Source organism: Osmerus mordax, chromosome 9, assembly GCF_038355195.1.
Source record: "Osmerus mordax isolate fOsmMor3 chromosome 9, fOsmMor3.pri, whole genome shotgun sequence".
NCBI classification, from domain to species: Eukaryota; Metazoa; Chordata; class Actinopteri; order Osmeriformes; family Osmeridae; genus Osmerus; species Osmerus mordax.
The window spans coordinates 8746730-8890908 of NC_090058.1; the positions used below are offsets into that span (position 1 = coordinate 8746730).

Here is a 144179-nt window from a genome sequence, read left to right on the forward strand (position 1 = left end):
GACCTTTTGCGTAGTAAGAGAGGAAATGTTCCATATTTATGATGTCTACTTTTTGAACGGATTTAGAGGGATAAGCGAGAGGCTGCTCTCTGGGTCGTAAAAGCTGGGATGTGCTTACCTCAGTGAATCAGAGGAGTCTATGGAATCACAATAACAGAGAGGTCACTTGTTTTAGGATTGAGTGGGGTGACCGTACAAGTGTGAGCCATCGAGCATAGGTAAAAGTCTGCAAGTGGATATTGTTTGCTTGAGTCATGTTGGCACTTTTCAAATTGTTCTTTCACTCCTGGAATGCTGCAGTCTTTACAAAAGCTAGTAACTTCTGTCTATGCATGGGTGGACTTTAGTATTTCAGATGTATTCACAATTAAAAATTATAATGTGCATGCTGGCTATTGAATCAGGTTGGCAAGTGTAGCTACAGTACAGTCTGGTGGCCTACTGAGAATGCCTCAAAACAGTATGATCTGACATACTTCCATGATATGATCTCATAGAACAGTTGGTTGGCATCCGGAAATTAACAATATTGAAATTGTCTATAAAGCCCCAGATCTTTTTCATTTTAACAAGCTGTACCTTCTTCAAACATGACTTTGAAATCCAATGGCCCACCATCAAAATAAGCCGTCTTCATGTGGTGCTTTCATCAGTTTAGCGGAAACACCTTTGAATGGCTTCATTTGCACAGACACTTGTTCCCAGTTGGTTTTACCAAAACTACTACTAACTATTACTAAAATGACTAAAAATGACTAAATGTAAATGTAATATTATGTTTGTATTCTGGTCGACAATGATAACAATGAAACCAGGGATTTTTTTTTCTCCAGCTGAGGCTTTTAAAAAACATCTCTCCATTTCTAGTATCCCTCAGGAGCCATCACATCCTCAGCCCTCAGGCAATGTTGCACCTCTGCTGACCTGTTCCATGAGTGTTCGCTCCTGTTGTACGGCTAGGCTGTCCGCTGCCCGTCAATACCCAAACAACCACTGTATTTCTCTGTCACAGATCTGACGGAACCGATTTGATGTATGCTCACTCTCCACCTCCTCATTTATGCATTTATTTCTAGATCAGATTTCCTACAGTATGCACCAACAAGAAGGCCTGGAACCCACAGTATTTATTGACTGCTCGGAGACCTCCAGGGGCTGGCAGGAATGCAAAAACAACTTTCTGATAACATTTCAAGTTCTTGGCTGTGGATGTAGAAATGTGTGTCTGGATTGGTCTGTAGGTTTGTCAAAAAATATATAATTAGTATTGGACATCATAACTGAACAGACCTTTAAGTTTACTGTTTGTTTTTACATATTTTACATATTAACTTTAAGTTTTTGTTTTAAGTTTGGGAGGCTTTGTGAGATTTGGAATACTTCCTTAGCTGTTTGTGGGATGAGGGTTGCGGGGGGTGGGGGGGGGGGGGGGGGGGGGGGGGGATAGAATATTCCCACTAAACATCACCAGCCATGTCCTATCATACTCCCTCCCTGAGTAACTTAGCAGCACACCCGGCAACACCCTTGCAAGCATGAGGAGATGCTGGGAGAGGGGAAGGTGGTAAATATTTAATAAGCGTTATGATCTCGCCCCAGAGTTTGTTTTCATATTCAACTGCCTGAGGGAGAATAACTTAAGGCTGGGGGGAAGGTGAGGGCACTGTGGCCTCAGATCATCTTTACACCTCTGCGTGCTCTACAGTGTACTGTACAGCTTTGCCCTCTGCCATTACACAGCACCTCATGGGGGGGGGGGGGGGGGGGGGTGATATCAGACCAGACAATTATGCATAGCACAGCGAGGTAACCCAATTTTTTCTTTTATGTTGATATCCTGATATTTCTCTAGAACTGTTGCCAGTGGTTATAGCCTTATTCGTTCTTGTTGCTGACTTGCTGACTAAAAATAATAAAAACAACTTACTATGTCTTACATGCTAACTAAAAGCAGGAACAGTATTGACACAAATGTTGTTTACAAGTATCTTCCATGCCATTCTGTACCTGCTTCAACAACAATGTGAATATCTGAATTTTTCCAAATTCAGTGGTTCACTGACACATTGTTATTTTACTTTAGATATTGTAATGTTGTTTATACAAAAAACAATGATCATTTGGGAATATCAGTAATAAACATTGCCATCCAATTGAACACCAATATTTGAAGTTTTTCTTCACTTTTGCAATAGTATCATAGTATTAATAGTATTCCTATCTACAGGAATTACATTTAGAGCTTGGTTCCTGGAAACACATTGAGGGAATGTTCTTGTATAAATATACATATCAGCGGTCACCACCTCACCATCATGCTTTTCATACTCTTGCAGAAACGAGAGCTGCCAACTACATTAAAAGGACCCAAACGGTGGGGAGAATGGCGCTTCCATCCACACATACATGAATCAGAGACTGACCCTGTCTGCACTGCACTGTGATCAACTCATATTGATTGAGTGATGAATGAAGTTGGATCAATGGAAGGAGATCTAAACAAGGTCCCTCGTGTTAATAAATGTGTTACAGTGGGAGATTGAAGTTCAGCTCTCTCGCATCGAACTCAATTCTTGATTCTCTGCATATGAGCTGTGTAGGAGGTATGGCGTAAAAGCAGGAGCATTATCTCTGGGATGCTAACAATGTCACAGTGTGGGCGCTCTTCACCACATCCAGCATGAAGGACAGAGAGAAATATTCCTTTGATTCTTCAGCCACCCTCCACCTCATGGGGCAATATTTTTTGTCAGCACTGCTCTTTGAGAAAATAAAACTTCTGATCAATAGTGTTGGATTCTAAACAAGCAGTTTATAATGAATGCTTTTGCACCATAAAAGTAGCATACCGCAGACTCCAAGTTGATATAATAACTAAAATAAGAATAAGAAATAAGAAGATTGATTGGGCCTAAATCAAATACACAAGGTTAAAATATATAATTTTATTACATATCAGAATCAGAATGGTGTTTAATCGCCAAGTAAGTGTTCACAAACGAGGAATTTACTTTGGTGGGCAGGTGCATAGAGTAAATAAAATAAGGTGTAAGATGATTTTGAGCTGTCAGAACAGCTCATGATTGCCTCACACCTGGATCGTACGTTCTGAGTACTTGGATCTTAAGCACAAGCTTGGTAGTCTGCTTTTGCCTTCCGAGACTGATTTTCTCTGTGTTGGCTCCTCTCTCCGTGTAATTAGTAATTAACATTTTCTTCTGGCCAGACGCTTTATTTATGAACAAATGCGTGCCAAATCCCAGGCTCACAAGCCTGCCAGCACTCCTGGGAAATGGAAAAAAAAATCTGGCACAACACAGGTGAAAAGATTAAATAATAATGAAATATATATACTAACTCTCTGACAGTGTTCAGTTTTCTTATCCAACACATGGATGGTGTCTATTTCTCTTTCTCCCTTTCTTGAAGATGGCCTATGGGTATGACTGTTGAAGGCACAGCCATATCACATACATTTGTAATAAAATGAGAGACAAACATAACATTTCTTATCACATCACAGCTTGCTTGCTTCCAGTTAAGTACCTTGCCACCCATAACATTAAGTTTGTTTTCTGTAGTCTTGCAATGCTCAACCTCCATTTAGCATGGGTTGAAAAGAAAGAGTAGGGGTTTTAAATTCTGCAGAGCGTTCAAATCAGATATGTTCCATGGCAAACATGTCAGAGCTTCCTCCTTTCCAGAAGGGATTTGGAAGTGAAACATGAAGCAGTTGCGTAACTGTCATGGCATTATCCCAAAGAGCTGACACAGTGCTATTGTTCCCGATTGAGTGTCGAGACCAGAGTTTTGCATGTTTTAACATTAATGAGAGTGGTGGAAGGGAGACAGATCATCTCGTCCTGTCACTTCAGGCAAAAAGCCGATTTGTTCCATTTTTTTTACACTGGCAGTGAAACCATTCCTTTACCTCCAAGGGTTCCACCTTTAAGACCTAAATATAGAAGCCTATAACTTCTACATTAAAGGAATTCAACGCGCAATAGGTAGCATTAGTCAAGAGAATCACAATTAAAGCATTTTTGTGCAACAGGACAAAGGAAGCAGCTAAAACCTTCAAGGGAAAAAACCCAACCCTTCGTATTTACGTTGTGTAAATGACATGGTGTACATTAAACTGTTGAAGTATCAGACACATATCCTTATAAGCATTTCAAGCCTGTCTAGCCTCCCTCCATTAATGCACAGTTCAGTTTCTGTGTGAGTGCTTTGGCTTGCCCGCAACACTGGCACAATCACCCATGCCCCATGAATACTTTATAAGGGTCATAAAACATGCATTTGTTGAGGCAGAAGTGCAGGAAACGGCACCCCACCATAATCCCAGTGCCTGAACTTTCATAAATCTGTATAATTTGCGCTTGATTAGAGTTGGAACTTTAAACACTTAATGAGCGGCAATTTGTTTTTTATTATTGGATTTTAGAACAATGTATTTTTTTGGGGTGCAATTTGCAGTATCACATGCCAATACTGTGCATTATTTGGTCAGCACATTTTCAGGTTAAATTCAAACAATTTGTTTTAGAGTCAAGGTATAGCTGTATTGGTTTCGTGAGTATTCTCCTGATTTATCTAATCATGCTGTTTCTAAGTGGGCTGGGCAAGGTAGTCCACCTCTCTTTTAGCACAAACTTGAAATTAAACATTATCTCCTTAATGAGGATTGGACATTGAGGTAATCCCTTAATTTTTCTTCCCCCAGTCATTGCGTTAATGGAATAATGCGTTCAGTCTGAAATGAAATGGATTATTTCCCTACGCCTATTAAATTGCAGGCGTCAAAAGCATTCAATGGGGTAGTTAAGCAGAACATTAAACACAAAAGCTGGCCATTAATGATGTTGGAAAAGAGTGAGGGGAAGCTCATGGCTTTGGAAAAGGCTTCAAGATGATGTCTCCCTTATGAGTTGGTTGTCACAACATGATCAATTCTAATCTCACACTATTTGCCAAAGAAACATAGGCACGTTCATCCAAATTACTCTTTTTCACCTATATGTAAATGAGATGTAAGAAAGAGGAATGATTTCTGCAGTGAACTGAAAAACAACCAGTAAAGGCTTATTATAACACATACAGTAGTTGCCATGACTCTTAAAGTATGACATCATGATGACAATTGGAAGGAAGTGCTATGTTTACCATAGAGTGATCAGTAACCTCAAGCAACATCTGGCCAACGCAAACTTGACTTTCAATCACCAAGACTTGAGTCCCTCCAAAACTGCAGAGATATTCACTGTGACTACAGTGAATATAAACAATGCAATGTCTGCTGCTACTTCTTTAAAGCTGACCTCAGGTAAGGCGGAACCTCATCTAGACTGTGAGATTACATTTACATTACATTTACATTTAGTCATTTAGCAGACGCTCTTATCCAGAGCGACTTACAGTAAGTACAGGGACATTCCCCAGAGGCAAGTAGGGTAAAGTGCCTTGCCCAAGGACACAACATCAGTTGGCATGACCGGGAATCGAACTGACAACCTTCGGATTACTAGATCGACTCTCTCACCGCTCAGCCACCTGACTCCCTAAAGAAGATTAGCAGAGGTGCCATTACCTTATTCAGTAAAAAGTACCGAGCCGAGTTTACAATTGCATGGTAATTCCATTGGATACTGGATAGACTAATGATACACATCATATGCCAAGATATCTGCAAACCTTGGCAAGAGGTCCAGTAACAATAAGAGTAAATAAATGTGCATTGCTATTTTTAAATTAATAAGCAAAAGGTTCCTATTTTCCCAACAAATGTATTTCTAGTTTTAGTATTAATGTCTTTGTTACCGACACATCATTTGCACATGTAATATGTTATGTTCATTGGAACAGTTGGGGAGTGTGGTAGAGAGATTAATAAGATACTTTATTTTAAATGAAAATGCTTATTACCGCTGAGGCTTCCTGGGATGCCTGGCATACTCATCTTTCATCAGTGGATCCCCTGCTAGACTTTTGCACTCCCCACACAGTCAACCACAGCGCTGAAAACCTGGCAAAAAATAAGTCACGACAGGTTTCTTGCTAAAATTAGCAATTACCCACATCATGAAAAATGATAGTAAGAAATAATAACTGCTGTGAATGAACAAAATACTTTCCTTTACTGGGGTGATCTGTGGGGGCAAATTTATAGTATAAAACTTGTGACACTAAATTTGAATGCAAAATTCCCACGTGAACCATGTGGATTGAAAAAACACTGCTCTGCTATCTGCTCCGGAGGAAATACTTCAATTTCATTGGTCTTATTGACAAAACTGCCTAAGATGAATAGGAATAAACATTGTGCTGGTATACATTAATATGGAACAACAAGGAATTGTATCTGAATGTGACTGCATTTTTATTTTCAAAATTACTTTTAGAGACACTAAGAATGCAGTATGTAGCTACTGTGTCCAATTAAGCCAAATGGAAGTGTTTTAATTTAGCTGCATGTCCTCTTTACTGACTGAGTGGAAACGCTGATGTAGTCTGAAGTGTGGTCATTAAAGTCAAGTTAATTTCCTCTATAGCAACTCCACCATATAACTCATCACATACATGCACACACACTCACACACACACACACACACATACCCAGTACATGTGTTCTAATTGAAAAGGTACTTGAGTATTAAAGTCCTTCATTGCTCAGCTGCCCTGTTGTCACTGAGCTGATTGGACATCATTAGAATATCTTTAAATTGTTTCTCTAGATGTCTTTTTTTCTATTTAAGGAATGCTCTTCTTTTGTTCCAAGGTTTTTAAAGTTAAAACTGCATGCAATGTAATCATAGACCCCGATCCATCAATAAGACTAACTTCTTCAATGGTGATGTTTCAGAACATCATTTAGAAAGTCTTTGTAAGAAATTTTGTTTTTGCGGTTTTGTTTTTAATGATTTGACTACAAAGATTGGGCTACCTATCTATAAGAGGCTTCATTCTCTCAAAACAAATGAGGTCAGTAGTTTAACTGTTAGTGGGATGTAGAAGGAAACATGCCCTTCTGTTCATCATCATGTTATGCCTAATCAGATTCATGCTTTGGGGTATGGGTAACACGGTATTGCTGATAAAAATATGAGTTTATACACAACACAGTTTGGTATGTTTCTCAGGGGGGGGGGGGTGTTCTAGCAAAGGATGACACATGAAGTATGCAGTTTGTGTGCAAGTGTCTGTGCATTCATAGTAACAAAGTTGTGCTGTGCCCCAGTCAGTGTAAATATTTTTCTTAACGGAAGCCAAATATTATCACACATAGGCCTATGCGAGGTAACATTAAAGCCCTGATCACACTCGATAACAATGAAAAACATGCACTCACCCAAGTTTATCCCAGCCTGGGCCTTCCATACAGAAACGTCATTGACAACACTGCTCAAGTCAAACTCCTCTGCTGTTCTCTTTAGAGAGTATACTGACTGAGTAGCCAATTCACTCAGTTTTGTCCCATGCTACACCTTTTAGGTCTTTTTCAATTTGAGCTTGGAGAATGAGCGATCTGCGGTTGCAACAGTGACAGGTAGGCCAACAGTATGGTGAGTAGGCCATAGGCTTACAATGCAAACGTCACTGAATGCTGCTGTCATTGAACTGTCCCCAATGACAATCTTGACAGATCTTTCACAGTTGGCGCTTTTGCCTTTTCATATTTAAACCAGGCTCTGAATGCAAGGTGTTGATCGGGGAAACCCGGGATAAATCCCTGCTCTAGTTGTTCACGGCGCGCTGTTTGTCTTGGAAAAGGCTTTTGAATGATATAATTCTGCCAGGGTGGACGTGTTGGAACAGTTTGGTAGTTTGACGCAGAAGTCATAATTCCAAAAAGGATCTCGCCGTCACTAAGCCTTTCATATTCGCAAAATTAATCCAAGTTGCGTTTAACTCTTCTTTTGCATGAAAACACGCTACGCTCGCCATCTTGAGCGGTGCGCTTGACCTGGTCAGTCATATCGGTATGATAAGGCCTGGATTGTCTTTCGTAGGATATGTAGACCGACTGCTTGAAGTTTACTGGACAGCATCATACATTAATTAATTTAATGATTTATGGATTAAATCATATTTTACTATGGACTCAACGTGTTCATCGTGGCATCACTTCCGGTACATTACACAACGTATTCGAATTCAAAACACTGGCCCCAACACTGGCCCCTGATATCCTCTTGCCCCTACCGTCGCTAGTTACAGCAGATATGCACACATTCACATATGGGTATCGCTCACATCCAATCAATTGCATGTGAATGCCAGAATCAAAGGGTTAAGCATTTTTGTCCAATATATTCCACTTCAGAAATATAACAGACTATGTGATAAATATGTAATATAAAATCCGGTATTCTTTATAGTTTAACATTTTTATTCCATCATTCTGTCAGAAAATATATCAAGCAAAGAGACGCCTGTAAAGGATAAGAAAAAGTCCCACCACATAACCACAGTCAGCAGGGGAAATACCGTACTGATACACTGTAGACTTGCTCTCATTTCGCTCATGAAGGACTTTCTCTTACCAACCTCAGAAGCTATACTTCAAAGCTATAGTTTTGTTGTTCAAGGTGAATCCGTTTGCCAGGTCCCATTGTTAGATGTTAGGCCTGGCTGGCCATCTAATTGACTCGCTGGCAAGCTCTCCCACTCTGATGTGGCGAGGCCTGTGTGGTATCACCGCTGGCTCGTCCTGAGGTGAGAACTAGATGAAGCAAGAAGAGTCAAGAGAAGCCCAGATAGTTGATGTGACTAGCTCTGAGTCATTTGAAAGCCCAAGGTGATCCCAGGAGAACCTTGTAACTGCAACGAGAGTGGAAGCACCCCCAGTTCCTTTGGCTGGTCCACTTCTTATGATCGAAGGGAAATGATTCAAGATGAGTCAGACATTATCTTTTGGCTCTAACTTGTTTGATAAGCATTATAAATTACGCAATATTTTGATCAGGAAACTATATAAAATTATACACATTTCTAAAATGGTATATTTTGTGAAATCCATCTCTATACCTTTAAATTATTCTGAGAGATTACTTTTCGTATCAGCCATCTCTAATTGATCCTGTGCCCACTGTCGTGCAGGTGAAGATGGGAAAAGACCTGTGGTGACCCTGTCGTTGGCTCCATTTCATCCCCTCGGGTCCACTGTCCTACATACTTCGGCGACAGCCAAGAACGAATGGATTTCTGCCATCATGTTTTGTCCAGAGGATCTTTAAGAATTCAGGAGGAGGAGGGGGGGGGGGACTGAATTATGTGGTGATAAATTGCAGCCATCTTCTTTTGTTACTGTTGTTGTTTCAAAAGTGTTACTTTTCTTGTCTGGTTAACTTGGCGGACAAAACATAGGTAAAACTTTAAGGCGTGATCGATCGTGATCTCAGGCTGCCATGAGTATCGATCTGTAAAGCAATTTACGACAAAGAGCCCACCATCCTCGGCTGTGTCGACCGCTTTCATATTATGTTTAATATATTTGTGTTTGTTTGATGGACAAATAAAAAGCCCTTTGTGTTCTAATGAGATGTAGTGACTGTGTGTGTGGGTATGTTTTTTAGGTGTTTATGTAAGTTGTTGCTGACATTTCCATATACCATTCCTTTTTTCTTTGTCCAGCCCTCTTTCTCACCCGCTTCCTTCTTGTCCTTCTCTTTTCATCATATTTTAATGACACATTAAATGACACAAGTCATGACCAGACAATATTTTCAATATTGAATTTGCCTTGGGCTGGAAAAAATTATGTTGCCCAGGACAACATTTTAGTGCATTCCTTTTTTTCCCCTTGTTGTTGTTGTTGTTGTTGTTGTTGGTGGTGGTGTTTGTTTATTTTTTACCCCCAAGCTTCTATTGTGGCACTCTTCCCTACTACTTATCAGTAGACACACAAATTGGTGGGAGATGGAATTACCAACCCTCTTACCAGTTGGTTAAAGAGAATACCATGCGAGAAAGATGCTGAAGATCCAGTTAGCTCTGAGCATGTGACCTTAACCTAATTTCCTATCCTTGTAGACTAGGAGGAGGGAACATTATTCAAAGTTACCAAATAAAAAAAATCTAGAGCACATTCGTAGTTATAAACCTTCCTTGCAGAATTTGCCACTTTTCTTTGTCAAAATGTATCAAACCAGTGATTTTTCCTCTACGAAAGCCAAGACATACAAATACATTACCAGATCCAGGTAATTCAACATTTTAATTTGCATAGTTATATTTCAGCATTCCACTTGTGTGTTTGTGTTCAAATTAGGGTGAGGTTGAATGCATCATATCCTCCTGAAACCCAACAGTTCACTTATGTTGACTGTCAGGGACATTTGTTTGGGACATGAGCCAAACCCAAACATTTGTGTGAAGTAAAATGTAAAAATGTTAAAAGCGTTTTTTTCATGTCTCAAGGGAAAATATTTAGGTTTGCTGCAATAAGATACAATGTGAATGTGTTGCTTTCAGACCCTTTGATAAATTTTTGTAATTTACATCAGACTTTCTTCGCCTTTATGAACCAACTGCAGTACCATAAACTGTAAGTCCTTATTCTGATACATGAGCTCATAATCTTAGCACAGTCATTGTTGATAAAACACAAACCTATCATCAGAGCATGGTTTGGTCGACTGGAAGAATGTGCCCCCTCCACCAGAAATAAAATATTAGACACACAGCAGAGGAAGTCCAGGATGCAATGAAATATTTACAGCAATGTGTTGGCTTGGAGTAAAACGGAGTATTTTCAGAAGTTTACACTGTAAACGTCTGCCTTAAATTTTCTTACAGCATGTCAAGTGTCTCTGTTACAAGACGTAGAGATTACATAGGAGAAGAGAGAATAAGGTTTATGTAAATGAAAAATTTGTTCTACATGGGACACACACAAAGGACAGAGACAGAGATAAGGAGTAGAAACAGATGTAAGGGAAAGAGAAAGTGAGTGAACGAGATTGGGAGTGGGAGACAGAAAGGAAGAGAGAAAGATACTTGTGGTAAATGAGACTTTATTCAGACAGGTTGAGGGAGATGGAAAGAAATCTATAGAAAACCAAGGCATGGACCAAGCTCGCTATTGACTTAAAATCCTTCTCATGCTGTTGTCATTAGACATGGAGACATGGTATTACCAGTCTAAGAGTTTCAGCTCAGACCGAAGGCCCGGAGCGCAGCTGAGAAGCTGGATAGGGAATGACTCTGATAAGCATTGGTCTATAGATTACGGCTTCCAGGAAGAGCAGAGTCACAGAGCCGAGGCTGATGGCGAGTTGAGGGCATTTAGCTGGAAACAATCTCGCTGGAGATCTCCGAAGCATAGGATGCCAATAAATGAGAGCCGATATGGTGCTAATCCTGCCTGCAGCCAGCCCTCGCTGTTTAACTATCCCCTCTTGCATCACCCTCTTATCCAGGTATCAGCATTTAATGAGTTTTGTATTGATGAGCACAACCTACACCTACTGCCATTGACTCACACAGTACTGTAAGCCAAGTGTCCTAATGGCAATGCAGTTTGCAATATGAGCTACTATTGATGTGAATGTTAGCTACTTGACTTGTGAGTAGGTTCAGTTCAGATCTCTTGCTGAAAGATCTACTTTGATGATTTGATGACCCTTGTTTAAACTCAAGCTTGGTTGTTTAGTTTATAATCCCATACTACACCTTGGGGGTCCATCCCTTATTATTGTTGCCTCACACAGCAGTGTGTAGCTGCTTGTGCTATAGCTGTTTCCGTACACAAGGTCCCAAATGTTGACGTCACATAGTTTGTTTACCGCACACCGGTTTCCACCCGTCCTTGAAATTCTACCTTCAAAACAAGTATGTCAGAGAGATACAGTATGGGTCTGAAGAGGATAAAACGGTGCTGTAGGCAATTCCAAGTCCACAAACATAAATTAAGTAAACATAAACATTTCTTGTGGTCATCTTCAAATCGATTCCTCAAATCATGAATTACTTATGGGTTCACCCAGATCAAGGCCAATACTGTGCTAATTACATAGTAATCAATATCCATGTTTCACAATGGTGTACACAGTGTAGACACAATCATCTCACATTTCAGGGTCAATCTGTGGGATTTGCAGTATTCTTTGGATATGGGACTGTCCAAGACATCACATGATTTGCTTTTTCACCCTACCAATAGTGTCAAGAAATGTTTTCCTTTTCCCAACACAAATGTTAAAGCAGAATTGTCTACAGTACCGGTATATGTGGACATTTTATTGAAAAATGTAAACACATCAAAAGACTATGTTAAGAAACAATAATAAATGCCACTAAATTACTTCTTTTAAATAAGCCATCTCAAAACCAACTATGAGGATTTTATTAAATCTAAATAATCTTTTTTGAATTTCCATTGAATTTTTATCAGTTATTCAACTAGACAAAAATCTGAACTAAAACCTAGTCCTAAAGGCGGTCTTGAATGGGAAGTGTAATATGGGATAGGCTTAATAAAAATACATGTGGTCTTTTCTGATCCATAAAAGCATGAAATTTCCAGCACACACACACACACACACACACCCACACACACTGACACAAACACACACACACACACACACACACACACACTGACACAAACAAACACTCAATCACTCACACCACAGGGTGTGAACCTTCCAGTGTTCAAATTGATCTCATCGCATAGCATTTTAATCCTGAATCCATTCTGCAAGTCTGACCTACAGTATTGTCCATTTTCCTTTCCCACCCTTGTTTCATGTCATTCAGAGAGGAAATACAACCAATTTACCTCATTATTTGAACAAGCCACATGATACAGTCTAGCATAATGTTTATTTCTGTGTTTTTTTCAAGTTTGCGCTAGTGTTTAAATCATTTTGGGTCTCACATTTTGGGTCCCAGTGTGCATGCACTGTATGAGAAACAGATTGGCTGCAGGGAGAAGTCAGGTGTCTGTATATAAAGGACTGAGCAGTGAAACCTGACCACACTTTCACACTCTGCCATTAATCTGATTACTCTGTTCCTCCCTGAGTGGATACACTGTGTTATTAAAAGGCCTTGTCGGCTCATATTAAACAGTAAAACAATGACTTATGCCAAACAGTAGAAGCTGGTTGAACTCAAGTCATAACCTCATCCCTGGGCTTTCTGATGATGGAATCCAGTTAATGAAAAATGTAGCTTGATGACATCAAGACATGAATGAGAATAATTTTCTCCTTTCGAACTCTAGCCATCACAAGATAATGTGATAACACATGGTTTGCCAAAGTTGATATCACAATATACAACTTGGGCACATTTGTTTGTTGTCGTAGGAAGATCTAACTGGCCCAAGTGACACCAGACAGTGTGTATTTCTGGCTCAGCCTAGCTGGTTTATGATACTGCATCTCCACCATTGTGCACGTTAACATTTGAAAAGGGCACATACTGTACTGGAGGAAGGGAGGACAAACAAGAGGATGGACCCAGGGGAGTAGTACAGTACAAGTACGTTTGGCAGTGTAGACACTTTGGGGAGAAGGGTAGAGTGGAAAGCGTCCCTTTCCGGACAGCAGGGGTCTACAGTTTGCATGTATGTGGAATATGTAAGAAAACACGCATACAGATGGATATAGAGAGAAGTAGAGCTCTTTGAGGTCATGATCACCGTCTGTCTCTTGGCCAGAAACTCTTCCTTATCCTCCCAAACAACTTCATCTTGCTTCACTTAGCCACATCCTAGGACTTGTTAGCTAACATAGGGCCAGTTAACATGTCCCTTTGGGTCCACAATGGCTTTTCTCACTGGGGAATAGATGGTCTTCTATTGATATCCGCAGACTCTACCATATGGTTCTGAGCCAGGGGGTGTAAAAACGCTGAGTGGTTGTGCTGTCGATTGGTTGTGTGACTTAGGAAATTAATATATACCCTGACTCAATCAATGTAGCATAATCATTAGGGGTTAGGTAGTGTGTGTTTGTTGATTTGTGGGTTTGTGTGAGTGTGTAGTCATCTGCATGTGTGTGTGTGTGTGTGTATGTTTTATGAATATATTTATATTCTATTTGGTCAACACTGCAGAAAACACACATGGTGACATAACCATGCAATATACTTCCACTAATGCATCCTTGCTTTTCCACTTCCCAAATTCTCTTTTCCAAAATGTCACCATATGCAAATTGACTATGAAGTAATTCTCCCTAACTGCTCTTAAACCTTTTCAAACATTTTCAAAGCTACAGATTACTCACACACAAATACACTAATTACTGTACTAATATAATTCAATGTAACTTAGAGAGAAGTTTAGATGCATTTTACAAGGAACATCATTTGGATTCAGGTCTGGTGCTTAGCAGTCCAATAGAGAGGACAGCCTAAATCTAAATCCTTTGTTTGGCAGCTACACTAATAAGTGACAGCCAATGGACCAAAGCACTGCCCAAATTAAATGTATTTTAGGCAGCTGCCAATCTCTTATTTTGCACATTGCTAAGTAAATAGTATCACAAAGACAAAGACAAAGACAGAGCCTTTGAAATTGATTTAATTCAGAATGTGTCCACATTTTACACCCTGAAACAAGTGACAAGCATTTCAAATGTTATTGTTAGATGGAGACCTCTGTGTTTTTTTCTCTCAAACAATGTAATATGTAATTATGTTGTTTTTACTCAATCAAATCAATAAGTATTATAATGCACTCTCTTGCTCTATTTAGCTATTTGTAGCTGTGTGTGTGTGTGTGTGTGTGTGCATCATGATGAACAACCATATTTATTTTTACAAAGCACATGGATGGTGTAAAAAAGGGAGGATGATGGATTCAACTGTTTTATCCCCAAATTATTCATTAAATTGCTTAACCAGCACTGACATCATGTGGCAAGAGGTTGTTACTGCATTGAGATGCATAAAGATATACGAAGTTAGGGGATTGGACATTTAGAGTATCACATGACCCAGAAAGAAGCGCTGTCATACTAAATGTGAACAACACTAGCATTTCAAAGCATACGCGTACTTACTTAAAATGCTACCCATATTAGTTCTCAGTTTATGCAGTAGTTTGATTTTTGATATATGTACTTCTGAAAGCTATGTGTTGGACGATAAAATTGGATTAGGAAGAGTATTTGACGGTATTGGAGGGCTAAGCGGCGGAGGGGTAAGTTTCGAGCTAGTCAGTCAACTTCTTCTGGAACACACACAATTTTATTCATTTTGTGCCAAATGTGTCCTACTTACTTTATCTTTCTTTTTTTATTACTGCCAGGCTACATCTCGACTGCTTGTAAATTATGCAGAGCCATACCGCAGCCAGATACTGGACTACCTCTTCAAGGTACAATGGTTGTTGAATTCTTAAACCAAATTCAGGTAAAGCTTCATGTTATGAATGTGGTGAAGAATGATACGATTTCATTTTAATCTTCTGCAGCCAAACTTCGGAGCTTCTCTGCACATCCTTAAAGTGGAAATTGGAGGTGATGCTCAGACGACAGGTAGGACGCTCTAGCTATTTGTGAGACTTACACAATCCTGTTAAAGGAAGAAACAACATGGTCAAAGTCAAATACATGTATTTGTCATATGCACAGTATAACACATCAGGTCATTCTGTGCAATTAAATGTTCTGTCACGGCACCACTCACGTATTAGGCATACATCTTGTGAAAACTTTGAATCATGTGATAGCTATGACGTTGTGTACCACACCCTTTGTCCATGTTACCTTTATGAATAACTTTCTCAAAGCGGGTAACTAGTTTTGGCTTCTGGCCTACATGACTGCATTATGCTAATTTTTTCAAGATGGAACCGAGCCATCACACAAGCATTATGAAAACGATGAGAACTTCTTTCGCGGTTACGAGTGGTGGCTGATGAAAGAGGCCAAGAGGAGGAATCCTAACATCACTCTCATTGGTGAGGAACAGAAGGTTACACACACTGCCTCAGACACACAATAGCAACCGCATCAACTTCATCAACATTTTGATGATTGGATTTGATTGAGCAAATAAGACTTGTATACAGCACACCCTTGTTTTATATATCTATGGTGTGTCCGCAGGGTTACCATGGGCCTTTCCTGGTTGGGTTGGAAATGGAAAAAACTGGCCCTACGACTTTCCTGACATTACTGCATCCTATGTGGTGTCCTGGATTATCGGAGCAAAACAGTACCATGACCTTGACATTGATTATGTTGGGGTATGTTCTCTTAACTATTTGTAACCATTATATAAGTGTGTCATGAGGACACGGTGGATATATATGATATATTATTTACAAGAATGTGTGTTTGTGAGTCTACACTTTGTGCTCCTAGATTTGGAATGAGCGCAACTTTGACAGCAAGTACATCAAGGTGAGGAAAGACAGTTATTTTGGGTTTTGCACAGCAGACAGACTGCAGACTACATTTACTTTGTTTTATACAATGTCTAAAAAATGAAAAAGAGAAGGAAGTAAAATCAGCCACCAACATTTATTTTTATAACACCGCATAGGACAATTCCACAGATCAGCTGTTAGTGTCTGAGAGAGCATATCGTTTGTCATTAAGGTGCTCCGAGACATGTTGGATAAGGTCGGCCTAACCGATCTTGGCATCATCGCCGCAGATGGGGACTGGGGCATCTCAAAAGCCTTGGGTGTAGACCCGTACCTCAACGATGCTGTTGAGGTGATAGGGTAAGTGGGCATAAGATGGCATAATCTACAGTGGCATTTCAGAATCAAAGTCGGAAAAAGGTTTATGACCAAGTAGGTTCTCACATGCAAGGAATTTGCTGTGGTCTGATGGGGCATAACATATAGTTTTGCCCCCTGATGGGGCGTAATATATAAACATGATTATATGTTTACGGAGTGATTCAAAGAGTTTGTGACCAGGGTGGGAGGGGTCGTCCACAATCTTTCCCGTACGCATCAAGGGCCCTGAGGGCGGGGAGAAAAGATTACGGCCAACCCCTCCCACCCTGGTCACAAACTCTTTGAAGTGCCAAAAACACCCTCTCAGCATAGCGAATGAAATGCTGCAGTCTGCCCTTGTCCTTGGCGGTGGCAGCAGCGCACCGGATGGTGATGGAGGAGGTGAGGATAGACTCAATGAAGGTGAAAGTGCACTGGCTTTGGCAGGTTATACTTTAGCGCGCCACAGGAAGTACATCCTCTGCTATTCTTTCTTGGTGAGGGAGCTGATGTTCAGCTCCCACTAAAAGTCCTGGGTGATGATGGTGCCTGAAGTGGACTCCACAGTGTTGACTGTGATCACTCAGGGTGATGGAGGCGAGTGGTGCTGGGTTCTTTCTGAAGTCCACAACCATCTGAGTTACAAGTTTTTTGGTCCATTCCAGGACACCAGATGGTCAATCTCCCACCTGTATGCGCCCAATGAGAGGGTGGTGTCATCAGCAAGCTTCAGGAGCTTGACTGACTGATGGCTGAAGGTGCCCACTCCAAGAGAATTCAAATGATTCTGCTGCGTTACAAATCACATCTCTTAAGCATTGCATGGTGTTTGACTCACAGTAGAGCAGGGTTCAACCCAGTCAATTCAGTTCAACCAGACTTCATTTCAGTCGTATCACATGGGTCTGAAGACTGAATTCCAGTATATGTAAGAGGATGAAGCAATGCATAATCCCACACTTTCCGGTTTTGCTTCCCAAGTTGGTGCACGCTTTCCTTTATCTCGTCATTCAAGCATTTTGACAAACCTGACAAACAAGGTTGTCGGTTTTGTTTCCAGGCATGGATTATGCCTTAACACCGCTCACTCTTCTTTTGCGATATAACTGAATGTTGGTGGCTGTTTCTTTTTTCTTTTCTTTTTCTTCTTCGAATAGCGAGTTACTGAGTCGTTTAACATGAATGGAACTATTTTACTGATTGTAAACGAGCATGCAGGAAAACTTGATGTATGTTTTGCATGACACTGTGACTCAAATAAATTAAAAACAGCTCAAGTAAAACAGTGAAAAACAAGCAAAAGTCAACTGTCATGGCTAACAGTTCCTATCCTCATTTCCTATCATTTATCTCACTCCCCCTCTTTTTCCTCATCGTCACCACATAGCTTCTTCGGTACACTCTGGATAAGAGTGGTTTGGAGAGGGTAAAAATCATAGCCAGTGATAACCAATGGCAGCCCATAACCTTGTCAGTGCAGCTTGATGAAGAGCTGAGGAAAGCGGTAGACGTCCTAGGGTAGGAGCGTTTACTGCATGTTTACATCATGAACTGAAGTGTCTTTATATCTGTATGCTTTGTCGTGCCATATCCTGGCAGTAGATCTGAGTGACGATGAGCATGTTTTTAGAGTAAATTGTTCCTCATGTTGGGGAATGTCTGACAAAGACCACTAACACTCCTGCATGCAGTTCTTTCACATGCTATCTGTATTCTGTTCGGGTGTGCGTCTGTTGAAGAGTTCAGTTTTGTGGGGGAAATTAATAAATATATATTTCACTTGTGTGTGTGTGAACTTGCAGGGCCCACTACCCTGGCACCAACACCGTTATGGAGGCTCTGAAGACCCAGAAAAAGTTGTGGTCGTCTGAGGACTACTCCACCTTCAACAACGAAGTGGGAGGAGGCTGCTGGGCCCGCATCCTTAACCAGAACTATGTGAATGGGATGATGACAGCGTACGTACACACAGATAGCACACTGGTTTAATGCCTTGTGGTTTCGTCGTATGTTTACCTCCTACAGGTTAGCCCCGTCGAGGAGGAAACTTCACACTGAAACGTCCCACCTTTGAGTAGATCCGTAAACTCTTCATATGCCATTAACAAAAGTGTATTGTTGGCTTCTATGTGGTGGCTGGCATTATACCTTCTGGAGTCTACTCCAAATGATGTGAAAACCATTCAGCTAGTTATGAGAGCATTTCCTTTGTTTTCTTTCTTCAGCACCATATCTTGGAACCTGGTAGCTAGCTACTACTCAGACCTGCCTTTTGGACGAGATGGGCTGATGACAGCAGAGGAGCCCTGGAGTGGGAACTATGTTGTAGAGTCTCCCATTTGGATCTCTGGTACATTTTAAAGGGACAAATAGGCAGCACATCCAGTCTTAAGTCAACACTCCACACAGAGTTTGCAGTCTTTCCACATGGGGACATGAGGGGTTGTTTACATGCCTTAGTTGAAGTGAGAAGCGTCCGTTTCAGTTAACGCTAACCTGTTTGCCTCCTAGCCCACACCACCCAGTTTACCCAGCCAGGCTGGAGCTACCTGCAGACTGTGGGTCACCTGGCCCATGGAGGAAGTTATGTCGCCCTGATCGACGGCAAAGGAAACCTTACTGTCATCATAGAAACCATGGTTAGTGAGTCATTTATTGGATGTTTGATTAGAGAACAATATTAATTCATGCCAGTCTACCCTTTATCAAGTCCACAACATCGGGTACAAGGTAATGTAAAAAACAGTTTTATCACGTGATTTCTAGGTCTTGTTTGTGTAAGGTGAAATACCTTTTGACTGACGTGATATCTGACTGTTGCCAATTCTCTTTGTCAGACTCATGATCACTCTATGTGCATAAGGCCCCCTCTGCTGCCCTACAATGTCACTTCCCAAAATGCAACGTTCCAGCTGAAAGGATCTTTCGTGAGTGCTATTATGATCACCTTAAGACGTGATAATCACACACTAAGATAATTATTGACACACTGACGATGTAGGCATTTCCTTTGTTCTAGAACCACATCAAGGAACTGCAAGTGTGGCATTCCAGGTTTGACTTCAAGACAAAGAAGCCTTTTTTTTTCAAGAAGCTCAGCCCTCTGACGGTAAACACTCAACTGTTCTTTTACAAAATACTTCTCGGTGAATTTAGTTGTGACAGAAAACTGTCCTTGAAAGCATGTGACATGTTGCCATTTTACAGGGTGACATTGTCTGTGTTTTAGATCTTTCTTTCCAGCAGATTTCACTTCGCGTGATAATACTCTCAGTGACATTTGAGGTGTTTTATGTTTAAAGTGTTTATGGGTCCCAACAGATCACTGACAGTTCATTCACCTTGACCCTGGATATTGATGAAGTCTACACAATAACTACCATAACCACTGGCCAGAAAGGGACGTATCCAGATCCACCTCCCTCTGCACCATTCCCTAAAGTTTACCAGGATGACTTTAATGTCTGTAAGTGTGCTGATCCAATATCTGTACAGGACATTATGTGTGTCTGTGGGTGTGTATACTCCTGTTGTTTTAGTATATCAAACTAGTAAAGCAATCTGCAAGTTAATAAACACTACCCAACTACACACTCACTAGGAGGCATTTCTGAAGAATTTAATTTATTATTTGAATGTTCTCTCACTCATTGTCTTTTCCCTTTCTCAACCCCATCCCATTCCTGTTCATCCTCTGCTCTCAGCAATTCATCCCTTCTCTGAAGCGCCCAACTTTGCCGACCAGACAGGCGTATTTGAGTACTACATGAACCTGACAGACCCTGGCCCCCACCTCTTCACCATGCGCCAAGTGGTCACCCAGAGACCAGTCACCTGGGCGGCGGATGCAGACCAGACCATCAGCGTCATTGGAGACTACCAATGGTGAGGAACCAGGAAGCCCTACGCGACTCCACATTTTGATGATGCATTGTAACTCGTTTTTTTTATGTAAGTTATGTAACTGAGGTGTTGTTTTGCTTTTTGAAGGGAGAACCTGACAGTCACCTGTGACATTTTTATGGAAACAGTGAAGACCGGAGGTGTATATGTCGCAGCCAGGGTGAACAAAGGAGGGGGTGACGTTCGCAGTACCAGGGGGTTGTTCTTTTGGGTGTTTGCAGACGGCACTTACAAAGTCACGAATGACCTTGGTAAATACTGTTATACCTAGTATTTGAGGTGAATTTGGCTAGAAACATGCTCATTAGCAAGCATGTCTTTTCAACTGCTGTTGACTTTAGTCTTGTCTTTTGTTTTCAAGCTGGTCAGACTGTGCTTGCAGAGGGACAGTCTGGAACCAGAGCATTTGGTTGGCACACATTAACTCTCATTGTCAAGGTTTGGTCAATTCTAATTTCTCTATTTGAATGTGAAATGTCGACTTTGTACTTTAAGTTGTCAAGGTGTGGTACAGTACAGTACCCATATAGTTCTAACCTGCTTACACCCCTAAATTAGTAACCTATGAAGAATGGCTGTTTTCTACCATATTAATATCCAGTATTGTGGGAATTCTATTCATTCTATAAATCAACTAATTCTAGTAGGCTAGTGTGTTTATTATCAACTAGCAAATAAACTGATTCCTTGCACTTTTTTAGGGTGACTATGCATCAGGAATGCTGAATGGATACACACTATGGAAGGATGCAGTGGTTTTGACACCCAAGAATGGCTGGGCTGCAATAGGGACACATGCCTTCGAGCTGGCACAGTTTGACAACTTTGCTGTGAAGGCAGAGTAACTTCGCTCGATTGCCACTGATGCACTGTCTATTAGCTTTGCCTGTGAGAATAATTTATTGACACAATGATGCCACTTTTAACCCCATAAATGTGATTGTGTAAATATGGATAATTAGCTTTTTGCATCATTCTTCGAGGTCTAAATGATTGGTTCATGAGTGTCATGGTGAAAGGGAAATACATTGATTTTTTTTATTCTTTTGAATAACTGGAAATATAAAAAAATATTATTTTCTTGATCCTTTTTTGCCTGCAATGACTAGACGGCAATTTTTTGTTGTTGAACACTTTCAATTCATGCAATTGAGATGAAAAGTGACATCTTCCAAATGTAAGGTTTAATACTGTGATTTTCAATAAATAATTTTTATTCTACACTACCTCGAAACGAAAATGCAATTTAGCGAATTTTGATACGTTAAGGAAGTTATAAGTGTGATTGTTTTTTAAAATTATTTTAAGAATGTGCGTATATGAGCAAAGGGGCCACAAAATAACACCCCAAGTGGATAAACACTGTTGCGTAGCAACCGGAGAGACGCCAAACGAGACTTCAACACAGGATGGCTGAGGAAATAGAGAAAACTATCCATCGCACCAAACGTATTTTTATCAATAACCTTGACTCGTATTCTTCTAAATGTATTGCAAAAGTAAGATACTTTGATGGTTAATTTCATAGTCCATTTGTACTGCTTTGCAGAGTTAGCTACAAAGTTGGCTTGATGGCAGATAGCTTGCTAGTACAGCTGCTAAAGCTAGTTACAGTAATACAGTACTGTGTGCACATTGGCAATGACAGCCCAATTACGTTATCAACATCATACTACTAACTAATACCTGGAAAATTAGTAGCTGGGCCATCAACAACTGGCCACATTAGCTATAGCTCTAGGTTATCATACGATTGTCAAGAAGCAAGAAGTCTAGCTCGAGGTATTCTAGCTAACTTTGTACTTAGCTAAAGCATAATAGGCTAGCCTAACTTTGGGCTTTGGTAATGTTTTTTTAAATGTGTACGGCAGTTCTTGTCTGCCTGTGTGGTTGGTGCGTCCCTGGTGGACTCCGGAGAGGTGGAAGAGGAGGAGGAGAAGACGTCCCAAGATGAACACGCCAAAGTCAAGGAGGGCACCTTTCAGATAGTGGGTACTATTACCAACAAGTCTGAAGAGAAGAGACCGTATGTGTTGGAAGAGTATTATGTGAGTTCACATAAAATTATGTTAAAATGAAGACCATGGAAGAGATAACCTAGCTATAACCAGGATGTTCAAATTGGAGCAAATATCCATATAAACTGTATTCATTCGTCATCAGCAACTGGAAAGGGAAGCGCTATTTCAGCACTTGTTGGAGTGTGATGTCATCATTTACGACATCACAGAACAGGCTGACCAAGTAGAAGAGGCCTCGTGGGCTGTATCAGGTACTAATACTGTGTTCATTTAGCAGATGCTTTTATCCAAAGTGACGTACAGAGGGGATTTATATCTGCTACCCATTGATCGCCAGTTAAAGGCTCCCTGAGCTAAATCCGTCGGTAGTAGGAATAATTGTTGATGAGGTTGAAGAGCACTTGTCCACAGTAGCATATATATTTTCAGCTCTCCATTCTGAGATGGTCCAGTTTGGTGATCCAAAGATGTTCATCCTCTTGTCCACTGTGATGACCTGGGCACTCAGCAAGCCGGTGGATCCGGTGAGTGGGCAGGATTCTCTCTCTTTCTCTCTCAATCGCTCGCTCTTTCTCCCTCTCTCTTTCTCCCTCTCCTCCTATCTCTCACTCTCCATATCTCTGTCTCACTCTCTATCTCTGGTCCACATATCTGGGTGTGTGTGCTTCCTTACTTCATTTGAATTCATGCTATGTCTGGATCACCTTTGGGTCCCACCTTAGGATGATCCACAGATTCCTTTCACAGAGGAAGACTACAGGAGAAGGAAGGCCCACCCCAACTTCAAAGAGCACATTTGTTTAGAGAAGCTTGTGGTCAAGATGGGAAAAACGGTGTGTTTGTTTGCAGTGTTTCTAGTTTGCGTGGGTTCATTGGGTTGTTCACCATAGCGAAGCTGTAAATACTTTTGAATGGGACTAGAAAATGACTTTGTTTTTGACAAATTTACTTTGTTCAATTGCCATTTCAGAGGAGAGCATTTTTTTCTACATATGTTGTGGCATCGGGACTCAAGTATGGAATGGGAGAGAAAATATTCCACTTCTTTTTCAAGGTATACCATCACAACGGCTTTAGCCTTTCTAAAGCCAATCCTTATGAGTTTATGGGATTATTATATGTTGCCGTTTTTCTGTTTCCATTTTCATCAGGCATCCTGGTTGGGTGATTTGCCCCAAATCCCTGTCTTTGGAGAAGGCAACAACATCATTCCGACCATTCACATCAATGACCTTGCAGGGTTAGTCCTTCTCATGTCCCTTTAAAACATGACATTCCATGTACTCTAGACTGACTGCTGTTCTCACCTTTTCCTGTTCTCACCTTTCAATTTCACTGAAACACCCTGGGAGTCGACTCCACCAGGACAGAATTCCATCTACTTTGTCATTCATTCATACTGAATTGTTTTATAGCGTGATCCAAAATGTGATTGACCACAAACCAAAACTGAACTTCTTAGTGGCTGTGGATGACTCCAAGAACACCATTGAAGACATTGTCAAGGTGTGTGAATCACTGACTTTTAAAAGTACAGGTATTATGTATTATTCATCGTGTAGCCTATTCCAAGACAATAAATGAAGAACGAGCTAACTTCTTCGGCCAGGCGATAGCAGTTGTGCTAGGTCCAGGCAAAATCCATCAACTTCCCAAAGAAGATGCTTTCCTCATCTGCGACCTGCAAGTACGTGGCAACATCCAATCGAAAATCACTTGCTGTTTCGTCAATCCGGACAGCAAATGTAGACTTTCCATGTCTCCACAGCAAAGGGACATAGACGCTCTCCTGGTCTCCCTGCGGATGGAGGCAGTCTACCTTAAAGACAAATTCAACATCCACTGGGTGTGTGAATCGGGTCTCGTTGAAAACATTGAGCGTGTAGTGGAGGAATACAAGCAAACTAGGGAACTGCTGGTGAGTACACTAAACCTCCCTGACTACTGTACACTAAACCTCCTGACCGTGCCCTTGTACAGTATGATAGTGTACGTTATTGCGGTGTCTTGTCAGTCATTCAAACATGTTCAAAGTGCTCGTTTTTTTACGAGACATCGCCTAGCCATCCCGGACACACACTCACAAACTTATTTTTGTTAAGGATTTGTTGTTGTAGTCTGTTGTTTTGTTTCGCTAGCCCATCCGCCTGTGTATCTTGGGCCCGCCAGCTGTGGGGAAGAGCATTGTGGCAGAGAGGATCTGCAAGCACTATAAGGTGCACCACATCAGCCTGAAGGCTGCCATCAACGAGACCCTCGTAAATCTGGTCAGTAGCCCGCACCTACACACACACACACAAACCTGGTGTCAGTCGAATCGAAGTGAATAGCAAAGTGACTCATATTGGCATCACTCATTATTCATGATCCAGGGAGTCAGGTGGCTGAGCGGTTAAGGAATTGGGGTAGTAATCTGAAGGTTGCCAGTACGATTCCCGGCCGTGTCAAATGACGTTGTGTCCTTGGGCAAGACACTTCACCCTACTTGCCTCGGGGGGAATGTCCCTGTACTTACTGTAAGTCGCTCTGGATAAGAGCGTCTGCTAAATGACTAAATGTAAAATGACTAAATTATCCAAATCATTCTCTTCAATACAGTAATGCTATTTACATGGTGGTGGATGTCTGGATGCCTTGGCACTAACCACAGAAGTGTCTCACAGTTAACCGTAATCTGTCCTCAGCCGGTGAAGTAGGTGCCTAACCCCCTGTCGGTTGCTTCCCAGGAGTCTCTCACCCACGTCGAGGAGGGCCTCGCAGAGGCGGATGACTCGGCTGGTGGAGCGCAAGACTTCCTGGACACTCTGAGGGAGAACATGGATCAGAATGGAGGTAGTGAGCTCCACCAGGAAAGAGTTTCACCCTGGTGTTTCTGTCTCAGATTCAGTTGTACTGGTGGAGGTGTTTAGACTCTACTGTGAGCCTTCATACTCGGCTTTATGGATGGTATGACCTACAGTACAATACCACTGTTTTGGCTCCCCCCCCCCCACACTTCATTCAAGTTAATGTCAAACCCTTGAATGTTCTCTTTATATGTTTGTGCTGAATCTAAATTTCACCAATGTCTTTTTGATTGATTTGGACACTTTGGCCCAAGCAAACGTTTGGGAAATCTCTGACTTTCCCTTATGTGTTCCACCAGGTCGACTGGATGACCAGTATGTCATCCGTATCATGAGAGACAAACTGAAATCTAAACCCTGCACAAACCAGGGCTTTGTCCTGGACAGTTTTCCTAAGACCTACGAACAGGCAAAGGAGCTTTTCTGTGGTGAGATAAAGAAATAATTCACACAGGCACACAGAGAGATATACATAAACACATATACATATGGTTACTTTGTTTCAACTAAATATGATCATAACCCTACAAAATTGACTTCCCTTTTCAGCTGATGACGATGAACCCGAAGACACAAAGTCCAAGATTCCGCCTTATAACAAGAAGATCACTCCAGGTGGAGATTCAAATAATCTAAGTTTCCCTTCCCTTCTCAGTTGTCAAATTACTGTCCAAAGTGCCCCAATTCAGTACTGTCACTGAAAGTATCTGTCCTGTTACTATAGCAGCCAAGACCACACCCTCATTCAATGACTCATCGGTCATCACGGAACGTCGAGCCGCTGTTTAAAAAAACATCCCTCTCGGTTCCAGACTTTGTTTTGTCCCTCGACGCCTCCGATGACTTTCTGAAGAGCCGGGTTCTCGACCTCCCCGAGAGCGTGGTGGAGGGAACCTCCTACTCCCAGGAGCAGTTCCTCCGCCGTCTGGCCAGCTTCCGAGAGAGCAACGTGGAGGACGAGACTGTGCTCAACTACTTTGACGAGCTGGATATCCGCCCCATTCACATAGGTGAATCCACACAGGAGCAGGAGCTGTTTCGTTACTGTTAGGGGGGTTCTACAAAATACAATTTAGCAATTTATTTTCGGTACATTTGTGTTGACGAGGGTTGGTGTGCGTGTGTTTGTGTGTGTGGGCCTCACCTCCAGAGATCACCAGCAGCGATGACCAGGAGTATCTGGTGGTGATGGAGAGGATCATCAACATAGTAGGCAAGCCCAAGAACTATGGCCCCACCAGCCAGGAGATGGAGGAGGAGGAGAGGAGGAGTGCTGAGACCAGACTCAGCCAGCAGGAACAGCAGAGCGCCGAGGAGGAGAGGAAGGAGGCAGAGGAGGCCGAGCATAGGGCCAAGTGCTGGGAGGAGTGGGTGAGCTGGGAGGAGTGGGTGAGCTGGGAGGAGAGGGTGAGCTGGGAGGAGAGGGTGAGCTGGGAGGAGAGGGTGAGCTGGGAGGAGAGGGTGAGCTGGGAGGAGAGGGTGAGCTGGGAGGAGAGGGTGAGCTGGGAGGAGTGGGTGAGCTGGGAGGAGAGGGTGAGCTGGGAGGAGAGGGTGAGCTGGGAGGAGAGGGTGAGCTGGGAGGAGAGGGTGAGCTGGGAGGAGAGGGTGAGCTGGGAGGAGAGGGTGAGCTGGGTGGAGAGGGTGAGCTGGAGGGAGGAGAGGGTTAGCTGGGTGGAGAGGGTGAGCTGGAGGGAGGAGAGGGTTAGCTGGGTGGAGAGGGTGAGCTGGAGGGAGAAGAGGGTTAGCTGGGTGGAGAGGGTGAGCTGGGAGGAGAGGGTGAGCTGGAGGGAGGAGAGGGTGAGCTGGGAGGGAGGAGAGGGTTAGCTGGAGGGAGGAGAGGGTGAGCTGGGAGGGAGGAGAGGGTGAGCTGGAGGGAGGAGAGGGTGAGCTGGGAGGGAGGAGAGGGTTAGCTGGAGGGAGGAGAGGGTGAGCTGGGAGGGAGGAGAGGGTGAGCTGGAGGGAGGAGAGGGTGAGCAGGGAGGGAGGAGAGGGTGAGTTGGGAGGGAGGAGAGGGTGAGTTGGGAGGAAGGAGTAGATGAGTAGATGAGAAGTGGGTGAGCTGTTAACCTGCTGTGTGTGCTTGTGTGTGTGTGTGTGTATTACCTGTTTCCAGTGTAAGCGTCTGGAGGAGGTGAAGAAGCAGGAGCATGATCTCCTGGAAGCTCAGTCGGTCCCTCTGAGGAGCTACCTGATGAAGAACGTCATGCCCACTCTCACCCAGGGCCTCATCCAGTGTTGCAAAACCAGGCCAGAAGACCCCGTCGACTTCCTGGTAACACCCAATTGGCTACCGACTTGTTGTTGATACAAATTAATTTTCAAATAAAACTGATGTTCAATGCATGTTAGGTTGCAAAGTAAAAGAAAGTGTGTTAATGTCCAACTGACTGATTGCGTTCCCTTTTCAGGCCGAGTATCTCTTTAAAAGCAACCCCCAAGTCGAGTGATGATGATGATTCAACAGAACTTCTAATGTCCTCGTGACCCTTTTTAAAATGTTAAACATTCACACATTTGTTTGTGTTTCTTTGTTAAAATGTTGTTAGGTTTCTATTTACAGCGACACGATAAAACCATGCAGACCAAGTCTCAAAAGTTGTAATGTTTGTAGTGGGTGAAACTGTAAAACTAATAGCGACTTTGAGCGTGTATTTCAAGGATAGTTTCAGCACTTTATGAACCCTTCAGTTTCCCTGCTGTGAACTTTGATTAGGTTCATTCAGAAGTGTGTCATTCTCTGCACCATTGTATTAGACACAGCATTGTTTGTGTGCTTATGCAGACCATTACTTAACACCCCCACCACCCCCCCCTTTTCCAAAAATGAAATGAACAGAATAAAAAGCTTGCGTAAAGCCAACAGCTAATTAAAAAGTTAATTTGCGTAATGAACTCCTGTGCTCTCGGTAACTGAAGCAGACATGGCCAGCTCATAATTGCTTTGACTTGGCTTGTGATTTCAAAGGATAAATGTTACAAATGGCGGCTAATTTGCGTCACTCTCTTGTGGCGCCACTCACCACTCTAAGTGTACATAATTGGTTGCTGTGGAACACAAAATTATTTCATTGTACATACTTAATCATTACGTAGGGGAAATTAGAGTTTGTTTGGGAACATTGTGGACACAAACAATCAAAATATGTGGTAATTTATTTGTGTTTCAGCTATGCTCTAAGTATATACATAGCCAAGTAAACTACATACAGTCAAAAGAAAAATTGAGTTTTGTCACATGCACAGGTAAACTTGTGTTTAAACTCATCAACACATAGAGTAGTTCAGTAAGTCAGGTACTGCATCCCAGCTGTCCTATTTGAGTTTGTTTAAGATAGTGATGTTTTTACTGGCAGAAGAAAAAAAAAGAATCAATGATAGTGGGATCAATAAAGGGACTTGTATTGGATTGATTGGAATCTACTGTAATGTCTCATACTCTCCACCAGAGGGACTCATGTCCAGACCTGGGAGTCTTGAACGGTCGGGTAGTTTACGGCTATTCAACTAGAAGCACCAGCCACCCGAAACAATACAACAACTGACTGATAAAAATAATTTCCTTTGATTTTGGTTGCTAAGCATTTAAGTGCAGGGGTGATTGTCAGTTAAGAATTACTATATCATTAATCATCATCAGTGATTGACTAGAGTTTAGTCAATCTAGTCAGTCTTGTCACTAGACCATTAATATAATTTTGGTCTACAGTGAAACATAGACAACCATATTATTTTTTACAGTCATTACATTAACTTCCGCAATGAACTTCAGAATTGAATGGATTTAGTTTTTGCGGAAGTGTCAAAAGTAAAACACTAGATGGCAGTCTTACCTCATTTTTATACCATTCTGAAATACCCCCTATTCAAGTGACATCAGGATAGAGGCCTTAATGAGAAGCATCATATATTAAAGCCTATGAGTATTCCCATTCTTATATTTAATCATTTAATTCATCTTTATCATAAAGCAATGCAGCCCATTGCGCAGTATAAGCGGGGAAGGCTTACTGTCTCACCTGAGGTCTGGTCAATCTGAGCCTCAGGTGTCTGGAATCCAGTGCGGGGGATGCTGGTCACTGCTTTTCAAAGCCACCTTAAGCCATGGTGGGATGTGACACACACACACACAGAGCTGTGGACTTAATTCGGCGGGGAAATTTGCCCCCTGAAAAACCTCAAGCTTCATCGACGCTTAGAAAAAGAAAATGTGTTTTGTTGCTTAGGAACAGATTGCCTTCTGTCTCAGCAGGGGGTCTCTTTGTGAATATCATTATGTCCCCCTAGATTGGGGAGGACGACACATTTTTCTTTTCTGCCAATATTTATCGTCGGCTTCGCTCACTCTCAAGAGGCCTGGAAAACTGCTTTCATTGATTAAACGGGGTGCTAGGCAGACTCTGGTGCCAGACAGACATGTCACCTGATTTAATGCATATTTACCAGAAGAAGAATACCTCTGCTGGCAGGTAGAGGATTTCTAAACAATGCTACTTTGCAGTATCAGTTCGATCACCACGTCTAGAGACAGCTGGAATTTAAGATCCACAGAGGAACCCAAAATAACCAAGTGACCTATTGTACATGCTTATAATCATCAAGCTACTTTTCCTAAAAACAAAATCCCCAAAAATGAATCCTCATAAAGATGTTGGCCCATTATTGTTTTTCTCCATAAAACATCCAACGGTACCAACCTCCCACTCCCACCATCTTGTGAAAACACACTTGACATTTAATCATCTTTCTGTAGCGTACATTTATATTTATCCCCCAGTGTGTGAAAACTCCCACCTCACACACCAACAGCCCAGAGTTATCCAGCTCTAGGCACTAACTGGCTCAACCCTGAACATCCTCCCCTTTGACTAAGCCAAGAAACAGCTCTCTCATTAGTACAAGGAGAGCGAGCTCAGAGTTAGAGCTTCCTCCGTTCCCTTTTTCCCTCTCTCCATCTTTCGCTCCTCTTCTCTCTCTGAAGTTTATGCCTCTTGGAATGGCGACGGCAAAGAAGTCATTAATGTGCCTCCGATAAGTAAGAAAAGGAAATGATTTGGGGGCAGAAGGAGAGAGAGGGCGGAGGTTTGTGTGTGTGTGTGTGGGGGGGGGGGGGGTTAAGGGACGGAACGATCACACTCTTCCAGCTCAGGCCCTCCCAGCATACTTTTCCGGAAGCAGACAACAGGCACGGTGAGCTGTGTGTGTTGGGGAGGGGTGCGGAGGAGGAGGCACAAGAGGGGGCCACGAGAGCGCCCAGAGGACGCCGCGAGGGGCGGAACACTCCCCACCGTGCCCCGGACTCACGACGGATCGACAAAGGGATGGTGTTGACAGGGGGAAGGAGGAACGGAGGAGAGGCAGCCACACGTACAGCAGGGATGCTGGGAGCAGCGGCCGGAAATCCATCAAACTAGGGGAACACCTTCCAAGAGCCCCGCGCTGCAGCAGCAGGCTCTGGAGTTGCTGCTTGCCGTGTGTATGTGTTTGTGTGTGTGCGTACCCCTGTCCCATCCCTTTGGAAAGTCAGGGATATTTCTCCATGATGGATGGGAGTGTTGAATGTGCCTTAGTTAGAGAGCATTGTTCATTAGTAATGTATGCTACTGTCCTGCCTAATTGCGTAGCCACAATGTCAGGGTAGGATGAATTATGCAACCCCCTCTGCCCTATCCTCAACGTCAGAGCTCAACATTCCCCTAACATTGCAACTTTACTACTTTATGCTCTCAGAGTGGATAAGTGGGACATTAACATGTTCTGCATCTGTTGTGGCATAGTTGTTCATGAAGATACATCGCTCTACAGTTTTTGGTTTCTACTCTTTTTTTTGGTTTACTACTGTTACCTGGACATGTAGCACAGTACTCTCCCTCTGTTCAGTGAGAGTATACATGAAGCCTCTCCATAGATTTCCATAGAGTTCTTATGTGTGAAAAGTGTAGAATATGTGTGCTGTTTGTGTAAAATAAAATATAAAGTTGGAAGTAATTTTCTTTAGCAAAGGACTTCACTGGTCAACACAAAAGCAAGGATGACAAAGTCTCCACCGTTTTGAAATCCCTTTATTGTTGTGTTAAGTAGAACAAGGGGACCTTGTTCGCTGTGTCCTTCGAAGGGCTTGACCTTACTGCGCTCTACCTTGCTGCCTCGCACTCAGCCTGAACTGGTGATGAAGTGTGTGGGTCTCTCTCCCAGAATGCCCCAGCAGCCAAGGTGTACCCAGGGCCAGCTCTCCCAGTGCCTGTACATCTGCCTCCCTGCCTGCCACTCCTCACCATCAGGTCTCCTCCACTGCTTCCAGGATATCTGAAGGGTGGTTGGAACGTGGTTGGAGGGTGGCTGGATGTGGGGTTGGGCTTGGCTCAGACAGGGGCTTGGGGTTTGGCTGAAGCTGGGGTCCTGGCTGCCTAACTGGTTGTCTGGAGTAGGGGGGTTGGGAGGTAGCCATACCCGGGCATGTGACTGGGAGTGTGTGTGTGTGTGGGGAGGCGAGGGGGGTGGGGGGGAGAGTGTGTGTGTGTGGGGGGGGGGGGTTCTGGTGAATGGGGACCCTGGTTGAAAAACATCAGGTGGAGTGTGTGTGTTGGAAGGGGGGGTGGGGAGGGTGGGCCGGGTGGCTGGGGCTCATGCTGTTCTGTCAATCTGCCCTTCCACCCCCCAACCCCCAATGACGCCACCCCCCCCCCCCCCCCCCCCATTCCCGCTGTCCTAAGCTGAGATAGGGAGGGAGGTGGGAGGCCACCAGGGGTGTGGGGAAGGTAGGCAGGGGGTGTCGTGGTTGTGTTGGTGGAGCTGAGGAGGAGAGGGGGCTATCTAGTGTGAATCCCAGTTCACACCTTTCCCAGTCCCCCTGCTAAATATGCCTCTCTGCACTCATCTGTCACTCAGTGAATCTTTCATAAATGGAGGTTTTCAGTCGAGAGATAAGGAGGGAGACAGGGCCTTTAGTAGGTCAACACATTTATTAACGTCCATATCCTCACATAAAGGAATTGTGTAAATTTGACTAAATCAAACAAATGCAGTACATCGAACACATCACATTTCACTGTCGCTTTTTATAGGATAATTTCAGGAATGACAAACTGAAACTGTAGCCCAAGTTGTGAGAGTGAGGGGAGAAATGGAGAGACCGAAAACCTAACACACAACGACGGACTTGATATTTATGGATATTTATAAACATGCGGCCACAACAGTAGACCTTTGTGTTGCTGCTATTGTTTCTCTGAACATGTTCTTCAACTGATGTGTTTGGATATAAGTTCAGGGCTGCTGTTTCTGTCACAGCAATGACACTACATCACACTACATCAATGCGTACACACACACACATGCACACACACATACACACACACACAGCGACACAAAGGAACATCCCTGAGCACATCAGTGTGAACATTAGCAATGATGGAACACAACAAAACCAGGATTTACAACAGGCACACCCACACGCGCGCACACACGCGCAGACGCTGTCAAACACGCGTTCGTACAAACAAATAGAGACACACATCCGCATGAACTGAGCTTTAGACGGCGTGGCTCTCTCTGGGGGGGCGGGTGGGAGGCCTGGCAGGGAGAGGGATGAGACGGAAGGGAGGATACCGTTCGCTTCATTTCTAGGTGATTCACGTTTGGAGTGGGCTCGCAAAATTGCTTTATGGAAAGTGGCGAAAGCCTCGGCGGGTACATTAGCGGGGAAACAGCGGGGTGGCTGCTGTTTCATTAGGGAGCCCCACGCCAGCTTTATTACCAGGGATTTAGAGTTTTATGGTTATCATTATTTGCGATCAAATTATTATTCGAATAGATCTATGAGTCAGCTCTTTGGACCAAGACATTGGGACAGGGCCTGCGCACGTGTGGATTATTTGCAGTTGGATAAGTGTGTGTATGGGTGTACTTTTGTGTGTGCTGGTGCTATACAGATTCATGTGTGTGTGTGTGTGTGCTGTATAGATGTGTGTGTGTGTCCATCTCAGGTCATGTGGTTGCCTCCTCTGGTCCAGGCTTCCGAAGAGTCGGCCGCTGATCGGTTGCCGCGGCGATGCCAGCATTGCCTGCGTTGGCGACACAGAGATCACTGATCTCCCCTAGCAGTCTCTCCTGGGTCTCCATCAGAAACTCCTCCTGAGAGAGATAACAAACCCAGAGAAAGAAAGATGTTGAGCATAGTGTAGTTTCAGAGGAGGACGATAATATGCATTTTTCATGGAATACAGTTCTGCCTCTCCCATTCCATCATATTCCTAGTTATTTATGAATCTATCCGGTCCCTCTGTGCTGCTTTGAGTTCTTCATTACATGGAGAGAGGATCTTAAAAGTAAAGAGAGAGAGAACAAGAGCACAAACACAGCTGCTTCTCACTGGCTGCTGTGTTGTCTTTGAGGAGGTGGAGGAGACATGGGGGACAGAGAAAGACGGAGGGAGAGAGAGGGAGAGGGAAAAGGGGAGCGGGAGGTAGAGAAAGCGATGGAGAGAGAGAGAAAATAAGAGGGACAGCAAAGGAGGGAGAGAAGGAGGAGAGGAGTGTGGAGGCAGAAGAAGGAGAGCCGTGACATCATGCCGTGACACCCATGCGGTGCGACCTGGCTGCGCCAGAGTGAGCTGGCTGGCGGTCAGCATTAGCGATGCGCTTTCCCGCCTCATAAATTATCGGCGTGACGACGTGAGGCCCCTCCGGCGCACCGGTGCAATCCTGTCAGCGGTTGGAGAGAGGACGGATCCCCCGCCCGCGGTACCCGCCACTCGCCCAGTGTGTGCCCCCCCGCAACCCCCCCCCCCACACACACACTACACACACACAATGCCACCCCCAAAAAGCAACTGAACCCAGTGTTGGCCCTATAGGTTTCTGTGTGACAGTCAACTGCAGAGGCATCAAAACAGACCTCTATTTATCCTTTCTATCACTTTTCCATCAACTCTCTTTGTCTGTTTTCTCCCACCTTGCAGCTTCTTCACAAAAAAAACGGAGTCATCGTATCATTTCATCCTTCACTCCCTCCCAACACGTCTTCCTCTCTTTTGGTGTCCTTCCCTCTCTCTTGCCTCCTTTTGTCTCTTTCCTACCTTCTTCCTCTCCTTTTGTCTCCTTCCTTCTATCTTCCTTTGCCATTGTCTCCCATTGTATCTTTCTCGCTCCTTCGACGCTCACAGCCATTCTCCCCACTCCACCCCGGAGACCCTCAGGGTGCACGCTTTCAGCAAAAGGCAATACATTCCCTCTCTCTCTCCCTACCTCCCTCCCTCCTTTCCTCCTTTCCTGCTCTCTCTCCTCCCCCTCCCCCGTTTCGCGGCGGTGGCGGGTCTGCAGCAGAGCAGTTAATAAAGAGATTGATGACGGGGCCGTGGGGAAGTGACAGGTGGACAGCGCCGGCTCTGCGTGAGCGACAGAGGGCACGCTCGCCGCACAGCAGCCGGCCCTGGCGCCGGCCCGTGCCCAACACCGAACCGCCACCCCCTCCGCCCTCACACACCCCCCCCCACGTGCCAGCGCTGAGGGTGTGTGTGTGGCGTGGACGGGGGGACGGGATGGGGGACGGGGGGGTCGGCAGGGGGTGAAAGGGTTGTGGTTGGGTTGGAGGTGGGGAGTGGGTTGGGGCGGGGATGGGGTGGGTGGGGGGCTACACAGCTTCCTGCCTTCTGGTGGGAGGGCGGAGGGGGGGTGGGGGGGCTGGGTGAGGACGGAGGGATGAGAGGAGGGAGGGAGAGGGGGGGGGAGGGAGAGGGAGAGCAGCCGCTGGTGACTCTCCTGCCAGAGTAGGAGTCAGAGTTCACAGCCGCTGCCTTCTGGAGAGAGAGAGAGGAGAGATGGAGAGAGAGAGAGAGAGAGAGAGAGAGAGAGAGGAGAGAGAGAGAGAGAGAGAGAGAGAGAGAGAGAGAGAGAGAGAGAGAGAGAGAGAGAGAGAGAGAGAGAGGAGAGGGAAAGATGGAGGGAGGCGTGCCAGTGACGACATACTGTGCTGCCAGAGAGGTCACAAGAAGCACAAGAACACACAGAAACACATGGGCCCGCGCACATGCTAGGGCATATGTGCATTATTCAGATGTAGGCGCACACACACACACACATATACACACACACACTCACTCCAAAGTTACCGAACAATCCCTTACGTTTACCTCAATTTCATGTTATGTGTTGACAGAACATTTCCGAAAATACTGAATTTTAATCCACCATTTCTGGTATAACATGAACAAAAACCTACAGACCTCAATACTACATTTCTATTCAACCCCTGCATCAGTGTACCCACTTCCATGATAGGTGAGATGAGATCCTAGAAGCATTACACACACACACACACCTAATTAATGATTGAAGAGCACACAGGTACACCCAGGCACCCCCACTTTCCACACACACACACACACGGCTCGCTAGGCGCTCCCGGTGTCGTTCCCCCTCCTGAAGGCTGTCGCCGTGCAACACAGCTCCTACCACCTGACTCTCTTTGAAGTTGGGGGCCTGTCTGTCTCCTCACCCAACACTCGCCTGCCCTGCCATCCTGCCTGCCTGTCTTTCCAATGTTGCATACCCCCACCCCACCCCCAAACACCAACCCCCTCTTTCATAATGAAACCCCCGCCACTAATGGCATCAGCGCAGGTGATAAAAGTGAACCCTTCCGTCGTCTCTCCCTTCACTTCCTCCTCCTTGTTTCTTTTTCTTTTCTTTTCTCCTTCTTTGCAATGTTTTTTTTTTGTCCCCCTGTTCAAACAGCGTATTGTTCAAAGACAATGCATGCAAAAGAGACGCGGGATGAAGGGAGGAAAGAAAGAGGGGGGGGGAGGGAAAGAAGGAGGAGAGGAAAAGCTGCTCCCTGTCTTGGAAGGAGAGATCAAAACAAGCCTCAGAGTAAAAATATACAACGGTCTCCCTGATCTGGCCAGCACCATGGATAACAAAGAGAGAGAGAGAGAGAGAGAGAGAGAGAGAGAGAGAGAGAGAGAGAGAGAGAGAGAGAGAGAGAGAGAGAGAGAGAGAGAGAGAGAGAGAGAGAGAGATGAAGTGAAAGAGAGAGAGGACGAAACCTGAAACTGTCGACCTGCCATGCTAGCGAGACTACCTTCTGTTTGAGTTGTCCCACAATGTTTATCTGACATATAAAGACACCTTCACCTTCGTTTGTCCTGAGCAAGTCTACTCTCCATAACATTGCTATGCCATAAACAACTATAAATTTGAGTTTACACTGACTTGACCTGAAATATGAATACATAACGAGTTAGATACATTTGTTATTACTTTCCTGTTCAGAAAAATACCAAAGATTGTTAAATGAAAATAAATAGATTAATATCACAAATAATTTGCAGCCTAAAGTTTTACTGTTTAGCAGAGTTTGGTAAAAACTCAGGATCAAACCAATCTGACAATTAATGTCCCCTAACAGCGGTAATGGCCATATGCTATATAATGAGCCTGAAAACGTTGAACAAAGGTTTGAACACAAAGAAGCAGCATGACCACCACACTGTATAGATCCCTTAGGGGAAGTCTTTGACATGTTAATGTCATTACAAGAGTATACAGTAGGCCCACACACACACACATTCTGAAAGCCAGGCCATCATCATCACGTACAGCAATGCAACTGCACATCAGTGTAGCAATGTAAAGTATTTCCATGAGGTTAGAGATGACTGTGGTATGATTATTATTTTGTCAAGATTGTACAGCTTGCTACAGTATAGAACCTTTCTATTTTGGATCAAATAAAAATCCTCAGACGATTTGCATACCAACAGTATTTCCTGTAAATTCACAATATGTGTTGTGATTCTGGACTAATTGTGCACTATTCTGAATATCATTACCCATAATGCAATGCATGACTTATCACTTACCCTATAGTCTGTGTTTATGTCTATCTCGCTCTGTCTATCTCTCTCTTATCCCAGTAAATACTGTTTTTGCACTCAATCGGGCGGTGGAAAGATCGATAGCCTTCAGGTTGTGTGAGCGGATCACTGGTGCCAGTATAAAGATGTGGCTGTGCTTCCTTTTCTCTCTCTCTCTCTCTCTCTCTCTCTCTCTCTCTCTCTCTCTCTCTCTCTCTCTCTCTCTCTCTCTCCCTCTCTCTCTCTCTCTCTCTCTCTCTCTCTCCACCAAACTGACACAAAGGTTTGTTACCTCCGAAAAGAAGAACGACGAGGAGGAAGAAGAGGAAAAGAAAAGGAGGAGTAGGAGGAGGAGGAGGAGAGAGAGCAAGCGTGAGAAGTAAAAGACCCAGATGGACAAGTGCTTTTATGACTGAAGCTTGGGCTGGCATGGTGCCATGGGCACAGACTCCCTTTGTTTGCCAGGCTACTAAACTAATAGACATGCAGGCAGGGTCCTGCTGGCCTGGAATTATAAAGTTATTAAGGAATACAAATACACACACGCAGACACACACATACTTAAGTAGACACACACATATATGGAATTTGGGGGTCCGAAAAGTTGGACAGAGGCTGTATTCTTAGTCCCGATGAGTTGTGTCTGTGTGCGTGTAATGGGGTGGTCATACACCACACAAACACAGAAACATTCACATCTCCCACACACCATCTTTCCATCATATATGAAAAAAATCGAACATAACCCGCTTCCCAAAAATCCCACACGTCACTCTATTGTCCATGCGTTATTGTGCCTCCACAATGTCAGAAACGTGATGGTAACTCGTCACTCTCAACTCATTGTTCCGCTTCTCACAAGTCTGTCTCACCACAAAAGAATTCTCAATGGCTGTGTTTTTTGGAGTGTCCCTTGTGTAATCTCAATATTATTTAAGATGGCCGGTACACAATGGTTTTGAGAATGCGAGCCGTTTAAGCCTTTCTCCCTAAACAGTGGTCTTGGCAACTCAACCAGCTCATTTGTTAGCTGCTGCATTCTCTTAAACAGCCTTACAAATGGAGGCCCTATCCAGTTATTGCAGGGGATCAAACTACAAGCTATGACTAACCACAATAAAAATCGCAAATTACCACAGCATTGAACTGCTTTTGCAACCACAACCATATAGCAAGAAACAAATAATACAATTCTCCATGTACCTATTTATTGGCTTTGAGGAATTTACATTAGGCCTGTATGTCGACTGCATCTATCTTGATTTATATCAGTGGTATTATGAAAGAACTGTAGTGTGTTTGTAATGATCTGTACTATCTGATAGTTATAGGCCAAAGGTAAATAGAAAGGACTGACTTAAGATAATGGTCTTTATTTGATGCAGGGAAAAGCGTGAAAAAAGCATCTTACTTCTTAGACTAAATAAACAAGCATAACAAAATGTTAGCCGGGATCAAAAGCTTTACAGCATGTTAATAGCGTTTATAAAAACAGAATAATCCCCACTAGCTGTATTCCTATGCCTCTATTCTATCTCTAGAACCTCATTATGCATTCTCACTATAAACATGTGTGTGAATTCACTGTGTGTTCTTTCCTGTCTTTAAACAAAGGCATAGGTGTTTGTTTTCAAACACTGACGCTGCAGAGAAAGATTTCAAAGGCGGAACTTGAGAGAAGAGGCAGCTTATTTTCAATTTTATACATTTAAGTGTGTCGTGGTGATTTTGTGTGTGCAAGACTGTGTTTGTGTATGGGGTGTGTGTATGGCGTGTGCGCGTGGCGTGTGGCATGTGTTTGTGTGTGGGTGCGAACAAGACTACGGAGAGAATCACTGATGAAAAAAAGGCTACTTTGGAAATTCTCTGATAATTGGCTTCTTAAAAGGGGCTCATTTTTAACTATGTCACTGCGACTGCCGGATGACAATTAATCTGTTTGCCACTGCTTCCTTGGCATCTGTGCCAATTACTTTATATGCTAATATATGTAAATGACTAAACATTTCAGATGCCTGTTACAAGTATATGCAAGCAGTGTATCGTATTTTATTTAAAGTAATATTCTTAGGCAGATCAACAAAAGTAAACGCTTAAAATTCTGAGGCGTGAGCATTCTTCTTTTCTGGGTTGATTTTGGTATGGGAACTGCTGTGGCTATAGGAACATGGCAAGACTACTTTCAAATAGTAACACTTACCTGAATTATTTTTTTATGAAAAGCCTAACTTAATAGTTGAAGGAAAACTATCTATGAATCAACATTTCACACATTAAGAATAATTGAGAGAAATGTGCCAGACGTGACGGGCAAAACTTTTTTATCTTTCTTTACCGTCTTTTTTCTTTTCCATCGTTGACAAAACACACAAGTTAAAACAGAATTTTTACCAACGCACTACTTGACTTTCATTGCATTACTTTTGAGTTTTTACTTGTCTTTCCTCTAGCACATCTACTGCACTTCAGTCAACTTTAGTCGTTCGAAGTCGACTGTGTTGCGCAATTGCTCTTTTATTCTTTGAAAGAGGGAATAACGTTTGCCGTTAAGTAAATGTTAATGAATGCACTTTAAGCATCTTACAAGGCCCTTTTCTCTTAACATAAATTGCTATAATTACCGGTGCATTCCGTTTTTTCCCTCCCCTCTGCCTCTAGGGAGAGAACATGACTGAGGTGCTTTAAGCTTGTTTTCTATTGTTTCCCTCTACTCCCTCTCCTGTGAGGGGGCTGTCTCTCCCTGGCCTTTTCCAAGCTCAACTGAAGATGTCACTATTGTATACAGAATGGATGCTCTGACACCACATACAGTGAGAGGCATGGAGAGTTAGATATTGTAGAAAACAGTGCGTTTGCATGTTCTCTGTACTAGATTCAGTATATAGTGTGCTATAATGGAATTTTAATGGTAAAAACAATATTAGGCTGTATTGTTAGGAGTTTTCGATGCAAAGATAGTCAAAGTCCATCGTCAAACTGTAAACTTCTTGTTGTCATCACCACCATCCAAGCTCCAAATAATTTTTTATATAAATAAAACCAACAAAAAATTATTTAGATTAGCTTGTTTTGTATTTGCTAGTTTATAATAAGTATCAGTGCTGGTTTAATCATCAAGTCTAATAATGAAACATGATTAAGTGTCAAAATCATTCAAAGGTGTTCATTGACAATGACAGACAAATTGAAACAAGTATTCTTTCTGTACATTTCCTGTCCAGATCATTCCATATTGATTGAGGTACTGTGCTGGTGAAACACAAGATCCCCGCTGATGATATGAATTGTTTAAAGACCGATGTCTGCACAGAGATAGCTGCATTTAGAGAAATGATGATCCCTTGAAGCTACGTATTATATTTACTTATATTATATTTACTCCACCCTTGTATTGCAAGGGTGGAGTAAAACAGAGGCTTCCTATGAGGCCCGTATTCTAGTGCCAAGACATTCATTATAGTCATTATCAAAATTATGCGTATAGTGTGGAAAAGCTGAGTGGTAGTCACACAATTATGTTTAACTTCAGCATTTGGTGTTTTACTGTATTCTATCCCTGTTTCTTAATTATAGCATCAACATATTTGGGCTGTTATGATACGATAATTATATTGAGGATATTCAAGAAGCAAAAAAAGATGCAATGGTATGTCAAAATAGAGGTGTCGAAATAAAAACACGAGCTTGATTCTCTAATATTATCCTGTGCACAGACACACAAACATAAACATGATTTAAAGCGGAAGAAATTACTGTTTCTGCCGAACTGTATACCGACGGAATCAATCACGCAAATCTACATCTACCCACTCTCCCTGACTGTTACTCCCTTTCCTCTTATTCTCTCTCTCTTTCACACACATTCTCTCTCTCTCTCACACACACACACACACGCACACACAAACACGCCTACTCACAAATACCACTTCAGCAAAAGTACTTCAGAGTGCTATAGGTTAAGCTCCAGCACTGCTACTGTAGGCCAGACCAATGCCAAATAACTATCCTTCTTTTTTTCTCCTTACCTCTTTTCCTTCATTTGGCTGTCTCTCTCTCTCTCTCTCTCTCTCTCTCTCTCTCTCTCTCTCTCTCTCTCTCTCTCTCTCTCTCTCTCTCTCTCTCTCTCACACACGCACATTCATTCCCTCCACACACACTCACAGTCTTACCGTCTCACTCTCTTCTACTCACGGCACTTTATTACCAAATTTACTTTTTTATCCACTCTTTAGCGGCGGTGTGCGATCTCGCTCTCACACCTGTAATTAGGGACGGCCCCTGGGCTGAAGAGGGTCTTGATTCCTAGTGATTATCCAGCCAGCCTACCGCTGTGACCTGGGGCCACGCTCCGGCACTGCCAGGGCCGCAACCAGGGCTAATTTAATTGATCTCTTTCTCTCTGTCTCTGTCTCTCTTATAACATTTAAATACCAGCACCGTTATAAAATGATCTGCGGGTGGAGAATGGAGAGATGGGGGTGGGTGAGCATGTGTGTGCGTGTGAAGGGGGGGGTTAATGTGCTGTAGCAATGCGAGGTGTGGAGAGGCATATTATTTCATATTCATATTTTCAGATTCTTTGCCATCCCGGTTTTCCAAACCCTGGATGATGCAATCGTTCCAGTAACTTCTCTGTCAGGCTCTGACTCTAAACTGACGTTTGTGACTCATGACTTCTACAGTGTTTCAGATTTCCGGGAACACTCACTTTTCCGTGGCCCTTAAAGAGTTTGAGTTACCGGTTTTGATTCTTGTGATTCATATTTCTTTTTGGGGGGCACAGGTGAATTTGCATCATGAGCCTCTTTAAATGCTCCGTGGCATTTCCAAATGGACTCCCTGAGGGAAAACTTTGCCAAATGCCTTTCCATTAGTTTTGTCTGTCTCTGATTTGGAAAAAGAAAGTTGAATTACAGGGCACTTTAAAAGTCATATTCATACACAACAGAATCTTTTCTGTATTACGTACTGTGGCATTTTATTTAGAGTTACAAAGAACGAGAGAAGACTGTTTTTTCTATGGCCCTTTCAGATAGTCTGACGAGGGTCCACCACTACCCATGTGTGGTATTGATATTGAGAAAGATACAACTGTGAAATGACGAGAGGAAGGAAAAAAGATGCAATTCGTATAATTTAAACATTTTAAGGCCTGCATGTTGTGTGTAGGGGCATAATGCCTTACAGTGTTCTCTATATCATAAGGAAAAGTGTGTGTGAGTGTATTTGTGTATGTGTGTCTCTATGACAAAAAAGAGAGGGATAGAAAATAAAGAGGGAAAAAGAAAGGGGGAGATTTTTTTAAGAAAGTGTGATGTCATCCTAACTGTGATGCAGAGACAAAGAGAATGCGTGAAAGAGAACGGGATAAAGGAATAGAGGAAAAGTGAGATAGGGATATTCAGTATATACAGTGTACAGTACAGCGAGATTGAGAGAGAGAGAGAGAGAGAACGAGAGAGAGAGAGAGAGAGAGAGAGAGAGAGAGAGAGAGAGAGAGAAAGGATAGAGAACAGGCTCCTCCGGTTGTGTTTGCCGACCACTCACATCATCCTGGCCTGCCTGTTTCTAATGAGTCACTCCACCGGGCGCTATCGCCGCGCTAAGACGCCATCTGTAACAGGCGCGTGGCAGCCGCCTTAATCCACCCAGCGCAGGTTGTCGTGGAGACGGATGGCAGGGGCTCCATTCGCTGCAGGTGTGAGAGCCGGCACACTGGGAACTGGGAGCCTTGCAATGGGACTTGTGTGTGTGCGTGTGTATGTTGGGGGGCACCAAGTCACTGACACCTAGGACAGGCCAGCTCGTCACTCATAGGGAGAAAACATCACCATCCATCTGTGTGTGTGTGTGTGTGTGTGTGTGTGTGTGTATGTGTCACGATTGCTCACACACTCAACTGGGCCTTTCTAACTAACTAACTAACTAACTAACTAACTAACTAACCTCAAAGTGCTTTAACCCTTGTGTGGTGTTCGGGTCTGTGGGACCCGTTTTCACTTTTTATCAAAAGAAAAATGATACGATAAATTATTTTTTCAAACTCAGACTCATTGGCCTTGGCTCATTTTCTGTGAAGAACATATATCAGAACACATTTTCAATGACCACACACCGTACACCCCCCCTACACATTTATATTACATACAGGATGTTTGGGTCCACTGGACCCAGGGCTAATAAGAGTGTGGAAATTGTAGGTCCTGTGTACCTTCACTCTGTCCTCCTCTTGTCTGGGCCTGCTGTTAGTGTGTGTGTGTGTGTGTGTGTGTGTGTGTGTGTGTGTGTGTGTGTGTGTGTGTGTGTGTGTGTGTGTGTGTGTGAGCCCCTTCCGTTCCCGCACAAGGTTGCAACATTGTTGACAAATTCAAGCACCGCACCTGTCTGCTCTCACATTCGCGCACATTTTACCCTCTGTCTTGCGGGAACCAATATTTATTTGCTCATAATCTATCCCAGCAGCAAATTGGGGGCGGGACAATATAAATATAGCTTTGCCAGTGTGGTTCCTTATCACAACTGATCAAGATGGCGAAAAGATTGTCTGCTCAGAGGGCAATGCAACTGATTTTGGAAGAGAGAGAAGCTTTTGACGATGAAGTAGAGGAAGAGATTTCAGAATGTGAGGATCACATTTCTGAAAATTCAGAGTCTGACAGTGACTTTGAAGAAGAGGATGAGATTGATCATCAGCTACTCCAAAAACGAAGACGAGCCACAGGACCAGCCCATCAGCAGCCAGCACAAGGACCAGCCCATCAGCAGCCAGCACAAGGACCAGCCCATGAGCAGCCAGCTCAAGGACCAGCCCATCAGCAGCCAGCTCAAGGACCAGAACAAGATCGTCATCATATAGAAAGGGGAGAAATATGGATTTCAAAAAAATATGAAATTGAATGGTCTTCTTGCTCAAAAAATGAGCCACCCCGCATGGCTGCCAATGTCATAAGGATGCAACCAGGGCCAACACGGATGGCAGTAACTCATGTGCAGGACACCAAGTCTGCTTTTGAGATTTTCATCACGGATTCAATCCAGAAAAGTATTCTGGATTCCACTAATTTGGAAGGAAGGCGTGTGTTTGGAGAAAGGTGGAAGGAGATGGACCAAACCCACTTACATGCCTACTTTGGGGTTCTCATCCTTGCGGGAGTTTTCAAGTCCAAAGGGGAACCCACAGAATCCCTGTGGGATGCAGAAACGGGCAGAGAAATTTTCCGGGCAACAATGTCCCTGGAAAACTTCCACATCATTTCTAGGGTTATCCGGTTTGATAACCGAGATGACAGACCAGCTCGACGGCAGAGAGACAAGCTAGCTGCCATCAGGACAGTGTGGGACAAGTGGGTGCAACGCCTCCCCCTGTTTTACAACCCTGGGCCGAATGTCACCATCGATGAGCAGCTGATGCCATTTAGGGGGCGCTGCCCCTTTAGGCAGTATATACCATCTAAACCTGCAAAATTGCCCCTCACACACACACCCTGCCCCTCATGTGTTGTATAGGCTGGTATGAAAAGACAATGCGTTCAATGGGGCTAATGTGTTGTCTAGACTGACATGGTTACTGTGTGTTCAGCTTGTGTTGTGTAAACTGACCTGAATTGGTTAAATTTCTAATGAAGTTCAAATAGCCTAAATAAAAATCTATAGTTATGAAAAACCTTCCTTCATTTGTAAATTTGTTGATTGTTTTTCCATTCTAATTTTGATTATAACTGATTTTCTTTTTTGTCACATTTTATTAAAAGAACGAGAAGCACTTTAGTTCCTAAATGTGATCTAACAAAGGTAAAGGGCAACTATTAACACTATATGCTGTTTATATTGCTTTTGATTGAGATGAAGTAAACATCTGTTGAGTATTTTAACTTAAAATTGTTTGATTGTGTTGAATTAAAAACCCCAAAATGCAGCGGGTCCAGCAGACCCACGAACACTGGCTGAGTAACTAAAATATGAACACCACACAAGGGTTAAGCAATACCATTGACCTATGCAGTGACATAGACAGAAATGTTTTTGAGCACTAGTCCTAGCCAAGGGTGTCATTCTGGTCATGTAGAACGTGTACCAGGGTGTCTTAGTTCATCCCTGTTTCTCCTTTTTTTTACATTTGAACTTGGACGCTCTAAGTCGGTAATTGAGGAAAATATGGAAATCCAATTACACTCTATGTAGTTTATACGATTCTCTTTTCGAAACATTTTAAACAAATAACGACAACGTCCAAGAATACATAGCAGCATCAGCTAAGGAATATCAAAGGTGACAGAGTCCTAACTTGTGGTCCGTTATTGTTCCAGAGTGCATGCCGTGTGGCTCTTTCCCACGGGGGTCAACTCTGCAGACGGTGGACACAAACGCTGAGAGCACACCTTCAAAGACTAAGTGACTAATGACAGTCCTTCTTGGAACAGAATGGCCGGCTTTTACTTCACACTAAAGAATGAATCACACTTGAGAAAATAACTCTCTCTTTCCCTCTCTCACACACACATGCACGCACACACATATTTCTCCATTCTGTATGTGTCACAGAACCCATTAGGAGAGAGTTGCTATGCTCTGGTCATGTGGACCTTAGTCCTCACCAGGTAATCAGGTGAGATAATTGCCTAAAGCTATGAGTAATGTGCGAATAAAAAACGTCTCACTTTTTACAGTTTGCTTGCTTTTTACTTGGAGTGTTGGAATGCATGTGATGACCCCATAGACACTGTGTACATGTGTATGTACTCCGTAAACCTGTTCATATTATAATTCCTTGCAATGCTAACCGGTCTCATAAGGCGCAAAACGTTTAGAAGGGAGGGATTATTTGAGGCTTCAGGTACAATAACAGAGTTACAGTATGTTACTTTACATATCATGTCATTTAATATCAAAGTACCAATTATCCTATTAATAAAATATAAAACTTTCCCACAATAGAAAAAGTGTAAAATCAACATATTATATGACCTGTGTCCTTTAAAGGTACCCTCTGAACACCCTGTACAGTGTGTCCCACTTTGTCTGCCCTCTTTTTTTTTTTTTTGGGGGGGGGGGGGGGGGGGGCGACACTTCCCAACATTTCCCAAAATGTCATCCTAAGCAGATAGAAATAGCTTGTGATGAGGTGAGGGTTTCTCCTGCACCATCTCTGGGAGTGTCCAGATCCCGGGGAGCAGCAACCAGCTTGTCTTTAATTGATCCCCAGAGACATGCTGAGAAGGCCAGAGGAGCCCCCCCCCCCCTCCCTCCAGTCTCTTAACAAACACACATGCACACAGGCAGGCACCTGCACACACACACAGGCCCGTAAAACACAGCTATGTGTGGATCAGAAGAGAGGTCAACATGTTGACAGATACGTAAACAGTTACAGTATGTAACATTGACATTATTCTGCACGCTCAGCATGTCAGCTTCCATCACTGACTAAGTGTGTTGAAGTTCCGTTTAGTATTTGAATCATCTGATACATTTGTCCTCCAGCAACTTATTGTCAGTTTGCTGCTGTTGTACCGGTTAAATGTCATATACATGTCTAAACTCCTTGAAATGGTTCCTACAGGATATTTGACATTGAGGCTATTGACACCTAGCTACAGTATATTTACCAGCTCTTACACTAAAACCTACAACAAAATACAATATAAACTTGAAGAACGCAGGCCAGACTACCACAGGAATCCCTGTGTGATGATATGTCACCCTGACAGCCACCATCACAGCCACCGATGAGAGAGACACTCCTCCCACGCTGAGCTAAAATGGCCGCCGCCATTCCTCATGTTCACGGCCCAGCAGCCGGCCTGGGCCCCGGCTCAACCTGACTACCCCTGCGCAGTCTCATTCGCATCACCTCCCTCTCCCAGGAAGAATTTAATAACGGGGGTGTTGACAGCAGGGCACGGCGGTCCCTGCCGGGTTCAGGCGCGGGGCGGCCATGATGGAGCACCCGTGTGTTAATTACTGACTACCTCTGGGGCCGCTCACCTGCACGCTCGTCATTACCGCCCGCCCGGCGCCAAACAGGTGCCACCGCAGAGCGTCCGCCACGCTCGTCTGCCCAGCCACACTGCGCCGCCACGGACCTGCCAGGGACCCCCCCAGCTCCCCCCCCCCACGCCTCCCTCCCTGCCTCCCCTTTACTGCACGCGAGCAGAAACACACCCAGATACACGCCGAACAGACTGTTGCTGTAATACACACCCACACACGGGTATAGGCACACACACACTCTCACTCTCGCCCACAGCAATACGTGTCCACATACTCATACACACACACACAGCCACAGTTATAGCCACACACACACTGCCAGACTGCAAACCAACTCTGGTGGTGCAGAACAACTGAGGTAACCCACACCATCTCTATGACAGAAAGGTCAAACAGCGGACGAGGATGTCAGAGGTGATCAATGACTCCCATGTCTTCTCCAGTGAAGTCACCTCAGACGGTCAGTCAGACGGTGTGTGATGCCTGGACACTGTTCTCGCCAACCTTGCCCCAGAATCCCAGAAGGGTGTTGGGGGGGGGGGGGGATGCGGGCATTCGGTGACCTCTCTCCATCAGCAGTGTCCGTCGTCTGGGGGCCTGGCATCTGTTCTGATGAAACCTGCCCACTTACCACCCTCTGCATCCCCTGTCACACACACACACACACACACCATCTAGTCACACCCTCCTCTCTCAGGACTCACGTTTGAGGGACCGTCTAAGAGTGTGTGTGTGTGTCCACATCCATGCAAGTGTGTGTGTGTGTGTGTGTGTGTAACAGCTGGCCCTGTACAGCCTGCCTGTCCCCTTGGCCGTGGCACGGCCAGCACTTTATTAGTGGTGCCCAGGACACCAGCTGATCCTCTCCCAGGGTCGCTGTCACACTGATGTCTTCATCGCTAAGCGGAGCAGACGTCTGGGCTTGGGCCCTGGCAGCCACCGGAGGTGACAACAAATCCAATTATCTCCCCTCCATGGCGCCCAGGTTTGAGGAGGGGAGGGGGTGGGGCTCTGATCGCGTTGACGGGGACGCGGGGCCGAGGAGAAGGGGGCTGGGGTGCACGGACGAAAGACGAGGCAGAGGAGCGAAGGAGGGATGGAGGGATGGGCAGAAGGTAGAGGGGCGTGTTGATGTTGGCCAATGGGAGAAATAGGGGTAGAAGAAAAGAAAGGAAGAAGTGAGGAAGGAAGGAAGGAAGGATGGAAGGAAGGAAGAAGGAAGTGAGGAAGGGAGGATGGAAGAATGAGAAATAGAGAGAGGGCGAGAAAGACAGAAAGAAAGACCACACTGATGAGAAAGTGTGAGAACAAGATGCTTGATGAAAAAGTTAGAGAGGGAATGGCAGGAACAACAGTATCACACTAACAAAGCCTTTGCCGAGAGGCGCCATCGCTAATTCTCAGTGGTGTCTTTCTCAGATATTATTGACAATGGTGGGCTGTGAGCAGTATTAGCACAGTCTGTCTATGTGAGAAAAATCTGGTGAAACACATGCTAGATACCAGCCCCTCTCTGCCTCGATGGGTGTCAAACAATTGCGTCACTAGGATAGTTTCAAAGTCGTCTCTTACCGTCAGCCATACATAGAGGTCACCTTTATTTATAAAAAGGACTTTTATTATTTGATGATCCATCGAATCTTTCACAGGTGGAAACCCACCAGGTGTAGACTGGGTTGTGCTGTAGCGCCCCTGGACGTGTTTCAATGCTGTCCTGACCAGTTTGCAACTTTATTTCCATACAAAATGGGGATAATGGTGAGATGAAGAGCCCAAAGGCAATCAGTTGATGGCTGGCTTTCAGAGTGTGAAGCACCCTGTTCTTTAACATTAACTCAATTAAATCTCCATAAACAAATTGGCTGAAGTGGATGGGATGGGGGACAGGACATGTTAAGTGCTGATCACAAAGGGGGCTCGTATTGATTGCTGATCGGGAAAGCTATCCCAGCACAGGCCAAGGTGAAGGTGAGGGGAGAGCTTCGCTACCCTATGGTTGGGGGTGTGCGGGTGGATTGGTGGAGGGGGGGTGGTAATATTTTTGCCAGGGGGGAGGGAGGGTCGGAAGACAAAGGAAGGACACCGAGGGAGAACACCTGCCAAACTGACACCCCCCCTTCCATCCCACTCTTCCCTCACCTCCAATACCTCATCCTCCCCCCACCCCTCCTCTTCCCCACCTCTTCTTCCACCCTGCTGGAGGTGTCTCAACTCATTTCCTCTCTCTGCCGACCCACGAGCGCTCGGGCACGCGTGTCTCCTATGCCACTCCAGCGCCCACCCGCGAAGGTCGTCCGTCGCTCCACTCCATGACAGAAGCACAGACAGGGTGTGCGTGCGTGTGTGTGTGTGTCAAAATGGTGGAGCTCTCACTATCTCTTGGGTTGAAGACTTCATAGGATATTCCATATTTATATCCCAAATCCTCGGCCTGGTGGACAGGGCAATTTCAAGCCGTCAGCCTGCCATTTGAAAGTAAAAGGGATGTGGCTTGGTTCTCACAGGATGGAGAGAGCTTGATAGATAGAAGGGAGAAGAGATGGAAGAGAGAGAGAGAGAGAGAGAGAGAGAGAGAGAAAGTGTGATGGAGAATGAAGCAGAGACAGAAAGACAATCCCAGATGGAGACAGAGAGACAGAGAGGGACTGGGTGAAAAGAGCAGCGTGATAGAGAGATAGAGAAAGAGAGAGTGAGAGAGAGAGAGAGAGAGAGAGAGAGAGAGAGAGAGAGAGAGAGAGAGAGAGAGAGAGAGAGAGAGAGAGAGAGAGAGAGAGAGAGAGAGAGAAAGGAGGACAGGCCTTCATGGTATTTAGATGAGGGGGGTTCCGGGCTTTCTCAGCTCTGCTGAAGGGTGACTTGGGGGCATCTGAGCGTGGCACCACAGGACATGCCCACTGAGACAGCGCTACGATCCGATACCCTCACTTATGCATGGCATATATACATATGCCCCCACTTATGCAAACAGGGTCATATCCATTGCAGAACTTGGCCATTATACAACGTTTTTTGAGTAAAGAGCATGCATGTTTGAATGTGCTTACTGGGTCACAACAGCAGTAGCAAACACATTCAAACTGAAAAACCTGTTGGCCTTCACAAACGCTAAGCTGTTAAAATATTTTCTATTCAGTCATGTGTCATAACTGAACAAAACAATTTGTATACGTGAATTATGCACATATGCATCATAATATTTGTGAATAATGACTAAAAGGAATATATTCGAAATGGAAGAAAGTGGCTGAATACACCACGTTTAACGTTTAAAGGACTCTGAGGAAAGCATTGATTAAAGAAAAGCATTCCTGAGTTTGACAGTAAAAGACATAGCACTTCATTTTGTTTATCCCAACTCCTTTCAACTCCCCTCCCCTCCCCCACCATAAACCCCTTTCCCCCATATCCTCAATGAGACGAATGCCAAAAACACACCACAGAAAACACAAATATCAAGTCTCAACTTCCTGTGAAAGTGTGGGTCACACGTCTAACTGCAGAGGAGTTGCAAAGGAGAGGTGCAGACAAGAGCAGCGGCAATTAGAATGACAGGCAAACAGAGTGAGTGTGACTGCAAAAAGGCCCTCGCGTCGAGATCTCAAACTGGGAAATGTACCCTCACTATATACAGTAGTCCTCCCCCTTGCATCCCAGCATCAAACCTGATCTAAGATCTAAACAGTGTAAAACAAACAAAACCCATGATTGACAGAGCGCACCCTGTCCCTCACCCTCCTTCCCCCTTCAAAACTCTGGCCTGCTCTCAATTTTGTTTTCAGAACCCCACCGGTCCCTCCGCCTCTTTCCCAGGACCCCCAACCCCCAAACATGGAAGTATCCCCTGGTGACTACTACACATCCAATGATTACACCCCCCAACTCCCACCATGCACACACACACATAACCTACACGCCCCCCCTCCCCACCATGCACACATACACACACATAACCGCCCCATCCCAACACCACCAACCCCCCATCCCACTTCACAACACACACACAAACACACACGCGCGCACACACACACACACTCGCTCAGAGGGGCTAATTAAGGCTTTAATATGCAAATGAGAGCCGCAGTAAATTACACAGCTGGCAAATATGCCTGTTTTCGCCCTGAAAATACATCAGGAGAGCAGTGAGGAGTGTGCTGTTGTTGTGTTTGCGGAAAGACAAGGGATTGTTTTCTCTTGTTTGTTTTTTTTTTCATCCCTCTTTTCCTCTCTCTCTCTCTCTCTCTCTCTCTCTCTCTCTCTCTCTCTCTCTCTCTCTCTCTCTCTCTCTCTCTTTTCTCTCTCTCTCTCTTTCTCTCTCTCTCTTTCTTTACACACTAATGTCCCCTTCGTTGAGGTATCTTGGGTAATGCCGGTGTATCCCTTTATGTAGTAATGTTCTACAAGTTGTAGTACCTGGAGACAAACAGGCCTAGTTGGGACATCAACACGGTCACAATCCAAAGAGGCACAGTTGTTGAATACTGGAAGCCTTCAATTTGTAAAAGCCGTGAATTAAACCCACTGGTTGCTACACTTGTAACTGGTTAAAGTGCTGCAAAGGTACAGCCAAAGACAGAGGCAGTTGAGCTGGAGAGACAGTAGAGCTACAGAGGCAGTAGAGCTGTCGAGGCAGTACAGCTGGCAAGGCAGTAGAGCTGGCGAGGCAGTAGAGCTGGCGAGGCAGTAGAGCTGGTGAGGCAGTGGAGCTTGAGAGACAGTAGATATACAGAAGCAGTAGAACTAGAGAGGCAATATAGATGCAGAGAAAGTAGAGCTGGAGAGGCAGTTGAACAGGAGAGGCAGTGGAGACGCAGAGGAAGTAGAACAGGAGAGGCAGAAGAGCTGGAGAGGCAGGATGAACCCTGGTTCTTCCAGGCCCTCTGAGGCATCTCCCACAGTTCTCTGAGGCGTCTCTGAGGTTCAGGACGGTTTGACGGGTGCCCGTGGCGATGGGGCCCTCCAGAGCGGAGGCGTGATGACGCGAGCCATCACCCCCTTGAGCGTGAACCCGAGTGCTGACTACATGCATGGCCAACCTGTCACCTGACTGATCGTCAGCTGGTCAGCCACCGAGACTGACCCACATCAACTGAAGAGGCCCCTCCACCCCCCATAACAAAAAAATAGGTGCACCCCCCCACACAAACACACACACACACTACCAAGACGCTTCCTTTATTCCAGCTTCTAATTCAAGCTGTGTGGAAGCTACTATAGCAGCTCATAAGCTTCTCTCAAGACATAACACAGTGTGTGGGCCTTTCGAGGCATCTCCTTCCGCATACCTTGACTTTCCTTACGTTCGCATCCTCAGAAGCCCTACAGAAGGACATATAAAAGACAGCAAACTCTTTCACAGAGTTCTTTTCCACTGTGGTTCGTCTCTTGTGCTCTTTGTCCTCCAACGGTTCAATCCAAGTCTGATCACTTCCCAGCAGTTGTTAAAATACTTTTGTTCTCAACTTCGCTCGACGACAAACATCCTCAGCTCACCCTCCTCCTCTTCCACCTCCACAAGGGGCCCAAAATAAGTAAGCAGACCCCCTTCCTGTTCTCTGCCCCCCTTCCTGCTATCTTAATTATCACTGTGAGGGGAAGTGTACTTTCATGATGACACCTCACTGTGAGGAGTGACATGTTTGAAGGGGAGAATTGTATTTAACTTCTGCATCACGGCGCCCTTCCACTTCCCCTGAGGAGCACGACATTGACCAACTCTGAACCAATGTTTAAACAGCAAACAAGCAAACACTACATGTTCCACTCCATGCTTGTTATTAAGTAGTGGGTGTAGATCATTGGGACTTGTAGATCATTAGTGAGGTTGACAGAGTCCACTGATAAGGGGGGGTAAACAGCTTCCACCTTGCAACAGCTACAGATAACTCACCCCCTCTGAATGTTGCTCCTCTTCTTGGGCTGGGCTCTATGAATATTTTAGATGGGTAAATAATTAATAATTAACGTCCAAACAGGCCAATGATCAAATGGAGCAGTGCAGCAACAGACATAAAACATCTGACGGTTGTAAACAAAGACAGCCAGGCCCCAGATTTCTTCCAAACCAACTTCTTTCCCTTTTAAATATGCGCATTGACAACACCCCCCTCCATGTACAAATAAAACCACACACACATGTAATCGCACACACGATGCACACATTCACACCCACACACACACACACACACACACACACACACACGCATGTCAATTCACACACATGCACAAAAACACACACACATTCACACGCGTGCGCTCACTTGGGGCCCACCAGTGCCACCATCATCACACCCTCATTCTCTGTCACTCACATGCATAGCCACACGCGTTTTTCTTTTCGGAAAAATGGAATTTTCACATTTCTGTGCGACCCGGGGAATACAGCGACACTGAGTGAGAACACTTGATCTGGCCCCCCGCTGTTTTCTGATGGAAAGATTTGCTTTTTAATACAATCGTCTCTCTCCCCACCTGGCTATGCCATGCCAAGACAAATCCCAGCTGTGTGACTCCAAAAGCTGACGGAGCTCCAATATTCCCTGATTACCATCCCTTAAAAACAGGCCGCCACTGAAGCCCAATGGAAATGTTAATCATATGGCTCTGAGTCTCACGCCAGCATGAAATGTTCTTCTCAAACCCAGACGTTTTCGCCATGCCTGTTAAAGAGGAAGCCATACAGGTACGGTACATCGTTTGGAGACACATTTGCGGAATGTTAGCCTATGTTTAATTTCAACCAGTTGTTTTTCCATGTTCTGGTATTTTCAGTATCTTTGACTTTTGCCAGGGGAGAAATTTCATGAAAATCTGAATTAATCGGGTAAACAGCAAAGTAGACAAACAAAATCACTGCATACAAAAATAAAACAAGTTTCGAGTGGAGTCGCACATGGATTGCCTTAAGAGTTAATTTGAAAGTAAGCATTTTGCTCCTTGGAGATTTTAATTAATGCTTTAATATGCAAATAAGTTAGCAGAGATAAAATCATGACAAACAGATGGCAAGCGCGGGTAATTATTTTGTGAATCCAGCAGGGGTATGTATTAAAGTTGTGGCATCATTTTCCTCAGGCCCTCTCAGTCACACAGAGAAGAAAAAAGAGAGCCTCACATATCGGAGAAAAGTAATCTTAATCAATGACTTGCTCGCGTCTTCCTACGACTTCCAACCTCTACTCAACTAATAAGACTAACTATACTCCACAGCATATGTTCATGTAGTTCATCAATATTTTAGTTTTAGAGTTAGACTTGTTTTCCCCAGATATGTCAAACTAGACAATGACAAATTTGATAACAATCTTTCCTTGCCCATGTTTTGCAGGCGTTGCCAGTCAGATATCTCTGTTTCAAGGTTTGTGCTCAGACTGACCTGTTCCTCTTTGGGGTCCAGCTGCAGTGTGGTGACAGAGCTGTTGATCCGCAAGGCCAGTGATAAGGCCATGAGCCCGCCGGCCCTTACCTCATTCTCACGAAGGTCCAGGTGCTGGATCTGACGACTCTCAGCGATGAACTCAGCCAATGCCACGGCTCCTGTGTGACAGACAGAACCTTTCACCTCAGCCAACACCCACTATAACAGAGAAACCTCTCCTTCACTTAACCATTTTGCTTAGTGACAAATTCTTAAAGCCATGTCGCACCATAGTAGGCATAATGGGATGGTGAATGTATTTTATGATACCACATGTACAATGTGAAGGTGATGGTACCTTCACAGGTGATGTGGGTCTGTTCCAGAGCTAGGTGTAGTAACGACTGGTTCATCATCAGCGGTTCCTTCAGTGTGTGGATTCCTCGGTTCTGTAGCTTGTTTTCCCCCAAGTTCAAAATCTCTAGTGTCTTCAGTACAGGCTGGAAAATAACATGACACAGACAAAAGGTAAAAGGTCACAAACAAATAAAATATCTCCACATAAACACAATGTTTGACTTAGTTCCTACTTAAATCCAACATTCATTGCAGTCAGAGAAGAAAACAGTTGAGTGAAGACATTTTGAACCACTTTTGCTCTTTTGAGATTCTCAGAAGAAGACCAGACTGAAGATGTTTTTACCGCCGCCTAATGTTTGGTTTTTACAAGGATTTTCCAAATGTTTCAACACCGAACCACTCTGAAGAACTTCTGTTTTGATCCTCCAGAGTGAAATTAGCGTTGAAGCTTGTTAAGCACATGTACAACCCTGGGGGTGTCTGGGGCACGAGAGGGAAGCTACGTGTTGCCCAATAGTGCGAGGAGCGTCCCACACGCCTCCTCGCCGCCCTCGTTCCACTCCTTCACTTCGGTCACCCGCTGAAGGGAGAGCGGAGGTGGGAACATGAAGCAGCATGCCAACAGAGGCAACCGACCTGAGGAATACGGCTGTTCTGAGCTCATGTGTACCACAGTGACAAAGAACGTACTCCAGAGCCCCATTGCTGAGCCTTGATAGAGGATGGAGGACGTTGATCCTCAAGGGTGCCTTTTTCTCGTAGGTTGGACAACTGAAATCACTCCCGTGTATGAAAGCTTAGGGGAACGCAACAAATAATACTGGCCAATTAAAGACATGACTGGAGGGTTGAGTTTTAATAGTAAAGCATGGATGAAGCCTGTCCAATATAAACCACAGCAGATTTGTTACTGTGGGGAAAGACAGGATATAGGACCTGATTTTAAACCCAACATAAATGAAACAACAGGTTGGAAGTTTTCTGAGGAGAGAGGGATATAAACTAAGGAACACCTGAAGGACACCTAAAAACCATCCGGAAAATGTACAGAAAAAACAACAACTTAAAACACATTAAGGCACAAGAATAGATATGTTTTTCTGGTCTCATATTAACTCCATGAATGAATGTCATGTGCTGTAGATACTGAAAAGACCTCTTAATTTTAGACAAAATTTAGATTTTATATAAAACTGGCGCTAATACGTGTGAATACCTCAGCAGTCACTACAAATGTTTATGCCACCACAAACAAGAACCAAATATATTCAGTCAATCTACATCCAATCGTCTCCACCATGATCGTCAGTAACACGGAATCGGTTGTGTCTGGTCTAGATCTGCATCTCTCTCAGCCTCTGTTTCCTCTTTCCTCACTTCCTCAGCAGGCTAGACAAGCTCACGGAGGGCACAAGCGAGGGAGAAGCGGATACAACCAAACAGAAAGGTTAATAACAGCTCTTCCTGCATCATATTCGACACAAGCAGCCAGCGGCCTAATTATCATCATTAGGGGCGAGGAGCACATCTTCTTATCCTTGTTAATGGCAGGCGGCATGAGTGGTCCTCCCAAACACATATCTATTATTTAATCAAACTGTTCCTGTTTCGGTGTTGAAATGGAGGCCAGTTGAGGGGCGGGGTGTCAGTGGGAGGCTGTGTTTTTGGTCTTGGTGGGCTGTCTTTCAGAATGCCTTTTGGCCTCGTCGCAATGAGGCAGCCCTTTAATTTAGACTCTTTTGATTCCACGCAATCACCACACGACATGAAGGTGGGGTTTAGGCCGCCAATCGGAGCGGCTGAGAGAGCCAGTGGATATTATTAGGGATTATACGGTGTGATATGCAGCAGAGAGGTGGAAATCTAACAACCAAGCAGTGCAGAATGAATAATACGTTGCTAGTGTTTGACAGTGCGTCAGAGCTATGATAGGAGTTACTCACCAGAACTTTGGCAAGATACACCAGACCATTGTAAGTGATCATGTTGCTGTTCAGCATGAGGACCCTCAGACCAGCAGTCTGCATTTTCAGACCTTCACAGATCTCCTCCAGACCTAGACCAGACAACCATGAGACAGCATTACAAAAAAACTGTAGTAAACAAGTTTTAAACACACTATTATAAACACTCAGCATGAAAGCGTGAACTGTTACATACATTTCAGCTTAAAAACATCATCAATTATGTAAATCTATGCTTTAACGGAGTAACACAAGATCTTTAGGCCTAGATTTTCCTAACTTAACCAATACATTATCTAAGGCACACTTTAGTGCACTGGTTCCATTCATGCTTCCTAGCGTGACTACAGTGTACAGGTATGGTACCCGAGGTTGAAGACAGTTGAATACCTGCGTCAGCTATAGTGTTGTGGCCAAGGTCCAGAACTCGGAGGGTGCTGTTGAATCTGAGGAGATCGCCTAACTGCATGGAGTCCTGGTAACTGTTGAGCTTGTTGCTAGCTAGGTAAAGCTCCTGAAGGCCTCTGTTGGTCTTCAACGCCCCAACTACAGGAACAGAGACAGGAACAAAGCAATTTGTCAGTCAAGTTTGTTCAATAGTTGAGCACAGCACACTGTACTTGGTCTGTTTGAAAGTAATTTGTGAGACCCGGAGTTGCAGTATTGTTGGAACAGAGAGAAGTGCGGCGTAGGCTCTCACGTTCGATTACAGTGGTAAAGATCAAGTGCCACTTCTTACCCATTGTACGATGAATGATTTGTAGAGAATCATAGTCATGCTTTTTTCGTCAGAGCGAGGCCAAATCTCCAATTCAATGCCTTCCCCAACACACACACACACAATTTTGACATTATAACATTATCGCTTCACTCTCATTATTGTATAGAACTCTGTTCTAAGATTGGGAGCCTGGCATGTGAAAGCTTGTGTGTGTGTTAGAGAGTACATGTGTTATTGTGTGCATCATTGTGCTTTATAGGGAGACAGATTGTGTGTAAGTGTGCATGTGAATATGTGTATGTCATCGTGTGTGTGTGTGTGTGTGTGAGAGAGAGAGAGAGAGAGAGAGAGAGAGAGAGAGAGAGAGAGAGAGAGAGAGAGAGAGAGAGAGAGAGAGAGAGAGAGAGAGAGAGAGAGAGCGCGTGTGTCCAGTACGTGTGTGTGTTTGAGCCCCAGTTTGTCAGATTGTCTAAGTGTTGGGGCTCACGTGGTCCATCCCGGCCAGATCGATGCAGTAGATTTGATCAGGCCCTTTGGGCTGCATGCCGAATGCCAACATTGTCATCAGTCACAGTGGGAACCAAATAGAGGGATCGGTGGGATTGATCTGGAGGACTCCACCGCGAGCACCAGCGCCCCAGACCCGCAATCAGGGCCCCTCCGATCGAAGGCAATGATCTGCAGCTGGGCCCCCTGCCGAGTAGGAGGGGGCCAGGGGAGGGCATGGAGGGGGGCTCACAAGGGGCTGGGGAGGGATGACTGGAGCAAAACACACAGCCCCTAAATATCAAATAGATCCAAGAGGCTTTAAAGGGACAGGGTCCCCGTCTACGTGGCGAGGAAATAGAAGAGCACACTGTGTCACAGCAGTCTGGCGCGTCGGAAGTCAGCCTGACTTTCTCTAGTTTGTAGTTTAAAGTATTTTCCGTCTTTGGTTTGTCTTCTAACCCTCCGAAACATTTGAGAGAGAAGGACAGTTAGTGTGCATGTGAGCATGCCCATGTGTCTTTTAAGTGCACACAGCCCCCTGTGCGTGTATGTGTGCATTCGCATTTGTGTGTGTATATGTTCATGCGTGTCTGTCTATGTGTGTGTGTGTGTCTCCCTTGTTTATTTATGCAAGTTTTCCACTCTTGTCTGCATACACGCTTAAACGTGTGTGTGTGCATACAGTACAGAGTGTGTAAATGTGTGTGCCTCTCTCTACCTCCATCTCATTTGCAGGTCAAGTCACCTCCCCCTCCTCCACCCCCGTCCCGATCGCTCCTGTCCACAAGCCCGGACCCCCGCTGCTCCAAAAGGAGGCCACCTCGGTCGCCACGGTTACGTCTTGGAGATGAAACACCAGCCAATCAATGAAGGTTACCAAGGACACTGGGACTCGAGCCCACAAGAGGAAGTGTTGGGGCCGGAGCATGGGGGAAATCTCTTATCTTTACACCTTTTTGCCCTCAGTTGACAGTTGGCAAGTCTCTAACAGTCAAATATATAAATACAATCTAAAACCAATGTTGGTGAATATGACTGTAGGACTGTATTTTCCCTCAGCAGGATATTGGAGGCTGTCCTTGAAGACAACATTCTGTTGGAGGAGATGCACTTTATCGTTTCTGCATCTCAACAGTGACCTAAGCTTCCACAATACATTGAAGAGAGGACCTATACCGTGTAGTGCTTTGAAAGGTCTCAGGTCAGTTTGTCACATAAAGATGATCTATAAATGCTTGAGAAACGTAACATTTGTGGTACAGGAGCGGAACTGTGGCGATTGGAGAGAATATTCAGGTAACTGTTAATGTCCTTTAGTGTATCTTTGAAGGTAATTAGTTACAATGCTGGATATAAGGGCAGTGTCTCAAGCCCTGGCTAGTGGAGTACGGTGTGTGCGTTCCTGGCCGCGGTGCCAGAGTCGATCGGTGCAGCGGTGTGTAAAGTGACAGGCTGAAGATTAGGACATCTAATCCCAGGCCAGTCCCACTGTGAGGGTCGCGGGGCCAAAATCTGCCACTCCTCTTCCTGTCCTCCATCATCTGTTCCTGCTGGCCGGGGCCGAGCGCGGACAACGCTCTGACACACTCACACACACATACACACACACACGTCTACACTCGAAAGCTAGACTGATATACAGTAGATGTCTTGCTCTTGATGCATACCTGCCGGGCTGTGTGTGTGTGTATGGGGGGTCATACCAAGTGTGAAGAGGGGCCTGCCGCTGAGGTAGCAACCGTGGAGGCTGAGCACGGCCAGCCGGCTGCTGGGCAGAGCTTTAGCCAAGGCCTGGGCAGGATAGCCCTGCATGGACACCTTACAGGCATCCAGCCTCAATAGACAGCCACTCTGCAGAGATAAACACACAGCACAGTATCATCAGATACACATATACACTCTCATACACATGACGAGAGAGAGAGAAAGAGAGAGAGAGGCTGAATGGCTATAGAAGCAGTACGGACAAGTCTTTGTCCTGTACCTCACCCGCCCTCATCAAAGACTGATGAGTCAGATGACTGACAGTGTGCGAAGGATGGAGAAGGAGAGAAAAAACGAGAATGAAAGGTTAGCTAGGCAGTGCCCTAAGTCTGGACTGGTCTGCATCCTGCATCCTTCCAGCATCAAACACTGGCTTGTCTGTGGAGAACTGCGAGCTGGGCAAAACAACCTTGACTGACAAAGGGAGAGAGGGAGAGAGAGAAAGGAATAAAACGAGAGTGGTCGAGAGATGGAGAGTGGAAGACAGAAGGTCTGGGCTGTGCCCCTGGTGTGGACTGGCCCCTATCGCTCACTTCCTCCCATCAAACAAACGTCAGAAATGAGTAGAAAGCACTTCCTGAGTGACGGAGGGATAGCGGCAGGTCTAGGGGCCATTGTTAGTCTCCATTCCTTCATCCCTCCCTACGTCCAGCACATCAAACGTGTCCAGATTTTTTTTTCCATCCTCCTCTTCCTCCTCCTCCTCCTCTTATACAGCCAGGTGATTCTGATTGATCTGGTGTAATACTGCCTAAGAGCTTGCTTTCGGTCTCACCCTTGAAGTCCATTTCAGTGCAGAGAGCGCAGCCTCACCTCTCTTTCATCTTGGCGCTATGCGGCTAATTGACCTGACGCGGGAGTGAATTCACCGTGCCAGGATCCTGCACTCTCAAACCCCGGAAAAGCAGTGGTTTGTCATTTGGCTTATTTTGTCATGAGCAAATGACTCCTGCCTCATCTGTCTGTCTTTCAAACACAATCCCCGCCTGCATGTGGGAGTTCTTGGTGTGTGCAGCTAAGAATCCTGGGAAGGGTTTTATTTTTTTAACTCCTTGGGTCCGACTCAGGGGACTCTTTTCCTCGCCTCGAGGATTTTGGGTAGCTTGTCAGAAATGACATTCCGGATCGACGGGATCACTTTTTTCCCCTCTGTGGTGTGTGTTGGTGTCTGTGTGTTTAGTGTGCGCGTGCGAGAGAGTGGTCATACACCGGTATATCTAGCCGACACAAGCCAAATAGCATCTCAGGCAACTTCTCAACTTCTCTACTTTTCTATCCCATAATACATCTACTGGGCACTTTATTTCCAATCTAACCCAAGAATGCTCAAACTGTGCCCCTTGAAAAGTTTACGGTACACTTTCATATTCTGAATTCATACACAAACAAACAGATTACACTGAAGTACAATGTACTGTACCTGCTTGATCAAATGAGAGAGGGCCCTCCAGCCTGATATCCCCATACTGGTGTTGTCAGAGATGTCAAGATGTGTTGTAGGTTCATAGTATAAAATCATATCCAGCAATGACGATGCTCCCTGGAAGAAAAAAGAAAGTGGGAGTAGGGCCTAAATTCAACCTAGATGCAATAACAAAGTTTTACCTTCTTTTGATGGAAAATCAAATCAGATACTCAGGGACAGCTGAATACGAAAGTATTGGAGTGACGGGTTAGGTAGGGAAAGGGGTAAAAGTTTTGCCTCATAAAACTCACATTTTCCTCCAGTTTCGTCGCCCGCAGATTGATGAAATCAAAGTGCAGTGATTTCAGTAGGATTTCCAGAGACTCGCAAGAGCTGGATTCTAATCGCTCACCTGAGAGAAACACCAGCAATCAAACCAAACATAATTGGAGTTGTTTGCTAACAGCCAAAATTGCATGTCTCCACTCAGGAGTCTACGTGAGTATGCTTTTTCTTTCTTTCTTTCTTTCTTTTTTGTTGTTGCTGCAGTGATTGGAAATTTAGGTAACCCTGAACACAACAACCCCCCCTCTTCCCTCCTTGTGGCTAACAAAGAAAAAAATTGCTTCTAATCTGTTTATCTTCCCAACTGTTTTGTGAAAAAAAAACTTAAATAAAAAGTATCTGTGTTCATGAGTAACTATCCATATCTTGTATCTCCTCGCTGTTGGAGACTTGGAGCCCTCTATTGTCCTGCAAGGTCAAGTTCCTTCCCCTCTAAAGTGCGTCTGATTATTCAACAACTGAGGACTTTCCAACAAAGCCTTGAAGAAACATGTTGATGGTCACAACAGTTCCTTGCCACTGACAAACCCCTTCCCCTCGGGATCCTCTTATCTCTCTCTGACCGTGGAGGGAAGGGGGGGGGGGGGGTAGAGGGCTCCACTGGGGTAGTGCTGGTGGGGGCGGAAAATATGATAATTCATTCATAATTAGCATAATCATTTGCCTTTCACAATAATCACTTAACTCTACTGTCGGAAAAGGGGGGTGGAGAGGCATCAATTCTTCTAATCCTCTCTGCATTGGACTGATAATGGGAAGGGGGTGTCACCCCTAGTCAGATGTCATCAGAGTGTGACAAGGTGATGGGGGAGTGGGGGAGCACAGTGACCCCATGTAGGAATCCCATGCAAACATGACTGTTTAAACCCTCAATGAGCGGTCTGGATTCTGGGGCCCCTCCCCTTTCTCAACAGTGGAGGATGGAACAGTATAGCAAAGTTCCTCAGATAAAGGAACAGCTCTGAACAACAATGGTCTTAATTTTCTCCTTCTTTGTAACAATGTGAACTATCTTGAAGTTCTGTCATTTTTACTTGACTACTTGGATCTAAGTAAATCTGAGTACTGTACTTAATGTTAGAGATGTATAATTTATCAAAATACATGTGACATAGTTCACTGTAACTCATTATCTAAGATATGAAATTCCACCCTTTAAAAATCAAAGTCTACTCTGTACAGTGTCTGTATACATGACCTTTTAATGACATTGCTGATAACCAATGTTACTATTTTGAGTAGGCGTATACATCCCAATATAACATACATACTGTGCTGAGCAATCCTCTTACCTTCTAGATCCAGACACCTGAGTGTACCCTTCACACACGTCGCTAGCTGAGGATGGAGACGCAGAGCAAGACAAAGGGAGAGACACGGGCAGAGTCAGTGTGCAATAGAGAATACGAAACAGAGACGAGTAGAGAACACAGGCGACAAATCAAACAAGATACATGGAGAGGATGAGAGTGAAAGAGGAAGAGAACGATGGAACAGGACTGAGAGAGAGAACATGAGAAAGAAAAATGTGTACTGTACATTTCCTCCCCTTACACCCTGATACTAGTCCGTTCCTCGGCCTTGTTTGTTCAGAGCTCTGGCTCCTGCCACTCCAGAGCATGAATTATGAATTTCACACAGTTTACTGTTGATGGCAACACCACGTCCTAATTAACCAGTGTATATTAATTAGAAACAGCTGGTCATCTGTTGATGCGTTCATTTGCCAAGCCACTGTTCCACATACATCTAATTTGACTGCATCAATCACGGAGGGCGACATAATTGCGTGGATAGTGCACAGCCAGAATGGAGAACAGGAATTGTAAATCCCTCCCTCCTCTTCTCTTCTTGATGAAGAAATGTTGAAAAGAGATGAGGGAAAGAGACAGTCCCTGGGTTATGATTTTGGCTGTTCCCCTCCCTGTATCAAGTGAAGAAACACAGTGCTTTCGTTTTGGTAAATCCCATGCTAGGGTCTTGTTTCCTATATGGCCTGTTGTCTTTCATCCTTATGATTCATTGTTCAAAATAAATTAGAATTCAGAAGGACTTGCAATCATGTATTCTTTTCTCATGTTGTCTGAGAGATGAAAAAAAAAAAAAAAGCATATCTTCGGAAAAATGTTACTTTCAAATGATTGATTCAACATAAATTACCATTCCTGTATGTTACTGTTTACATGGAATTGGCGTTTAATTCATACTAACTATAACATTTTAATTTTGAACGGGCAAATAAACATGACACATCAACACAAATTGTATCATATCTTATTGCATGTATTTCCCGATAGTTAATAAGATAGGAAATAGACCTTATGATTACAATTAAACGGGCTAAACATTACACTAGTAATGAAGGTATACGGGTTTATAAAAAAAAAAAAAAAAATGTATCTCTGTCTCTCTCTCTCTCTCTCTCTCTCTCACACACACACACACACACACACACACACACACACACACACACACACACACTGTTACAAACTCCTACACACAAGCACACTCACAGTCAACACATTCCCTTCTTTAATATAAACTAAATGTATCTCTAAATGATAAGATAGTCTTCAGTATGCATCCATCTTAATGATAAATAACTATTAATAGTTGGTGCCAAAAAACAGTATCGATGGTCATAAGACTAAGACTTAACACTAAGCTTACAGCTAGAGTACAACACGTCTGTATAAAAGGTTGACATAGATAACACATACACACACAAGTACAGTAGTTGCTGTTTTTCATCTTAATGAATTTCCAAACTTGCGGGCCCCCTCTCCCCCCTTGTGCAGCGGCAGGATGTGGAGCTCTTTGCTGCCTAGCGAATGAGAGGAACGAAGGAGCCGGGCGCCAAATCTATTGATGTGTCAGGAGGGAAAGGGACAAAACGGAGTGATAAAAAGAAAAGCAATTTCTCTCCCAGGCAGAGAGGGGATATGGTTTATAAACTTGACTTCTGCAGAAGTCCTCTCTGGTGCATTTGGCATTCTTCACTCTGTCCTCTTCGTGACAAACTGCGTACTGTCTGACTCTCTGGGTGGCTTTGGATTTCTTTTAAAAAGGCTTTTTTTCAGTCCCATTTAATTAGTTGGAAAAAAATATGATTTTCAGAGCAACTTTTAAGGCTCTTAGGGGTTAAAGTCACCAGCACATTTTCCTTTCAGCATCTTTTCTGCAATAAAGGATAAATTATTTAAAATAACACAACCTTTTATCTCACACCCTTTGAAGGCGGCAAATTAAAAATGTAAATTGGGAGCTAATTAATATGCAAATATATTCATTCCCAGTTAACAATTAGCAATTAAACCTGCAGTGTCTAGAAAGAGCATAGACAAAATTAGTAACTTAATTTATCATAAAAAAATGAAAACGTACACAAAATTCTAATTGACTTTTAAAATATTTCCCACTGTCTCTCTTTGTTCATCTGTAATGATTTTGAAATTCATGATAGTACACTTGGTAAAATAATTAATTAGTCTTCATGTAAAATATATTGTTTCCTTAAAGGTTGGTGTCAAAACAAAATTTTATACTCAACTTGCTTGATTGGTTGTTAATGTCATCATGTGTATGTGTTTTGTGTGTACATGTTTTATTTGTCTGCATGCATGCATTTCTCTTTATATGTATGGGTGTGCGTGTGTGGCTGTGTGTGTGTGTGTGTGTCAGCAGTATGAACAGCACACATACCCTCCATGATAGCTAGTCCCCCTAATCAGTGCATCAGCAAAGACCAGAGAGGGTGCTACGCATTAAAGTTTAAAAGTGAGGACGTGATTTATACTTGATGGTGTTTAGATATGAAGGAGTCAGAATGCTTCTTCCCAAAGCCAAGTACACGTTTATTGCATATCAGTGACACAGTGGCTTACTGATGAATACTAGGGAGCAGGCTAAGGAGAGTGGGAGAAGCATGAAGGAGCAAAGGAGAGAGGAAGAGGCATAAACAACTTAACTGACTTTAAGGTTACACTAATAGGATTGAAAACCCCCAAAACCTCCGGCAGAAAGTTCACCTCAATTGTGTGTTTACCAGATGATACTTTTAATGTAACTTCAATTCTAAGTGTAGATAATGCTAAATTATGTTGCCATCACTACTACCAACCCATAAAGCAGTTAACTAAAACTACTTACATAAGCTGCTTGTATGTCTAACCAACCATGAAAAATTCCATTTATTTTAATGACATGTACTTACAACACTTACAAATCCTTACTACTGTCTGTACAGTGGAAAATTCACACCAGAAAATCATACCGCCATAATTACAATATTTCTCATACATATCCAGCACATGTACATGTCTAAGAGTTTAGCCAAATTTTTATTTTTATCTATTTAGTATTTTAATCGTATGCATATTAGGCACGAACAAACAGTGTGTAATTAATATCAGCGGTCTATAGAAGTGTACTGAAGGTTTACGCGTTGAGTTGTTCACTGTATTCAGCCACCTATAAATAAAGGATGCTCAAGTGACGGTCTGCATCCTTTCTTTAAGCCAGTGCACACAGAGATGACTGCGGAAGGGGCACAGATTCCTGTGTCCCCCACCTAAGCTGAGCCAGCCTCCTCTTCAGGCTCTGCTATAGCTGCCTTCATGGCATTTCAAATGCATCACTAACCACCCCTGTTATCATTGTAATGAGAAGAGAGACATATGTCCGGTTTCCCCACTGTTTTCGATAAGGCAGCATTCAGCCGCAAACACTCCAATCTCCTTTCCCTTTTTATTTGTATGTGAAGCGCTAACAACAGTCAAGGAAATAGTGCAGCACTTACTTCGTGACATTTATCTTGTGCCTGACTGTTCTCTACACCGGGGAGCCGCAATAACAATCAGCATGCATTTAATTTAAAAAATGTGTTCCCTTTAGAATTACACCAGGAAGGAGAACATATCTTTGTGTGTGTGGTGTGAAAGACATACTGGCACTAGTCACAATCCATGTTGTAACACCATTATAGCAGAGCAATATTAACGCTAATCAGGAAACAAACTGAAAAAGCAGCTGGGATTGTAAAGAAACATACACAAGAAATCCTCTTTCTTCGTTTGTTCATTTGTGATTAGATGTATTTGATTTCATATATTTCTGTGAGGGATTTTGCTACCAAAATAGCATATCTGTGAATTGAACGTGACCTGAAGAGTAGTGGAAATGTTCTCGGCTTAGTGCTTAGTGCTAATTCCCCCAGCAACAAATGGGGGAAGTTATGTTGAGGTAATTGATTTCTCCTCAGTCCACTCAACTGAATAATCAGCAACAGAAACACCCAATATCTATTAACTAGACCATCCACCAACAAGCAACCAATTCATAGCTTAGTCCTACTCTGCTTGGTTCCAATAAAACTCTGACAGAATACCAATTAAAATCCAGGTCAACATCTGACTTGATTCCTATTGTGTTTCCTGCCAAACATAAAAAATGCTTTTTGAAGATTCATAGAAAATAGTTAGAGTGCACTCAAATGAATGTACGTGCTATTTAAAGGAATAGTTGAAAATGGACAAAAAGTCTAAATTATTACTTCAATTACATACTTTAAAAGACAACAGTCCTTCAAAATACCCTTCAAAAGTGTCAACCTATACGATGCATCAATGTTCAGGGTTTCACTTTGAATCTGAAAGAGTGTTGCAGCCTGTGCAGTTGATCTCTGACACCCAGCATTGTTGCTAAAGGGAAATGTAATGTTTATTTTTTTTATTTTTTTTATTTTTGGGGGGGGGGGATATACAAAAATCTAATGAAGAAGAGCGCATTCTCTGGATTTCAGGAGTTGGTGTGTTTAAACACAGCAGCCATGGGCCTTGGGTTCACAAACTATTGTCTGCCATTCCTATGAAGACATAACCAAAAGCAATACTGTGTTATCCACTTAAACATTTCAAAGAAAAACGCGAAAGCCCAAGGGTACAATAAAAAGCTTTAAATAGTCTTCCACGGCCATCCTTCGGGGATTACCCGAGCCTGAAAATACCTAATTTAATAAATATGCTCTTTAAGCTCACAGTCTTGCTTTGCATATACACGTATTATGAATGCACTTGGAGCACTTTCAGCTAAATAGTTCTCCTCTTAACCATACATATTTTGCTCTTTTAGAAGGACCACCTACATTCGTTTCGAATGCAAGTAGGTTCATTAGTACCTTCAAGATAATACAGAGGGTGTGTGCTTAATGTAAGCACTGCTAAGTCTCTAATTTTCCACAAATAATTCTCCTTGATCTAATCATGAATTTATGCAGGGGAGAAACTAATGTTCTCAACATGGCTGGCTACGAGTAAAGCAAGTAAGTACATAAAATGAATTATACATACAGTATGTGGGTGTGTTTCGAGCAATGTGTGTGTGTGTGTGTGTTTGTCACCAAGTGTGGGTGTACACTTGTTCATGTTTATTTGTTTTTGTTTACAGCTGAGCTATTATTTGCAATCCCACTAACTTAAAACCAACATGGTGGTTAACCTGCTCTTAGCCTCTTGTTTGCACAAGAGATGTTGTCATTTTTGTGCAGTAAGCCTGATTGAGGCTGATTGAATGAACTGATTCAAATTACCAGAGGAATTTGAATATGGGAATTCTCAATGTGCCTGTCACTGCAAATTCTGGGGAACCAATGTCTACCTATTGAAGCACTATCTGAGCAACGGACTTGTCTTGGTCTTGTCATATATACATATTTTGTTATCTCTTGGCAAACAGTAACATCTCACCAACTTGGCTGCTTATAATAAATAATTAACTGAAAGGGAGATACAATATAAATTAAGTTAAAGTTAAGATTAGTCATCAAAGCAAGACATTTTTCATAAATTCCTAAATTAGTCTCTTAATGTCCATTAAAGTAGACCCGTTGTGGGAACCATATGGATTGTAACATTTAGCAGTTCTTAGTTTAAAATAAGAATGCAAAAAATATCCATTATTTAGAGTTTACCTCCAGTTGCTCCACAATCTTGGGGTTGGGTTCCACTTGGTGCCTTTCACAGCTCTTCTTGTAGGCCAGAATTACCTCTGCCAAGGTGAGGCTGTCAACTAAAATAGAAGAATACAGTCATTACAGCTTTAATGTCTCCTTGTCCCAGTGAACTGGGAGCTCCCATTCAAAAGTGCTTAGAGGGACTTCAAAGTGCCATACGGCAAACTGTACGTGTCTGATTGACTGTGGGGAGGGAGGATGTGAGACTCATTGGTGTGGGAAGGGCAGAGAAAGGATGAGTGTGCTCTATCAATCAGCCAATCAAGCGATCAGATTTATTACACACACTTTATTGTATATGGAGTGAGCTTCTTACAAAACGATATGTATTGAGCAGTTCCAGGATTTGAAGGATGGAGACAACAGAATGTCTCTGTCTTGGTTTGTTTTTTATATGATTTTGTGATTTTCTTGACTGGAGTACTGTTATTGTTTTGTTACTTGCAATCATAACTTGATGACAGACTGTCTTAAATCTGACATTACAACAAACTACTATTTACTATTTATTTAACATCTTTGTTGAAACTTTTCACATTCATTCACAGGCATTATTTTCCTTAGTGTAGTAAATACTGAATGATCAGCCTTGCAGTCATTTTCCCTTTGAGACTGACAAGCCCCAACCCACACACATAACTTCTTGTGAAAGGGTTTACAAACCCTCTCAGTATGCCTCCGGATGCATCACTGTATTGAAAATCTTAGACAATTCATTTAAAGTTATCTCATTAATTAATTCATTTCAAAACATATGTTGGTTAGCATGTTTATGCAATTGCTGATCATAGATTGCAGTGTGTGAGAGACTAGGCAGTAGCAGAATAAGTAAGGAAGCAAATCAGAAGGCATCAACACTAAATTAGTGCTCTTTGTAAAACACAAACGTTCCAATTAAGCCGCACTTAAAACAAAATAAAGGGTTCCTCCTCCAACTACAAATGATTTCGTTGTATGTGTGTGCAATTTCACATTTCTCACCGTGGATGTGAAGATGTTCGTGTAGAAGGGAATGGGCCTACATTACACAACAGTTAAACATGTACAAAAACTCCTTTGCTGAGTATAAACCAAAGGCATGATCTCACCGTCTCTGCCTGGGTCCCTGTGCTCTGCGAAGCCAGACACAATCTCTTCATCTGGAGGAAAAGACACATGCTTTTCCCCTTTGCTTTTCTTGTGCAGCAGGGTTGGCACCGGACAACTGTCGCTGTCATTGTCACTTCGTTTGGTCATTGTTTCTGTTTCATAAATCCAACTTGATATTCTTTCTAGTGAAGGACCTGACTTTGAACAGACGTTGTTCACCTCAAATTGAAGAAGTTTGGTGACAGTTTAGCTCACTTTAGAATGCCATACAAAAGTATACCCTAGAATTAGATCTTTAGGTCAACAAACATCTTGCTGTCGTAGCAGCATCAATGGAACAGATGAGGTTTTCTAAGTGAATTTTTCCCTTGGCTCTGAAGTTCTGTTGTGGCTGCCTGGTATTAGCCTACCTATTTAGATACTGGACACCAGTATATCCATATATTATTAATGAGTCACATGTGTGTCCTGCACTGTAGGTGAAACCAAATCTGTCAAACCTGAGGTCAAATGAATTACCTACAAAAATGATATGCTCACAACCTCATAATCTTCCTCATCCACCAGTCCTGGTTTCATCGTTCCTCTTTTCTCTTCTCCTCCACCTCCATATTTCCAATTGTATTAAAAAAACACAATTTCCCATAATCCTTGTGAGTTTTAATATGTGGCGCAGTTCTTTTAACCAATAGGGTTGCGCAGATTTGTGAATCGCGTTCCTGTTTGAGAGTTTTGCGGGAAGTTCAGAGCCGCATCAAGGATAACTTTGGAAACAGCAGTAAAGGTAGATATTGACATGTTTTATTTTAATAAAATGCACAACTATTAAATGACTTGTGCATGCATCTGCACATCATAACGTAAATTACCATGACATGTGCCTCAACGATGTTACGTTGGCAAGCTAACGTAAGTCAGCGACTCATTCTGAAGACTTCAAAACGGCAGCAGAATGCAAGGCCACCATAATCGTTAACACTGTAGCTCGTTATTATTCCATGTAGCTACTGTATGTAATGTACTTTCAAGCTGCTCTGTGTTGCTAACTGGCTAACCAGCTCAAGAAAGCACCGAGACGTTTTGCTAGGTCTGCAGCCCAGTAATACTAGATGGTTCCGTGAAATTATACCAGCCAGCTAGCTAGCTATTTTAGCTGCTACTGTAGCAACACAATCCACAAGGAAAGTAGCTAGTGTCTGTTTCACTGCAGATGATTTGAACGGGAACAAGATTAAATCCTGTTGTACATAGTCATCTATCTAGAAAATTGTTCCACGCTGTATCTCCTAATTCCCGAGGAAAATAAGTATGGTCATATGGTAGACTATGTATTGTGTGAAATGTATATAAGCCATCTAGCTAACTATCGACTGTAATCTTAAATCGCAATCCAGATGCCGCCTAAAGCCAAGGCAGTAGGGAAGGGCAGAGGACCTGCTAAAAGGAAGCTGGCTGAGGAGTTCCCCCCGGGAGAGATACTGACAGACACTGGCAAGAAGTCCTGGAAACTGGGTGCTCCAATAGGACAGGGAGGCTTTGGACTGCTGTACTTGGGTAAGCAGAATTACGTCTATAGTATACAGAGGAAAGATAGAAATGAGCAAAGCAATCACTTTCTTTATACCTGTTCTTCTCCAGTTTACACAGCAAGTATTTTAACCTTTTGGTTTTCCCTCCAGCTGATGAAAATGCACCCAAACCAGTTGGAGCAAATGCTGCATATGTCATCAAAGTGGTGAGTCATCTGCTTAATTCTTCTAACTGACAGGGTTTCTGAATTCCCCTTCTGTTCTTCATGGTCAGATTAAGCTTCTTTTTATTAAAGTACAAGAGAGCCTGTTTTACCATCTAGCCTCAGTATAATGCTGTGCATATTAGTGACATGTAGAGTGAGAGTTTGGAATCATATCAATTCGTAACTACGTGTGTTTAAAAAAAATGTCTTCTTCCTAGGAACCAAGTGACAATGGACCTCTGTTTTCTGAACTCAAGTTTTACATGCGAGCTGCCAAGCCTGATCTGAGTATGCTGCCACACCCTCACTTATATTCTCACACATACACCCCCCCTCCACCAGCAGGAGGCCCTACAAACTTTCTCTTTACACAGAGCAAGGAGCAAACAATCAACTTTCTTAATTAAAAACAAAGTTGTGGGTTGTCTCTGTTCCTTTCTGGGCCTCTTACGGAAGAAGGCTCCTCGCTTACATAGTGCCTTTGGTGGCTGTGGCGTTCGCCCCAAGGCCACAGCTTTGCATTTTATATAATAACAATCCAAATGTCAATCTCCCCTGACAATTAACTGTTATATTACTAAGGAACCAGAGGCTCATATTTTATTCATGGGGAGTATCGCATTGTTGGTAAATATTTGTCCCACCAGCAGATTAGCTCGCGGCCGCACACATTCAGGTCTCCCCCCATGGAATTCTGCTCTTATTACTTTGAGCATCACCACCTCCACCAACATCAAGCTTATAATGTAGTTAGAGTGTATTGAAAGGGTATACCTAGAAATGGCTTCTTTTTTTGCATATTCAATTTCTATCATATTCAGATGAACATTTTCAATGTCAATTTTGAGTGATTTCTAAATTTTAAATATGATAGGCTTTCCTGTGAGTTTTTCCTTGTCTGCCTTGAGGGTTTAGGTTGGCTGAGGGGCAGTTCTATGGGCGTCTGTGAAGCCATCTGTGACATTGCTTGTAAAAAGGGCTATTCAAATGTATGTTTTTTTTAATGTTCTACCCATAATGGGTGTGATACTATTAGATTATTAGAGTTTTGACGTACTCATTTTTGACATTTTAGTTCAGACCTGGATGAAGTCTCACAAGATAAAGTATCTAGGTGTTCCAAAGTACTGGGGGTCAGGTCTTCATGAGAATGGAGGGAGACGGTGAGTCATTGGAGAGCTTTTCCAATTCCTTGACAGTAATCTTTCTCCCATACACTCAGGTAGATGGCTTTGTTCTTTGTAGGATTAACTTGCTTCAATCCAAGTCAGAGGACATTTGTGGTTAATCCAGCAAGCACAAATATATGCAGACAATATCTAGCATGCTTCAGCCACACCCAAACATACCTCATGCCGGTAAATACAATAGTTTTGGCTGACACATCAGGACAGGTATCTAAATAATTTCTGCTTCCTCTTGTATTCTCAGGTATAGGTTCATGGTGATGGACCGGTTTGGGACAGACCTGCAGAAGAAGTTTGAGGAGTGTGGAAAGAGCTTCTCCCGAAAGCTGGTCCTGCAGCTTGGGCTGAAACTCGTAAGATATTAACCATAGTTCCTTCATTCCACGCCAATCTGTTGTTGTGTTCTTCACGTCCCTCAATTTGGGACTCACAGTACTTAACCCTTGTGTTCTCTTCGGGTCATTCTGACCCATCAGTCATTGTTACCCACCGTCGTATTGTGACAACTTTACTGCATACAAAAACAAAGTGAAGAATTTTCTTTTAACCGTCGGGCTGTCTCAGACCCTCCACATTGCGAAGGTTAAAATAAAATTATTTTTATTTGTTTTTTTGTTGGGTAAAATTGGGTAAACACAACGATGGTTCGTTATGAACCTTTGGGTCATGTGACCCGAAGGCAGCACAAGGGTTAATAGAGCCGATATTTTGTTTTAACTTTAACTCTGTTCCAATGCTATACCAATAATATATGACTAATATGAAATATTTTTTTTGTTGTCAATTCCTTCTTTCTTTAGCTGGATATACTGGAGTACATCCACGAGCATGAGTATGTTCATGCCGACATCAAAGCGTCCAACCTCCTCCTCAGCCACAGCAACCCCGACCAGGTCAGTACACGCCCTCCCCCTTCCCCCTCATAGGGCTCTAATCACCAACCACCTCCACACACATCAGCCTCCATAAACCCGGTTGAAGTGCCGTTTGAAAAAACGCCCCCCCCACAGTACAATCAACCCAAATAAACAGTATCAAAAGGCCCACTCTGCCAGAATAATTCCAAACGCCTGATACACTCATGTATTTGACGCAGGTCAGATAGTTATTTCAGAAACACACTTTGAAGGCTTAGGCTACTGTTAATACTTCACTGAAATAATGTCACATAATTGCCTGGAATGGAGACATTTTCCTACAAAGTCCACCTACCCACCTTCCTACCTCTCCAAACAAGCAAAGCCTCTTTGACCCCTAGATATGTAAAGGGAAAAAAAACGGGCTTGATATTTATTTTGATTATAATGCTCTTGTGCAGCTACATTAGATTCAATTAAGTGTGTGTGAGAAGGAGGCGAGCGGGGTGCTTTTATTGTGTGTCTCTAAACACAGGGAGAGATTAGACTGCAGCTAAGAGCTCTTTTGAGCAAACAAGGTGGGGGGACATGGGGCAAATATTTAATTTGGGGATTAATAATGTATCAGTGGTGTGTTATTAAAAGTGCTATTTTTAAAATTACAATTTAGAAAATCAAGCCCTGGGGATTTGGAGGGGGGTTAGCGGTACAGCGCGGCCGCTAGCTCTCTGCCACTGGCCTACAGAGTTATTGGAAACACTTGTTTGGGACTCATAAAGATGTATTTATTGTGAAATTGTCATTTTGGAGCAGGCTGCAGGCAATGGTTAACCTTATTTGTATATTTATACATACACATTATGCATATGCATACACACATAGGGTGGATGTATTGTTAAGGCATGCTTTAGCTTGAATTGAATTAGATGTTTCTGTGTGTGTGTGTGTGTGTGCATGAATTGGTCTTGTTTTGTTTGTGAACCTGTAGGTTTACTTAGTAGATTATGGACTAGCCTATAGGTACTGTCCCGAGGGCGTCCTGAAGGACTACAAGGAGGACCCCAAGAGGTGCCACGACGGCACCATCGAGTTCACCAGCATCGACGCACACAAAGGAGTGTGTAAGTACCACACTGGACCAGCAGCACACGACAGCAGAGCCAGTTATTCGGATGTTTCCCATGGATCAGGACTCTCAAGGCAGTGTGTGGTGAAGGTGTAAGGCAGTGTGACGTGAAGGTGTAAGGCTGTGTGACGTGAAGGTGTAAGGCAGTGTGACGTGAAGGTGTAAGGCTGTGTATGTGGTTCCCCGCAGCTCCGTGCAGGAGAGGAGACCTGGAGATCCTGGGCTACTGCATGGTGCAGTGGCTGTGTGGCCAGCTGCCCTGGGAGGACAAGCTCCAGGACCCTGTCTACGTCAGGGACTCCAAGATCAAGTGAGATGACACACTCACAGGCGTGCAACCTGAGAACATGTATCACACACACAGAGAACATGTACCACACACACACACACACACACAGAAAACATGTACCACACTCACAAAGAGAACATGTACCGCACACACACACACACACTCACAGAGAACATGTACCACACTCACACACAGACAACATGTACCACACAGAGAACATGTACCACACACACACACACAGTGAACATGTAACACACTCACAAAGAGAACATGTACCGCACACGCACACACACACACACTCACAGAGAACATGTACCACACTCACACACAGACAACATGTACCACACAGAGATTATGTACCACACACTCACACACACACAGAGAACATGTAACACACACACACACACAGAACATGTAACACACACACACACACACACACAGAACATGTACCACACACATTCGTGTGCACACAGACTTATGTTTTGCTGGGGCTTGCACAGACGCCCATTCTTACAAGTACACACACCTCTCACAAATGAGGTAAAACAGCATCCAAAGAGATATTTCAGGACATCTTTGTTTACCCTCGTGGCTGTTTGTGTGAACTTCAGCCAGCGTGGAAGCTGTCCGTGACAGCGCACAGACAGCAGTTGTAAACCATGTCACACTGAGGATTAGTTAATGGTATGTGCCAGTAATTAACGGTATGCCATTGAAAGGCCCAAGGAGCTTGTAAAAGCCGTAGACATTAAACCAGCTCTTGTTGTGTTTGTGTGTGTGTGTGCTGCCTTTCCAGTTGATGTGCTGAGATTCTAACTTGTTGACTTGCTCCAACAGATGCCAAGAGAATGTCTCAGAGTTCATCTCCAAATGTTTCCCCTCTGAAGACAAACCAGGTAAGGGCATCAACGCAAATGTGTGACTTGTATATAGATATACATAGAATTGTATAAAAAAAAAGAAAGAAATGCATGTACGTGCAATTGGTCCTCGCAGTGTTTGCAAGTGAAACAGTGTGCTGTGGATCGGGGCCTTGAGAAACACCTGTGTTGCCAACAGAATGAAACTCCTGCTTCTGTTTACAGCCAGGGCGCTAATTGAACTGAAGCACCTCCTGGTTTGACTCGCACACACGCTCACTTCGACATGTGCTCATATACGGCGCACGCTTCTTCTTTACCTCGTAATGTCTGTTCCCTCTCATAATGAGCAGAGGGACCTGTTGATTCATGCTCGTAATGAGCGCTAATTCATTAGCACCGCTGCTAATTCCCCTCGGCCAAAAACTTCCCACTTTAACTTTGCGGTGAGGCGGCAAACTCCTCTCCCATGAAGGGTGCATTAGCGCAAGGCACAGGCGGGGGCGGGGGGGGGGGGAGGGCTCGAGCAAAGTTGATTTGCTTTAGAGTGAGACGGAGTTCCATGTGTTTTAACCCTTTTTGCTTTTAAATTGGAAAGTACATTAGAAATCCCTTTCACAACGCGCACACCGTACCGCCAAACCCTGCCGTACCCTCACCAGCGCTCCTGCTCGGCTCGGCGGCCGGCAGCCAGCGTGACAGAAGGGGCGCGTTCGACGCCACAACCGCCACAGGCTGTTGTCACGGCGTGCATCGCAATAAGCCAGAGGAGAGATGGACCTGTACCGTCATGGCCGCCATCCTAATCATCGTCATCATCACGCTGTCTCATTCTGTTTGGTGTGACCGCTCTTAGTGCCAGGCGAGGGTAAACAACAGTCTGGGTTTGGGGGGAACGGAAAGAGGGAAGGGGTGATGAGAAGGAACGTCAGAGCAGAAGGAGGGAAGGAAACGCGACATGCAGTGCACCCCCCCCCCCCACACACACACACACACTCTCCTCTTTCCGTTCCCTGTCCGTCACCTCTCTCTCTCGCTCTCTCTCTCACGCTGCATAGCCCCTGGGTCAGTTTCCGAGCGTGGCGCCATGAAGAGGGATTGCAAACAGGAACTAGCAGCTTATTTGGCAGAAGCTTTTGGGACAATGTGGCGTGTTCACCACCGGCGCTGCGAGCGCTTGCGTTCGCGCGTCAACTCGGCGGCCCGCCGCCGCGTGGCGCCTTGTCGCGTCTTTAAGGGCCCTCCGAGTTTCCATTCTGTTTACTGTGAAGCGAGTAGAACAAAAGGATGTGTGATGAATTGGATGTTTTCCCAACAGAGTCTTTGATCTTCAAATTCAAGAAATCACTTTCATTCCGTGGAATAAAACAAACAGCACCCTCTTCAGTGTTATTATACCTCTGAAACCACACGTGAAAGCCTAATTGTGTTTTCCATGCGATTTTTTTCTTTTCAAACATCAGATGAACTTGAGAAGTTCATGGAAGAGGTCAAGTCCCTGAGCTATACGGACAAACCGGCCTATCAGAAGCTGCGTTCCATCCTGCAGGCGGGGCTAAAGTCCATCGGCGCCAAAGATGATGATAAGCTGGATTTCTCAACTCAGGTCAACGGTGCCGGGCCCTCGTCTCCTGTCAAGGTCAGTATCCACACACACACACCAAGCTGTAAGAGGTGTGTCATGCACCTCCACACGTGCCTCTACATTTTCAAAAACCTTGCTTAATCCTAGACCCTTAAAAGGGATCCGGTTTCAACCCCATTTAATTTGTTTACCTGTCAAAGCCATTTTGAAATGTAAAAATGCACGCTCACGAGCCGTGGCTAATTGAGCAGGTTAGCACAGCTAACACAGAGCACATTGATTTTTCAAATACAATTAAAGCTTGATGCTTTTAACAGATGATGCCTTGACCGTTTCTTATTGACGTGTCACCCCCCTCCCCGAACGCATGACACAAACATATACACGATGAGGGCTACCCATTGTATAGTCAGGCCAGTTTGTGTTCCTAAACCTGGTTGCATTTTTCTCCTGGGTTGTTTGAGACGGCTCAAGAGCACGATGTATCTGCCACCCCTAACCCACTCCCTCCTTTTACTCTCATGTCTCTGCTTCATCTTCATCATCCACCTTTTCCCCTCGACTCTTTGCTCTCCTCTTCCGCCTCTCCTTCTTTCACTTTTTGCCGTCTCCCTTTTTCCGATGCGTTCCCTCCCTTCCTCCCTCCCATTTCTTTCTCTGTCCATCTCCCCTCTACCTCACCCTCTCTCTCTCGCTCGCTCGCTCGCTCGCTGCCCTCCGTCTCTGGAACAGGTCTGCGAGGTACACTACCCATGTTTATCCCTCGGCTAATGTTCCACAAATGTGCTGAAACGCTAACCTTAGGAGATCCGCCGTGCCTCCCGCAATCAACGCCCTCTCCCTCCATCCATCTTTCTTTTTCTCCTTTCGTTCTTAACTCCTCTCCTCCATCCATCTTTCTTTTTCTCCTTTCGTTCTTAACTCCTCCCCTCCATCCCCCTCCTCTGTCTCTTTCCCTCATCCGTCCCGTCCGCCACTCCTCATTGTCTCTCGTCCTCCCTTACCCCTTACCCCCCCTCCGCCCCAAGCCTCTGTCACGCTCTTGTTCTTTTCCCTTTCCCTCCCCGCTTTCGTCTATGGCGCTCGCCCGCACGCCTGCATATGGAAGGTGCCACCGGGGAGCTGGCCCGTGCCAGCGGAGGGGTTACCTGCTCCCGCCGCCGTTATTGTATGTAATTATCCAGCCAATCTGTTCACCTCAGCGGGGTCCGCATGGTAATCATGAGGAAGAAATTGGGCAAAAATGGAAGGCGGCAAAAAGAGGAGAGAGTGGGGGGGGGGGGGGGGGGGGGTCGGAGTGTGTGGGGCGGGGGGGTGGAGGGGGGCGCTTGGTGAGCGATAGTTCAAGTCCAGGTGAGGATTTGGGGGGGGGGTATGTGAGGGGGTTCATTACAGGGAGAGAGAGAAAGAAAAAGGGAGGGACGGGTTTTGATTGCCGTCGTTAAGTGCACCTCTCCTTCCTGTGACGCCAAGGCCCCGATACAATGAGAATGATCGCAGGGACGAATTATTTTCTATCTTTTTTTTTCTCTTTTCAGAGAGCCAAATTAAAGTCGTGTTTCATGGAAATGCTAAAAGGTTACGTCTACCTTTTTTTCCCCCCTGAGTGTTCAAATCGGGGAAAAATCCTGAAATCGGCTCCCTGACGTCTTCACAACATCTGTGAGACACCAGAATGATCCTCTGCCAAATGCGGCTATTTAGATTGCGACGGTCAAAATGTTCTAATGGGTCATTTTAATATGTTAGATCTGCCAAGGGCATCCTCGTTTGCTACGCAGCAATAATTATATCTGCTCGAACATCAGCAATGCTGGTTGCAAGCCTCCAGCCGTTCAAACCGTTTCAATCGAGAAGTCCTGGTAACCTAGCTTCACCTTCTTCTAGGCACCTTCAAGCCACCCAGTCAGTGGGGAGGTCGGACTTCATGTCTTCATCGCTCGGAGATGAGTTGTTCACTCTTTCTTGTTTCTCTTCACTTTCACAGAAGACCACCAAGCGAAAGAAAGTGGTGGAGAAAGAGGAGGATGAGACTGACGGTATGCCAGCCAAGAAAAGGGCTGTCGCCAGGAAGAAAGGTAAGCTTCTCCTCCTTTAAGGTTTTCTGTTCTCTTTAAATTGCCGGGCTGCTTTAGTGTTCCAAAATCCACAGGTCCCATAGACACCAGACCTAGGAAGCCCGCAACCATAGGAACAATTTCATGTCATCCCTTTTGACTAATGTGGAGGAGTGCTGTGAAGTTCTCCATGAGACTAACTTCTGTCTGTGTCATGGCAGCCGTCAATGGGGTCAAGAAAAGTACCAGCACCAGCGCTGAGGAGGCAGTGAGTCCAAAGAAGGCCCCTCCCAAGAGGAAAGCTGCTGTCAGTGCCAAAACAGCGTCCCCAGAACCACAAGTCAAGAAGGGCAGAGGAAGACCCAAGAAAAACCCATAGTCTACCTCTCATCCATTCCTTCTGTCTCTCTCTGTTTCTCAATCTTCTAACCCCTTTTCACTGATTTTAAGAAATGTACTTTTTTGGATTTTTGTACAGTCTGGTTTGTAACTGTCTGTTCTGCTATTTTTTTTGTCATTGGCCTTTATTAGCACGCCTGAATAATCGGATGATAACGCCACTGGTTGGATAATAAATACATTTTAAGATTGTTGTGAGTATTATTTATTTACTTATACTTGTTTTATCTACCTCTTAATAGATGTGACGTATCAACTGTAAGAGGAAGATACAGGAGAGGTTTTGACTCAGTTTTACCCTCTTCTACTGCCTGGTTTAACTCTTTAGCTCGAGTGCGCTCTTGAATTCTCCAAAAATGCGTATGTCCTCACTGTGAATCTCTGATATGCTGTGACGGCGTGGATATTAGCTAGGCAGCACTTTCTTTCCCCTATCCAGTCAGGTTACATCAGAGAGGAGTTTGGGAATGGAGATGAGATGTGTTTCATAAGTATTTAAACAGGGTTTTAAGTAGAGCTGGTCATCTTTCTGTACTGCAACGTTCATTGGAGCACCATTCCCAAATTAAGGCCTGATGGGGATTAAAGTTTGCTCGGAGCTCTTGATGTGGCCCTGTGTCTGGGCCTGCTGCCCCCGCTGCCTTCCTCCTTCACCGCAGACCACTGGCCAAACAGGACAAGTTATTGGAGCTGATAAGTAGGGACGCAAATTGGTCAACATCATTTGAGAAACTGCTGCAAATTAGAGCGATTTGTCTTTAAAAGACCCAGTTGGAAATGGATGATTCCAGCCAAGCGTAGGTCAAGGGGACTAATGTGTATTAGTATCAGAGGAAAACCTTTGACAAACATTTGACAAAAATAAAGTTGGTCACATGATGTTTGTAAATATATTTGGCTATGAGTCTTAGTATGTTCAAATGGGTCATTATAGAAATTGGTTTTGTCTTGGTTGAAAATGTTCTTGGTTGATAACATCCTTATGAAACTATCCTTTGATGAGAGGATGTGTTTAGCCTTGGTGCTGTGTCCCTGGTTCTGTCATGTTTAGTATATGATGTCCCTACTGTGACAGTGAGCCCTGGCCTCGTCACACCTCAGACCCTGATTCTTCTGTTAGAGTGGGCCGCACACACACAAAGGAAGATGGCATTCCTAATGTTTGTGTTTGGTGGGGCCTGGGGGGGGGGCCCTATGGCTGAAGGTGGCATCGATCCCTCCAGCCGCAGGAGCATTAAGTGCCCCCCTGCCTGAAGCCCACCTACACACACAACACACACACAAGCATACACCCAACCAGCACACCACCACCTTCTCAACCACACACTGACCTTGGGGGCGCATAGCCATTGCTCCTCAGTAGGGGGCAGTAGCACATAATGATAGACACATCGGAGGGGGGTGGGTCCAGGGGAGGGAAGGACAGAGGAGGGCACTTAAACATAACACCACCACCTGTTTCCCCTTCCTGGCCAGCACACACACTAAACGATGGGAGATGCCATAATTCCACCCACGACCCACTACTGCGGTCATTGATTGACCGGAATCTTTTCCCCGGGCGCTTGTGTGCTGGCTGTACACCCCCGCCTGCTGCTTGCCCACCAGGCTGGGGCCGAGGGCGGCACGGCGGAGCGTGAACGCTTCCCAGCAGTGGCCTGTTAAGCGCACCTGCCTAAACCGTGTGTGACACCATGATATGGATGTCAACTGCCCCAGCCTGCCACCACGTTCAAAAACTCAATAACACACCGTTGGGGACCCTGCAGTTTGTGCCAATTGTCACTATTTTGGTGCTAAAAACCCCAAAGTGTTCTAAGTTTTTCCAGAGAGAGCAAGAGCGCTGTTTAAAAAGGCTTCATGCAGTGTGTTGAAAGTTTCCCGCGAAAGATTGGAACAGAGAGAGAGAGAGTGGAAGAGAAGTGTGAGGCGAGTGTTATTTTTCATCCGAGTGTGAAGGGTTTATTTGCATGTTTGTGTGCTCTGATGTAGCGTGGAACATCTGCCAGAGGAAGTGGAACACGGGATGTGTGCTTCAGCGTGCAACCTGCCTTGCAGGTATTCCCTTTCTTGTGTTTGCCTGCAGTGTGTGTGTGCACGTGTACGGGTTTTTATGTATGAGAAGACACTGCAATGTGTTTGTGTGTGCACGCCTGAATGTTTGTAAATGTGTACTGCATTTACTAATGTGTTTTTATATTTTCAACTTTTGTGTGTTCATATTTTCACACTCATGTAACATGGAGGTCAGAGGGGATAGTGGATTTTATCTTGGCTGGCCTGTTGAAGTAAACTTTTCTTGTGGTGAGTTTTCTTTTTCTCCCGATGAACAAGATATATCGAAAAGAAACAAAAAGAAAGTAGAAGAGAATACTCTTCTACTTTTGACTTTCAGGACATGTTGCTCCCAAGGTTTGTGGTAAGAAAATGTATTCATGTGAGACTTCTGTGTTTTGTGGCAAAGTGTATGAAAGAAAATGTTGGTAATGTGTCCTCAGGAGCCAGAATGTTCCGTGTTGAAGATGTGAGTGATACTACTGAATACCATTGTCCCCCTTGGAGCGCATTATGAGTTCCAACTCTGTTTTAAGACTTCGCACACACTTGTTTGGCTTATTCATAGTCTAACTACACGTTATCTCTGGAAAAGAATGAAGGAGAAAAAAACGAAATCCCCACGCTGTAATCGTCCACACCTATCTCCACCCGAGTTGCTGATGAAAAGGAATGACAGAAATTTCACTCTTATTATGTTACGATTTACACTCCCATCCCCCTTGATAACTCCCCCATCCACCCACTACACACACAAACCACTCAAAAACGAAAAAAGGCCAAAACAGAATCATCATCACACACACACCAACAGAACAATGGAACTACACACACATTCCAGGTGCGGGGGGGGGGGGGGAGGTGTCTTGTTTTGGGGGAGGGGGAGGCCTAAAAAAGATTATTTTTCAATGCAGTAACGGTACATTTGGCATTCTAGTTGTGTGTAAATATTAGAAATCAGCGGGTTCCTCGTATTGGGAGAAGCCAGCCAAAGAGAGGGGCCTAAGACATGCGTCCTTATCGGTATTGTATTCACACTACACGCTCTTCCTGCTGTTTCTAATCTGCAGTTGCCGCTGTGAGCAAAACTGGACAGGCATTTATTGTCTCAGCGGGGGAACGCTTGACAAGAGAATGTTAAACACTCCAGTACCTGCAATTTTCAAAGGCGATACCAGACATGATAAAATGTAGATACACGCTTAATTCAATGTTTTTAAGGGAGGGCGAGACGACAGAGAAAAGCCAACCCGAGCCCCCAAAAAAGCGTCCAAACAAACAGAAGTGTTTTTGTTTGCTGCTTTTTATTTTTTTGGTGTCTTTCTAATCTTGTTTTGTTTGTGTGTGTGTGTTCTTTTTTTTGAACACTTGTATGTTTACCAGGGCTGAGTTGCCTCCACTAAGAGCTTCAGAAGCTGCAGGGAGAAAGAGTCGCTCCAAGAAGAAAGTAGAGCTCGGTCCGCAGGCCAAATTTTGAAAGGCTTTAATTCGATTTAGCCCTGGCAGCGGCGTTGAGTGGGCTTAGCGGTCATCAAAAAGACATGTTCATCAGTGTGCGGCACGCTGCCTGACTCCGAGCTGTCCGTGCTTAACATCCACCCCCCACCTCCTCACTTCCCCTCTCACTGAATACCCTACCGCCCTCCTCCCCAACCTCACAGCCACTTCCCACCCACCTTCACTCTTCCTCAAGCTCTCGGACAAGTGAGGAGTGTGCCAACCGATGTGGTGGTGGTTTGGGCGGGGGATGATGGGTGTCGGGGGGGTGGAGGGGGGTGGGGGGGGGATGTTAGTGGCATGTTGCCGTCAACACAGGAGGCAATGTCGTGACAGGGCAGTCTTAATTACGGTGACGTGGGACGCGTATCTTACACGAGCAGAGAGAGAGAGAGAGACACAGAGAGAGAGTGAGAGTGCTGTCCTAATGAAGTGTCGGCCGGGGTTCTAATGGGCTCTGAAAGAAGGGGGGGGGCTGGAGAGGAGGCTCAAACCCGCGTTCTCCCATGTTACACACACGCACGCACAGACTCTCCTTCCTTCTCCCCTCACCCCCTTCCCACCCCACCCTGGATCATTGTCTTGTGGTTGGCGTAGTCAGCGGGGATCAACATTAGTGCCCAGGCAGAGACAGAGACGCTAGCCCCCGATGCTAACTGGTGAGCGATGGCTCCCAAATTGGGTCACAGTGTCTAATGGACATCACGCTGGGAGCGCCATTAAGAGGAAATAAACCTATGTGGACATATTTATTAAGCAATTTACATCTTAGGGGCCGAGAAGCATCTATTAGTAGATAATCAGGGAGGTTTTTGGACTGTGTGGCTGCTGACTCCTGTTGTTTTCCCTGCTCCTGGCCTTCCTCTCGATGCACATGGACGCCTGGAATCCAAGATTGGCTGCACTGAAAGGGCTGTGGAGACGAGGAGGCAGAGGGAACTTAACATTACAGGACCGTCAAAACATCGACGCGTGGGCATCTTCCCGATTTGCCGGCGCATAGATCGCAAAACCGTTCAGTTTTGCAGTTTTCCAAGGTTGCCATTCTCCAGATGTTCCCTTGTCTTTCCACCTTCCTTCATCTTGGGGGAGGAAGGGGAGGGGGGATCCTGAGGGACTGGAACCCAGTTTTGTTCTCCTGGATGTCTAGGAGAGGCAACACTGTCCGTACTATAGACTGGCCCCAGGCACTACTCTCTCTGTCCAGACATAGAGTGCTGTGGCGGCGGTGGTTGGTGGAGCTGTGCTCTTTCAGCTAACATAGGGCCAGCAGGCTGCCCTGGGCAATGTACCCACACATGGGCTACAGAACATTGTTGCGGTAGGCTTTTTTCTGGGTCTGCCACAACAGCCTTGCGGTCAGTGAGAGTGAGGTCTGAGGAAGGAATGTCCTCTGTCACTGGCTTTCCCTGCCTGTTCTGCTTTGTTGACCCATCCAGCAGCATCTGCTTCAGTGAGTTCATTGGCAGCAGGAAAACCTGGAGATGCATATCCGGAAGGCACCTATCTCTCTTTAGCCAGATGCATGGACTTGAAATTATTTTATAGTGTCCCTTCCAGTAGGACTAGTTTGTGAACAATAAGCTAACACTTTTAATTGATTCCCAAATGCAAATGTTCCTATTTGCTCAGTGGCCACTGATAAACAATTGCTTCAATGTCCAACAACATGTTATCATGCATCTTAATGTTTGCGCCCAGTGGCATTAATGCATTCGAGTTTGATTTGTCCCACTTTCCTTCTTAAAATCGGAACAGTCTGACGCTGCTGATGGACTGTCATTTAATGAGCTTGCCACTGCTTGTTGGCCTGTAAAACCCAGTCTCCTGGGTCCCATGCCACATCGAAGTTCATCTCTGAGAATCCACGCCTCGATATCTGGGAGGGACAAAAACATGCCTTAGTGTGCAGAGATGTTGGAGTCTTCCGTGTGTCTCACAGTGCCCCATACTGGTTTAGAGATTGGGGCCTTATTAATCTTTTAATCTCCATATTTTATCATGTGACTTTATATGACGTACATGAGCTGTGTTTTGATGTGGCTAGTGGGATGGTTATCATTTATTCATTTCGATGATGTACTTGATAGGGGGCTTCTGTGTTTTTAAATTGTCATGAGCATGAACGTGATGACTGGACAATATTCAAAACTATTGCAAAGTACACTTGATTAAAGGAAGAATGTTCAACGAATAATCACATATAATCAAGTTTTATGTAACGCGACATACAGTACTGTAGTTGACATACAGTACTGTAGTTGACATACAGCCGGCACAGAAACCTTGTCAGATTTCTTTATTTTCTTTCTCTGTCACTGCTCCTTTTCTCCTCCTCCGCCTTTTTTCCCCCGGACTGGATGTCTTCATCTGTCGCTCCCACCTCTCCAACAGCTGAGAGAGAAGGGAGGGTGGAGGGGGGGTATCAAACAACCCTAAGTGTCCCATTGTGACTGAGACACAGCCAGGGGCCAGAGAGGAGGAGGAGCAGGAGGAGGAGGAGGGCACAGGAGGCGAGAGGAACCGAGAGCCAGGGGGAGCGGGGGGTTAGGGTGTTGAAGGGATCCGAACCTCTCCAGGACTCAGGTTTCAAGCCCCCCCACCCCCCCCACCCCTCTTCCCCTCCACCAGCCGCTACCATGCCCGTCACAAGCACCCCCCCCTCCTCCTTCTCCTCCTCCCACCCTCCCCTCAACAACCTAACTGCCCTTTATGCCCTCTCCCACCATTGTGTCCTGCTCCCCCCCCCCCCCCGTCCTCAGCCCCCTTCCGATTGGCTTGCTCAGGAATGGGGGGCCGAGGGAAAAAAGGAAGTGACTGCCCCCTCTCCATCTGTCAAGAGACTGGGATCAAATAATGGGATTTTCTGTCTAGGAATTGAAGATAATTGCAGTCTCTATTCCCCGCTCTCCTAACCGTATGATATTAACCCTACGCTCCCCGCTGGCCTCCCGGTAAGGGGGACAGCCACTCAGAGGCCAGATGGCACCGTGTTTTGATATCCAAGCCGGGGAACGGGGGTCAGAGGTCAAGTTGAAGTTCAAGTCCGAAGGACTGCACTTTCTCTCACCACTCTCTACCCCCCCACCCCCTTTGCCTACGCGTCCCAACCCCACTGTACTAAACTAATATCGGTGTCATTCAAACGTAGAGCGCTCCCCCAACCGACTTCACTTGCGCAGAGTTAAGCGTATACACAGGTAGAACACCGGGAGTGTTAACCCACTTACACACCCAGGGAGAAGCCTGCGACGGTGGGATGGGGTTGAGAGAGAGGTTGAGACAGGAGGTGAGAGAAGGGAGGCTGGATACAGGTAATGGATTCAACAGTCAGACTGTGCACCCTAGCACAGGTCAAGAGCAGGGCAGAAGGGTTAGGGAAAGGCCCTTTACAGGCATCCCATTTCCCCCCGAATTTCCTATTTCACTGTCCATTGCATGTCACGCAATCCACCTGGAGGGCATCGCATATTGCAGCGGGAGCAGGTGGGAGCCAGAGGGTGAACGATTGTCCTAGGCCTCGAACCAAAGATATGCTCTGTCTGTATGCCTGATCTACAAATATGCTCCGTCTGCATGTCTGAAGCAAGCCTTTGCACTGCATGTGTGTGTCTCAGTGTCACTGGTTATTGTGTCAAACAAACGGGGGCTGGATTTCTCTCTGGCAATTCATCGCCACCCAGCTGTATTTTTAGCGCATGACTTGTTTGTCCTCAGCATTGAGTCGTGAAGTTTCTTTTCTCTGTATAGAGTTCATCTGATGTGGCCCCTGTTGGCAGTCTATGGCCATACGCACCATCTCATATTCATCATAACTTCTTCATCTGATAGACATGCTGATCTGACACATGACCCAGGTTCAGTTCTGTGTCTGACTAGTGAAGTGAGTGCCGTCCTGTGAGAGGACCAGGAGCACCTGAGGCCACCCTGTGAGGATACTCATCTAACACCACATTCTCACCAGCTTATGGAGTACATATGAAAAAGGTGAAAAATGCCAACCAGTCCAACTAGTTCCTCTGTTCAATAGGGGCAACAAGACTGATGAGGCGATCTTTCTATTTCTCTCTTGCTCCCTTCCTCTCTCCGTCTTCTATTTCTCTTTCTCTCCGTCCCTCCGTCCCCCCCCCTCTCCCCATGTGTGACCCAGCCCTGGATACCATCCCCTTGGAAACCATGCACAGAGACCTCACTAAACCTATTTCAGGAAAACAAGCTCACTGCACTGTATGGGCAACATTTCCTCACCTAAACAGCTTACTGATATGAATATAATTCTTCCAATGAAATACATTTATGCTTTCATGTCATGCAAATTATATCTTGATCTTTAAAATATGTATTAGTATTATGTATCTATATTCACTTTTTATATTGTCTTACAGGAATGCTTTAATTTACTTTGATCCAAAGCATTCTACAGCGTATGTCCTTTAAACCTACAAGCTCCATTGGAACGATACCAATCCTATTTTATGATTATGGTTGAATTAGGCCTAATTGACAAGTTGACCATCACCACAGTGTGGAAACAGGTTTTGTCTGGAACGTTTTACCATGACGTGTAAATGTTGTGAAAAGCGCTTCCTCCATTATGAAGACATGATGTCTCTTAAGTAAGTGCGTCACTCGGTAACGACCGCACCGTCCCTTTAATGAACACTCCCACTCACCCTTTTCTTCCTCTTCTTTCTATTTCTCCTCTCACAAGAAAAGGAGGGATGTGGCTAGGTTCATGTTCAGTATCAGCTACAGTATGCTCTGGTGTATCCTCCCACAACAGATCAAATGAGGGATTTTTTTTTCTTTAGCTCTAATTCTAGTTAACTTCTCCTTTTCTTCTTACCTTTTTTCGGTTCTCCTGTTCCCTCCTTTTCTCCTCCTTGCCTGGAGTTATTGTAATTTAGTGACGATTTGTCATTGTCACCCCTTCCCCCCTACTCCTTGTCCTGTCTAGGGAGGGTTGCCAGACTCACTGGAGGTGTGTGTGTGTGTGTGTGTGAGAAAGAGTGAACAGATCGCTAAGGGGGGAGACACCATCGCGGGGCACATCATCCAAATGCAGACTTCATTAATAAGGGTTAAATCTGGCTAATTGTAATCCAATTAATAACAAACTCTGTGATCCACTGCCCCCTGGAATGTGAGGACCCAGCTGAAAAGCTTTTTGGACGGCCGATCCTGCCCCTTCCCCCCTTCCCCTCTTCATACACCCCCCCCCCCCACCTTTCCTTTGCACTAAATCATCTGATGCAGATACTTCCAAGAGAGAAGATAGGAAAAGAAAGGAAGGTACCAATTAGAAAGAACAGAGGGATTGATTAAGTGTCATCTGATGTTAAAGGTGTGAGTCCATGAGTGAACCTCTGGGTCTCTTTTGCTGCCTTTCTCTTTCTTTCGTTCTTTCTTTCTTACTCTCTATCTCTATCTTCCTTTCTCTCTTTCTTGTAACCCCAGTGTCCTTTGCCCTAAGTCATGTGTACAATCTAAAACCGTGCCTACATTTCAATTGAAAACAAGCACACCGTAAAATTCCTATCTTTCTTATCTCCAGTGATATAATGCTGTTGATGTGAGAGAAAATAAGTGGAAAAAAAGAGAGAGGGAGGGAGGGGGAAAAAAATGAGGGAGGTGGGTTGGAGGCGGGCAGAGGGGTTGGGGGGGGTGAACCTATTTGTGTTTATGGCTTTGGAGGGAAAGAGATAAATGACCTCACTTTTTTATTTGGTTTTAATGAAGTAGGGATTGAGGGACTCCGTCCCCTTGGCAGTACCCTGCATCCCCGACTCTTTGCCTGTCCTATCCTCCCAGACGCGCTTGTTTGTGACCTAGATGCAGGTCCGCCAAAAGGACATTGGTCTCCCACGCCTCAGTCTTTGGTAAACAAACATACTCTCTCGCGCTTTCTCTCTCTCTCTCAGGTGCAAATGGGCGAGTGGTGGCGTGAAATGATCAGTGTTTCCCCGCGAGAGAGAGACAGAGAAAGCGCCTGTCCCCTGGACTCACTGGCTAAATGGTGGACCTTCTGATAGGCTCTCTAGAGTCTTGAACCAATAACAACCCCCTGGACAGAGGACCTCTAAGCAACATTAGTTTTGCCACCTTATGCTAGACACATGAGCACCGGTGCTCTGTCTCAGCATTAATTGGATACTCAGGCCCCAATTAAGGCCACGGCCCAAAAGTCGACCAGGAAAAAAACAAGGATCCCACACAAACACACTCACTTGGGCACCCATGCACACACGCACACTCTCCGCCCCTCTGCTTTCCCTGGGACTTCATTAAAATGCTAGTGAAGGGCCGTCCTAAGGGAAAAGGGACCATGGACACACACATACTGTACGTATAGCATGCACAAACACTCAGACACAAATGGATCTGGAACACACACACACACACACACACTGACAATGTGTATGCGTCCATTCAGGGTCTTTCTCTCTTATTCACACACACACGCACACTACATCACCCAGTGGCCAATAACAAGAGTGAAGAAAGGGGGAAAAGGTTATTACACACAGAAGGGTATGGATATTTCTGTCCACAGTTCAGTGCACTTAAATACTTGAAATTCATAAACATGTATTTCAAATGATACCCTTGAATTGTATTTGGGTTATTTGATTTAAACAGCATGAAGTCTGTTTTCTGACTAGAGGGGTATGTGTGTCAAGGAAAATAATGCCTCAATCTTGACATGTCTGCCATGGAATCTGGGTTTACTTTTCTCTATGTGTGTGTGTACAGTAAATATGGTTAAAGTGTGTGTGTGTGTGTGTGTGTGTGTGTGGTCCTGTTTAACTTTCCTTGTGGGGATACCAAAAATGTGACCTCATAGGGATTTTTTGGGCCCCACCCACAACTTCAAGTACTATTTCTAAGATATGTATTTTTTGGGCATTTGTCATGCTTTATTGGACAGTTTTAAGTGAAGTGCGACCGGAAAGGCATAAAGAGAGAGCAGGGAAACATGCAGCAAAGGGCCAAGGCTGGATTCAAACCCAGGCACTGTGTTAAGGCCTCAGCCTATCTGGTATGTGCACTTAACTGGTAAACTATTTTTGATGTGTTTTAAGGGGTTTAGGGTTAAAGCTAGAATTACATTCATGTTTAAGGTTAGGGATAACCTAATTTAGAATAGGATTGACTTGTCAGTCCTCACTAGGATAGCAAACCTGTGTGTGTGTGCATCGTTGTGTGTGTGGAGAGGTTGTAGTTTACTCATAAATTCATCAGCTAACAGGCTAGCCCATGATTCCATGTGACTGGCATGTCTTTCTCTTTTAGCACCACTCTGACACAGACACCGTCGCTTAACAGCCGCAGAGGTTTCTAATGAAGTAGATTTTTTTATGTTGCTGCCACAACGTGTAAAGAAAACCTTGAATCACACTGCTTGGCCAAAACCCCCTCAAGTCACATACTATATGCTTGGACGGCAAACCTCAGAGAGAACAACAGTAGCGGCTTGCGTACGAAGTGTTTTTTAATCCTGTGTTGTGTTGCTAGTTAGCGACAACTTGGCGTCTCCGCAAGTCATTAGCATGACAGTGTTAGCTTCACTTTAAGTTTCCCCTCACTCCATCTCTTAATGTTTACCCAACTCGAACCACTCTTAGCAGCTTGTTTCCTGTTAATCCCTGTGGATGGAAATGTCCGTTGACATCTATAGAGACGGATAACAGCAGTATTGTTATTGTCTCTGGTCATGAAACGGTTATCTGAAAACTTTTGAAGTTTTAATGCAGCCCTATAAATTTAGCATTAGTAGTGCTCTTAGCGAGGGATAGGAGGTCGGTATACGGGCTGACTCTCAGCGGGGCGCTAATAGAGTGTTGCTGTTATCCTGCAGCTCGCCCGCAGACTGCCCTGGAGGGGCCCTCTCTCAGCGGATACCACAGAGCCTCCTGACCCCAGCCCCAACCTCCTTTGCACCAAACTCAGACAGATACCTACCTACACACACACACAAACATTCTCACAGTATCACCACCTGCCCCAGACAGAAATGTACAGAAATAAAGATTCATGTCTTTCAACACTTTAGTATCTTATGTCCCCCAGGTGAACATGTCATATACAGTATTTGATTATACATGTATATCAGTGTCATTAAAGCATGCTAAAATCGGTAGTTTTGGGTTAACAGAGACTGAAACATCATGTATTAGGTCTTATATTTTCTGTCGTATTCATATTTCTGATCAGATGATCTTGGTATGATCCTCTCTCAGCACCGAGCCACAAGGAAACAAGCCGCAAACCCCACATCAAGTCTCTCTATGTCTTAATCCACTTGTGAGACTGCTATCCGTCTCACTCTGAGGGATCAGTGAGGCGGTCACCTCCGCCTTAGCACGAGACACCTCACACACACAAACACGCGCACACACACTCACACCACACGCACCACACACACACTCCCCCTCTGCACACGTCATCTCATCTCCACCTTCCGCCATTAAACACAGAAACGTAGAGTGTTACAAGACACTGTTACTGCTACTGTGGCCACATCTGTTCACCACATCTATATCATCCTCTTTGGAACGACCGGGGAAGAGGGGGGGATGGGGGGGGGGGGGGTAGTCATATTTTGTGTCATGTGCCAGGCCATAAATCCGATTCATGACTTATAGAGTGGTTTAAACATAACCCTGAACATGTGTCGGGGAACCTGGGTCCAGCAGTGGAACTTGGGCCCCAATTAAAAGCACATTAACAGGGATCCGTGTTGGTCCCCAAGCATTGGTCAAACACACAACTTGGCAACGAGCTCCAGCCAGCCAGTCCTGCAGGCGTGTCCAGAGGCAAGTCTCTTCAGTCAGCTCTGCGTTTGGTTCCTGCCCCGGGTAGACAGGGACAGCACTGGCTCTGCACACTCCTACTAACTGTGTGTGTTCTGAAGAGTTAGGTGTCGAGTGACAGCAATGGTTAGCATTGGAAATAACAAGGTCATAGCATAAACTGAATAATGTACTGTAGCATAAAATAAAAAAAACAATTGTCAGCATTTCTATATTTATATACACGTCAATATATATTCGTATAAATTAAACATATGTATGTAAATATTTGTGTTTGTCAGAAAAACAGATGTTTGTGTATTTGTGTGGTTTGGTTGTGCTAGGCCAAGATGATGACAGGTGAGTATTCATGTTGGTGCCTGCAGATGAGTGGGCAGCATAGCCCCTGAACACTTAAACTGTGATGCAACACTTTTTTCCACACTGCTGATGCAATCATGTTGGTCATAGGAAGCAGTGCACACACACACACACAACCTGGGCTATCGCTCTTCTAGTTAATTACATCCTGTGTGGGAGGAGTTGGGTATTGTTGTTGGGAGAGCACATGTGAGTGTATGAACACGATGTGTTTTTGTGTGTGTAGAACGTGTGTGCGCGTGGAGGAACAGGAGGGTTTGATGTACCCCTGTGTGTCCAAGGTGTCCTTGGAGATCAATCCCCTGCTTCTTCCCTGTAATGAAGGCCCCATAGAGGGAGGCTGGGGGGAGCTTCGACCCACACCCTCTGGGTCATCCCCAGCTTTTAATTGGGCCTTAGCAGCCTATTAATGCCGGAGGCTCGCTGAGGTTGTGTATGAGTGTGTGTGTGTGTGACCTCCTGTGGCCACTTTACAACCACTAAACTGACATCTTGCACTGGGCCCTGGCTAAACAACAGGGACCCCTCCCTTCTCCAGCACCGTGCCTGTGTGGGGGCCCTTGCTGATGCGATGGCCATTATTCCTCATGGCAACAGGAGTCTAATCACGGAGGCCCTTTTGGTTAAGACCTCCTCATACATCTATGGATACACACAGACACACACACACACACAAACGTTCAAATACATGCATACACGCACGCACACAGGCACACCGATATACACACACGTGTATATGGATCAGACACGTAGACTTAAACAGTGTAGTACACATACAAATAAGTGCAAACATTATACACACACAAACATGGGCCTTGTCTCCATCACCCAATGGTCTAATGCTCCCCTCCCCACTCTTCCCTTCCTCTCCCTTTTCCACTGAGAGAGACACTTTTGATATAGTTCCCATACCACTGTTGTTTAACAGCAATGCAAAAACATAAAGCCCTAGTTTTCTTGACATTTGAAGGCTGGTTTGGTTACTTTTTTCAAACACAATCATGTGGCATGGCTCTGCGCAGTTAAGACAGGGAGATCCTTTTTCATGTCCCCCTCCTCTCTCTCCAGACATCACCAGCTGCTGAAGAGAGAGAGGTGAAAGAGAGGCGTGAGAGGATTCAGAGGGAGTGCTCATGGAAACAGACTGATGGCTGCATCAAAGTGTGCTTGTCAGCTATAAGGTAGACTTTATCAGGAGACTTAAAGAGAGAAAGAGATTGATATTCTCCTTTTTTGTTGTTTTCAAACAGACAGACTATTTGAACCTTTGTTTCGACAGGCATATTGTGTAATTAATGAGAGAGCGCGTCGAGTGTTGACCTAAAAAAGTTCTCTTTTCATCCACGTGACAGACAGCACTTTTTAAAGGGAGAGAATGATGATATGCTCCAAGAAGTGTTTCCTTTTACTTAAATCGCCAGAAAATATGGTTGAAAAAATATTCAGTTGACCTTGATACAGAGTTTATGATGGCCCTTGATATGATAGTTGTATTGCTATACCTGTATACCTGTTTCTTTAACTTCTTCACTTTTTTTGGTTTACTACATTTTGCTATCAGTAGCCCTGGCTCTGTGGTCATGGCTTCATTTAGTTATAAGCCCACTGACTCTTTATAGGCCTACATAGGCTGTAGTTAAATGAGCAGGTGTCAACATTGCTGGTGAACTAGAGTTCCCTTCCAGTACATCAAATAACAGGTCTGCAATATTTACTCATTCTTTCACTTAGAAGCTATCGGTGTAGCCAAGGCAATTGAAACCGTCAATATTTCATGTTGAGAGCAATTTAATAAGTCAAGTTTCCTCACTCTCTCTCTCTTCGCTCCTCTCCTCAGTTTTGCGCTTGAGTATGTGTGCATCTGTTAAATGCCTCTTGTCGGAAAATATTTGCGCGGCATTCACTTGTCACTCATCTTTTTCGCTTGCACCTTGACCTTAGCTTTTTTTTCTTCCTCTCTGCATCTGTGACGAGTCCCCCCCCCCCCCCCCCCCCCCTCTCTCTCTCTCTCTCTCTCTCTCTCTCTCCCTCCCTCTCTCTCTCTCTCTCTCTCTCTCTCTCTCCCTCTCTCCCTCTCTCCCTCCGTCTCTTGCTGCCTGGCACAATTTCTATGTGAGTTATATTTGCTATACTTCTCATGCTACAGAGACTGTGGGCCACGTCCATACTGTGGAGCCAGTGCTGCTCACAGATCATGTTGCACATTTGGGACTGGCAGGGATGATCAGATGACAACCCAACAGCCAAAAGGACCGTGCCCTTGACTCCATCTCTCCGTCTCTCCTCTTCTCTCACCCTCCCTTCCTCTCTCTGCCTTCTCCATAGTCTTCAGTCCTGCTTTTTCCCCTCACCTCCCTCCATCTTCTTTACCTTTACCTTTGCTTCTCTTTCTCTCTGCGGCAGTCACAGTGTCCTCTGTGGTGGCGATCCAGTGTTTCCCGTCCCAACTGCCTGTCCATCAGCACACACTGTAGGTGTCTGTGGCTCGTACCGGAGGACAGCTCTGAAGATGACTGTTTGTTTGTGTGTGAGTGTTGATGTGTTTGTTTGTGTGTGTGTGTGTGGGGGGGGGGGGGGGGGGTTGGTTTGAGGAGGACAGCTCTAAAGGTTGGAGGATGATGACTGATTTCCCCGAAGAGCCAACGGTACCTCCAGGCCCCATTAAAGCCATCTGCACTCGCCCCGCGCCTGTTTATCTTTTCCTCTCTCCCTTTCCTCTCTTTTCCTCCCTCCTTTTTCTCTCGCTCCCTCAGTCTCATGGGAACCTACTGCCCCTCTTTGCCCACCCCCACCCTCCCTCCATCCAACCAATGACACCGCTGGTCTTCTCCTCGGAGGACTGCATGGCATCACTTCCCCAAAGTGCCCCCCGCCGCCCTCAACCACCCCCCCCACCCCCCCTGCTTCCCCAATGCCCTTGTCCACCCTCGGGCGGGCACTGCTGCGTTGCCAGCCCTCCTTACCCCTTGCCAAGGCACCTTGGGCTCATGCTACTCCACAGCTATCATTGGGGACTGAGGTGGGATGAGAGAGAGAGAGAGAGAAGGACAGAAGGAGAGAAGGAGGAGAGACAAGAGGATGACAAAAGTGGCATTTCCAGAGCAGCGTCTCAAGATCACCCTCCTCACCACCACCATCACCCACCCGGGCCCTCCCCACCATTACCTCTCCCCCCCTTCCCCCTTCCCCTCCATCCGCCCCAGGCCCCTGGGCCTCGTAAAAAAATTGGACTTATGACTCGGGTAGCCAGCATAAATAAGTCCCTTTGATAGTTAGCGGAAGAAGTTATGGCACTCTTGGGTATGTACGAGGGACAGTGGCACTGGCGTCTTGTGGCTGCTACCCTGGCACCCCCGGTGGCTGCGATCTCTCTGACGATTCAGGGCACGCTCCCTTCATTACCGCCGGCCACCGGGGACTTGTTTTTTCTGCAAGATTAATGAGTGCTGGGGAAATTCTCCAGCGCATCTCGATAATTAAGTCTTTGTTTATCAAAAAACAAGTTATATTAGGAGCAGGAAATTCGCAGTAATTATTCATAATCCTAACAATTCAAGTGTAGCTACCTCATTTGCCTGTGTAATTCTGCTTTTTAATTTCTTGCATACATTTGCATATTAATTTTGCCCGTCGGCTGCTGCGAGAGGCTCTGACAGTTTTTTTTTTTAAGGATCTCTTTTTTTCGCTCCGCGTGATGTTTTTCACAGGGGTGAGGCTCAGTTGGGTGGCATTTCGGGCTGGGTGTAATGATAAATTATGAATTTTTCTAATTTGCTGCATAATGAAGTAACCCTTTCACGTCCGGCTCCCCCTCCACCCCCCCCCCCCCCCCCCCCCCCGTCTTATCCTCCTGCACTGCGGCAGCACCGAAATCTGGCCCCTCCACCAAAGAGGTGTCAGGGGCATGTCAGCACCCCCTTGCTCCCATACCACCTTCTCCACTCCCCCCCCGCCCTCTCTCCTCGAGGCCATGTGGTCATTAAGGACAGAAGCCGTGCCACGTCCGTGTCAAATGCTGTTCGGGCATAAGCGATGGAGAGAGCGGGGGGATGGAGGAATGGGGGGGGGGGGGGTGCTACCCGCTTCCCCCCCTTCCCTGGCACTCTCTCCGGCCCCTCTGTGCTCTGCCATCTCCTAACCTCTCCACTCTCCCTCCTCTGCTCTCCCTCTCGCCTCTGATCCCTTCGCATGGTGTCAACTCCCATTTACATGATGTCTCCCCCAGTTGCCCTGTGCCACAGTGTCACTGGCAGCCGGAGCCAGCCCCAGAGCTCCTGTCCAGCATGTGTGTGGGGGTGTGTGTGGGTGGGTGTGTGTGTGTGTGTTGGTGTCCATGTAAAACCCTCTCTGTTTTCGGCATGTTTGTATGTTTCAGGACGCACTCAGGAGCGAAGCTAAGATGGGAACATCTTAGCGACGTGCTGACATATGTTTAAGTGGTGGAGTACGTCGTTTGCTAAGTGCTAACGGTTACACAACGTTGACTGGGCCTGTCATAAGGGAATGAATATTGATGATCCGCCCCTGAACATCATCAAGGAGTCAGGCTGATGTGCTTTAAATACACAGGCAGTCATTTAGAGAGGGGCTAACACACCCAACTGACATGGCCTGCCTGCCAAAACACCCTCACACACAATCTGACACTTAACCAACTAACATTAAATATACACACACCTTTGACCTGAACTCCGTGCTTCATTTTTCCACAGCGTGTGGTGCGTTCCACACGAGGATGCAGATGCTTGATTGAGCTTTGAATAAATCAACGCAGTGTTCTAAATAATTTAGCCATCGATTCTACATCAGGTTTTTTATGTAGTATTAGTGTTTGATTCCCTCTGCGATTTATAAAACCATCCTCTACTCTTTGTCTCCTGACTTTGTCCATAAGAGATATTAGGGGGAGGTGAAGTATATTAAAAAAGATAAACGGGAAAAGAGGAATGTGCGGTACACTTTCAGAAAGATGAATACCAATTTACGATCATATAATCCACAATCCCATCAGGCCCCTGGAGAGTTACCCAGAGGGCTTAGCAGCATGGCTGGAACACACTCCCTCCGTTCTTTATGAAGCAAAACTCTCCAGACTCATTCCTTTCTGTCAGCTCGGCTGTCAGCTAGTTAGATTTATCTCCTATTGCACTGGTTTTGCCTCCAACTGGAAGTCAACAAATGGTGGAATCACTAAGGTACACTTCCTACATATTTCAGCTTCACCTCTTTTTACTCTTTATCCCTATTCAATTTTGGCTTTACTGTTCTCTTTTCCTTGTGAACTTGATAGTGTCCCCTATTTTGTTTCCGATTCTCTCTAAAGGGTTCGAGGTTAGGCGACACAGCCATTTTGTTCACAGTAAAACTGCGGGACTTTATAAGAGCAGAGTTATGGAATATGGGACGTTCAAGAACAACGCGGAAACATGAGATTCACCCTCGTAATAAGGTAGTGCGGGGCAATATCTAACCTGACCTTAAATCATTTCACCAAGTGTCGGCTTTGAACACAGCCTATGCTTTTGTGTGAATACTTTACATGATGTCCTCGGTATATCGAGGAAAAACCTGCATCAGCTTTTGATAATATCATACCTGGGTTTATATTCTCTTTCCAGGGAGATAGCAGGTGTCATTCAAAGCATAAAGCCACCCGAGGCAGAGAGCCTGACTTTCCTCTATCTCACCTTCCCCGTATGGAAATACATATCAGTCTCAAAGCCCGGGTAAATGTCATAGATTAAGAGAAAACATATTGTTGTATCAAATGCGACCAGGGCGAACCACTACCTTGTCATGGCCTATGCCAGCAAACGGAGGCAGGCATATTGTCGCGGTGCTCATTAGCCAACCCGATGTCAACGCATGCAATTATTTTGACCTTTAACCCTGTACATAACGCTGGCCTTGTGTACAGGTCACACGTGTCAGCCCGCACATGCTTTCCCCTCAGCTCGCCTCTATTTCTGAGGTGGGAGAGTTCACCGACCACCAAATAATTTATGCGTCACCGTATCCTCGTGGCAAATGCAAGACCGGCCCATTAAAGCTGAGCCAAAGTGTCACATACACACAACTCAAAAATTACCGTGCAAGAAACAGAAGAAGAAAAGAAAAATGACGTGGCGACAGCGAGATGGAGGGAGCGAGAGGTGAGGGCGACGTTGGCGAGTGATATTGTCTCATTGCGCGGCGCCGGCACGGCCCTCTAATTGCGAGGTGTCAAAGCATCCAGCTGCCTCTGCCTGGGCTGGCACTGCGACGCAGTGACACTGAGGGACGGGGTGGCGCTCTGAGGGTCACACCGGATGCCACCGGGTGTCAAAGGGGCTGACATCTGAATCAGACATTTACATAGCGGCCTCGTTAGAGCCGAGAAGCTGATTAGAACTGGCCTGTGTCATCTGCTGATGGCCTTGTCACAGCTTAGCTGAACCCCGAACTACAAGACATCATTTTACTCGTAGACACTAAATGTCATATAAATAGTTGAAGATTTTTATATGTTGTTTGCTGTTAAAATCAGACAGACGTGAAGTGCAGTGGGTAAAGAGACACGTTCTCAAAGAGTTCATGACAACCAGTCTCATAGCTCAGACAAATACACACGCAGGCACATGGCCAACACTCAGGTGGCAGTGTTTTTACATGGTGCTGAGGATATTATATACAAAATGTTATGTCCACCTCACACACGCGCAAACACACAACAAGTGTGTAAGCTTGTTGTCCAACAACAAAATACATTAGTCTAAACTTGTAGTTTTCCAGGACTCAAAACTGGTCATACATACAGTCCACTGTTAACATTTAGGACTACAACATATCCACCCCATCTGCCTCCAGGATGGACCTGACAGGGTGACACATCCAATCCCCAACCCTTCACCCAGACCAACATCTACCTACACATCACTGGCACTTGTAGCAGAACTGGCACGCTTTGACTGTTTGGGGTGAAAGGGTGCAGAGTTGAGATGGAGAGAGGCGCAGAAAGAAGGATAGAGAGAAAGTGAGAGAGATAAAGTGAGAGACAGGGAGGGGAGTTGGTGCGGGTGGTGGTGATGGGGGTGGTTGTTGAAGTTGAAGGCTGTTCCTTTGTGTGGCCCCGGCTTCTGATCATTTACATCAAGTTGACATTCGGAGAGTTTACTCTGGGGTCTGTAATTGTATTCTTTCGCCAGTTCTGCATTGCCAACCGTGAAAATGGAATCTTATCAACCCTGACCAATTTTTAATGTACAAAATGAATTGGCAGAGGTTCAGAAAAAGAGAGCTACAATTTAAATCAGGTGAATGATACATTTTTTTCCAAATGCACAGAGCCTGAGAAAGAGCCCCCACCCCTCTCCACCCCTACCCCCTCTCCTCACCCCCCTGCTCCCCCTCCTCACCCAACCCCATATCACCCTCCTCTTCCCCTCAGCCCTCACTCCTTCTCAGCTATCATATTACAATGGATTTATTTTTCTTTCAGGGAGAGGGCATCGGCTCTATGGAGGAGGAGGAATGGGGAGGGAGGTAAAGGAAGTTAAACCGCCGCAGATTTACGAGCGCCTTATAAGGTGAATGAACTAATTGAATTGATGACCTAAAACAAGGACGGACAACCTCTATTATACCGAGTTTGAAGCAGATGCAAAAAAACCTGTCAGAGGTTTATATTTCATTCACTCTGATAGGAGCTTCATGAGGGGTGGGTAGGTGGATTCCTATTATGGACTGAGGGACTATGTGTAGTTTAACCAGATCTGACACTATATGGTCTGTTGATACTACATATCTGTGTGATAAAGGGTTAGAGAAGTGCTTCATAGACTCACAATATAAATCATATTTAAGTCTTAGAGATGTCACAATGGAGGTCATGATGATTTAGCTATCAAGTTGCATAGTGTTTACTCTCACAGAGCCAGTGTACAGGATGCGTACAGATACTGGTTCCAGAATTGTTCAAGTGCAATCTTTTACACCAATGTTGTTGTGTACAAATACATTTTACGGTTATGAGATTCTAAAGTACTAAAAAATATTTTTTACAAAAAAACGATGACACTGAAAAGGTACTAACAGGATGTTTTCAATGTCGCTTTCAACGGATTATGTAGGATATGCTGGGATCGGGAGATCTGGAATCTGCTTGTGATGAAGATGATCGGGCAGATTTTCCCAATATCATCTCCCTACCCACCCACCCACCCACCTCCCCGACCCCAAACCCCTCCCTCCCCCTTATCCCAAAGTCATCTCCCGTCTCCTCCATTGTGACAGTGCATCATACCCGCCGAAAAAACAGATACGTCTCTTCCACGTTACAGCCAGCATCTCAAGGGGAGACCGACAGACAGAGAGAGAGAGAGAGAGAGAGAGAGAGAGAGAGACAGAGAGAGAGAGAGAGAGAGACGGAAAAAGGAGAGTAGGGAAAAAACAAAGGGAGCGAAACGAAAGCCATACATATGTTAAAATAACATCAGTAATAAAGATTAAGTAGAAGTTAATAGCATCCTCAGTCATGCTTGTGGAGGTAATCTCTCTTTTTTAAATCAAAATTAGATTTGGAGGAAAGGAACAAACAGGGGGCGAGACTTTGGCGTAATATTTTAATCAAATTGTCATGAGTGAGTGGATACAATTAGGGATGCTGTCAGTCACAGAGGCATGGACCCTTTTGTTGCTCAGCTGGCAGGGGGAGGATGGCAAGGGGGGCACTGGGGGGGAGGCAAGGCATCAAGGGGCACGGCAGGTCTGGCACAGTGTTGACCTCTGTTGTAGTCGCACATATGTGACCCCTTTGGCTGCTCTGCCCCTTGCCAACATGGAGAGGCTTTCTCCTTGTGATTTATACTTTGTGTGTGCATGTGTCCACGCAGGTTTGCCTCTGTGTGTTGCTATTTGCACACTTTGCCTGCCTTTGTGAGGCTGGGTGAATATGTGTGTGTGTCAGTGTGTGCATGTGTGTGTGGGAATTTGCATGTGTGCGATGGTGTATGTGTGTGTGTATGTGTGTCCAGTATGCACTGTATCGCACTGTATCACACTGAGACTGGCAGTGTTCTGCAGACTCATTAAGGAGGCAGAGGTGGCTGCCCTGGGAGTCAGACAGTGAAAGACAAATCTCCTAATCTCGTCAAATGATATTACAGCACAGAATGAGAGACAGGGCCACTGGAGGGGAGAGAGAGAGGGGGACAGGACCTGGACAGAGGTATAAAACAGGCTGAGGGTGAAGGGGTGAAGGGGTGGGGCAGCGGATAGGCAAATGGGACAAGTGGGTGACAAAGAGATAATGAAATGGAATGGGAATAATAAAAAATTGAGAAACGCACCAGAGAAATGGATGGAGTGAGGGAAAAAGATGGAGAAGGAGGAATGGACACAAGAAATGCAAAGAGAGAGGGAGGAAAAGAGGGTGGGAAAGAGGAAGATAGCAGAGACCTGCAAAGAATCCACACACTTGTCAACATTGCAAGGATTGTATAGGCTGATATCTTGGTACCCTCGAAAAATCCCTTATCACACAGAAAGACTCCCAGCATCCCTCTCTGACCCCCCCCCCCCCCAGCCCCCCCAGCCCCCTCCATCTCCTCTTTGCTCTTTCTCTATCTCTGTTATGTTTTGCATGAGCACTCTAAAGCCTAAACAAGTGTGAAAACGATCGCTTATTAGTCTCGTTCAGGGCCTGGGTGAGCTCGCCACTCCGCGCCAACGCTCCAACGCTGTTGATCTGCGAGCGTCTGGGGCTGTCTGCTCATGGTGAGATAATCAATTTCTGACACACCTAAAGAGGGCCGGGGCTCGCTTCCCTTAATTGGGCTATTACGAGAGCAAGAGCCATAGACTAACGAGATGGGGGTACTTTATTATTAGCCCGACTGTTTGCAAAGAGGAGTACAATATTTTTTTTTCCCCTTCAATGGCCCTTGATTTTCCACCCATCAGCTGTTGAGCGGAAATGGAAACGTAAAGCTTGGTAAGGAGCGGCAGTGCTCCTTTACCCATCCCAATGGCGTTTCAGGTCTCGTGGAAGATTGCACTATTTGCAAATGACACTCTGCCCGGCGCTCTCCAGATAAGCATGCCTTCATCCCCTCTACTTGAGTCTATGTAAACAACACCGCCTTTGTTATTTGAACTATGTCATAATGGGTTAACGTGAAACATGCCCCCGCCCCTTCCCAAGCCTACCTCCTTCTCTTCCTCCCATCCAACTTGGATATCCCATAATTATGATTTATCAAATTAATTTGTCAGAGCCAATTCATCAGGCTAACTGACACGCTAAGGAGCAAATTGACATGTTTGCACACGCGCGTGGACGACAGGTATCTATTCCAACATTTGGTACAACTAATTAAAGAGAGTGTACGTCAGGCGGGGTGACTGATGCCTGGCAGAATGACGTGAGCTGCAGAAATGAACTCAAGCAAAACTGAAACCAAAATGGTGTGTGACAACAAAGCTATGGTATGGCGCTGTGCAGACAACCTCGGCTCACAGGACACTTTTCCAAATCATTAAATTGCCTTTGGATTTTTTGAAATATGCAGTCATTTACAGGTATAAACGGGTTAGGTCTTGACAGTATTTTTGCATTCTCTAAAACTTTACTGAGCAGTTAATTGACTGGGAAGAAAAATCACGTTCATGCTTATAGTCTGTAGTTGATACTGATGTGACTAAAAGTAAGGATATATGAGGTTCAGTTGATCGGAAGTTATAATGCCTGCTTTGTAAACATTCGGTACTATCATCTAAAGCCTGATAGACATCAAACAATGTTATTCACATGTAGTACATGCATAAAAACACTGCCTCTGAGTATGGCTATGGCAGCATGTACTGCATATTATCACTGGGATGATAAACACCCCTTGACAAAGTGTAGTAAATACAGGAAAAGACGAGCAGTAAAAGTAAATGGGACGTCCTCCCTGGTTATGGATTGGCTCATCGATCAACGTGGACACATAGATATTCTTTGACAGGTTGTACCGCACGGACACGGGGAGGAGCACAAGTATGAGAGCGAGCGAGCGAGCGAGCTTGACTCTGTATTGGGGGCCGCCCCAGCGCTGGACGTGCTCCACTTGAGCACAGATTATGGGAGTGGTGCATCATGGGAGTCGGCTGCAGGAGGGGACAGGAGGTGATGTATGGAGACTTTGGAGGAGTTGAAGTCGGCTGTCACGTCCGCTTGGCCGGTTTCACATGTTCTCAGACAAGCTGGAACACGATGAAAAGGTGACGGTGTTGTCAATGGTTGTTTCATGGCCACGGTGGCACTTGTAAGGGAGTGTATCACTTGCGGGGGCCTCTCAGGTGAAATCCACCCCGTACGTTTTAGGACTTGGATTTTGCTTTCTGCTTGAGATAATGCTATAAATATTTTGAGTGTGTACTCATTAAAGCAAAGCAGAAAGGCACCCATGCAACTGAGTGCTCCCTCTTCTGACATCACATAGAAAACGTCCTAAGGAAAGTTCAATACAAGTTACGCTCTTACTCTAAAATCCTGTACACCGCTACAATTCAGCTATTATACATTAACCGTAACCATATTTATAGTATAATTCACATAATACGCTGAAATATCTGTACACATCTACAACACATTTAATATACGTATTTTAATGAATATGCCATGCTGCACAGCATGATGAAACTGCCTCAGTCTCTTTCATGGTGGTGTGATTTCCAGTCATTTGTCTACATCAGGGGGGCCCTGAATCAGACTGGTGATTGAGCTGCAGCCAAGTCATACCACTTAATCAGCAGGTTAATGCCAGCCTCCGAGGGAAAGAGAAAGGTGTTGGACATATTGAGATTTCAGCCCATTTACAAAGTGTGCGTAGGGAATTATTCACGCCCCCTCCTCTCTGCCCCAATAGCCAGCAGGGCATGAGGTGTGGTGTGTGTGTGTGTGTGTGTTGGGGGGTGGGGGGCGGTCTTAGAAAGGGGGAAGCAAGGGAGGGGGAAAGAGAGAGATATGAAAGGTCTTTATCATAACCTTACTGTACGGTTTCACCCCTCCTCCTTTGTCACCTTCTCCCACTTCAACTCTCTCCAACCTTCTTTCTCCTACCCTGTCTCTCTTCCCATCTCCACCTTTATCTCGCTGTCCTCTTGCTTTCTCTCCTCTCCTTCCAATTTCTTTTGATATCAACCCCAAACCTGTTTCTCCCCCTCCCTTTCCCTCTCTCCATCCTTCTCTCTTTATCCCTCCCTCCCTCTCTTTCCCACCCTCCCTTCCTCCCTCCCACATTCTCCACACTTCTCTCTCATTCTCCCTCTCATCTTCCGCTCTCCACCTCTCTCTCCGTCCCTCCTCTGTTCTGGCGGGAGAGAGAAGAGAGGGGAGGGAACATGGCGTCCTGTGCCCCGGTGAAATATAACCGCCGCTGTCTGAGGGGCCCGTGTGCGAGCTCGCTCTGGCAATATGCTCTCACTCAATCAGATTTGCATAAGTAAGCTCTCAGCAGGCCTGCTCCACTGCCCAGGTGCAGGCCTATTTGCATATAGAACTGTGAGAGGGCTCCCCAGAGTCACTTTAGACTCCAGTGACTGCTGAGTGAGCTTACGGGCCGTAGCTCCCCACATGAAATTTGAATTAAAAACCCTCCTCTCCTCCTCGCCAGCCCAACACCCTGTTTCCCTTCTTTTTTTTCCGGGGGTTTGTGGGGGGCGGTGGGAGTGTGTGTTTGTAGGTGTCATTGTGTGTTTTCGAGTGTGTGTGTGTGTTTGTGTGTGTGTGTGTGCCGTCAGAGAGGAGTTGGGGAAGATGTGTGCTCGTAGGTGTCTCTGCGTGTTGAATATGTGTGTATGTATGCAGTCTGGGAGGGTGGGGGTGTTTGTGTATATGTGTCTTGGGGGTGGGGTGGGGGGGTCACGTGTTGTGTCAGCGAAGAGGGGATATAAGGAAAGGCTGATAGATTGCAAGTAAGTGAGAGAAGAGTGGGTGGAGGTACTGGTGGATGGATGGATAAATGACCAAATGTTCACAGTCTTGGATTGTTGAAATTAGATTACATGGAAGATTGACAACTCATTTCAATATCACTCTCATTTCCACCAAGTTGTCAGTCAGTAAATGCTGACTTTAACTCTGTAAACAGTATGACCTTTAATATGTCCACTGAAGAATCCTTCAATGTCAAGAATAAGACCATATCCGTAATGTTGGGGCCAAATCCATAAAACTGCACTCTGCAGCTTTGACGCTATCACTGTTCTCTAAATCCGCCTTTCGCCCAAGTTATTTTCAAGCTCAAGTATAACTTTATAGGGTTTAATTCATTTCCCTGTGGTAGTATGTTATAACACTGTTGTTGAAATCTTGCTACTGAATTGAGATACAGACACACGGACCCTCATCAAAAAAAGATTTAGAAACGTTAACCAGATAAAGAACCACAAAAACGTATTTGCCTTTGGGAGACAAGTATGTGCCTGTCTACTGTCTTTTGGAATGTAAATCCAAGCATGTGGATATTGAAATGTACGTTCGCTCCTTTCACATGCTATGACAGAACCAAGGAAATTGGCTCACAGAATCTCAGTGGTGTCCCATTTCTAGGAGATAAAACTTGTAAAACAATTTATTTTAATACATGGAGACCCACAGTTTGTATCAGACTGAGGAGAATGCATAATTCCGGGTTCTGTGACTTTGACCTTGACGTTGAGGGTATCTTTAACTAAGGGCTATTTGGTGTAACCAGTGGCTATTCTGTATGTCATTTGCACTTTCTTATATGTTAATGTATCGAGGAATTTATTCTAAGACCCTAGGAAAAGAGGAGAAGTCATTGGGGAATTCCAATGGCTGAGCAATATCCTTTTGCCATGAACAGAGGAAATTGTGCAGTGACCCTTTAAGGGATAGTCTATTTCAATGTGTCTGTTGTCTGTGTCTAGCTAATCAAAACAGATTGAGTGGCACAAACTACAAGGGGGGTACAACAAACTGGAATCGGTGCACTGCTGTTGTGGTCTCTTTGAAAAAATGTCCCCCGAGAATCGTCCGAAGCAAAGCCCTGTGTTTTTGTTTTAACTGCGTTTTACTTTAGTATTTTTCCTCCCCAAAAAATGTCTGTCAACGTTTTTTTTTGCATTGTCTTTGGTGCAACTAATTTAGAATATCTTTTCTCACAAGCAACAACTCTCATGTACACTATTCAGTGCAATTGTATCCATTCAACTATGCAGTGTACTAACACGCCTGAAAAGAGCTTTGGTGTTAGTCTCTCCTACAGCATATACTTTAGCTAGTACTTTAGCTATTACTTAACCGTCTCTTCTGTACACTAGCTAGTTTTGTAGTTTCTCTAATTTATAGTACTGTACTCGACTCCCACTGTGCCAACTCAACATACCCCCTGGAGTACATCTGCTACAGGTCAGGCACCCTCTAGTCAACACATGAAAGGACACTTGTAATATACTGCAGCAAGGCTAGTTACCACAAAAAATATAATAACATGAAAAAGGTTAGTAGGAATATAAGCACAAGGTCTTCATCTCTCATGTATAGAAATTGGAAATGTCCAACCGGCCGAGAGGGTTTTTTCCTTATCTCTGTGTCCAGATAGCATCAGAGGAACAGGCCTGTAATGGCCACATGGTCCATTTGATAATCCTGAAGCCTCCGCCGTCCCCAGATATGTAAGGGGGATTTTTTTTTTACTCACGCCCCTGGTCTGAGGGCTTAGAGGCCCTGGAAAGCAAGGAAGCATTACAGATACAAAAGCAGAATGGTGTCTCTTGCTCTCTCTTGCTCTCTCTCTTGCTCTCTCTTGCTCTCTCTCTCTCTCTCCCTCCCTCTCTCTCTCTCTCTCTCTCTCTCTCTCTCTCTCTCTCACCCTCTCTCTCTCTCTCTCTCTCTCTCTCTCTCTCACCCCTCTCTCTCTCTCTCTCTCTCTCTCTCTCTCTCTCTCTCTCTCTCTCTCTCTCTCTCTCTCTCTCTCTCTCTCTCTCTCTCTCTCTCTCTCTCTCTCTCCCCATGCTTCGCTGGAGTGGGTTAACATAATAGCTTCCCCTCCTTTTCCCTGGCCCATTCCTTCTTGTTTTTTGATTGATACTTTTCAATTACAGTCCGCCCTGTCCGACCTGCCGACACCACTCGCTCTCCCCTTCACCCCCCAAAACATTCAAAATGATATTTTTTTCTCCCCCCGGCCCATGTGATAACTTCAAACATTTAGGGGGTACAAGAGGGCCAGTAACCCTGTTTAGCCGGCTGCAGTAAATTGGTTCCGTGTTCAACATAATAGCGCTGACAGGCTTTTGCTAGGGAAATCAGTCCAGCAAAGGGACATGCCAACGATAAGACATCCAGCTTTGAAATTCTATTTCTCGGTATCAGAATTAAATCTGGACTTTATATTTCTTTTTCCTTGCCGGTAAAGCACTCTCTGGTAGCTTCCCGGCCTGTACTATTTGATCAAAGGGTGACAACTAATACTTACTCCACAGATCCTAGACTCCATCCATTTCAAGCTTTTTAGGAGCCTTTTTCAGTTCTTTCCATAACTAGTTGTCAAAATCCCTGATGATTTGGTCAATTCCACAATGTAAATTGATCTACTTTATTGTTTACTTTAATTTGCATAGGTCACCATGCATAATCAGACATGTACAAGATCTGTCTTGGAATTTGGAATAGATTCCTGTCAATGACAGACAACACCACTGACCCTACAAGCCACTCGTACACCACAAATGTTCTCACATAATCTCCAGCAGCAACATCATACGGCACAGAGATATACAGTCTGTGCACCCCCCCTCAGATCAATAGACATATTCATAAGCAACAGCAGCAATCAAGGCTATGAGGGGCACCTTACAAGAGTATCAGCTATCCATATGGCTGTGAATGACAGCGCTGGGCCGGCAGATAATTAATCTATTTAGCTGAGGGGTGGATACCCACCCATTGCTAGGTCAGATAAGTTTGTGGATTTACACATTTTAAAGTCACCCAGTCCCTCAATGGCATCAAACTGTGCGATATTCTAATGCCATTAATTACTATTTCCGATTGGATGGTCTCGGCTGTGTCTGGACCAGCTGTTTCATCAGCCGTGTGTGTGCGTGTGTGTTTGTGTGTTCTATGTTTGTGTGGGAAAAGGAGGAAGGGGTGTGTGTGTGGGTTGTGTGGCCGCCTGAGTGAGTGAGCCGCTCACTCCCAGTGCACCCCACATTCATCCTTTCGTCACAGGGTGACATTCTAAAGAGCCCCTGCTGAAGCTCAGCCCACCATCAGAGTGTGTGTGAATGTGTGTGTGTGTGTGTGTGTGTGTGGGGGGGGGGGGGGGGTTTGGGTGTGAGTGTAGAAATTAGTCTACACTTGTATACAAGCCAAAACAACATCATGCATATGCAGATTAGGCAATGCAAAGACAAGAACATTGCAACTTATATATGACAAAATCTGACACAATATCCGACACAATTAATTAAACATGTCACTTTTATACTTTTGCATAGTTGCTACTTAAAGTGCTAAAGTGTTCATTAGAATATGAAAGTCCATATTAGTCCCTGAGTGCTTTCATCTTTTCCTTGAAGACAATGCAACAGATATTATCCGTCAGCATCTGGAACATAGGCGTCTTCTAGATATGTGAGCTCACAGCTCGGGCTCTAAGGCCCAGTGTACAGTCCTGTCGCTCAGAAGGTCTGGGGTTTCAATCCCAGCCCAGGCAATTTGCCCTCGTCCCCCTACAGCCTGCTAGTCTTTCTGCTTTCTTCCAGTTTAAATCAAGTGGAAAAAAGGAGGCTTATAGGTTTTCCCTTGAGAGGCACTGTATGTATGTGATGTCTACGCTTGGTTTCAGTCGCACCCAAACAATCCCCCTCCCCTGGCTCTGTGGTTGGCTAGGAGACTAGACTGTTCATGGGCCTGAATACGACACAGGGATCAGTGTGTGTGAAACAGCTAATCTATAATGAATGAGATTGAATGACAGCGTTGCATGAGATGGAACAGCGACATATGCAGCCTGTATGTGGGAGTCTGTATGGAGCTACCATCGAATGTGTTGGTACTACAAGTCTCTGTATACAGTGTGTTGCAAGCAGTGGACCGATCCACTTCTTTTGGACTGTTGCACTGGTTTAAATGAACTGGCTAAACTTACAGTAAACCAGTACCATCTGATATCATACACAGATGTGCTCCATCTCGATTGGCTGAACTGTAATGATGCTTGTTTGGGTGAATGTCGCACCTACGATACACATAAAACTGCATAACAGAACATAGCTGAGGGTGGTCCACACAGCATGTAATACTACTGTATATGCGTATCTCCTTACCTTTGATGAGACCTGGGGGATGTAGGGGACCTGATGCATATATACCACGTGTTATTTGACTCTGGCAGTGACTGTGGATATGGAAGTGTTGAGGTTGGCTATAGGTGTCAGTCATATGTCAGCGTCTAACAGTCTCTGGTTTGGCTTTAGAGATTCAAGGCATGCTTCGGCGAAAAAGTAGCGAAAGAGGGAGAGGGGAAGTAGACAGAAACAGAAGGGTGAGAGAGACATGCAGTAGAGATGGAGAGAGAGGGAGATAGAGACATGCAGTAGAGATGGAGAGAGAGGGAGAGAGAGACATGCAGTAGAGATGGAGAGAGAGGGAGATAGAGACATGCAGTAGAGATGGAGAGAGAGGGAGAGAGAGACATGCAGTAGAGATGGAGAGAGAGGGAGAGACATGCAGTAGAGATGGAGAGAGAGGGAGAGAGACATGCAGTAGAGATGGAGAGAGAGGGAGAGAGAGACATGCAGTAGAGATGGAGAGAGAAGGAGAGAGAGACATGCAGTAGAGATGGAGAAGAGGAGGGGATAGACAGAAAGAGACGGAGAGAGTGACATGGAGACAGGGTAAATAGAGAGAGGTTGAGTAGGAGAGAGAGAGAGAAAGAGAGGGAGACAGAGAGAGAGAGAGAAAGAGAGGGAGACAGAGAGAGAGAGAGAAAGAGAGAGGGCGAGAGAGAGAGGGAGAGAGAGAGAGAGGGAGAGAGCGGGATAGAGAGAGAGGGAGAGAGCGGGAGGGAGGTGCTCCCGGGTTCCCTCTGACATTGTGAGTGTCAGCCTCAGATCACTTTAATCAGAGAGAGGATATGCATGATAAAACGGATAAGGGACTTTAATCAAAAAAATTCGCTGGTCTGGAAACGTGACACACTCCGACAAGCACGCCTCATCCCGAGCCGCACCCCCCGTGTCACCGCCAAAGCCCGGGCCTCGCCCATGAATATGCATGCAGCGCAAGAGCAAGGTACCACATTAAAATGGGCCATTGTTTGCTCAGCTGCGCAGCGACTCGGAGGAAATATCCAAACAGGCTATGCCCTCCTCGCCCACCGACCAAGCCACACCCCCTCACCCCCTCACCCCCTCACCCCCTCACCCCCACAGAATCTCCATCCCGCCTCAACCTCAAAGTTCTCTCCAGACAAGAGACACACACAACACAAACCTCTGATGTGTTTGAAGACCTATAGTGCGAAACATATGGTACAGTATGCATGTTATGGCCCTACAGTGCACACATACAGTGCATGCATCTGGTACACACACACTAAAGTTGATGGATAGACTTTATCCCGTTATTCCGAATAATAACTTATAAAGGTGGCATCTATGGTAAACATTCCTCAGTTCTTAACCTGTGGTTAATGACGTGACTTTTTATTAACCATGCAGATTCTACAGATGCAAGAAACCTCACCCTTGAACTACTCCGTATTGTATACCATCGCTTATTTACATGTGCCTGCCTCCATACTCACGTAAAATATGAGTCACTGCTCGATACATGTTCAGTTTTCCTCTCTACCACATTTGACAGGATATACAGACTTTTGTGAACAGATATTGACGCACAATTTTTTTATCATGTGTTCATGGAGTAAAGTACCCAGGTACAAGTGAGACATTTTGGGTTATCTTAAGGCCTTTACGTAAGGAGTTTATTACTAACGAGTTTATTAAAGAGCAAGCTTGATTGAAATATTGATCAAATTGACCATTCTGCCCCTTCTGACACACTCGAAGAAAGGTGTGTGTGTGTTTGCCTGGCACGGACTGTATGTGTATATGTCAAAGTGTGTCTCAAAACGCGCTTGCATGTCATCCTATTTTTCCAAGTCCATTTCTCAAATAAACCCTGCAAACAGTGATCCAGTGTTTGACAGAACAATGGCCTCTGAACACTGCTCTTCAGAGTGGTAGCATCTTAGCCCCGGTGTGGTCTGAGCGGTGCAAGGGTGGGGACATTACTAGGACCCTTGCACACACACACACACACACACACTAATGCACCACGACTAATGAAGTCAACTCAAGTACCATCAAAGCCCCAGTGATAAAAAAAAGAAAGAAGAACGCAGCAGCATAATTGCTGCTCGAGCTAATTGATTAGCACAGACATGCTTTTCAGAGCAGGTCATACATGTACAGCAGATGGTCTGTAAGAAAACATGCGTGTGCCTGGCGTTATCAGGGACACTATAAATAGTGCATATGGATGCGCCCACCTCATTTGCATAAAACATTGTTGAAGTTAATGTAGACAATTAACTGTAGGATTTAAGGGATCCTTTAACTGCTTATGGGTTGTGAGAATATCTTGTGTAGGAGGATGCAGTGATGGCAACCACAGAGACCTGCATCACCTTTCACTCATTTTGGACACTGATGCTTTGTTAACTTTATATATTTATATAATTATATTGTCAATGTTTTGCATCAACAATATAAGTAAAATGATCTTTTCGTGGGATCTTTTAACGAGGTAGGGAAGGGAGGCAACCTTTGCGCGTGTGTGTGTGTGTGGGGTGGGGAGGTGGGAGTGCTCTGTGTTTGCATGCTTGTGAGAGAGTTCATAGAAGGCTTGTTTGTATGTGTGTGTTCTTACGTCCCTAAGTGAATGTTCACATCATGGCACGCCTCTTTCCCTCTCTCTTGCTCTGTCCTTAGTTCTCTCTCTCGCTGCACGTCTCTCTTTCTCTTTCTCCACATTAAATATGCAAAGTCATTTGCCCATCATTCTGTCCCAGTACGAATCAACAAGAGGTTAAGGCCTCCTCCCGCCTCTTGTTCCCGCATCATCCTTGTCATTGGCTCACCTTCCAGAACTAATCCGTCCAATTCACTGGATCATCATTTGGAGGCCAAGGAGCTTGTTAACCTAATGATTAAGTTAAACCGGTCCTTTAAGAATATATGGGGTAGGCATCATCTGAGCAGAGCTGATTCATTGGGGGGGAGGGCGGGGGAGGGGGGGTTGAGGAGTAAAAAGACAGTGGAAAGTGCAAGTGAAGGTGAGAATACAGGCAGCAGGTCAAGAGAGACAGGATAGGGAAATTGAACTGATCGAAGAAAGGAGGTTTGCCAGTAGTAGTATTGACTTGCTGCATGTTCTTTCGTAGGCTTGTCAACATGTAAATACAGGTCTATTAGACTGGCTAGGTGTATTGAGCTGGATAATGGTTCGTCTGGTAAGTGATTAGACATGCATGAGGCGAAAGAAAGCCTTGCATCACACTTCAGACAGCTGCTTTTGGCTTTGTCAATAGAAAACATGCAAGTAAAGGCATGTGCAAGATTTAATGCATGTGAGGCCTTCAACAATTATGTTGTCCATTCTCTCTACCTTCCTCTATTGTAGTTATCTTGTGCTCGCCAGCTCGCTGGCCATCCTGTCTTTCCACTGAGCCCTTTTCCATCCTGCCCCATCTCTGTGCCCCCGCCCCCTCACCCTACCAACCCCCACCCGCGGCATCCTGTCAGACGGATCGGTCGCTGTGCCACTCAAACCCTTCTCCTCTCCCTCGCTATTGATCCTGGTCAGTGACGATCGATCGCACCAGAATATTACATCTTAATTAGCCTCTGCAAAGGGACCCTCGACCCCCCCCATCCCTTCACCCGAGGAGTCTTTGGACCACTCCAGTTTCTGTCACCAAGCGCCCGGCCAAAGTCACCAACCGATACACCGTCGTCGTAGAATGTCTGCTGGCGCTAATTTTAGCTAGCACTCTGGCCACCTTCCCGAGAAGTTCTGCCCCAAGTGTTTCAATGAGTTGTGAGCGTTATAGCAATGTTGTTCCAGATGGTTTGATAACAAAATTGTTGTTTGCCAAAGGTCTCTGTGCTATCAAATAAGTATACTGGCATTATCGCACAAGATGTATAAAGATATGTGAAGATAGGAGAGATGTTGGCGGGAGTCATGCCATTAAAATTAATGAGGAGAGTTCAGTGGGGACTGACATTAGCAGCAGCTTCATTTGTTTGTCATGACAAAAGAAATATGGGAGAACTAATAGAATATACTATTGATGTTATCTTACATATTTAATCGCTATTTAGTGGGGTAGGGTTTATTTGTTTGAATTTACTATGATCAAGTTATTCCAATTTAAATAGGCTATGTCTGATGTCACCAAAGATAAAGGGAATTAGAACTTTGGAATTTATGCGTTAGGATGTTTTTTATTTATTATGATGCTAATTTTATTTTGATTGTTGCCACACTTGTTTTGGAGACTGAGTTGTGTGGTAAGGTTGATGTCCTTCCATTGCTGTGCTATGTATTCCGGCTCAAAGAGATCCCAGCACTGACTACATTTTCATCTGAAAACACGTTTGGTTAAGTATGCTGTCCCAAATTAAAACTCAAAATTGTCAACGAACATTCAGTTACTGTCCATTGACAACTAATACGACAGTAATTCCATGTATTTAAAATGCTACTGTGTTTTTGCTCAATGTACATGTTTAAAAAAATTCCATACCCTGATCCCTGTGAATGAAAAGGTAAGAGGTTGAAAGAATACTATTTTAACATCCCAGTAGTTACTGGGGCACCATGTGGTATGGGTAAGGCCACACCTAGCCTTGACATGCATGTACAGATGTACAAACTGTGCACCAATTATCGTGATGCATTGCACTGTACTTCACTGCAAATGACTGCAACACAACATAAAATGCTTTTAGTACCGGTTGCTGGAAGTTTATTAAATATATTTCTATATTGTGGAGGTAGAGGGGAAGTGTGTGTGTTGGGGGGGGGGGGGGGGGGTGGATGTGTGTGTGTGTGCGACAGAGAAATAAAAAGAGAGATCTGAAGGAAAATAAACTATTTGTGTGTGAGAGCAAATGGGAGCATATGTGAACGTATACATGTGTATGAATGTCTGTGAGGGAGCGCAAGACAGCTGCAATGTGTCTGTAATAGACAGGAAGAGAGAGTGTGTAATAATGACTGCATGTGTATTTATTCCAGTTTGGATTCTCTCTTTGTGTGTGTGTCAGTGTGTGTGTCAGTGTGTGTGTGTGTGTGTGTGTGTGTCAGTGTGTGTGTGTGTGTGTGTCAGTGTGTGTGTCAGTGTGTGTGTGTGTGTGTGTGTGTGTGTGGAGTGGGATATTGAACGCTGAAGAACAGGATACAGCAGTGAGGATGTGTGCTGTTAAACCAGGGCCTGCTTCCAGCGCTCTGAAGTGGACAGATCAGATGCAGACGAGATTAGATTTCGTTTAAAAGCCTCTCTGCAGCGCTAATGGCACAGGCCCGTGAGCGCAGAGGCCAGAGTAAGGTCAGTGGCGTGGAATTGAATGCCCCCAAGCTAATCTCCCATCTACTACACACACAACACACTTACACACCCATATGCACACACACACACACACACACACACAAAAAAGCATACACAAAGCGTACACACACACCCCCTCACACAGATGTACACGCCAGTGTTTGCCTGTATGTATCAACATAATTTTAACATGGATACTCCACTATTCTTTCACCCACTTTGGCACTTATACTTTCCCTGATCTAATTGATGCTGTCTCTTGCTCTCGACTAAATCTAGTCCTGCCTCCAAACTCCTTCAGATGGCCAACAGAAAGCCTGGTGAACAGTTGGTGAGAAATAAAGAGTCTGTGAAGCTGGTTCGCTGAGGAGATGTGAGACCTGTTGAGGAAAACAAACTTCCCTCTGTTGTCTTGAGTTTCCTCTGCTGGATAGATCATCTTTACAATATGTCTGTCTGTTCTTCCAATTAAAAGACCCAGTGCACTGAGTATTCTATCGTCTCTTTGCAGACGACTGTGACACCAACGCTATGGTCTGGGACTCTGCACACAAATTAAAATTCACTTTTAATCCCAAACAGAGGAGTTCAAGATGGCAATTTAATGTGCCCTCTTTCTTTTTCAGGAAATCTTTCTGTTTTCCACGAGAAATCCCAGGTGACGGAGCAACTTTGAAGAAGTAAGCTATCAATAGTTTATTGTAGTGTAGTTTTAATTTAACAAGGGCACATGACATTTCATAGACTTTTGGCGTGAACAAAATAAGAAAATTATGGATTTAAATTGTTTGTCTACTTTGGAGATTAGCAAGAACAAAATGAATTTTAGAGCAAAAGTGGATATTAGAGAGAAAACTTATGGAAGATACTCCCAAATAGATAAAATACCCTTCAGATGTTTCTGTTGAGAGCAAGTACACCAAAATACTCAAACTCATGTGGTTAGGGTTAACCTCATGTGTCACCAGCTGTATTTAATCCAGGTTTTCCAACTGAAATTAGTCTAAGCAAATTAATTAATCAAACGATTTAAGTAAAATGACCTTATCAGGTTTTACAAGCTAATTGTTTGATTAGTGGGGTGACCACTGCTGGTATGCAGGCCCCAGCTCATGAGGCAGTGATGCATTGTTAAACTTGATGAGTTAAGTTTACTCAAACTGTTTGATTAAATTAATTGTCTAGAGCCATTTGATTTGAAGAACTGAATCATTTGAGTCAACAAAGTATCCTTGTATATTGAGGTGTAATTTTGTCAGTTGATTCAGTTCTTCAGCTCAAATAACTAGACGATGAATTTCATCAATCCGTTAGTGAGTAAACCTAACATATTGGTTTTCTACAGTGTGGCATTTCATCATACTGCTTTGAAACAAAGGTGAAAGTGAGTACTTGAAATCCCCCATTGAAACCCAATGTGTTACCCAAAGACAACACACATTGTCATCAAAACCTGATCCCTCCAAACAACACCCGTTTCTCCTAGACATCTTTAAGCTCTTGTACTGCTGCCACGTTCCCCCCATGATGCTTGGCAGTGCCTCGGTGTGAGGCAGAAGGCACCTGAAGACGTTCAGACCAGGGCTCTGGAACGCGGCTAGCTGACCCATTCCAAACACAACCCCCCTGAACCGCAGACTGAAATAGCCCCGGCTGCAAGGTTTGGCTGGGCACTTGGGTAGGCACTGGAGCTGCGGGTGCAAGGGTGGGTGGGTTGGTGTCAGGGCAGGCCTGGGTGAACACGTCAGTTTGATTTATGTGATGCCTGGCCCTCCCTGACCCCTGTTTGTGGGCAAGCTGGCTGACCACGACTCCCCCTGGCCAGTGTCCACCTGTTCTGCCTTTGCCCAATGCCCACCCTCCCTCCACCACCTCTTCCACTTCCGCAGCCAAACGCTGAAGGGAGAGAGAGGGAAGAGAAGGAAGATGAGAAGGAGGGGGAGGAGAAGGAGAGGATGGTGGATGGGGTTATGCCAATGGCTCTAGGTCATTGATCACTACGGTAAGGGCAGAGAGAGAGAGATGACCCACGGTGGCTTGCCCTGGCTACCCTGTCCAATTGCCTCTTGCATGATCTGAGAGCCAAAAGAGAGTAAGACAGAGAGTAAGAGAGATAGACTGAGACAGAGAGAGAGAAAGAGAGAGAGAGAGAGAGAGAGAGAGAGAGAGAGAGAGAGAGAGAGAGAGAGAGAGAGAGAGAGAGAGAGAGAGAGAGAGAGAGAGAGAGAGAGAGAGCATGAGACAAGGAGAGAGCTGATGACCCGTGATGGCTGGCCTTGGCAAGCCTCCTTTGTAGCCACAGGTCTCTTCAGTGCCATGGACAGTGATTACAAGCCTCTATGACCCCCAGGCCTCCAGGGTCATCATGGCAGGGCTCTAGTTTTAGTAGTAGTAGGTAGTAGGTAGTGTTGAGCAAAGAAACTGAAGTAATGTCTATGTGATTTCAAACAGATATAATTATGTTTTCAAAGCATGTATGCTAATAGCATGACATATTTAGAGTAGGAATACTCAAGTGACATGTGAAGGGTCTATGCAGGATTAATGTATTATTTTCATTTAATTCTGTAATATGATGGTACTGACATGTATCCTCTAAATGAAATAGATGTAGTGGGCACATGAATATCAGCAATATCAAACTGATTCATATCAACATATTATATTGATTTTGCCTTGAATTATTCATCCATCTTAGGCTCATGAGATATTACAGTCGAACAGTGTGATTGAACTACCTGATCTCACATACAGAGGACTGCAGTCCTCGGAACATTGTGTTTCTTCCCGCAAACTTCTTTTCCCCCAGTTAGTCACCAATACTTAGGGTTCTCACCAGTTTACTGCCTCCCTCTTTCTCCCTCCCTCCCTCCCTCCCTCTCCCTCCCTCCCTCCCTCCCTCCCTCCCTCCCTCCCTCCCTCCCTCCCTCCCTCCCTCCCTCCCTCCCTCCCTCCCTCCCTCCCTCCCTCCCTCCCTCCCTCCCTCCCTCCCTCCCTCCCTCCCTCCCTCCCTCCCTCTCTCTCTGTCTCTCTCTCTCTCTCTCTCTCTCTCTCTCTCTATTCCTCTTTCTCTCTCTTCCTCTTCACTTTTTCCTGGTAAGTTTATCCAAAGTAACAGGACAGAAGAAGTAAAGATTCCATCCCCCCACCCTCTTCCCCCTCTCCTCAAGCTCCTGTGGTCCCCAGCCCCTCCCACCCAGCAGGGGTTGTGATTAGGTTGTCTGGGCGTTCCAGACGTTTGCCCAAGTGGAAAGAGACGAAATGGAGGGAATCATTGGCCATCGATACTCAATTATAAACCTATGAGGGAACCGCTAACTTTCAATGAGGGTCCTCAGTCTGAGGTATGAAAGACCCCCTTCACTTTCATCTTTGATGGTAAATTGTATTAGGGACAAACACATTCAACGCAGTACTGGTAGACTACAAACTGATTCTCAGAGTCATGCTGTGAAATTCTATTGAATGTTTTGACCCACTTCATACTGTGCGTGTCTGCTGTCCATGCACATGCTAATTATGTATCTACTGTGTGTGGTTATGGGAGGCACTTCTACAGTACACAATGCGCTCACTTGCGGTCTATGATGAGTAGTGTTACTTCAGCTTCATGTTATAGCTTTTGACTATATCTACCGTAAACAAACAATTGCAAAGACCTGACAATCACATGTATTGTTCCTTTGGAATAGAACGGTGTAATAACGTGTATCTGTGTTCACCAAGAAAGTAGGGACACATATGCCCTCTGGGATCACTCTGAACCCACTCTGGGTTAGGGCCCTGATGTATCTACTTCTAGCTCCCAAACCTTGCCTGTATACATCACCAAACCTGTGTAGGTGTCATTAGTCACATTAATCATTTATTAATGTATTTACACCAGAATTACTTTTACATTTCCAGTGACACACTTTATTAGAAGGAGGTGACACTCATTGCTGGGGTGGTGGGAGGTGGGGGGGACTTTCATCCCCGGAATTATCTAAGGGGTTGTGCGGCATGCAAGGCCCTCTGATTAAGGTCTGAACCAACAACCTTCCTAGCGCCTTTCAAGCTCCTCTCCTCCTCTGTTACTCTCCTTACTCCTCCCCCCTCCCCACTTCTTCCATTCACCATATCACAGGGACAGCCTCAAATCACACGGATACAGGTCACACACACTGATGACTCTCCGCCGAGGACCCAGAGGTGTCCCGTAACATGCCTGCGAGTGACGAGCGGTCGTCCCCTGATGCGCTCTTCATTTGCACATCAAGAAGGCGACGAAGGAGGCTTTGACCCAATTAGTGGCGGGGAAAGGAAAGGCTGTAGAGGCAGATAGAGAGAGAGAAAAAAAAAACTCCTGGTCATCTGCACCCTGGGAGGTACACGGCGCCACTTTCCGTCTGCTCACGAGGTCGTCTCCTCGCTGCTGAGTGGCCGGATCAGCGGCAGAGTGCGCGGGTCACGTAGGGGTCACAGGATGAAAGGGATGTACTTCTCAGCCAATTGCAAGGGGCCGGGAGAGCCGGTTGCAGTGCGTGGCTGGGAGGCTCAGTGCAGCATGGGGCTGTTGGTAAGCAGGACCTGGAACTGGGATGTCTGTCTTCCCATTCATGATGTCCCCCACCTGCACACATGCCTGCAGCAGAGTGAGAGGAGGACATACTGTACAATGGAGAAATGGAAGGAGACGGACTCACGTTTCAAAGGGGACAATGATGGAGAGGGACATGCCGTCTGTTTACATTTGTCTGTGCGTTTGTAGAAAATGCATTAGCAATATGGTGAAGACTTCATTTTCATATTTTCTTTTGCAAAGAGTAAAACACAGACTTAACCACACGTTGGAATTCTTAATTTCTTATTCTGGTCGCACAGTAATTCAAAAATAATAACTATTTCCAATATGCATTGTGTGTTGATGTTCTTATTTTGTAATACATTTTCGGAACATGTAATAGTTCCATTTAGTGTAGAAACAATTGACAAAAGCTTTTCCGGAATTAATGTCTTTTTTATGGACATGTGCGGTCGTAATACTTGCGAACATGTTTTAGAGGAAGAGAGAGAGGGAGAAAAGGATGGAATAGGAAGTGTCTATTGTGTTTGTGTGTTAAAGAGGAAGAAGGCATTGAGGCAGTGAGAGTGTGTGTGAGGCAGTGAGAGTGTGTGTTGAGTGTGAGAGAGAGTTCTCCGGGCTCCATGCCTTGTTAGATCTATCATCCCTTTAATTAATAGTGTTTTTACGAAGACGTCTGAACTGTGTCATTTCCATTATTGGAAAACCCAACGCGATTAATGAATAATTTTCATTTTTGATCCATTATATCATGCTAGTTGATCTCCTCTTTTCCGCGTCGCTGAGTGATAGCGTCGTTTTCTGCCCCTCGATCAAATTTAATTTGGCCTCCTATTATATTACACTGTTGCGACTGAAGTGTCAATTTTTGTCAGGCAATTAGGGGCTATAACCTGTGAAGCTAAGTTTGATAGGCATTGTAATTGGATTGTTTCAGCAAGAGCTTGAAACGCTTTTAGCTTTTCCTCTTCCTCTTCCTCCCCCTGATGCTTCTCTATCTTAGCAGTCCTCCTCTCTCCTTGGTTTCTGATAGCAGCTCAGTCTATATGTCTAACTTTAGAGCAAACAAAAGACAAGAAAGGGAGGGAGAGGAGAGAGTGTGTGTGGGAGAGGAGAAGAGTGCTTACCTATGCTGGATCACTGGTAAATTTGCATGGATTCGAGATGCGCCCTGTACGATGACATTTCCGCCACTGTGGCAGATATTTGTCTATCCATCTTGACCCTGCGCTAAAGAGCCTATTTTTGTCTCCCCCCACACCCCCCTCCAATCCTCACCTATGAAAATGATGGATTAGACACTGAGAACTGAGACAATAGCGTATTTTGTAAAGGCAACCTTTGCATTTTTTTCTCATGTTGGGCGAGAGAGAGGAGTTTACAGACACAAACAGACAGACAGACAGACAGACAAACAGACCGACAAACAGACAGACAGACAGACAGACAGACAGACAAACAGACATAAAATATCCATACTCATGGAGAGTGAGATCGCTCATTAAGAGTGTGTGTGTGTGAGAGACAGAGCAACAACGAGCGAGAGAATGAAAGTGGAGTGCAACTTTGAAGACAGAGTGGCTGGAGCGCTCTCCTTCACATGCTGGCAGTGGTGCTCCCCAGTCGGCCTCCACTGCAGCGACTCCCTTAGCGGGTGCGGTGGATTAAAAATGACACACTTTGAGCCGCACACCTTCTGCTGGAGATGCAGGTGTCTTTGTTTCCACATGCACCAGGGTCAGTAGAGAGGTGCTCCCTCACTTGTAATTACCCCACAGTGTTTTTGGCACCCACATTAAATGAGTTTTTCCTGCAGGTAGTCGCCCCCCTCTCCCCACCCAACCCAACACAGCCCCCCAAACCCACCCACCACCTCCCATTTCAACTCAAACATGCACACTGATAGCCCTGCTGGCACAGTGGGGGAGGGAGAGAGTCAAAATTATATATTTGCTAGAGTGAGTTCCCACATTTGTTTGGGTGAAAAGGGGTGGGGAATTCTCATTACAATCATGAATGCGTTTTAGCATGGTTGATGTAACTTCTTAGTTTTCACCTATAACAAAAACTAATAATTACATGAAAATAGATATATAACAACGACGATAAGTAAATAAATATTCAACCTTATAGATTAGCATTGAGGGAGAGAGATTGTGTGCTCTTTTTACTCCCTTTTTATATATTCAAAAGCTCTTTGACAGACATATGCCAATCAGACTGTATTGGCTTTGTTGGTACCTCCAGTGTAGTGGGGGCTGGGACGGGAAGAGCACTTATCTGATGACAGCCGAAGGGAAGCAGCAGGAGCCAAGGGGGTCGGGGGCATGGGACGCTTTGGGGGGTGCTGCGGAGAGAGGAGGGGGGGGGAGTTGGGGAGTTTGTCGAGGGGGGGCAATGTCGCTGTTTGTACTGGGTCCCAACTCTCCGAAGAGCAACCCCGTTGCTCCTGGCAACACCTGGGGTGACAGGGGGCTGTGTCTGTGCCCCGGGGGAGAAGCCCACTCCCCCTCCGACACACGCTCACCACAGACACACCTTGAACTGTCTAGTTTGGGTTTCATGTAGAAAACGAATGAGAGTTGTACACAAACGCTGTAGATACACTTCCACACCCGCTGAAAAAACATACACACAGAGAGGAAGGTTTACAAAACCCTACACACATTATAAGGTTTGTTATGATTTTTTGCTAGTTATGTTTTCTTTCCTCAAGCCAGATATGAATTGAATGCAGATTAAACTTGTAGAGCACGTACTTAATAGTAATGCAAATTTGGTTGTGGAATTACTTTGGAATAAATTGTCAAGTTGTAAAGTAATTAGTCTTCCATACACATGGGGAAAAAGGAAATTTCTAAGGGCTATAAAAAAAACTAGAAACTCTTGTTTATATGGTCTTAAGAACTATCTAGAATATTGTCAAAATGTATTGAACTTATACCTGTAAATTTTACCTTTATATGATAGGAATAAAGAAGCATTTATTGCGCACATTTGTAAATGGTGTAAATTATGCCAAAATAACTAAAACATATTTGTCCCAGTTTCCCATGTCTCCTTTGGCTACCACTCTACCCTATACACCTCCTCAGAAAGAGTAGCAGAGCAGGAAACGTGTTCTCTTGAGAGTGTGAGTGTGTGTGTGTGCACCTTTTTCATACCAGTGGAGGGCAGAATTACATTTCATAAATTACAGCCACCGAACGTTGATTAGAATTCAGCAAGAAGAGGAGGAGGAGGTGGAGGAGAAGGAGAGATGAGGTTGAGGAATATAAGCGTCTCGACTAAATGGTGTTGATCTGAATCTGATGCCTGTTTTCTGTTGTATTTGTATTTTTTCCCTTTTCTTTTAAAGATTTGTTTTTTTTCATCAGGTTATGATGCCAATTCGAGACAAACCTCAGCGGATGTAGAGAAGTCAGGTCAGGTTAGCAGTAAGTGGCAGAGTTGATAGTTGAACACATTGCAACTCTATACTTCATTAACACAGAAAAACTCAAGCTTCAATTCTCTTCTTTCTATCGTATGTCAGGGACTGGACAAGGAGACTTGGGATGCTGCGGTAATGGCTACAGCTGTCTCTCGGGACGGCCGGTCTGACTACATTATACTGACCACCATCTCTCCTACTTAGTTCAACCAAATTAGCTGCCAGGGAAAGCAGAGATCGAAGAGAGGTTCAAAAATGGAACATTCCTGCCCCTTAGATTGTTTCCCCTACTATTTACTACATCTGTTTTACCACCCCCACACCCTCCCCCTCCACCCTCCCACCCCCTCATAGTAAACTGCATCCTGGATATTCAATCTGCATCAGTGACATCACTATAACATGGGGCCCATATGCTTTCGTATTCTTATTGGATAATCTGGAAGCAAATAGCAGTCAAAGGACTTGCATGCATGGTAACAAATAGAATATGCCAATCAAATTAAGAATGGGTGTCAGTTTGGACAGTGTGGAGAGTGATCTGCCATGGGTGGAGAGTAGGGGTAGCCATACCTCATTTTCCAGGTCATTGAGCTCATTGTATGTAATAGCTGTTCCCTCCTGAGTATCATGGAAAAGAATAAAAAAGTCACATTTGTCTGTGATTATTCAGAAACAAATTACATTTTGCTTTTTAGGGGGGAAGGTAAGCCTTCCTATTTTGCTAAAAGCATAATAAAGGTTAACCGTTGTTGTTGTTTTTTTGTTGTTCTTTTTCATTAACCCTCATCTTGTCTAAACTTGAGCATATCTTGTGCATATCTATGTAACAAAATGGCCATTTGGGGATATCCCCCCCAAAAAGAGAGAGCATTCCAATTCACACATTTCCAAATGTCATTTTAGATGTTACAGAACCACAACTTCCTGACTTAGTTGGTTTATAGCTTTGCTTTTGGGGGATGCTAGAGAGTTAACAAAACAGCTGATGTTTTTATGACCAATTAGTTGTATTCTTCAATTATAGTAAAAATTGTGCCTAATGTCATATTTGTATTCAAAGGTTTAGTTGACTTATGAGATCATTGGGACCCGGGGTCATGGTTTCCCAAAGGTAATAACTGTAATAATGTGTTGTAAATGTAGACTGTAAATCATAGAAACTTTAAATTCATATTAGTAATAATGCTGCTGAACCACATGACTGACATGGAAGCCCTGAAGATGAAATGCTACTATTTACTGATAAAAAGAAGGAAAAAGGAAATACAAGTGTGTTTTGCTTCTTTAAAAAACCATGTGTGCCTTCAACACCTGCAAAGGTCTTGCTGTCTCCTCCTCTTTCCTTCCAAGGGATAAGTGGTTGACAGGCAAGCATAGTAAAAAAAAAAAAAGAAAAAAAAAAAAGTTATTTAAAGACAATGCCATCTGTCAAAGTGTAATGCATGAACTAAGTCCAAACAAGAAGAAATACTTTTCCACCACTCTTTATTGTTTGCTCTACAGGGCTACCAACCAAAACGTGTTTACTATGAGATCAGCAAAACCTATGTTAATCACTCTTTGTGAATTATAAAGCACTATTCCCTTGTTTTTTTGCATGACGGTTAGGATGTCTGCAGCGTCTGTGGATGATGCATGGTTTACCTCGGAGAATGTGATCCTCCTTGCAAGTTGTACAATGACTAATCTACCTCCTCTTGACAACGACATCGCTGGCTCATTAGAAATGCGTTAAGCACACACACACACACGCACAAAAACACACACCAGTATGGGTTTCCTTCAAAAGAGAACTACTGGGAGGAGGTTTCCAGTGTTGTTGAGACTGTTGTTTTACAAGGGCGGGAAAACAAGTACCTGAAAAACATGAAAAATGGGAAGATCGTCAGATGAGCTCAGGACATAGAAGAAGACAAGCAGCAAAATAGAGAGGGAGGTTCAGCAGTGAAATATCTAATAGAGAGTTGAGACACAATTTCTCAGACTGACATTTGAAGTTGCTATGCTAATTTATCTGTGTCTCTCTGTCAACTTGACATGTATAGAAGCATCCATGTAGAGAAATTGTGACACAAGCAGGTACACGGAAGCATATGTACCTCAATTTAGGTATTGAAAATGTTTGATAATGTTGTTTTTTTACCAACGTAAAAATATAGCTCAAGGTGAAGGGTAAATATGTGTCTTTTGCAGTGACGTTAAATGAAGAAATGAGGAAGTACAGTAAAGAGGGTAAACTCTCGAGGAGCAAGTTGAGCACACAACTGAAGAGGCGCAGAGTCCACAGCTCCTGCAGGGCTCTGCTCAGGCCCTGAAAGAAGCGGCAGTCACATCTGAAACAAATGAAAGTGAAGAGGAGCCGAAGAGCAAAGAGGGAAAAGCGAGAAAGAAGAAAATAAGCCGTGTGCATATGAACCCAAAGTTTTGCCAACCTTTCATCCATGTTCGCATATTCAGCAGGGATGGGCGGCTTTCATATAAGTGACACCTTGCGCTATCAGAGGGGGCTGCGGAGCGTTTGAGCACCTCGTATCTGATGGCTGAAGGGAGGCAGGAAGAAAGCTCTCACTGGGATGGTGCCAGGGAGGGAGGGAGGGAGGGAGGGAAGGGGGTTGAGACATGTCCCCGATGTGGCAGAACTTCCTCTTTTGTTTGCAGGGCGCGGGGTGTAATTGGGACAGAGCGTGCCAACACTGGGAGCTGTGCAAGGCGACAGCCTAAGCGTCGTTTCCCGCCACCCCAACTCCCCGTCTGAACGGCTGCCGCCACTGACAGAACGTGGCTGACACTCTCCTCCTCCGCCACACGACCCGCCACCGGCTTCCTCTCTCTGCTTCCTGCTTCCTGTTTGGCTGCCTGCCATGGCCCTCGTCTTGCCCACCCACTGTCTCTCCCAAGCAGGGCGGGGGCCGGTACCCACCTGTGTCCCCTTTACCGCCAAAGGGGAGTGACAGCGTTAGTATGCAGGTTGACAATGACAGGAAGGATGACATTAAGCCCACCCTCTCCCCCCTCCTCCTTCTCCAACCAGCCTAAAACCAGTGCTTGCTCCACCTCCAACCCAGCTGCTTAGAAAGTGTAAGAAGTGAGTACTGGTGGCGAGGTGGGGTGTGACTGAAAAATTTCTGTAAATAAATGTCTCTCCATCTCAAGTTTGGTATGCTACAGATACTTCTTCCTTTCACAAAATATGTTTTACTGCTCGTATTGTGTGATTTACTGTTTTTGATAAACATGCTTTACAGTTTTTTGGAACAATTAAAAAGTCCTGAATAGAACAATTACGTTAACTTGTTTTTGAAGTCGCTTATAATAAATGATTGATAGTATTAAATCTCAATTGTGAAAACTTTTGCTGTTAATTGCTTTTTTCTTTAATTATTTAAACAACTATTGCATTATTATGGTTTTCAGCAGTGCTAATCAATCAAACATTTATGTATTAAATGCTTGTGAAAAAAAGTACAGCTCCAGATGTTTTAGAAGTAGGGATCTATACATAATCATTCTAGTCTATGTCTTTTTAATAACATTTTAGCATTTGATTTAATTAATTGAAATATGATATCATCTGAATTTGAAATTGTTTACAAATAAGTTAAGTTTTTCTTATAGTCTTGTCTAACAATGAATAATAAATTATCCATGGTAATAACTGTGGGTTTGTCCGTTAACTCACTTCAGATACAACAGCAAAAGGAGGAAAGTAGAGAATGAAAGAATAGAAGGGTCTGAAATAAAATGTTGCAATAAAGAGAGAAAGTGAGAGACACAATGAGATAGAGAGGGAGAAAAAGAAAGAGACAGAGATGAAGAAAAACAGAGAGAAAACAGTCCACTCAGGGGGTGTCAACACCCTCAATTAACAATGCTGTAAACAAGGGCAACAAAGGCAGCATCTGAATAATATCACTTCTTTGACGTACAGGGAAGTTCCTAATTATACGGGCAGAAACAGCAGTTTGCAGGGATTCTCTCTTTATTTAGCATCAGACCCGGGCTCAGAAGAAGTCATACACAACTCCTGCCTACAGCACAGACCAAGCCTTTGTTGGTTCTGATTCCATCACAAATTGTACTCCCAGTTGCTTTAAATAATTTATCAAGTGTAAGTTTTTATTCAAATAAATTGCTTTTTGTTCCAGGATGATTGATTTCTTCATTTGCATTTGTGTATAATGAAAAGGAAAATAATAGAAGGCGATATAATAATATTAAGAGATTGTACATATAAAACATAGTTCTCATTATAACAACAGCAGTAATAATACTAATAAAATAAAGAACAACAATAATAATAATATTAATAATTGTTATATATGTTGTTTTCATCAGTTGTATACTAATTTGTATATTGGAGGATTACTACTAATAGTAGTAATAGTTGTAGTAGGGGCAGAAATATTTTTTATACAATGAAATACATGTTGTCTGCGGCTGTGAGTATTTAAATGTACATAAACAAACACCTGTATATAACCCCCAACTGAAAGCATACTGGTAGCACACACAGAAAACAGAGGTAAATATTTGTGTGTGTTTACACACACTCACACACCCACACACACACCTATCATATGAGTTTTCAGAATAATCTTCGTTTCCTCCTGTTGTTTTTCCAGCTGATGGATTCAATTAACTTAACAGACAATCACACAATTAAAAGCAAATAGTGTATGCACTGAGATTTGCTGATTTAAGACAGTTATTTTTTATAAAAATGCATTGTATACTGCATATGTGTATACTATTTTTTGTTAATACTGTATCCTTAATTATCGACTCTCTCATTCTTTAAAAAGTATTGCCCTGTTTTTACACATTAATATAGTTATTCCACAACACATTGTCAGCAGACAATGATCTGTATAATACAATAATTACAAACATACAGTAGTAGTCAGTATTTTTGCATTAATCATAGTAAATAAATGTTGCATTGCTGACAATTTACTGACACCCACAGTGTCAAAAAAGCAGACAAAATGAAATAATGATTAAGATGATATCCATAAATGTCTGCAGTGATGAATTGTCGAATTGTTTCACTTCTTCTCTATTTTGCTTCATGAAAAAGTTACTACCATATTCTCCCAGCCAAGAACAGGGTCGGCCCTTGAGTCTCACTCAAAACACGAGGAGTGTTTGCATGATTGTAAAACAGATCTGAGCATAAAGCATTGTTTTTAGCACACATTCACAACTGAATACAGGTCACTATCCCTGCAAACCTCTGAAGTATAGATTCACTGTTGAAGTAACTCGAGCATTTCTGCACTTGTTCCCCTCTTGGTTCTATTAACTTTAATGTTGCAAGGTTTTCCCTCCCTTATTTATGGAGACCTCACAATTCACAGGGGTACTATAGTCATGCATAGTTAATTGTTAATGCAAAATGCTTGTATCAAACAACACAGATCTTTGTCTGCGAGGTTGGGGGAGGGGGAGGAAGGGTGATGAGAGGAGAGTTATTCAGCAGAGACTGGGGCATCAGGAATGTTGTCTGTCAAGAAGCAAGGTTTGAAATGTTATTTCTTAAAGTAGAGCACAAATAAGTAAGTGTTTGAGTGGTGACTGTGTGAAGGAAGTCAACCTCCCCCCTATCAGCCCTCAAATCAGTCAAAGTGAATCTTGTCTTATTTTGTTGTGGAGGATAAGCACCATGGTTAGGATTTTGCTGATTTCCACGTAATGACTGGCAGCCGTAACACCTGGTACTGTGAAATCTAGAAATTAGTATACTCGGGGGAAAAAAATTGCTTTGTTGATGCACAAGCGGAAAAAAACAAGGTTTGACATTGACTGTCTGCACATGGATGAAGCATGTCTTTTATTTTATTCTTACGTGCCATTACTTCATAACCCAAGGTGACCATGAAACAGGAAATAGATAAATGAAGGGTGAGATAGTCAGAGAGTGAGAGATACAGTGAAGGAAATCCAAATAACCTCAATCCAGGACCTGCCACCGTCATCAACGTAAGTCTAGCATCCAACATGACCAGATTTAGCTCTAAAAATATCTCAGGTTGAGCACCTAGAACAACCCATGTTTAGCACCCACAACAAACCAGATCCAGCACAGCAAAATACAAGTCTTGCACTTAAATCCCACAAACCCCTCCTGTGTTCTCCCATCACCCCGACACCCCACAATCCACCAGTACGCACCATGCCACAGCTCCACCACACGCTACATCTGCCTTCAGAGGCGGATAGAGATCTCTCTGTGCGCCGAGGCGACTTCTTATCCTGTCAATCAACAGGCCCCCTGTCTCAGTAATGTACAGACGACAGCTTGGCAGAGATGCAGGGCGATGATGAGAACTCATCGCAGCCTAGCAGGGCTTCCTCCTCATCAAGCTCAGAACAAAGGGGGGGCCGGGTCTAGCAGCAGCTCTAAACACAGTGATGCACAAGATGGCCCAGGCTCCACTGTTTAACCACGCTCATTATAGATGCTAAACACAGAAGGTAGCGTGTGAGAAATAACCCAGTTTTGTGGATATGTATGGCCAATTAAGACTTGGCTGTATGATTTCAGAATAATGCATTATTTTGGGCTCTATGGATAGTACAGTCTAAGTGGGGCATATCAACTTTCTAAATGTGGATGTATAGTAAATACACATAGAGGGTTTGAGTGTTTAGCAGACACGCATAGACATGCAGACTCACATAGACATACACACACACAGTAAACACTTTCAAACAAACATTTGGGCCAAAAACGTGTCCACTCCACCCTGCCTCCTCCTACTACCATACCCCTAAATCCCTTCTATCCCTTCTCTCCTCCCCAGAGAGTAAACCCAGACTGAGAATAACATGCTCAACCCCATCATCTTACATTCTCCATCCTGCCCTAATGCAAAGGAGCATCACTAAACGGCCTGGCGCTGGGCCTAACTTCGGACATCACTTCAGTTCAAATCAAACTCCTAAACGGCAAAGCCCACTCCTCCCTCGCTTATGGCTGATCCTAATTGGCCGGCCCCTATGATTCAGGATCTGTCTGGTTCACTCGGGATGGAAAGAGGGTCCCACCCTACCCTGACTTGGCCTCACCTCCCTCCCTCCTCCTCTCCAGGGCGGGGTGTCACCTCCACTCATGTCCGTGCTGGAGGGGTCTTTCTCTGTCAGTCCCCCTGCAGTCACGGAGGAATGAGATCAAGTGTCAAGCGGAGGATGTTTCCGTGGTGAGTATGTGGCAGGAGGAATAAAGGGTCCATGATCAGGTATGTTAGTGGCTGTCCAATTCTACTGTACCTACTGGATATTGGATGCCATCGAAATGACATGTTTGGTGTTTTGGTCATTATGACAATGTTCAACCAGCAGATCCAAACTTGGTGATTTCAGCCGCCAACCCCATACATATACATGCTGTATGTACAATATATGCTATAAATACAGATGTACTTGTTTAAACTGTAATTACACACAACATACTTAATTTTAAAACAGATCAAGGCTCATCTCAGTGACCTGGAGATGTACAGCATGGGTTCAATAAGTAAATAAATTCACTGTGACTTCATACTGTTACCTTTTCTGTTTTGATCACATTCCATAATCTTCCATTGGTTAAAAATCCAGGTATATGTTTTTCTTTCCTAGCACAGATGGCAATTAAAGCAGAAGACAACAAGTTTACAGGGGCGAGGGTCCACAAACAATGCATTAACTGGAACAGTCTTCATCATAGACAACCGTAAACACTTCCAACTAAAGTTGGGTTTTAGTTAGTAACAAAAAAACTCTATGTTTGGCCAGCAAAGCTGACAGAGTTGCAGAGTGATTGTATTTATATCTTTTGCTGGAGTTCTTTCAAAGAGTTGACAGATTGAAATAATCGGTAGGCGGATGAATTACGTAGGCTACTGAATGTCCAAAGTGTCACCACCACATGCCCACTGCCACACCACATTTAACAGTGCCATTTAACTTGCCAACAAACTCACTTGCTTCATTTCCACTGGGTACAACAAAACAAATGAAGATTTGGCACAGCTAATTTACATACTTATTGTAGAGATATTTACACCTATATTGTATGATACAATTGCATCTAAAGTTTCTGTAGTTGGTAAACAGTTTAACAGGTACATCACTAAACATGTTACACATTTACACTCCTAAATATTCCATACATAAACCTGATGCAGTCAACAACATGCACATTTCAACAATATCATCAATCCAATTTCAAGCTCTCTTTTAGTCCTCTCCTCTCGTTCCTGAAACAATCAGATTACTTTCCCATGCCATTGCTACAAATACAGCTCACAAGATAGACAATTACAACCTTACTCATACCTAAGGAAATTATATTTAATGAACGCTGGGCTCGGCAACAACAGATGGTCGTCTTATTGCAGGCACAAAGATAGATTGTCTGTTTTAACATCTTCAGATCAAGTGCCAGTGGTTATCAATTAAGAGTGAAGGTATGCTCCTGACAACATGAAACAGTACACTGTGCTATGCCTCTGCTGTGGCCCCAACCACCACAGGTAATAAATATACTCAGGCAAACCAAGGTAATAGGCTTGTTATTTTATAAAAACAGTGTGGTACAATAGGAGTCAGGTTGAATGCAAAAAATGTTTTGCAGTCCGCTGAAGATAATGCATTGTGTGTTGACAGCATCTGCAAACATGGAAAACAGTGGAAGTTACCTATAAGATTAAAATGTGAAATGAGGGTTAATGTTTATTAAGCAGGAATGCCAATACGGTTGGACACACTGAAAGCTATGATTTGGTCTTCAACCAACCTCTTACAAAGTGTCAAAGTAACCTGTCATCATAAATGAATGAATGAATACAACAAACAAATAAATAGATAATTTTACAAAAGTCAGCGATGTAAAACTATCTGCCTTTCTTTCATTCATATGTTTTGAAGAAGTTCTATACACTGCAACTGGGTTCTGCCAGTTCTCATTTAATGAAAAGCTGTCTGGATCCTCAGACCTACGGAAGTGATACACAGAACCTTAGGACTGTTTGGGGAGACATTCCCTTTAACTTTTGGGCAATACTCCATCTACAGAGAATCCCTTTTAATTGAAATAAGTGACTTTAAAAAAAGAGTACGTTTTGTCTTTTTTCCCTCTTTAAATGTATTCTTAATCATATAAAATTAAGGAAATAAGAATAATTAAAAAATAGGACATTTTTGCACTTTCGGGAATGGCTAGTTTCGCGCGTCATTCTGCTTCAAAGAAAAAAGATAAATGATGATGCCATTAAAAGTGAACTAATTAAGCAAGGCTTCTTTTAAGAACTCATTAACTGCAACCTCATTTACATAATGATGCATATTAATTAAGTTTTAATGAATCTGAATTTCCACCAAGCCGCTTTTCTTTGGCTGTGGAACAAATTGAACAAATTATTTAAAAGTGTTCTTGAATCTACTTTTCACACCAAAGGGGAGAGAATGCAATCATTTGTAGAAAATCTATTTTTTTTACTTATTTTTTTTTAGGCTGGGCCATCTGTTAATTATTTTTAAAATGTAATCATTTACCCTTTGTTTTGAAAACCTAAGAGATTTGTTCACTTCCGAACAAAATAAGGAGGTATGGGAGCAGTGGTAAATAATGTAAAATGTTTAAAAGTCTGAAATGTATGATTAAACCAAGTCTTAGTTGGCTGGCTGTGTGCAGTCTCTGAAGATGCAAGGGAGAAATATATAAAAAGCTGTTACACGGATCCAATGGAATAAAATAATCAAGGAAGTCTTCCTCTCACACCCATACTGACCAGACACCATGTTGTTCTTAAACTCTTACTTTCCTGTTGGCAAATTGAGACTGTCATGTGATTGGGCCACATTGTGTTGATAACACCTCTGCAGTTTCCTTTTCCTGAAAATTACTGTCTGATTCTTCAAAGTGAAAGCAATAGTATTACAAATTGTAAGGTACCTACAGTCTACAGCATATGCAATATGTACATTAATGTTATCTTATGCAGCTGCACATTTTTAGTGCTGACTTACAATGTACTGTTATCGTAAATTGCTAATATTTTCACAAGTGATGGGATTGCATAATCACAATGATGTGTATTGACTAACAGTGGTAATACAAAAGACATTTAAATGTTATTGTGTTCATCTGGACTCTCTACAAATGTGCACATACGTACAATCAAGAATACCACATTGCACAACTTGGATGCCTAAAGGCTATGCTATTTGAAAGTAGTGCATCAGTGTAGAGATACAGTATGCATTAGGTTTATGATGGTGGTAAATTGCAGTTATCAGTCAGGCTGTCTGTTTTTGTTTATAATTTGTCTCTCATTTTGATAGGGAAGCAATAGTATAAACAGGTCTGTTTCCTGTGGTGTGAAGGTGCCAGCTGGTACTATGTTAAATGTGCATGTGATGTGTATTCAAGCATTGAAACAATCAACAATGACACACACACACACGCAAAATTGGGAATAAACCAAGCTCATGGGAACTGATAATAGGCAAGGGATGTTTCTAATTCTTCCCATAGAACAAGTCACTAAAGCCACAAGAGAACACTTAACATATAGCCCGTTTTGAGCCACACGCCACTCCGCCACGTCACGGCTAACTCCCCCTGCACCTCATTGGTGGAGGAAGTCCTCAGAGGTTAAAACCCCACCACGCTCCCACGGGCCCCGCCTGGCGTGTGTTGGTGTGGCGTCTGCACACTCGCTTTCCCCCCGTGTGTGTTTGGGCCTTTCAAGAAGCGCCCCCAACGCAGTGCCTGGTTGGCCGGGTTCCTCTGACAGTGAGCGTGTACCTCGGGGGAGGTCAAGAGTCGGCGATTCAGATGAGACAAGCTGGCGATGCAGTGTAACTGAAAATGGAAAGCAGATGTTAGTTAATTAGGGAAAATGTGACTGACAAGACATGAGCGGCGAGGTACACGAGCTAGCCGGCACCGAGCAGCTGTTGTTACCCGACTTCATTGTCAGTCTTGTACACAAGTCACAGCCTCCCCGTGGAGCCAAGCAGAGACGGCGAACGCCGACAATTATCAAAATAGAATTAAGCCTGATTGAATTGCACAGATTTACTCTTGATTTTTTTGGGGGGGGTGTGTGCATCCATCCTTCCACCCATCTTCCTCTTCCTCCTCCTCCGGTTTTGTGCGAGTGTGTTTCCACCCATCCTCCCCCGCTCTCATTCAGATGCTGACTATCTTCATACCCTGGTATACAAGCATCTGTGGGAAAGGAATTCAAAACTTGAGAACAATTGACTTGAAATGCTAAAATGTCTCTGTTCCTTAGGATCTGAGTCTATTTCTCTTCCAGTAAATATGAATTATGACTCTCAGAATGTAGTGACACTCAGCTGCTGGTGACGAGAACATGTACATCATTAACTCATTTGCATATCACTGCATTGATTGGAAGTCAGTTTCTTAGCAGACACACTTTTATGGAATGCTACACGCAGGGTTAAACACAAACTGCACCCAGTATATTTAGTATAAAACCTCAAAAGCCCAGGGCCACTACTGACAAATAGATCACATTTGGGTTGAAGCACCAAGCACATAAGGTCTGAAATTCCTTCAATGGAAGTTTGAAATCGCAGGGCGGTCTTTGAGTGGGAGGGTATCTTACAGTAACTACAAGACTTAGATAGATGAAAACATGCATCTCCAACAACCGATTAAAATGCAAGCTTGTACCTCACCGCAGGAGAAATGGGAGTTCTATTTTGTTGAACTCATTAATGTACAGTAACCTCTGATAAAGCTGAAATATTTGTAAGAAGTCTCAAGTAATGGCATCTGTCATTGAGGCAGTGGTTGATGATAGATTATCCACATATACATCAATCATTACATCATTTTTTGTATTTGTCGTTGTTTTGCCCATTTTCTGTTTAGACACGCATGTATGTACATGTGTAATACATTTGCTAAAAGTAAACCAGGCAGGCAACACTCCTGGAGGCTGTTTGACGGAAGGTTGTTGCTGTAATGTATTTACGGTAAGAATGTGGACTGTGCCCCTTTGCTGTTAGCTAACAAAGAAAGTACTGTATGCAGATCAAAAGGAAACTTTCCGATGATCCGCATTTACTTACCCTGAACAACACCCAACTGCGACTCCAATTTCTGCTATTACGTAACACAATGCTCAAGGTGTCTCCAAAGTGACGGACGCTCCAAGATCTGTCTGCATTTTGCAGATCTCTCTCCCTGTGAATTGTTCCTGCCTCCAAGACACATACTACAGATTCCCAAAACCTCCAGACAACACAGCTCCTCTTTGCAGTCTGGTCACACTTCCACCTCCGGTCAACGATATAATCCTGTGAAATTGATGAATGGCTAGACATTAGCCCCATTCAAACAACAGATGTTAATTCACTTCAGATGTGCATTATCAGATCATTTGTGTCAAGAAGCAGAATATGAATGACACAGATGATCTCATATTTGGGCCCTCCCCTGGTACTCTAAATGTCCTACGGGTCTCCAGGTACGATGCTTGGGGGAGATGTGTGTGTGCGAGAGAGAAATTGTGTGTGTTTATGTGTGTTTGGATCTTTTCAGAATTGTGCCATTATGTGCCTGTGTCTCAACACAAGTCATTATGGAGCAGACTTCCCTTTGGGTAAGAGCTATGGAGACTGATGAGTCTATGAGGCGAAGGGAAAACATTATTTATGCTTAGATGCCATTTACATTCATACATACATACATACTCTCTCTCTCTCTCTCTCTCTCTCTCTCTCTCTCTCTCTCTCTCTCTCTCTCTCTCTCTCTCTCTCTCTCTCTCTCTCTCTCTCTCTTTGTCCATCTTTCTCTCTTTTTCTATCTTTACCCACGTTAGGGATATCATAACATCTGGTGTGAGACCAGTCACCATTATCGGAATGGTGTTCCTTAATTGGGAACAATTCGGGGACATATTGCTCATTTTTAGGGCCAAATTACATTGTGGGTCCAAACATTCCATTTACAATTTGAGGCTGAAGCATGGTCTTAAAACACTCGCTTTACTCTTGATGACATATATAACTATTATGTCACAGGGCTGCTATATGTATAGAAGTTGAACAATTGTACAGAATCACATTTCTCCCTCTGAGGGTTTTTTGCATCCACCAAAGTAAAACTGGTGCTACCCCCCCCCCCCCCCCCCCCGTTTTCCTCCCAGCATTCCCAGAAGTGTGCAACTGAGGAAGAAAAACAAAGGATACACTGAATAACTCGGTATATAAACCACTTCGGACTCTAAAGCGTTTTTGCTTCGTACCAAAAAGCTGTTAATTGAGTTGATGAAATTGGAATAACATTTGTTTCTTCTGGACAATTTTTTCCAGGTTTTTCACCCGATGAAAACATGTTCTTGTTTGTTTGAGAATGTTACAAAAATGAATACATAGTACAACTAATACATAATTGCCAAGTCAAGGATCTTGATTTATGGCCTTGATAAAATGGAGAAGACTTTTCAAATGCCAGGGTCATGCTCTAGCATTGCAGTTGCCCTTTGGGGCTAAGTGAAGCATCAGGCACATGCTTGCCCCGATTACAGGACAGCACAGAGATCTCTCTCCGGCCAGCGCCTGGCCTGTCTCGGCCAATCAGACAAGCAAGGGCGAAGGCCACGGAGCAGCTGGGATGCCAGGGCCGGACTGCAAGCTGTCATCCCCCCTGCCTCGCTATGACCATTATCTCCCATGTCCTCTGTGAAGTGTCATTCCTCTGCTGGCCTCCTCTGGGTGACATGACCACTGCCGGGCGGCTGGAGGGGCCTGTCATATCCACAGCTCTCCAGCCAGGCGTGATGTCCATGTGGCTGGCTGCGGTTTAAGCCATCTCTGGGCACTGGGGCTGCTACATCCCTGACTGACAGACTGACTGACTGACTGTCTGACTGGCTGACTGGATGGCTGGCTGGCTGACTGGATGGCTGGCTGGCTGGATGGCTGGCTGGCTGACTGGATGGCCTGATGACCAGATGGTCGGCTGCTCTCCTGCCTGGAGATGATGGTCAACTGATGGCCTCTGTAAGGCAACATTACTGAGGCTAAGCTCAAATAGATGATTGCAATTGTTAGGCTAAGTGTGTATTTTTGTGAGTTAAACAGTGTTTATGAGTGTGTGACATGCTGAGCATTGGCATTTCTGTGTGTGTGTCTGTCCTGAATGTCACATGGCTGGGTCATGCTGAGAGTGTATTGGTGGAGGTGTCATGCTGTGTGTGTGGCGCATGTGAGTTTTCACGTCCATCTTTGGCCTGACCACCTCCAGGCTGTGACCATGCCTTCAGACAGGCCGGCGCCAGCCCCGGCTCTAATGGGACTAATTGGGTTGGTCCTCACAGGGAGGTCCAGTATCGTCCCTGACAGAAGGCCTTCCTATCTGACGCCTACGTCCCTCGGACCACCGCAATTGCAGAATATGCTAGAAAAACGCCATCGCTTAATTAACAATGCCATGACTGATCGAGACGGCTCCGCTTAGAGCTGGACACTAATGGTGTCATCCCCAGATATGGGATCACAGGCGGAGTGTGACCAATTCTGAGACCCCTGTACATGTGTGTGTGTGTGTGTGCGTGCGGTGCCTTGTTAATAAGGGCTACAGTGATGTTATCTCTCTTGACCAGTCTCCAGTGGGATGATCCTGACCTTAATTGTTCTAATTTTGCTTTCAGCATACTGTATGTCTCCCTGGCCTGGATTCAATCGATGCGTCACCCAGATTGCCCCTTCTCAAATCAAAGCCTTTATTAGCCCATCAAGGGGGGGGGGGGGGGAGGATGGTGGAAAATAATGAACATCAGTAGATAAACACTTTCATTAAAACATCTAAACCTACTACGTAGTGTCCACACAATGTCCAGAAAGATAAAGACACGACACCAGAGCACAATAATCATCATTTCTTTGTCATTGGAAAAAAACAGGGCTTCTACATGTTGGTTCCTCGTTTTTAAGACCAGAAGCTATTATACCACGTGTATACATTGACATAAAAACATGATTTATGACATAAACGATGTGTAATTGCGCCGTACATACAGGTTGGTAATGGTAATCCATGTGATTTTTAATCTAATTGAATAGGTCCTCTCCAGAGAGGCAGTTAGCGAAGAGCTAACATCATGCTGGCCTGGACTGCTGTTAATCATGGTATAAATATGCAGACAGTCCTAATACAAATTAAATTAAGCTCCAGCTCCCACCATCAGTAGTCATAAAGCTGTGAGATGTTATAAAAAGTACAGACTGAGGAAGTGATGGGCCACTGTGAACCAACCAGAAAGCAGACTGCTGTCTGTCTGCCTGCCTGCCTTTCTGCCTGTCTGTCCATCTGTGTCTATCTACCTGCATAATGTTGATTCAAAGCTAGCCCTTCCCCTACCCCTGTCTCTATGGCTCCCAGCTCACTGTTCAGGGTCCCATACTTTTGTGTACATTTATTTATTTGCAGTAGGTGCACACACAAAGATGACAGCACACAAGTCATGTGATTAGGAACACCAAGATAGAGAGACACACATCAGTGCTTCTTTTGTCAATCTTCAGTGTCCATTTTTTATGGCAATTATATTTTTGTTGGGGGCCTTTTCTTTGACTTCTTTTACTTCCTGCAATCTTTGACCCCAACTCCCCCTTCTCTCTCCCCCTTTCTCTCTCTCCCTTTCTCTCTCTCCCTTTCGCTCTCATATACATTTGAACAAATTGATTTCCTCTTCACAAGGGAAGATAAAGACCATAGAAACAGAAATACCTGTAAGTGAGGGATAATTACTGCTCGAGACACCACCCACTGAGCCCATTTTACCCAAACCCAACAACATGCATTTAAAATCTCAACAGCACTAGACGCCATCACACCAATGAGCCTTAGATTTGATTAAAATTATAGTTATTTTGCTCTTACTTCATCTATTAAGATAAGTGTCCTGTTCAAAGGGACATTTTTATGTACATTTAAAGAGGGTTGGTACAATTTAATATTTCCACCCCGCTGTTTGCCTTGAAAGGGAACTCGCCAGGGTCCACCCCACGGTTACCTGTACAGAGCAGTGGCCCAGTGTAGGGTGGGTCAACTTTACCTCAGTCTTCTTTCCTGCATGTTTCTGAGTCCTTAACAAAGACTCTGGAAGGGGAGGAGTCAGACCTTTGTTGGGAATGCTAGGTGTCATATTTACTAAATGTTGGTTTCATTATACCTTACAATCATTGCTGGAAAAATATTAAATTAATCTTTCTTACTACTGAATCTGTGGATACTTACAGTCTATCCTCTAAAACTCACTTCCACAAAGTTCAGATGAAAATGGCTGTTTCAGTCTTGGTCTGTATAAAACTCCAAAGGAGATTTCTGGACTCGACACAAACACAAGCCCCAACCCACACTGAGTTCACTCCATTCTTAAGAGCCTCCACTCAGAAAGACCAGCAGTAGATTCAAGCCGATTCAGCTTTTCAAAACAACTTAAGTCCACCTCATTACAAAAAATATAAAAATAATCTGTAAAAACTTTCAAAAAACGACACCCCTCTGGTAAACGTTTCAGTGAGAGAAAGAAAAAGTCTGGAGATCACCTGGATGGAAACGAGAAAGGATAGTTTTGTAAAGTTTTAAAAAGGAAAGAAGACAGAATTTCTTTTAGTTTTCATCTGTCTACTTCCCGGGCGACAGATATGTCAGGGTTGGTACACCCTGCAGTATAATTACGCCTATTGTAACTCTGCAAGTAGAGAGGTGTTGCTCTAACACAAGGAAGCTGCCATCAGATCTTGCGACTTATTCCAAAGCAGAACCCAAGGGACCCGTGTCTTTTAACAAAGACCATCTTCTGCTTTAAATATCTCTAAGTACAACCCCCCCACCTTTCCTTCCCTCCACCCCTCTTCCATCCCTCCCCATCCCCTCATCCCTCAGAGCTTTCCCTCTCTTCCTCTTTTCTATTGAAAGATGTTGGAGACTTTGTGTTGTTTTCCTTTCTTTTATTTTATTTCCCGATGGCTGGAAGTCGTAGGTAATGTGAGTGGCACCGGCCCTAATGATGCACGCATCCAGTGTCGCACTGCCGTCCCGTGAGTCTCTGGGTTTGAGTGACTTCTCTGATGTTTGGGGAGGGCTTTTAATAGGACATCAGAATTGCGAGCAGTACAGAGAACGCCGGAGAGGAACATCGAGTGGAATGCGGCCATAGAAGAGACTAGAACTCGGTTCTCTGAAGTGATCACAGACCCCCCCCCCCCCCTGCCAACCCTCCCCCCTCCCCCAACCACACTGATCACTGTGTTAACAGAAGGAGGGGAGAGAGAGAGAGAGACAGAGAGAGAGAGAGAGAGAGAGAGAGAGAGAGAGAGAGAGAGAGAGAGAGAGAGAGAGAGAGAGAGAGAGAGAGAGAGAGAGAGAGAAATTGTGGGATGTAATGCAACATGTCTCACATTTTGTTTAATGTTATATTTAACTTTTTTATCAAAAACTACAATTGAGCACTACATTCGCTATTCGCGTTATTAGCACCATGCCCAACCCGCAGATTGCGCACTCTGTGATACTTCAGTTCACGTCGTCTTTACGAAACCTGCAGGTAATCAGCGCCTTTCTCCGCCCACTATACCGTACATTGTGAGCATTTAAACGCGCAATTGAATGGGCCTCCTTCTTTTTCTCTATCATGGATCAGCCACCAAAGTCAAAACAGCAATGACTGTTTTATTGATGCCAATATTTGTAATGTAGCGAAGAGTTTAACAACTGCTGGAATGGAATGTGAACACTGAGTCGGAGATTCGATGTAATCTTTGATTTCTTCCAGTAACTGTAATATTGCATGGCTGCTTAATCTGTAACGCGTAATGATTTCGTGTTCACTCAACTCAAAAAGTGTGATCCTTGTGGCAAACATTATTTTGCCTATGTCTTCGTCTTGTTCGGGTTACGGCTGCCATTTCACTAGGAGGCATATGCGCATCCTGGTTTACGCCTGCTTTTAACAGGCGGAGAATTTTCACTGCAAAATAGAGTTGCGCTTTAACAAGCGGGTTTTGTACATACCGCGGAATACATAATTAGGCGCACTTTACGCATCCCCTCCCATCTCTTTATGGGAAACTCCCACTTTCGCATTGACCCTCCCGTGAATGCATATGCATGACACGGAAAAGCGCAATTTGCCATTTTCAGTTCCCGCGACAGGCAGTCTGCGCTTTTACCTCAGTGCGGCATGTTTGTACATACCTCGCCATGCTTTTACGCGCAAATTGCGAAACAAATACGCCTGAAGTGGGCGCAAAAGCGTTAGTACATGAGGCCCTATGTCTTTTCAAATAGGTGTCCTCAATTAAAAGTCTACAATGCCAAAGACACTGAACAGATTAAAAAAATTCGATCTTTATGATCTGAAAATAAAAAACATAAAGGCACAGATAATGATTATAACGTGGGGTTTGTTGTTCTGAATTAATTTAGATTCAATTGTTTTATTTTAGAAACCTACAGCATCAATCCAAAACTTAATTGCAATGTAATTAGACATGACCTTGAATTACTCCTGAATCAAGGATACTCCAAAACAAACAAATGCAGTGAGAAAATTATAACATCAGCCAACCCTATGTACAGTACTTAAAAAAAAACAAAAAAAAAACAACACACTTGTTTTTCCCCCCATTTTCATTACTTCTGGCACAATAAACACTGTACAACTGCAGTAGTTGTAATTGTAAACAACTTATTTTCCAGCAAAAAAAAAGACTTATAATTGATAAATATATATCCTATCAGTAAGAGTAGTATGCCTGTCATGCCATACTACGAACTGTTTTAGTCTTCCTGAATGTGAGACTTCAAGCTCCACCTTTAAGGTGTGAAAGGCACCTAAGTAGGTCAAACTATCTGAAGAACAAAACACAACAAACTTTCGGTTGTAGAGGCCATCACAAAGAAAGCAGGGAAAAATAAACTATTCACTTGTCACAAACTTGACACTTTTCTCCCTTTCCATGGAACAGGGGAGGGAGGGGACTCCAAAGGAAAGCTGTATACCATTGTTCTGAAGTTTCCCTCCTTTGCTTTGCCTATCATAGCACTGAAATCAACACTTACCTTGTCAATGACATCTGGCAAATTGCCACACATTAAGGGGAAGTGGGGCTTGGCGTTCAGAGAGAGGAGATTTGACTGTGTAATGCATGGCTGTCCCAGGGGCAGGAGTGCAACGGTAAAATCTTTCCACCTCGCTTCAAGATCAACGCAGAAGGGGTAGTGGTTGAAAGGTTCCCATTTTCAGCCAAGCAGAACCCTGCAGATACAAAAAAGAATTTGTCTTAGGGGATCCCATTAAAAGGTAGCAAAATCCTCCCATCCCAGAAGGATAACTGGATTAACCATGTCACCATGCGTCTGGCATCACAACACATGAAGGCAGTTTTCTAAAAGTTCAACCAAAATATGTAAACCAAATATTCCTTTTATTTTTAGCTCAAACAAAAGGTGTGTGTTGTGGTGGTTGTTGTTCACTATTCGTATTTCTACAATGAAACACCCAATGCTGAGATAAAACACCTCCGCATAGCGTGAAACATACACACTCTTCTCTCAGCCTGTTGGTTTCTCCATGTGTAACATAGAGAAAAGCACACGCGCAGAACTCAGCATGCGATCTGGAACCTACAGCACATACATTTGGTTGATGGGATTTAGTAGTCCGTTTTTCCCTCCCTTTCTTTGTATTCAGAATATTCGAGACAACCACACTCAACTGGTGAACACTCACCACCGGGGCGAATGAATCTGTTTTGCGATAACCTGTTCTTTCTGAGAGGGTTGTCCAACAAATCTGCTTTGAAACCCACTTGTATGCATTGATTATCACGGTATACAGTATGAACAATGCTATTTTTGATGACGAAATGCTTTCCTATGAATACTTATAAAAAACAGACAGAACTCTAGACAACCATTTTTGTAAAGAAACCATGATGACATTTTTGGGGGGTTCAGGTAAAACAGCACAACATCGTAAGTGCAGAACTTTGCTCAGTAGAGTTACATGGTTCAATATACCTGGTGAACACTCTTTCTCCCTAAGGTGTTGACCCCCACTAGGTGTGGATATATTATGCAGAATACCCAGCACAAGTACTTTCCAGAGTTAAGACACTAACACTGACCTTCTGTTCACCTGCTTAAACATCTGCACCCCTCTTTGATCACACAGGTTCAGAACATACAGATTGTGCATGCACACTGGTCATGTAGGTCATTTACATTTAATTGTGTACTAACATATGAAGTGTTTGTGGTACTACCACTAGTGCCACATTACATTGTAATTTGTTATCAAATAAGAACTGAAAATGTAATTGTGAATTTCACACAGGACTCGTAGACACTCTGCATTCATTAAGAAATACAAGCTATATCAAACATCACAGAAACCAAAGGCAGTATTGCACACTGTCACGAACAACATCCTGGTATTATTCTACATTTTATCAAATCTCCATTCTTTAAAATTCCAAAATATTGTATCGTTTTGCACCACACCCCCGTCCCCTCATCCCCACATCCTTGGATTAGTTCAGGGTGGAGTCAGGCAGACAGGTAGACAGACAGACAGACAGACAGACAGGATGGATGGAGAGTGACTTGACTGTGTCCATGTGTGCAGTCTGAGAGAAATGGCCTTTTGTCTCTGCTGTTCCCCGTCACAGAAGGTCACGCAGGCTTACCCCCCCCCCCTGGAATAAAGCCCCGGTCATTGTTATCATTTGCATTGATGCATAGACAGAGAGAGGGAAGAGGAGCAAAAGTGAGAGAGAGAGGGAGAGAGAGAGAAGATAGAGAGAAGGTGACGGGGGGGGGGGGTGTTGGCAGGGGGGGGCTCACAAGGGTGTCTTTGCATGGCAACGAATGGACATCGTATTTTCCTTTCCGCTACGCCCCCCCGCCCTCCCCT

The 144179-nt window shown here is 44.4% G+C and overlaps 4 protein-coding genes across 8 annotated transcripts; 3 read left to right on the forward strand and 1 right to left on the reverse strand.

Moving 5' to 3' along the window:
• Positions 1-14972: 14972 nt before the first annotated feature.
• Positions 14973-21813, forward strand: galcb (galactosylceramidase b). Of its 2 annotated transcripts, none has more exons than XM_067242953.1 (17): positions 14973-15151; positions 15260-15328; positions 15425-15488; positions 15800-15913; positions 16062-16201; positions 16320-16358; positions 16557-16684; positions 18487-18642; positions 18910-19034; positions 19196-19323; positions 19522-19611; positions 19704-19793; positions 20006-20150; positions 20389-20569; positions 20675-20838; positions 20949-21025; positions 21289-21813. In XM_067242953.1, exons 1-17 carry the CDS (start codon positions 15017-15019, stop codon positions 21430-21432), a joined length of 1989 nt encoding a protein of 662 aa, XP_067099054.1. In that variant the 5' UTR covers positions 14973-15016; the 3' UTR covers positions 21433-21813. The 2 variants fall into 2 exon arrangements, with proteins under 2 accessions (XP_067099054.1, XP_067099053.1); XM_067242952.1 differs by lacking the exon at positions 16557-16684 and adding an exon at positions 18072-18202.
• A 165-nt stretch (positions 21814-21978) lies between these two features.
• On the forward strand, positions 21979-27958 carry ak7b (adenylate kinase 7b). Its single transcript, XM_067243516.1, has 18 exons — positions 21979-22086; positions 22459-22635; positions 22751-22859; positions 23038-23132; positions 23331-23441; positions 23579-23662; positions 23760-23848; positions 24024-24114; positions 24218-24295; positions 24377-24526; positions 24747-24875; positions 25335-25440; positions 25754-25879; positions 26004-26069; positions 26267-26464; positions 26605-26825; positions 27568-27726; positions 27863-27958. The coding sequence occupies exons 1-18, from the start codon at positions 21997-21999 to the stop codon at positions 27899-27901; spliced, it is 2118 nt and encodes a 705-aa protein (XP_067099617.1). The 5' UTR covers positions 21979-21996; the 3' UTR covers positions 27902-27958.
• Positions 27959-33437: 5479 nt separating this feature from the next.
• On the reverse strand, positions 33438-69942 carry si:dkey-288a3.2 (protein phosphatase 1 regulatory subunit 37). The gene is made up of 11 exons (XM_067243882.1): positions 69795-69942; positions 68665-68762; positions 62990-63035; positions 61664-61764; positions 61368-61487; positions 59887-60034; positions 57364-57519; positions 56953-57065; positions 55008-55149; positions 54668-54828; positions 33438-33584 (listed from the first exon to the last, which is right to left on the reverse strand). Exons 1-11 carry the CDS (start codon positions 69940-69942, stop codon positions 33438-33440), a joined length of 1380 nt encoding a protein of 459 aa, XP_067099983.1.
• Positions 69943-70522: 580 nt separating this feature from the next.
• vrk1 (VRK serine/threonine kinase 1) lies at positions 70523-80083 on the forward strand. 4 transcript variants are annotated; one of them, XM_067243188.1, is made up of 13 exons: positions 70523-70579; positions 71190-71349; positions 71475-71530; positions 71749-71818; positions 72606-72693; positions 72962-73070; positions 73518-73610; positions 74563-74695; positions 74890-75010; positions 75827-75885; positions 77313-77488; positions 79422-79512; positions 79713-80083. In XM_067243188.1, exons 2-13 carry the CDS (start codon positions 71190-71192, stop codon positions 79868-79870), a joined length of 1314 nt encoding a protein of 437 aa, XP_067099289.1. In that variant the 5' UTR covers positions 70523-70579; the 3' UTR covers positions 79871-80083. The 4 variants fall into 4 exon arrangements, with proteins under 4 accessions (XP_067099289.1, XP_067099288.1, XP_067099290.1 ...); XM_067243187.1 differs by lacking the exon at positions 70523-70579 and adding an exon at positions 70688-70704; XM_067243189.1 differs by lacking the exon at positions 70523-70579 and adding an exon at positions 70813-70882.
• The last annotated feature ends 64096 nt before the right edge of the window (positions 80084-144179 follow it).

What these genes read in the sequence shown, in the direction of transcription:
- galcb (XM_067242952.1), top strand. Translation starts at nt 15,017, where the DNA reads ATGCTACCCATATTAGTTCTCAGTTTATGCAGTAGTTTGATTTTTGAT. An exon ending in TCCTAACATCACTCTCATTG is followed by an intron (nt 15,914 to 16,061) that starts GTGAGGAACAGA and finishes GTGTGTCCGCAG; the next exon opens with GGTTACCATGGGCCTTTCCT. An exon ending in CAAAGTCACGAATGACCTTG is followed by an intron (nt 20,839 to 20,948) that starts GTAAATACTGTT and finishes TTTGTTTTCAAG; the next exon opens with CTGGTCAGACTGTGCTTGCA.
- ak7b (XM_067243516.1), top strand. Translation starts at nt 21,997, where the DNA reads ATGGCTGAGGAAATAGAGAAAACTATCCATCGCACCAAACGTATTTTT. An exon ending in TGGTCAAGATGGGAAAAACG is followed by an intron (nt 23,442 to 23,578) that starts GTGTGTTTGTTT and finishes TTGCCATTTCAG; the next exon opens with AGGAGAGCATTTTTTTCTAC. An exon ending in GAACATGGATCAGAATGGAG is followed by an intron (nt 25,441 to 25,753) that starts GTAGTGAGCTCC and finishes GTGTTCCACCAG; the next exon opens with GTCGACTGGATGACCAGTAT.
- si:dkey-288a3.2 (XM_067243882.1), bottom strand. Translation starts at nt 69,942, where the DNA reads ATGACCAAACGAAGTGACAATGACAGCGACAGTTGTCCGGTGCCAACC. An exon ending in AGATTGTGGAGCAACTGGAG is followed by an intron (nt 63,036 to 68,664) that starts GTAAACTCTAAA and finishes CTCCATCCTCAG; the next exon opens with CTAGCGACGTGTGTGAAGGG. An exon ending in GACCCACATCACCTGTGAAG is followed by an intron (nt 54,829 to 55,007) that starts GTACCATCACCT and finishes TCTGTCACACAG; the next exon opens with GAGCCGTGGCATTGGCTGAG.
- vrk1 (XM_067243188.1), top strand. Translation starts at nt 71,190, where the DNA reads ATGCCGCCTAAAGCCAAGGCAGTAGGGAAGGGCAGAGGACCTGCTAAA. An exon ending in CTGCATATGTCATCAAAGTG is followed by an intron (nt 71,531 to 71,748) that starts GTGAGTCATCTG and finishes TCTTCTTCCTAG; the next exon opens with GAACCAAGTGACAATGGACC. An exon ending in CATGAGAATGGAGGGAGACG is followed by an intron (nt 72,694 to 72,961) that starts GTGAGTCATTGG and finishes TTGTATTCTCAG; the next exon opens with GTATAGGTTCATGGTGATGG.